The sequence below is a fragment of the Myotis daubentonii genome, chromosome 10 (genome assembly GCF_963259705.1).
Source record: "Myotis daubentonii chromosome 10, mMyoDau2.1, whole genome shotgun sequence".
Taxonomy (NCBI): Eukaryota; Metazoa; Chordata; class Mammalia; order Chiroptera; family Vespertilionidae; genus Myotis; species Myotis daubentonii.
Genome location: NC_081849.1, coordinates 84561869 through 84702650, shown reverse-complemented (window position 1 = coordinate 84702650; position 140782 = coordinate 84561869). Strand labels below are relative to the sequence as shown.

The window sequence follows — 140782 nt, the reverse complement described above, 5'->3', positions numbered from 1 at the left end:
CTCCCATCTCCATCTCCCTCTCCCGTCTCCCTCTCCCAGCTCCGTCTCCCTCTCCCAGCTCCGTCTCCCTCTCCCGTCTCCCTCTCCCAGCTCCGTCTCCCTCTCCCAGCTCCGTCTCCCTCTCCCAGCTCCGTCTCCCTCTCCCCGGCTGGGGCCACCGCGGCTCCTGTGTTAGATTTCCATGGAAAGCCATTTTCCTTAGGACGTCTCCATCAAAACTCCCCTTTTCCTGAAATAGCTTCCATCAGAGTGACCTTACAGCCAGGCTGGGGACGCCCTGAAGATGTGTGAGTCTGACTTCCTGAGCGCATGTGCCTACTGGACAGAAACCACGGTTTGTGGGGTTTGGGAAAGGAATTCAGTTGTGTGACCAGGACAGGGTCATGGCCCCAGAAGCGTCCCGCTGGCCCCCTGGTCCCCTCTCCGGTCCCCACTCGCTGAAGCCACGCGTCTGCTTGTGTCCCCAGACTTTTGCCTTTTCAAGACCGTCACGTGCAATTTCACACCAACACTAGTAACGAAATCCATTTGCAGCTCCATACACTTGATGGTTTGGATCCCCGGAAGTCCAGAGCTAATAGAATTCAAAATAGGAACAAATCGATGTGACAGGTAGCATGCCGTAGGCGCTCCTGAAGATGTGGGTTGACGAAAGAAAAGAAAGAAGCAAGACTTAGTCTCAGCACCGCATCCTTCGCCTGGGGGGCTATGGATGTCAACACGCCGGTGTCCTTACAGGTAAGGCATCGCCGCGAAGTTGATTTTAACGTGTTCAGCCCCGAGGCTGCTCCAGCTGGTCAGCAGGCGTTCTGTCAGAGGGCTGCCTGCCGGCCTGCGGGGCGAGGCAGAAGATCCAACAGCTAACCCAGGAGATGTGCTGGATGAGGGTCCCGCTGGCACAGCCACGGCGTGGGGAGCGTCCAGGTGGAGGTGAGTGAGTGAGTGTTGGCATCCGTTCTGGGCCCAGAGCTGCCGGTCGACACGTCGGAACGTTTCAGCGGCACAGAATGCTGTCTCATGGTCCCGGCCGTCCCTGAGGGTGCAGCTGGGTCAGAGCCCACGCAGCAGGCAGTAGCCAGAGTCCACTGGGGCCTGACTGGCAGGGGGTGGGCCTCCTGGTGATGAGACTCCAGGTGGCTTTCGAATGCCCGTCGGGACAAGTGTGTCCACGCAGGTACAAGGTCCAGCCAAGGACAGAGGTGCGGGCAGGTGCGCAGTGGCCGGGCAAGGACGAGACTGGGCTCAGGTCCAGCAGGAAGTGGGTCAGGAGGTCAAGCCTTGCGTACAGGAAAAGGCAGCGTCCCACGCCAGAACCAGGACGCGGGCCTACCAGGGGCTGTGGTCCCAGCGCCTCCTGAGTCCCCTCCGAGCCGGGCTGACAGGCCCGCTCCTGCAGGGCTGGGGAGGGGACACGGGTCCATCGCCGGCCAGCGGGTTGGGAGTAAGTTTGCAGTTTCCACTGGAACACCCAGCGAATGGTGACTCTGAGCGTCACCTGAGAGTGTAGAGCTGTGAAGGCCCGGGGGTGCCGCGGGGTCATGGCTTCCCGAACGGGGTGTGGGGGTCGGGAGGGACTCCCTGAAGGAGGCTGCCCAGTGCAGGGGGCACCTCGGGGGCAGCCCGGGCAAGGCGGCGCCAGCTACCACACTGCCCGGGGGACGGGCCGCGCCGGGGCCGTCAGCAGGGGAGTCAGGAGTGGCTCCCGGAGCGTCGCCTCTGCATGTCACATACCGCTGGGGGCTTCTCCATCGGGAAGCAGGGACCACACCCACAGAGGCGGCGTCCCGGGCCGCTGGGCGAGATGGAGATCCGGGCTGTCTGTCTACTGTTCTGCCCAGAACTTGGGCTTTGGATCAGGCGGATCTGGGCTCCCATTCGCATGTTCCTTCTGGTTCATCGTGCGACTCAGGACAAATGTCTCCCGTGTGGCACCTGAGGACCCGTGGCTCCGTGTGCTTGGCCCCCTGCCCAGGCCCCAGGCAGGTGGAGGCGTGTGGGCCGAGCCCCCGAGTCTGCGCTCAGCACCGGGGAGCCCCGTGACTTTTCTGGAAGAGCCGTGTGGTCCCGCGGCTGGAGGTGTCATCCCTGCGAGGCTCGGCCACGGGCGCCGGGGCAGCCGGGGCTCCGGGCGAGCGGCCGGTGCCGCTTGGTGTTGGCGGCAGTCAGCATCCTGCGTGGGTCGGGTCACGGCGCCGGGGATGCGTGCAGACGCCTTGTCCCTCTGAAGCTCCGGAGAGCGAGGCGCCACGTGTGCGCACGCGTCCTTCTCAGGGACAAGCGACAGGACAGAGCGGACTCGGCGGCGGGTGCAACGGACCGGACGCGCCTCCACGTGCCTGGCGAGGTGCCGGCCTGGGCGCGTGCTGGCCAGTGGCTTCCTGCGACCGTCCCCTGCCGGTCACCTTAGTCACGCACGTACCAGCCCTGCCGCCGGACTCCATCCTTCCCCACCCGGAACGCGGGAGGTGATGCCACCTGGGCTGCGGGCAGGGTCCGCCGCTGAGCGAACATGGGCACCAAGTGCTCAGCAGCGCCTGCTCCCCCACGGGACCCCGGGTGCTCCCCACGGGACCCTGGGTGCTCCCCGATGGACCCCAGATGCTCCCCACGGGACCCCGGGTGCTCCCCACGGGACCCAGGGTGCTCCCCGGGACCGGGTGCTCTGGGGCACTCCTGGGGCAGCGTCTGCGGACCCGTGTGGTCTCGGACATTTACTTAGGCCACATGGGCGCCCATTCAGAAACGCTGGGTGCACCGTGCAGCGCCTCTGGGCCCCGAGGAGACAGCTCTGCGTGGTGGTGGCTCCCACTTGGGGTCTCGCCTGTGACCACGGTCCCCACACCCCACTCGGCAGGGGCTTTACAGCCGGCAAAGCGCTGCCTGACTTTGTGGTTATGGAGTGAGGTTCCCGCCAGCAGGGCGGCACCGCCTGGCACTCAGGCCCCGGAGCCCCCGCCTAGGAATGGGACCAGGGCGCGGCTCGGGGCCTCACCAGCCTCCGGGAGGCAGGCTTCTCTGTGGGGACTGAACCCTACATCCCATCTCACACATGAACTTGGCCCTAGAAGTGACGTGGGGCCGTGGTTGAAAACAGAGCCTCGATCCCACCCCAGGCTCCGGCCCCGGGCTCCCCCGGGAGAGAGAACAAGCCCTGTCCAACTCCAGCCCCGAGGAGCCCGCGTCCAGCCAGCTCTTCGAGCCAGAGCCGCCCCCGTGCCTCACAGCCGTGCCTGGGGGAGCCCCAAGACCAGGGCCCCACACGTCCCGGAAAACACACGCCAGGGCCTGAGCCTGCACACACTCATACATACACACACACACTCACACACACATGCACACACACACTCACACACTCATACACACACACTCAGACACACACAGGCACACTCACTCAGATACCGGAGGCCTCGTGGCGGCCGCGAGGCGATGGGAAGGGCAGCAGCACCCCCTGCAGGCCAGGCGTCCCTCTGCCCTGAGCCAGAGGAGCTGGGCCGCCTCCCGCAGCTCCCCGCCTGTCCGGGAGGCACTCTGGTCCCTGCCTGCCCTGCCACCCCCTCTACCCCCCGTCGCATCCCCATGAGGAGGGAGGGTTCCTGTGAGCTCACAGACTCGCTCTCCACGGTTTTTGGGGGTTTTTTCGGTTACTCCTCACATGAGGATATTTTCCCACTGATTTTTAGAGAGAGTGGAAGGGCGGGGGAGAGACAGAGAGAGAAATATCCATGTGAGAGAGACACATTGATTCATTGCTTATGCACGTGCCCCAACCAGGGCCGGGATGGAGCCTGCAACCAAGGTCCTTGCCCTTGACCGGAATCAATCCAAGGACCCTTCAGTCTGTGGGCCGATGCTCCATCCACTGAGCCACACCAGCCAGGGCCCCCCAGGTTTTCAATAAGACGGGCAAAACAGTGTCCACCGGACACCCCCAGAGCTTTGTCATTGCAGCGGGACATGCCTGGGACCCACAGGACATGGGGGGCGGGCCTAGCCCTGCGGGACAGCCCACGCTGGCCACCGCCAGCCCCTTCTCTGCTGTGGTTGTGCGATGCCCCCTGCTGCCTCTGTCTCACCGACAGGGCTGGTCAGCAGGGCCTAAATGTCGCCCTGACATCCCCGGCCAGTCTGGGAACCGCACTGCCGCCGCCTCAGGGTCAGGCCCGAGGCCCGAGGCCCGAGGCGGAGCGGGCACTGCGGCCTCGCCGGGTCCTGGCCGCTGGGAAGCCCTGCTCTCCGGGGTGACCGGGCCCACCAGGTCAATGCCCAGCCTTCGCGGCGTGTGGGCCCCACGAGGAGCTTGTGAAAGTGAGAGCTGGTGTGGCGGGTCTGGGGCAGGACCTGAGAGTCCGAGCCTCTAAAATGCTTCCTGGGCAGGGGTCCGGAAACGGGCCCCCGCCGCTGTGCTCGCTCAGTATCTGCCAACGGGGGCAAGAGCGTGCACTGGAGAGAGAGCGTCTCCTCCATAAACGGCGGTGGGGAAATCGGCAGGCACTCGCAAAAAATGCAACTAGACCACCCACTGACGCCACCCACAAGAATAAGCTCGAAATGGAGAAAAGACTTAAATACAATCACAAACCATAAAAGTCCTAGAAGAAAACCCAGGCAGGGAAATTTCAGCGATTGCTCACAGCAACATTGTCCTGATACAACTCCGTGGGCAAGGGAAGCAAAGGGGAAAATACAGAAATAGAACGCCCTCCGACGAAGAATCTCTGCACAGCAAAGGAAGCGACCCACAGAATGGAAAGGGAGCCCACTGCATGGGAGAACGTATGTGCCAATGTCATCTGTGGTGAGGGCTTCACCTCCAAACGCTACCAAAAGCTTACACCACACAATACCAAGAGGATGAACAACCCGGTTAGAGAATGGGGCACGGGACCTGAAAACACACTCCTCCAACGTGGACACACAGACGGCCAACGGACAATGAAAAGATGCTCAAAGCCACCAATCATTAGACAGATGCAAATTCAAATGGCAATGCGGTATCACCTCCTACTGCCAGGACGGCTACCATCAATACAGGGATCAACAAATCAACAAACGGCAAGTGCTGGCGAGGATGTGGAGAAAAGGGAACCCTCGTGCACTGCTGGTGGGAATGCAGACTGGTGCAGCCACTGTGGAGAACAGTGTGGAGTTTCCTCAAAAAATAAAAAATCATACTGCCTTTTGACCCAGAGATCCCACTTCTGGAAATATATCCTAGGAAGCCTGAAACACCACTCAGAAGAATGTATGCACCCCTATGTTCATTGCAGCATCACTTTAATAGCTAAGATCTGGAAGCAGCCCAAGGGCCCACCAGTAGATAATGGATAAAAATGCTGTGGTCCCTTTGCCCAGTGGAATATTACTGTCATGTGAAGAAGAAGGAAGGAGAAGGAGAAAGAGAAGGAGAAGGAGAAGGAGAAGGAGAAGGAGAATTTTAGCTCGCCGCTCAAAGCAAAAAATCGGCCGAGAGACGGCTCGTATCTCAAAAAACTCGTTAGTCGGGACACTGGTAAGTCAAGGCCCCACTGTAAAAGCCTAAGCGACCGCCAGTAGCTATGATGCGCACTGACCACCAGGGGGCAGACGCTCAATGCACAGGCATGGAAACATGGAGCAGACTGATGAATCTCAGAGGGAAGGGGGAGGGGGAGGGCGGGAAGAGATTACCCAAAGGTCTTATATGCACACTAGAGGCCCGGTGCATGGATTTGTGCACTGGTGGGGTCCCTTGGTCTGGCCTGTGAGGATCTGGCCAAAGCTGGCTCTCCGACATCCCCTGAAGAGTCCTGGATTGCGAGAGGGTGCAGGCCAGGCCGAGGATCTCCACCCCCCGTGCACTGGGCCTCTAGTTGCTAAATAAAAAAAATAAAATAAAAAAATAATAATAATAATTATATATATATATATATATATATATACACACACACATATATATATATATATTGATTTCAGAGAGGAAGGGAGAAGGAGAGAGAGAGAAACATCAATGATGAGAGAGAATCATGGATCAGCTGCCTCCTGCACGCCCCCCACTGGGGATGGAGCCTGCAACCTGGCATGTGCCCTGACTGGGAATCGAACCGTGACCTCCTGGTTCATAGGTCGACACTCAACCACTGAGCCACACTGGCCGGGCTGAAAGTAGCTTTTAGCTTTTGAATCTTATGAGGGGCAACGTTATAATAAAAGTATGATCAGGAGTTTTAGACTTAAAAGACCTCACTTCACATCCCAGAACGTGCCCCTTGTCCCGTCCCCTGATGGGCCTGCCCTTCCCCTGCCCAGTGACAGGTGCCCTAGAGAGCTGCTGGGGAGATGAACTGGGATCAGGAGCCGGACGTGCCGGCTGAGAGCCGGTGTTTAATAAGCAAAAGCCATTCCTGGGACAAGATGCCAGTGCATTTACTTACCAGTCACCTAGCCTAGCCCCTCGCCGTGCCCAGCACTATTCTAAGCACCTTTCACATATTAACTCAACTAAGTCCGTAACAATCCTCTGCTCCGCGCTACAGGGAAACCGACGTTCCTCACCAGGAGCCGGCACTACGGCGGCCAAAGCCGCTCGGCGCGAAGGGAGACTGAAGCCGTCTCCCTGGTCCCGGCCGGCTGAGCCCTTGCTCTTACCTGCTACTGTCTGCCTCTCAACGTAAATATTAAGGAAGAGTCCTAGCCCGTTTGACTCAGTGGACAGAGCATCGGCCTGTGGACCACAGGGTCCCGGGTTGGATTCCCGATGAGGCGAGACCAGCCCCATTTCACCGCCGCAGCTGACACAGCAACCAAAGCAGCAGCAACAGAATCCAGGCACAGCCACGGTGATACCAGGTGTCAGCCCCCTTATTACAGCGCCACTTCCCCACACACCTGTCTGTCACACTGCTGCAGTGGCACCTTGCATGGGACAGCGTAGCAGGTCAATGGCATCTGGATAAAACCAGAGGGCAGGGAAGTAAGGAAACGAAAAGAATCTGCTCTGGGGAATCAGGCTCCTTTGGGCCCAGGAACCGCCTGGAACAGTCCCTGATTGTGTGGCGAGTGGGCCCCCCACTGGTGCTCGGTGGAGGAGCAGGCAGAGGTGTCAGTGCACTTACAACCAGGTACCTATTCCACCCAAAGCACAAGGGGGCGGGGGGCTGCCAGGAGCGCCGTCATGGCAGGAGCGGGGAGCGGTCCTTTCGGCTGCAGAAGACGAGTCATCGGGGAGGCGGCCCTGATGTGGCTTCCACTGAGAGGAGAAACCTCTCTGGCTGCTCACAGGATACACTGCGCCTTTAAACGCGAGAAGCATTCAGCCAACCAACACCAAGTGGATCTGAGCCGAGGAGCGGTGAGTCGGAGAGCCTGCTCTACCCAGATGACAAAGGGCCGCGAAGAGCACGCCTTCCACGCCAGGCGCCAGGCACGGGCCCTTCCGCCTGCCGGGGCCGGGTCTCACGGCAGCGTCTGGGATCTGCTTCAAAGGCTCTTCAGAGAAAGAGGAGAAGGGTCTTTGGTCAAAACTGTGGGAAAGAAGACAAAACCCTCCGCGTCTATCGTGCCCGCCCAGGCTGGGTATGTGGACAGGGCCCCGCTGTCACCACCAGGCTGAGGTCACTAAAAACAGTGTCCCTGTGGGTGCGTCCCAGGTGAGCCCACAGGATGCCGGGGGCCCCAAGAGCACAGCCCGGGGCCGGGAGCGGTGGCTTTCGTGGAAATTTGCTGCAGGGGATTTATCCACGCGTGAGGTAAGTATTGACCCAGTGGAGGTCAAGGTTATCGCTATCTTCAGGAGCAATAAATCCTGCCATTCTCCGCGGCGCAAAGTCAAAACTTACTCTGTGACACTGAGACAAATAGAGGGAGATACAAACAAGCGGGAGCGCATACCATGTTCATGGATGGGAAGACTTAACATCATCACATGTCCACGCCACCCAAAGCCATCCACAGATGCTAGTCAGTTCCCCATGGAAACACCAACAGCATATGTCGTGGATCTAGAAAAAATGCTCCAAAATCGTATATGGAACCAAAAAGACCCCTCAGCAATCTTGAGAAAGAAGAACAAAGTTGGAGGGATCACAATCCCCGATATCAAATTATACTACAGAGCCCCGTAATCAGAACAGCCTGGTACTGGCACAAGAACGGGCATGTAGATTGATGGAACAGAACAGAGAACCCAGACATCGACCCAAGCCATTACACTCGATTAATATTTGACAAAGGAGGCAAGAGCATACAACGGAGTCAAGGCAGTCTCTTCAATAAATGGTGTAGGGAAAATCGGACCAGTACATGCAAAAAAATGAAACCGGACCATCAACTTACACCATTCATAAGAATAAACTCAAAATGGATAAAAGCCTTACATGAAAATCACAAAACCAGGAAAATCCTAGAAGAAAACAGACAGTAAAATCTCAGACATCTCACGTAGCAGTATTTTCACCGATACTTCTCCTAGGGCCATGGTCGGCAAACTGCGGCTCGCGAGCCACATGCGGCTCTTTGGCCCCTTGAGTGTGGCTCTTCCTAAGCCTTAGGAGTACCCTAATTAAGTTAATAACAATGTACCTACCTATAGAGTTTAAGTTTAAAAAACTTGGCTCTCAAAAGAAATTTCAATCGTTGTACTGTTGATATTTGGCTCTGTTGACTAATGAGTTTGCCAACCAGTGTCCTAGGGCAAGAGAAAACAGGGGAAAAATAAATCATATTCCATACACTAAAAAGCTTCTGCACAGCAAAAGAACCATCCACAAATGAAAAGGGGAACCACTGTATGGGAGGACATCTTTGCCAATGATCCATCTGATAAGGGGTTCGTTTCCAAAATATACAAAGAACTCATACACCTCAGCACCAGGAAGACACAGAGTCCAATTTAAAAATGGGCAAAGGACCTGAACAGACACTTCTCCGGAGAGGACATACAGACAGCCAAGAGACAGATGAAAAGAGGAAATGCAAATGATGTGAATGAGTGGGCATGGCTGTGTTTCAATGAAACTTTATTTATGGAGACCGGAATTCGAAGTAGGCATGCTTTTCACGTGGCACGAAGTATTCTCCTTCTTTTGATGCTTTCCCCCCAAACTGTTTAAACATGCAGAAACCATCCTTCGCTCACGGGCCATGAGAGAAGAGGTGGTGGGCAGGCTTGTCCCCCTCCAGGTGCGGTGGGGGTGGTGAGGAGGGTCATTGTGAGCATCAGCCCGAGCTTCAACCAGCAGCAGGAGCCTGTCACACTGCCATTCAGCACGTGGTCCCCATGGGAGCGGGAAACAGGTGCTTTCCATGGCGTGGGCCAGGGGACTGGAGCCAGCTCGCTTTTCTCGGGTATAGTTTTAAGTCCGCTGCACAGACACTCAGTGGCCACGTGGGACATGGATGGTCTGCTTGGTTGCTGATTTACTCTGAGGATGGAGCTGGTCCTCCTTTCCATTGTTCTCTCGGTTTCTGTTTTTTCTCCTTCCTCTATTCTCCCTCCCCCGTTCCTTTTCCAGGCCGCCTGGGATGCTCGGAGGAAGTCGCCAGCCCACGTCTCCTGGGGCCGTCGCCTGGGGACCAGCACTCCGGATCCCACTCTGGGTGGAAGAGGCACCTGCCTCTGGGTCTTCCCCTTTCCGCTCCTCGTGTTTTCATGTCTTAAGATGAAAGGTTTAGTTACTGATTTGAGATCCTTTTTCTCTTTTTTAAAAAATATATTTGTATTGACTTCAGAGAGGAAGGGTGAGGGTGAAAGAGTTAGAAACATCAGTGACGAGAGAGAATCATGGATCGGCTGCCTCTTGCACACTCCATACCAGGGATCGAGACCACAACCCAGGCATGTGCTCTGTCTGGGAATCAAACTGTGACCTCCTGGTTCATAGGTCGATGTTCAACCACTGAGCCAGGCCAGCCGGTCAAGATCATTCTCCTCTTTAATGCAGATATGCACAACTATAAATTTTCCTCTAGGTACTGCCTTAGCTGCATCCCATACACTTTGGAACATTGTGTTTCCTTTCAAAGTATTTTCTAATTTCCCTTGTGACTCCTTCTTCGACCTGTTACTTACTTATGGGGGTGCTGGGGTGAGGGTGGCTCCCCACTGCCTAGTTACACCTCCATCTGGAGCCTACATAAGTGTCCTTTTTTGGGGGATGCTGAGATACTCCAACATCCTACCCCAAGTTTCACTTCTCTCACCAGAAGTCACATAAGGGAGTTATCTTTTGTAACGCAAAGTCTTGACGGAGACTCCAAGGGGAAAAGGGCGGGAGCCAGGGGGTGTTGGTGGGGGAGGGAGCCTGGCTGGTGAGCACCTGTGCCAGGCGGGGGCCGAGTCCCGTGCAGAGAACTCCTTCTCCCTCCAGCGCCCGGGCGAGCAGCAGGTGCCTGGCCGAGAGCAGGTCATCTCCGTGGCCTCTGGGGGTCAGCGCGGCGAGTCCAGGAAGCTCTGTGCGCCATCACGCCCCCACCAAGCCACGCTCAACATGCTGTACCCTCTAGACCAGCGGTTCTCAACCTGTGGGTCGCGACCCCTTTGAGGGTGGGACGACCCTTTCACAGGGGTCGCCTAAGACCATCGGAAAACACATATATAATTACATATTGTTTTGTGATTCATCACTATGCTTTAATATGTTCAACTTGTAACAATGAAATCGGGGGTCACCACCACATGAGGGACTGTATGAAAGGGTCGCGGCGTGAGGAAGGTTGAGAACCACTGGTCTAGACCTTACTCACCGTCCAGCCAATGACTAACTCCTGGAGCGTGGCCGCTCCTCCCCGTCCAATGCGCCTGCGTTTGCGGCCAGCAATGACCCCAGCGAGTGGCCGCTCTGTCGGAAAGGGGACTGTGCTCACCCTCGGTAGAGCTGGACTAGGACCCACTCTCAGGGCCTCACCTCAGCGTCATTATCTTTAAAATTCTTTTTCTAAAACAGCCACATTCTGAGGCTAGTTCCTCTAGTCTAGGTGCTGGGGGGGAACTCTTCAACATATGAACTCAGGGGCCACCGTGTGACCCACAGCAGTGAGCTCCAGACCCTCCTGGGTGACTAATATGCCATCCCCAGAGCCTACTCGGGTGCCCACGCCACCCTGATCCTGAGTGGTTCATTCTCTCCTCTCCGGGAGCCCAGCCCCAACCTGAGCCCTTCACCCCACACCTGAGCCCCTAACCCTACACCTGAGCCCCCAACCCCACACCTGAGCCCCTAACCCCACACCTGAGCCCCTAACCCCACACCTGAGCCCCTAACCCCACACCTGAGCCCCCAACCCCACACCTGAGCCCTTCACCCCACACCTGAGCCCCTAACCCCACACCTGAGCCCTTCACCCCACACCTGAGCCCTTCACCCCACACCTGAGCCCCCAACCCACACCTGAGCCCCTAACCCCACACCTGAGCCCCTAACCCCACACCTGAGCCCCTAACCCCACATCTGAGCCCTTCACCCAACACCTGAGCCCCTAACCCCACACCTGAGCCCTTCACCCCACACCTGAGCCCCCAACCCCACACCTGAGCCCCCAACCCCACACCTAAGCCCCTAACCCAGCCGTGGTCAAACTACGGCCCGTGGGCCGGATTCGGCCCGTTGGAAATGAATAAAACTAAAAAAAAAAAAAAAAAGACCGTACCCTTTTCTGTAATGATGTTTACTTTGAATTTATATTAGTTCACACAAACACTCCATCCATGCTTTTGTTCCGGCCTCCGGTCCAGTTTAAGAACCCATTGTGGCCCTCGAGTCAAAAAGTTTGCCCACCCCTGGGATAGAGCGTCGGCCTGCGGACTGAAAGGTCCCCGGTTCGATTCCAGTAAAGGTCATGTGCCTTGGTTGCGGGCACATCCCCAGTAGGGAGTGTGCAGGAGGCAGCTGATCGATGTTTCTAACGCTCTATCCCTCTCTCTTCCTCTCTGTGAAAAATCAATAAAATATATTAAAAAAAAGAAAAGTCAGGGCCAGGGCTCATGAGTAAAGAGCCCGCGGGGCAGCCCAGGAGCCCTGGGCGCATGAATGAAAGACGGCCGGTGGCACGCGTCCCCGGATGTGCGAGGGGCCTGCGTCTACAAGCCGAGCAGCAGACAAGGATGTGCCCGGGGTCACAGACGCCCCTAAAGGCACCCAGAGAGCTCGGGCAGGAGGGGGAGCGCACCTGTGGCTCAGGGCGAGGCGGCCGCGGAGGAGGAAGAGGCGCGGGGCGGAAAGGGCTTGGCTCGCTTTAAACTCGGGCTCCGCCTGCAGCTCAGAGCCGAGGTCTGTGCTGAAGATCGGAGTCTGGGTAGAGGCTGCGAGGCTGGGGGGCAGGCATCAATCCTATCTTTCATTTCCCAGGACCCGAGGGAGGAACAAGCCGAAGGGGCAGCGGGTCAGGAGGGGCGGGCCGGGGGGGGGGGGGGGGCCGAGAGGGCACGCGGGCGTGGCCAGCAGGCTCCCGGGACTGTGTGCAGAGGCGGCGAGGGGAAATGGTCCCTCCACGGAGCGGAACGAGATGGGAAATGGTGTTCTAAGGGCGTGAGTGGCGGCACTGGGCCAGGCCGCAGGCCACCCGTGGAAGGGACGGGCCTCCGGTGTCGCCTCCTGACTCCACGCCGGTCCCGGGGGGTGGGTGAGAGGCTCTGCCCGGCCCCGGGTCGGCGCCAGGCCCGTGGATGGCAGCGCGTGGACCCCACGGGTGAGCGTGGGCAGCGAGGACGCCAGGTGACGGGCAGGGGAAGAGGGAGGCAGAGCATGGTTTCCACACCTTCACTCTGGTCCTGACGCCAGAGGGGGAAGCTCACTGCCCAGCGGGGCCGTGGAGACAGCCCTGGGGCGAACCTGTCACCCACGATGGAGAGAAGCCCTGCAGCCACCGCAGCCAGCACAGGCCAGCTGAACCCAAATCAACTCCGCTGTCACCCAGGGGCTTTACACACGACGCTTAGCGCCCCAGGGAGACACGCACCTGCCTGGCGTCCACCCGGCTCACCAGTGAGCAGCGGGAGCGGCGGCTGTGAACGACGGGGCTGGGCTGGTCCCCGGCTCCCTCGGAGCTGGTCAGCGCCGGCCTCCTGGTCGCCAGTGTCTCCTCCTGTAAGACAAGGGCCCGCACGGGCGCCCCCTGGAGGGCTCTTGCCAGGGTGGCCTGAGGGAGGTGTGTTACATCAATACACCTGAGCCATTATTATTATTTTAAATATATCTTTATTGATTCCGAGAGGAAGGGCGAGGGAGAGAGAGAGAAACATCAATGATGAGAGAGGATCATGGCTCGGCTGCCACCCGCACCCGCCCCCCCCCCCCCCCCCCCGCATGTGCCCCGACCGGGAATCGAACCGTCACCTCCCGGTTCTTGGGTTGATGCTCAACCACCGAGCCACGCCGGCCGGGCTTAAGGACAAACCACAAAGTGAGACTCACTCTGTGTTTAAGCCTCTTTGCAGGCCTCCAGCCCTGAGGTCCTGGCTTTCTAGTGTGAGCTCATGTTCCTTTGACCACTCATCCGAGAGGAGAGCTGTGTCTGCTTCTCGCCGCCTCACTGGGAACGCGCTCAGGGGGAGGCCGTGGGCGGGCGTGGACACTGGTCTTTGTCTGGTCATCGAGCGATGTGAGCGTTCTGGTGGGCGCACTCTCCACCCATCAGCACGGCCCCAGGCCCTCTCAGGGGGAGGGGGACAGAGTGTCACGCGGGCTCCGCTCAGGCTTTCTCTGTGGAGCCAGAGGCACAGAGAGCACGTGGGGTGCCCACGGCCCAGGATCCGTCTCCTTCCGGAGTCTTGTCCCTGGAGGAGCCCGTCCTTCCGCTGGGAAAGGAAGCAGGGCCTGGCCAGGCAGGATCACTGAACGCAGCGTGTCAGCGAGGGCTCCACGGAGAGAGAACCAGCTGGACAGAGGACGGATAGAGGATGACAGAGATGGAAATACAGGCGATAAATGATAGATGCATAGATGTAGATAGAGCTAGAGATAGAGATACAGACAGAGATAGAGATAGAGATAAATAATAGAGATAGATAGATGGATGACACATAGATACAGATATAGATAATAGATATAGGTAGATGATAGATATAGATATGTAGATATATAGAGATAGATACATAGGTTATAGATGATAGGTACATAGATGACAGATATAGATAGATGGATAATAGATAGATAGATACCTGGATAGGTAGATCCACAGACACAGGGATGGACTGAAGGGTTATGCCATCATTGGGCCCGAACCCTGTAGGGCAGGCCATGGGGAGGGGAGGCCGTGGGGAGGGGAGGCCGTGGGGAGCGGAGGCTGTGAGGAGTGGAGGCCGTGGGGAGGGCAGGCAGTGGGGAGGGGAGGCCGTGAGGGGGGGAGGCCACGAGGAGGGGAGGCCGTGGGGAGGGGAGGCTAGAGTGTCCACAGGTGGAGTGTCTTCTTCCTCAGGGAACCTCAGCTCCTCCCTAGAGCCTTTGTGCTGATTGGATGGGCCCCGGTACTGGGACGATGGCTCTGGACAACACCCACTGAGTGTGTACGTGGCTCACAGTCACCAGCACCTTCACGCGGATGCCTGGGTGAACCTCGCACAGCCGGGACCAGTACCCGCCAAGTTCACACGTGACACCGACCGTCACATCTGGTCTGGCCAGAAAGTTGCTCAGATCCTATCAGAACAGCATCTGTGCCCCAAGCTGCCCGTGTACAGCCTGGCACCCCCAGGGGGCCAGCGTCGCGGATGTTTTTCTCCTCCTGGTTCCTCAGCCACAAAGGTCAAGCAGCTGACACGCCTGAGGGCTTTTCTGGGACGACTGCTCCGCGATCCTCCTCCAGCCCCACGCTGTCCAGCCTCCGCCCGGCATCGGCCCTGCTGCGGGAGGACGCCGCGGCTGAACTCCGACTGGCTGCTGTTGAATTCCTCCTTCATGTTGACACTAGGCGACTTGTCAAGTCTATGTGCTTTTCCCTCTCTCTACATTTTTTATTTTATTGTGTTGAATGCTTACCAGGAAGTTAGAATTCACCAGCTGATGTCCTGATATATTCCCCATTTTACACAATGTTATCATTTCATTTAGCCGCTGTTAAAACTGTATATAAACCCATCGGCAGGTGAGTGGATTAAAAACCTGTGGTACATCTCCACGATGGAATCCTACGCTGCGGTAAAAAAGAAGGAACTCTGACCATTCGCCACAGCGTGGATGGACCCGGAGAGCATTATGCTAAGCTAAATAAGCCAGTCGGAGAAAGATAAATACCACATGATCTCATGCATTTGTGGAATATAATGAACAACATAAACTGATGAACAAAAATAGATCTAGAGACAGAGACGCATCGAACAGACCGTCAAACCTCAGAGGGAAGGTAGGGGCGGGTGGGGGTGAGGGGGAGAGAGCAACCGAAGGCCTTGTATGCATATGAGCATAACCCACGGACACAGACACCAGGGGCGTGAGGGCATGTGCTGGGGGTGGGAGCAGCCAGGGAGAGGTCAATGGGGGGGAAAGGAGACATATGTAATACTTGAAACAATAAAGAATTTAAATAAAAAAAAATTGTATATATAGTGCCAGGCCGGTGTGGATCAGTGGTTAAGTATCGACTCATGAACCAGGAGGTCACGGTTTGATTCCTGGTCAGGGCACATGCCCAGGCTGCAGGCTTGATCCCCAGTAGGGGACGTGCAGGAGGCAGCCAATCAATGATTGTCTCTCATCATTGTTGTTGTTGTTGTTGATCCTCGCCCAAAGATATTTTTCCATTGATTTTTTAGAGAGAGTGGAAGAGAGAGGGAAAGACAGAGATAAACATCAATGTGAGAGAAATGCATCGATTGGTTGTCTCCTGCACAAGCCCCAACCAGGAGCTGGGCCAGTGAGGAGCCTGGTACGTGCCCTCGACCAGAATCGAACCTGGGACCCTTTGGTCTGCCGGCGGACGCTCTATCCTGAGCCAAACCGGCTAGGGTCTCTCTCATCATTGATGTTCCTATAGCTCTCTCCCTTCCTCTCTGAAATCAATAATATATATATTTAAAATTGTGTGTATTAAAACACACGGGGTGAGAGGGAGACAGCGACAGGGACGGAGAGGTCCCCGCGGCAGCCTTTCCTCCCACGCAGAGAGCAGACCCGTGTGCGGGGCCATGTGAGGCTTGGAGCCGCAGGACAGGCGGTGCTTGTGAACTGTATCCCCGCAGCCCAGACTCCGGCTCGCTCCCCAGATGAACATTCACCACCCTGAGCGCCACCCCTGGGCACTGGCTTTTAATGGATGTCAAAGGGGCCTGTAATGGCCCAGGCGTGGGAGCTAATTGAGCACAATTTACTCCAAGTGATTCCCCCCTCGAGGGATTTGGTGATGTGAATTCTAACTCCCAGAGAGTCTCTCGCTGTTGATCCCAAGTCCCAGCGCTGAGTACTGACCTTGCTGACTGCAGCAGGAACAGGTAGGCTGGGGGATGCTGGGGGAATCTTTTGCCAAATTATCAAAACATTTGCATAAAGTCACCCCATTTCCCATGCTCCTCCCTAAGGAATAATGGGTTTATACTGTGATGTTCGGTAAGAATAGACTATAAAAAACCTAATAGAAAGAACTCAAGTATATTTTCTGCTCTATCTATATCTATCTATCTATCTATCTATCTATCTATCTATCTATCTACCTATCATCTATCTATCTACCTACCTATCATATCTATTTCTATCTATCACCTATCTATTTCTCTATCACCTACCTACCTACCTGTCATCGATACCTGTTTTTCCTAGCTCTGTCCACGAAGGGCCAGAAGCAATGACACTCAGCAGCAATGAGGACACCTCAGGCCAAGATCTTGATTCGCAGAATAGTTTCTCCTCAAAAGGAAGAAGCCCTTGACAAATAAATTCTTTCCGGAACTGGGACCTGGGAAATGCCAGGCAAGTCCAGAGCATCTTTCTGTCCAGGAAGGTAAGCAATGGCTCCAGGAAAGATGAAGGCCTCGCCAAAGGGTCCAGAGCCGGCTGCGAGGGGCCCGCTGCCACGGTCGAGAACAGCCCGAGACTCAAGGCCAAGGCCGCTGACGAAGATAACCTGTCGGGGAGAAAAGAACCCGTGAGTCCACGCCAATGCGAATGAATGAATGAATGAGTGAGTGAATGAATGAGCGGGAGAATGGAAGAATAGTTCCTACTTCCCAAAGGACACTAATCATGAAGTGTGTGTAGGAGGTGTGATTCCAGCTTAAAGGGATAATGCTGTTATTCCTCAGAAAACCACCATTGGGCAATGATTGTAGGAATAACGGATTTCGGCAGCCAGCATCAGGGGCTGAAGCTAGTGGGTAAAATATTTTTGAGAAACAAAATATTTACAGTCTCAAAGTACCTCCCCCCTGAATAGCTATTTTTTAAAAGATATTTTTACTGATTTCAGAGAGGAAGGGAGAGGGAGAGAGAGAAAGATCAATGATGAGAGAGAATTATTGATCGGCTGCCTCCTGCACGCCCCCTACTGGGGATTGAGCTTGTAACCTGGGAATGTGCCCTTGGCCGGAATTGAACTGGTACCCTTGGGTCTGCAGGCTGACGCTCTATCCACTGAGCCAAACCGGGTAGCCCCCCCACCCCCCAACTCTGACAGGTATTGGTTACAAAGGGAGGGCAGTGCCAATTCTGTGGCAGAAGCGTTCAGCACACACCCCGGTCCATGCCATCCAGGGCCACAACACCTTCAGGACAACCTGAGCTCAGGTGCCCGGTACCCGCAGGGAGAACGTACCCTCCCGTGTGTGTGCCGCCCAAAGCCAACGACGCGGAACAAGTCATAAAGGAACAGCAGGAGGATTCACCCGGGACGTTCTAGCAAATGCTTTTTCGTTTCCTTAAAAATGGTCCTGCAGTAGGAAGCAGCAGGAATGAGGTGGAGGAGACGAGCATCATGGCCACCCGGTGGCCGGCACGGGGCTGTGGCCAGTTTCTCTCGTGACGTGAGGACTCGTCACGACCACGTGGAACGGGAACGAGGTGGGGTGGTCATGAGGGCCCGGGGGTCCTGACGGCCGTCCGTGGGCTGACCTCCCAGGAGGCCGTGTCTCAGTGTTTAGGAAACACACACTGACGGAGTGAGGGGCAAGCGCCAGGCTGACTCTCGCCCGGCACCAACTCTCACCCGCCCGAGGGCGGACGTGGCAAACAGGCCCTGAGCGCAGCCCGGCCTCTCCTCCTGTTTACTTTCGCCCGTGTTCACGCTCCCGGGCATCTGCGAGCGGGGCCCACCCAGCCCGGCCCGCGTGTCCATGGAGACGGGAGGTCCGGCCCCCGCGTCTCGGGGGAGCCAGGTGCGGACGGTCCCCCGCCCGGAGCTGAGTCAGCAGGTCAGTGGCTCCTGCAGGGACCCTCCTGGCGGCTAATGGCTGTCCCTTCACGTGCGGAGCCCAGGTGCGCTCAGCAAACACTCACCCAGGGCGTCGCGTGCACAAGCCATCTCCATGTGATTGATTTTGTCATCTTGGCAGGGGGCGCTTTTACGTCACCAACCAACGTGTGGGAGGCCCTTCGACTGTCCGTGTGTGTGTGTGCGCGCGCGTGTGTGTGCACCTGTGTGCGCGCGTGTGCATGCACATGTGTGTGTGTGCGCTTGCGTGTTGAAAATGTGTCTTCCCAAACTGTCCACAGGCAGCACGTCACCTTGGACCGGGTTCCAGGAGCGTCCGTGCAGTTCGCGCACCTTCTGCTCCTGCCCCGTCTACAGCGACGTGCGCGCTGGCCTCTTACCTGCTGACGTGGTTCAGACGCCTCTCATCCACGTTGAAGGCCCGAGTCCTCGACGGAGGTCATTTTTTAAAGATGTTTAAACTGATTTTCTGAGAGAGAGGAAGGGAGAGGGAGAGAGAAACACTGGCGTGAGAGTTGAACATCGATCGATTGGCCGCCTCCTGCACGCCCCCTGCTGGGGATCGAGCCCGCAACTCGGACACATGCCCTGACTGGGAATGGAACTGGTGGCCTTCCAGTGCCCGGGACCACGCCCAACCCACGGAGCCACGCTGGCCGGGTTTGGCTTTGTTTCTATATTTTCCCAAGACCTTCGAGCGTGGCCCCACGGGGAGGAAGCTCAGACAGCGAGGTGCGCTCTGCCTTTCATTTGCCGTGAATTTGGAAGTCGCTCAAGGCCCTGCCCCGCGGGTTCCTCCTCTGTGACGTCATCACCACACTGTCCCGTGGGGTTGGCTGGAGAGTCGACCCCACGAACGCGAAGACGTCTCTGGGAGCCACGAAGCATTCCAGGATCGTCCGCGTGGTTGTAGTGACCCATCACCCTCACTGAGTCTCAGAGCTTGGCGCCCACGTGCACAGCAGCCCATCCAGGAATAACAGATCTGATTCTCCCTCCCTCCCTCCCTCCCCCCTCCCTCTCTCCCTCCCCCCATCCTTCCTCGCTCCTCCCTCTTCTTCCTCTCTCCTTCGCTGGAACAGTCACCGGGTGCCAGCTCTGTTCCGGGCGCCCGCAGGGCTCTGAGGATCAGCTGCTGCACTAGGTACCCACGCCCTGTCTCACGCCACTCACGGCGGAGCGGGGCCGACGACACTTCACAGAATCACTGGAATTTACCCTCCAACGGCTGGGTGCTTTGGCTCCTGGTCACAGCCCTGCCCACCCCGCCCCGCACCGGCCCTCTCCCCTGCACATGACTCCCTCCCCATCCCTGGGCCCGGACTAAACAGGAGGCCACGACGGGCCCAGGCCGCAGAGAGCGCCCGGGGTGTGAGGCGGGGCCCCTTCATCCCACGACTTCCCCTCGCTCCTCTCCCCGAGGCCTGAGGCAGAGGCAGGTGCCAGGCCTGTGCTCCAGGCGGAGCCGGTGCCAGGTGCGGAGGGCGTGGCCTCTCCTTCGTTGCCGGGCAGGACTGCAAGCGGTGCAGTGAGATCATCGGTGCGTGGACTCCTGGCTGGGGAGGTGCTGGGGGCGGTCAGCTCCTACCCGTGTGTTTATCCAGCAAATAGTGGGCGCTCGCCCTGTGCCAGGCACCGGGAGCGCGGCGACCAGCAAGACAGATTGCCGGCTCCCACGGAGCGAGCAGACAGTGAACAAACAGGCCGGGAGACATCAGATAGTGCGTCCTGCCGGGGAGCTGGGCACAGGTGGGGGGGCGGGGGGCTGGGGGCGGAGAGGTCCACATCTGCTTCACCTGCCCACGTGCAGGCACCCAGTCCCTGGGAAGGTGCCAGCGGAGCAAAGCCTCGCCCTCCCGCTGCCCACTCGGACAATCCCAGAAGCCCACGCAGCCCTCCGCCGCTTACAGATTGCCGGTGAGCACTAAGGAGTCATGTGCGTGGGAGAGGGCCGGTGCGGGGCTGGGAGGGCAGGGCTGGGGGGACAGGGCTGGGGGGACAGGGCTTGGAGGGCAGGGCTGGGGGGACAGGGCTGGGAGAACAGGGCTTGGGGACAGGGCTGGGAGGGCAGGATGGAGGACAGGGTTGGGGACAGGGCTCAGAGGGCAGGGCTGGGGAGACAGGGCTGGGAGGGCAGGGCTGGGGGGACAGCGATGGGGGGACAGGGATGGGAGGGTAGGATGGAGGACAGGGTTGGGGGGACAGGGCTCAGAGGGCAGGGCTGGGGGTAGGGCTGGGGGGACAGGGCTGGGGGACAGGGCTCAGAGGGCAGGGCTGGGGAGACAGGGCTGGGAGGGCAGGGCTGGGGGGACAGCGATGGGGGGACAGGGATGGGAGGGTAGGATGGAGGACAGGGTTGGGGGGACAGGGCTGGGAGAACAGGGCTTGGGGACAGGGCTGGGAGGGCAGGATGGAGGACAGGGTTGGGGACAGGGCTCAGAGGGCAGGGCTGGGGAGACAGGGCTGGGAGGGCAGGGCTGGGGGGACAGCGATGGGGGGACAGGGATGGGAGGGTAGGATGGAGGACAGGGTTGGGGGGACAGGGCTCAGAGGGCAGGGCTGGGGGTAGGGCTGGGGGGACAGGGCTGGGGGACAGGGCTGGGGGGGCAGGATGGAGGGCAGGGCTGGGGGGACAGGGATGGGGGACAGGGCTGGGGGACAGGGCTGGGGGGACAGGGCTGGGGGCACAGGGCTGGGAGGACAGGCTGAGGGAGATGCCGCAGTACATGCCGGCGCTGGCACGGTGCCCGGTGGAGGACGTCCGTCGCCTCTTTTCGGAGCGCGCCAGGCGTCCTGTGAGAGGTGCCGTCACGTTCAGTTACCGCTGGGCTTGCTTGGCAACGCGTCCACTCCTGGCAGCGTATGGAGAAACCGCTTTTGCAAACTGGATGGCAGGTGGGCGGTTTAGTTCTTGGGAAAGCGACTCGCAGTGCCAGGAACGGGGCGCAGACCGAGAGGTCCCGGGGCGCCCGGGCCGGGGAGAGGCCGGCTCGCGGCGAAGAGGGTGCCCTTGGCGCAGAGGCAGCGGTGCAGGGGGGTCCCGGCAGCAGCTTGCAGAGTCCCCGCTTCCCTGAGCTGGCGGCTGGACGCTGCCTCCCACAGGAGTCCGTGCCTGCCCGCCCCCTGCCCCCCAAACCCTGTGCCTGCCCGCGAGGCCCCGAGAAGGCCCGTGACGCAGTGCAGGGGGCTTCGTGTGGCCAACCCATTGGGCCGTCCAGGGTGAGCCAGATCGGCACTCTGGCCTCTGGCGTTCGTTCGCTCTGAGAGGGAGGGCTGTGCCCACTGCTCTAGGACACCCCTCAGTGCTCAGGGTGGTGGGCAGGGGTGGGGCTGAGCCGGGAGAGGGGTCTTACCTGGCAGAGGCGGCAGCACAAGGGGTGGGAGGGCTCTGATGCCGGGAGCCGGTCCATCCTTGCTGTTTCAAGGGACCTGGCATATATGGCATACTGTTCTTAATATGTTTGCTCACCTTCTTGGCACTATGTGTTTTAACCAAGGTCACCTCTCTGAGAAAGGTTGTTTCCCCAGGTAGGGATTTTCCCCTGAAGTTAGGGAGGGAATAAAACCCCTTAACTAAGTGCCAGGCGGGTAATTAATCACTTTAACTACCAACAGTCATGCTTAAGCTACATAATCTTTACTCCCTAGAATGGAGATAAGAAACGCCCTAACCTTTGGAATAGAGATTGATAGGATTGGAATCAACTGGTATAAATACAGATGTAACAAGACAACAGAAACTCAGAACCTAGACACAGAGCCTACATAGAACCTAGACACAGAACCTAGACACAGAACCTACACAGAACCTAGACACAGAACCTACACAGAACCTAGAGACAGAAGAACTTCGCTGGAGAGAACATGGCAAAAGATCCTGGACAGAAACTGGCCTCAGAACCCTGAGACAGAACCTAGAGACAGAACTTAGCGAGAGAACATGGCAAAAGATCCTGGACTGAACCTGACTACAGAAATTGGCAAGAGAACCTGACTAGAACCTGGTGACTGAACCTGGCTGGAGAACCTGGACAGAACCTGGCTGGAAAACCTAGCAAGAGAACATGGACACAGAACTTGGCTGGAGATCCTGGCTAGAGATCCTGGCTAGGCTGCTGATCAACTGAACGCTGTCTCTGTGTCATTCCTTCTTCGCCGACTCCGTCCACACCTTTGGGGACCCCTGGACCTGCTGGGGTTGGACCCCAGCACTCTGACTCGGTTTTCATAGCGCGAGGCTGCAGCCAGTCCCAGGACAGGGAGCTCCCGAGGGGGAGACGCGGAGGGGCCAAGTGGGGGGGGGGGGGGGGACAGTAGCCCTGAGCCGGCTCATTGGAGTGGCACCGCATGGGTGGCTGGCCGCCATTCTGGGCTTGGGGACTGTCCGGTCTGTCTTTTTAAAAAATATAATTTTACTGATTTCAGAGAGGAAGGGAGAGGGAGAGAGAGAGAAACATCATGGATCGGCTGCCTCCTGCACGCCCAACTCTGGGGATGGAGCCCGCAACCCGGGATGTGCCCCGACCGGGAACCGAACCGTGACCTGGTTCCTAGGCTGACGCTCAACCACGGAGCTCCGCCGCCGGGCTCAGGTGACTTCTCCGCGGCGGAAACTCTCTAGAGCTGGAAAATCCTTACACGGAGCAGACCTCTCCCCGCATTCAGAGCAGGGGGGAGTGGTCTGGAGGGGGGGTTCTCAAAGTGGGGTTCACCTGGGAACCTGCTGAACTACAAATTCTCAGGCCTCTGACCCCTTCCCACCTTCCTTCCTACCCCAGGAGGCTGACCGTGATGGATGGCGTCCAGGTGCCCCGCCCTTCGGCACTTACCCCCTCACGGGGCCCTCGCTGCCCATTGGCCCGGGTTGTAGATGAGGAAGCTCACAGGTCACTGTGTCTGTCACGGGGCCTGGGGAATGTGTTACCACGTGTCTCTCGCCCGCACCCCCTGCCATGTGCCCCTCGCCAGCGCCGGTCATGAGGTGAGGTCAGAGCCACGTCTGAGAGAAGCTGGAGGTCCCCGACCCAGTCAGCGGCAGCCAACGTTGGAACAGCCGTTCTGATGGGACCGGTCAGGCCAGAGGCCGCCCCTCGCTTTCAGGAGCCGCGGGAAAGGGCCGGGCGGACAGCGCGCTCCGGGGAAGTCAGATGCCAGGCCTCGGAGCCAGCTGGAGTCGGGAGCCAGGCCGGGGAGCCTCAGGCCCTGGGGCCAGGGACGGGCGAGGGGCACACGGACACTCTCTGTCCAGAGCCGCCCTCCCCGGCCGGCTGGATCCTAGCCGCGACTGCCCACGGCTACTTTGTGATGGTCCAATGGCACTTGTTCGTGAAGAAAACTTGGGAAAAGCCAGGAAATGAGAACAGAACCCTCCCCGTGAGGGTGACCACATGCGCCCGGAGCCCGTGCCCGGGAAACCTCCATCGTGGAGGGTGTTCCCATGTGGCGTTTGATGGGAACCCACCTAGGGACCTGCCCCTGGTGCTGCTGCCTGGTGGCCCCTGGGGACCCTGAGAGGAACAGGGGGGAACCCGACAGGAGCAGGGGGGACCCAGAGGAACGGGGGGGACCCAGAGAAACAGGAGGGACCCAGAGGAACAGGGGGGACCCACGAGGAGGAGGACCCCGAGGGGAGCAGGAGGGACCCTCGCAAGTCAGGTTTTTCAGTGAGAGGACCGCAGTCTGCACTGCCCAGCGGGCTTCGCCATCTCATCGCCGTCTCCCTGGCGAGTTCCCCTGGGCAGCAAGTGGCCATGGCTCTGCCGCCCCTCCCAGGCCCCGCCTTCCTCCGGGCAGAGGGCTCGGCGGGCAGAGCTGGCGCAGAGCCAGTGCCAGGGCAGCTGGCCGGACCCCCGGCCACGGGAAGCCCAGCCCAGAACCCAGGAGCCACGCTCGGTCCCCTAACGGGGTTTCTGTGGACCCTCCTGCGCCTGCCCTCGGCCAGGAAGCGTCCCGCCAGGCGTGGAGGCTCCCCGCGGCTGCATTGCCTCCTGTCCTCGCCCGGCCTCAGCAGTGGGCTCGCTGCTCAGCAGGCGGCCAGAGGAGCAGGGCGAGGAGCCACCGCAGGACCCGGCCGTCCTCGCCGGACACCAGGTCACGGGCCGGCTGCACTGTGTCCTCGGGGGAGTCCCGGCTCTGGGGCTCCAGCCGCAGGGCCCCCGCGTGCCTGTGCCCAGGCCTGCGGACTCGGGCCCATGGACCCTGTGCGAGGGATGCCGTTCGCTGTAGGGGACCCTTTCTACCCTGGTGCCCGGGGAACAAGGGGTGGACACTTCCTGTCTGTGACAACCATCAACGTGCTTTGGGGCCCCGGCTGGTATGGCTCAGTGGCTGGGTGTGCCCCATGCACCGAAACATGGCCTGGTTGACCGGCAGGCACGGGCCTGGGTGCAGGCTCGACTCTGGGAGGGGTGTGCAGGAGGCAGCCAGCCGGTGTGTTGCTCTCACATGGATGTTTCTCTCTCTCTTCCTCTCCATTTCTCTCTCTCTCTCTCTTTCTCTCTCTCTATCAATAAAAAATATCGGGGGAAAAAGAAAAGTGTCCGGCCTCAGTCTCCTGAGATGGGAATACTTCCTTGTTGGTGATGTTGCCTGCTGGGCTGTGACGAGAGAGGAGCCAGATTTGGGATTCACCAGCATGGGGTGCACCAGCTTTGTGCGCGCACACACACCCGTGGATGGAACACGTGAGTTTCTGCGGTTCTGGGGACAAGCTATCCAAGCCCACGGCGGCCAGAGCTCACGAAACCCACACCGCAGCTACGATTTCAGGAGCTTTTATTTGTGGCACCAGAGACACATTTTGGGGACAGTGCGGTTTAGGAGCTGTTGGCTGGACGCTCTCGCCGCCCGGGGAAGGTGAGGGAAGCCAGTCAGGCGACGCGGAGCCGGACCCGCGACTCTCAGGGCGTCTCACCACACACGCAGCTTCGCGCCACCCACTCCTCCCCGTCTGCCCCTCACAGAGCTGCTTTCCTCGCGACAACAGTATATGGGGGTACACGTGGAAGACGCCCGCTGTGGTTGTACACCGTTATAAACACCAGGGCCCCGGCCGCCCTGCGAGGGGGCTGCGTGTGGTGCAGGGAAACGGGATCTGCTGGGCAAGGGCCAGACCGCTCTGTAGTCACGAAGTATTAGCCGATCGGAGGCCATCTCGGCGACGCCCAGCACCTGCTCCTGGCCCCGTGCAGGTCTCGAGGCTCCGGGGAGGTCGCCGGGCTCCGTGCTCGGCCTCCAAGGGGAGGTCCCGGCTACGTCACAGCCCGCGGGGCCAGCTGCCGAGGGCACCCACGTGCACGCAGACGCCGTGCTGTCTCGGCCCCCACCTCCACCTTCGCAGGACTTAGAGCCGCCATCTGAGTCCGTGCAAGGCTCTCCAGGCACCTCCGTCTTTACGCCCTCAGCGGCCGGCCACCCTCCATGAGGTTTGCACCCCTGATGGCGGAGGCCTCAGACATGACTGCTTCTACACTCCCCAGAGTCCCCCGGGAGGCGGCCTTCCCATGCCTCCTCCTCCTCCTCCTCCTCCTCCTCCTCATTCCGCCCAAACACGGAGCGCCAGGCAGCTCGGGGCGCTCAGGGTGCGGGAGGTTTTAAACCACTGGACGGCTTGGCCGCCGACGTGTGCGGCGAAGGCCTCAGCGGCCTCCGTGTGATCTGTTCCCAGTGCCCATCCGTGTTCTAAGTAAGTGCCCTGTGGGCTCCCAGCAACCTGCCAACGGGAAGCGTTTATTGGCAACGAGAACTACTCAGAGGCAAACAGTACGTCCTTGGCACAGGCGCCAGGCGGGCGGCGTCCTCCCCAGGAGCCACGCGCAGGGCCCGGGGCAGCGATGCGGGCTCGGCCGGCAGGCGGGCAGCACAGCGCGTCCCGGGGCCCCTCGCCCGTGGCATCCTGAGCGGGGACAGGGGCGTCTGGCAGCTGGGTTTCTGCCCCGGTCCGGGCTCACTGCCGGTTCACACAAGCAAGGGCACCTGCGATGGAGAGAGAGCCGTTACTCAGGCCTGTGGAAGCCGAGGCCGCAGGCGTCGGGCGCTGAGGAGCGTGCGCAGGCCTGTCTTTCCAAGGTCCTCGCCCACCAGGCTGGCTCTAGTGGGTCCCCAACCCCTCCGGACCGAGGAGGAAACCCAGACACAAACGCACTGAAACGCCTTCGGTGCCTCGCTGTGGCACTCAGGGGCGAAGGGGTGGAACCTGGGGGTCCCGAGGTGGTGTGTCTGCAGACCCCGCCCCTCGCCAGTGCTCCCAAGGGTCTGCCCCCCCTCCTGGTTTCTCTGAGCCCCGTGGCCGTCCCCTCCCTGGGCCCGCCTCTGCCTGCGTATCTCTCTGTTGGAGACGCCCCTTTCCTGGTGGGAAACGACCAGGCCTTCTCCCAGAACAAGCAGGCGTAGCCCCTGGGGCAGGCGGTCCTGCTCCCCAACCTCGGCCGGCCACCCCATCACCCCCTCTGCCAAGCTCTGTCCCCCGCCTGGGGCTTGTCCCCACCGGCCCGGCTCCCTCACCACCGGAGCGGGGGCTCCCGAGGCAGGAACCGCGCTGGGCTCACCACTGGCCGGGTGCCGAGTCAGTGTGGGCAGTGGCCACGAGCGGACAGGCTCGCGCGTCCCCACTGCACTGCCCCTGCCTGTGACCGCACTGCCCGCGAGAGCTCAGGCTCCTCTCGGCTCCGCCCGCATGGGGTGTGGCCCCAGCAGCACACAGTTGGGTTTGCAGAATTTTGAGGGGATATGTCAGTGCCTCTAAAGGCAAAGGTTGAGAACATGTTTGGCAATGACACATCGGATAAAGGGTTAATCTCCAAAATATTTGAGGCACTCACACAACTTAACCAAAGGCAGACACACAATCCAGTTAAAAAATGGGCACAGGACCTAAACAGACACTTCTCCAAAGAGGACATACAGAGGCCAAGAGACATACGAAAACATGCTCAAAGCCGTTATCATCGAGAGATCCAGACCCCCCAAGGGCCCCCCAAGCTGGGAACCACGCGTGGACGCAGCTTTAAAGAGCACGTTGGCTGCATTTGCAGAGAGCAGGCTCCATGCATTTTCCTTCAAGCTCGGGACACCTGCAGAGGTCAGAGGCCGTCACACACACCAAGTGCACTCGCTGCGAACCCAGCAGACACCGCCAGGGCCCGGCCTGGCTGGGACGGGCCACGGACCCCGGCTGTGGACAGCGCGCGCGAGACCCAGGTTCCACGGACACATTTTAGGCTCCTGCGCAGCCTGTCCCGGGCACGCAGGGCGGGTGGCCGACTGCTCAGGGGTTAGTGGCTGACGTGCCCTCACCTGCATCCCCAGGAGCTAGTCGGGCCGACCGCCTCCCTTGTGAGGGCGTGCAGGGCCCTGCTGGACAGGGGGGTGCAGGACGCAGCCCCCCATCCCCCACCCCCGCCTCACCCTGCTGCTGTCCCAGGGCCGGGCGCCCGCCTGCAGATGGCACATCCCTCCAGGTCCCCTTGCCCCCACGGCCCGGCTCACACGCAGCCCACATCACCTTCCTCAGCCTGGCCGCCCCTGTGCCCGAGCGGATGGCGTCCATCAAGGCTTGCCTGGCGTCCACCGGGGTGCCGAGGGCGCTGGCGCTGGCGCTGGCCCTGGGCGCTGTCCTGGAGGCGGGAGGAGGAGCTGGGGCTGCCGGAGGGGGCGGGGGAGGCAGGGCGGGTGGGGGCTGGCTGCCAGGGTCTCCCAGGCCCGATGGTTCCGGCCCGTGGGCGGACCTTGCAGCCTCTCGGAAGCTCTGGAGCTCCTCAGAGGCACAGGACGCCACCTGGGAAGAGAGGGCGAGAGGACACTGTGCCAGGGCCTTCCCGAGGGCGGCACCGGCTGCGTCTTCCCCCCAGATCGCTGCTGGCCCAGAGCAGGGGCAGTCCTTCCCTCCGAGAACTGCTTGTCTGGCAGGGGCCATGGTGCCAACCGGACCCACTGCCGGGAGGACCCCCCTCCCCACTCAGAGCTCATGCACCTGTCTCACTGGCGACCCTGCCTGTGGAAGCCGGGGACCCCCTCCTGCCCCTAAACTCAGGGCCACGCTGGCCCCTGAGGCTGGGTCAGACCAGGCCAGGCTGCTGCCTAGGGGAGAACCAGGCCCTGGAGCCAGGCGGAACCCCTCCAGGAATCTGGGAAATGCCCAGTGCCCGGGCGGGGGGGGGGGGGGGGGACACTTCCTGGGCCCTGGCCTCCCATGCAGTGACCGCCCTCTGCCTAGCCTGGGGTAGTGGGGGGGCACCCACATCTGAAAGACCGAGGGTCGCCCTGAACTCTGCAGCCCCGCCGGGGCCTCACCTTGCGCAGGCTGCAGGCGCCGCGGTGCCCCCGGATGGCGGCCAGCAGGGCCGAGTGCCCGCTCTCCAGCTCCACGTAGCTTAGCTTCTTGGGCCCGCCCTCTGCGCTGGGCTCCGGCGTCTAGAACGGTCAGGTCAGCACACGTCACGCACAGATGGAGCAGTGGCAGCCGGAGGCAGCCCCCAGGTCACAGTCCCCGCCCGCAGGCGGCGGGGTTCGCTCCCCATACTCTAAGCCAGTGGGCGGCAAACTCATCAGTCCACAGAGCCAAGTACCAACAGGACAACGATTGAAATTTCTTTTGAGAGGCACATTTTTTAAACTGGAACTATATAGGTAGGTACATCATTACTAACTTAATCAGGGTCCTCCTAAGGCTTAGGAAGAGCCGCACTCAAGGGGCCAAAGAGCCGCTTGTGGCTCGCGAGCCGCAGTGTGCCGACCACGGCTCTAAGCCCACGTGGTCAGCACTGACCTTGCTGGATAGTGACCACCACGCATCGGGGACCCCACATGCTGGCCCCTCGTCTCGGGCCCCTCCAATCACTGCCGCTGGCTGTCCAGGGCTGCAGGCCTGGGACGCACCTGCCTTAGTTTCCCCTCTAAAGCCGGGAGGAGATGCTGGGTGCTCCCCTGGCCCGGCAGCCTCAGCGGTGCCCGTGAGAGCGACCTTGTGGGCCAGGCACTCACCTCGGACCCAGGAGGGACCGCCGTACACGGTGCAGCAGGGAGGGAGGGAAGATGTGAGCTGACATGCCTGGGTGAGGGGAGGCGTGCCCTGAACATGCCCCTATCGTGTTTGTTAATTCTCACCCGAGGGTATTTTCCTCTGATTTTAGACAGAGTTGAAGGGAGGGGGGAGAGAGAGAGAGAGAGAGAGAGAGAGAGAGAGAGAGAGAGAGAGAAACACCAATACGTCTGAGAGACACCTCGATGGGCTGCCTCCTGCGCACGCCCCGACCAGGCCGGGGTCAAACCCGCGACCCCTGGGTGTGCAGGCTGGAGCTCTAACCACCACGCCACCGGCCAAGGCAGAACGTCCTCCTGGTGTTGAGGAGTGTCAGGCAGGACCGGCCCTGGCCCGACTGTCCACTAACACCTGTGTTCGGGGAGCAGCTGTGTGACTGCCCCGCCTCCACTCCCGGACTGTTGGGGCATCTTCCCAGGGCAGTCGGGGGCCTGAAGGGGTGCAGACAGGCCCCACCATCCACTTTGTCTTTAGTGGTTCTGCTCAGATACTCCCTGTCCCTTGTTCATATCCCCCTGCACCCCCTGCGCCCCTGAGCCTACAGGTGAGGGAGGAGGGAGGCCCACAGGTGAGGAGGGAGGAGGCACACAGGTGAGGAGGGAGGAGGCCCACAGGTGAGGAGGGAGGAGGCCCACAGGTGAGGAGTGGGGAGGCCCACAGGTGAGGAGGGAGGAGGCCCACAGGTGAGGAGGGGGGAGGCCCACAGTGAGGAGGGGGGAGGCCCACAGGTGAGGAGGGGGGAGGCCCACAGGTGAGGAGGGGGGAGGCCCCCAGGTGAGGAGGGAGGAGGCCCACAGGTGAGGAGGGGGGAGGCTCACAGGTGAGGAGGGGGGAGGCCCACAGGTGAGGAGGGGGGAGGCTCACAGGTGAGGAGGGGGGAGGCCCACAGGTGAGGAGGGGGGAGGCCCACAGGTGAGGGAGGGGGGAGGCCCACAGGTGAGGAGGGGGGAGGCCCACAGGTGAGGAGGGGGGAGGCCCACAGGTGAGGAGGGGGGAGGCCCACAGGTGAGGAGGGGGGAGGCCCACAGTGAGGAGGGGGGAGGCCCACAGGTGAGGAGGGAGGCCACGCCCCCCAGGCCTGCTGCTCACCTTCCGCAGCCTGTCCCTGCCGCCTGCCGAGTGGATGGCCTCCATCAGGGCGCTGTGCAGGGAGGTGTCCTTGGGCGCTGGCCTCTGGACCACAGGGCGGAACTTCTTCTTTGGCCCGAAGATGCTGGGGGGCGGCGACTCGTCGGCCTCGCGAATCTCTGTGCACAGCACCCCGGGCCTCCCCTCCAGCTCGGGGGCGGCGTGGCTGTCCCTGCCGGAGGCCCTCAGGGAGGCGGGGGGCTCGCCGTGCTCGGGGGCCCACCGGGAGCCATTCACCAGGCGGGGCGGCGGGCTCCTGGGGCTGTCCGGCGAGCCGCTGGGGTCCCAGGCTGAGCCGGTGCTGTGGTCACTCGGGCTCTGCTTTGCACCCGAACCATGGCCTGGTCCCACGGGCTCACGGTCCCTCCGGGCAGCGGTGGCGAGGGGGACGGAGGGCCCAGCGTGGGCGTCGGCAGCACCGTTCTGAGCAGACGGCCTCCCGGGCGGGCTGCGGCCCCGGCCCCGGGGCAGGGCTCCCACCGCGGGTCCTGCTGGTTCCTCCCCGTGGGCTGGGGGAAGGCGACCGCCGGGGGCCGCGGCCTCCTCTGGACACGCGTGTGGCCCCGGGCGCGGACTGGGGGCCGTGGCGTCTCTCCCGGCGCGAGGCCGTCCACGAAGCTCGGGCGCCGCGCCTTCCCAGGGCTTCCCGGCTCCGCCCGGCCTCCCCGCCGCGGCCTGGGCTCTGGGGGGCCCCATGCGCTTGGCGATGGCGGAGGCCACGTACTGACTGGACGTCCTCCTCTGAGGCTTGAGGAACAGGGAGGTGCTCGCTGCCGGGGCCTTCGTGTGACCAGTGGCTGCCGGGGGCGGCGGGTGGGCCCCGGGCTCGGGACAGCGCCCCTCTCCTTGGTGGGCAGCCGGCTGCTGGGGCGACGGCCCTGCAGGGCCCGGGGGGCCTGGCTCGGCCCCGAGGCCGCCTGCCGGATGCTGAGACGTGGCTGGCGTGGCGGGGGGCCGGCCCGAGAGCTGCTCCGTGGAGCCGGCCCTGGGGAACTCCCGGACCTGCCCAAGGGGCTGGGTTTCTTTCTCGAGCGCAGAGGAGGCCGGGGCCACGCTCCTGCCCCGGGTCCCGGGGGGACTCACCAGGTTGCCCAGCTCGTCGATCTTGATGGCGCCCGTGGAGAGCGACACCCCGGGGTCGTAGCACCGCCTCTCCGACTTTGGGGGGACGATCTTGTACGTGGTGAGGCCGTACTTCAGGCCGAAACTCCCGCCTGGGTTCTGGCCTCGCTGATACCAGGACGGAGGTGCCGAGACGCCCTTCCGGTCATCGGCTTCCCTCGCCGTCCCCGGCCGACCGTCTGCGGGCTCGGTGGCCGGCGTCCGCCCGCTGGGACCGGCGCCGCGCCCCTGCCCCGGCTCCTTGGCGCTCCGGTCGTGCCTGGGAGGCTCCGTGTTCACGGGGTTCACATCTTCACGGGGGGCGGACGAGGCCCCCTGGACCTCCTTCCCGACGTCCTGGGGGGTGGCGGGGGCACCGGGCCCCTCCGGCCCCCTCCTTCCCGGCGGCGGGGCCTCCACCTGGGCGGGCGGCGGCCGGGCCCACCTGCTGGCCACGCTCCCCCGGTCGAAAGACCCGGCGTTGTTGTTTCTGTTGGGAAACAGCTCTGGCTCCACGGGGTCATCCAGGACCTCCCCGATGAAGGTCACGGGGATGGCGTCGGTGTCGCCGTCGGGGATGGCGCCCTGCAGGCGGCGACCAGATGCGCTGCTGAGGGAGCCGGTGACGGAGCTGCTGTCGGTCTCATAACTGTCGTCCATCCCTGCGAAGGAGTGGGCACAGGGTCACCGACCGCGCCCAGGACCTCCCATGCCCAGGACCCCCCACCCCCCGCACCCGGGACCCCCCATGCCCGGGACCCCCCCGCCGCGCCCAGGACGCCCCCGCGCCTGGGACTCCCCCACGCCTGGGACCCCCTGCGCCCAGGACCCCCCAAGCCCGGGACGCCCCCGCGCCCGGGACCCCCTGCGCCCAGGAGCCCACGCCCAGGACCTCCCGTGCCCAGGAGCCTGCGCCCAGCACCTCCTGTGCCCAGGACCCACCCTGCGCCCGGGAACCCCGCGCCCAGGAGCCCACGCCCAGGACCTCCCGCGCCCGAGACCCCCCGCACCCGGGATCCCCTGCGCCCGGAACCCGCCGCGCAGGACCTCCCGCGCCCAGGACCTCCCATGCCCAGCCGCGATCGGGGTCCCAGGCTCCTGTGCCTGTAAGTTATTCACATGCATTTCAGTGTCACTCGGTTTATCACCTACACTTGCCAGGGGCCAGTCACAGCCTCCCTTCCCCCCGAGGAACCCTGGCCGGACCAGGAGGCCTCAGCATGAGGCCTTGAGGCTCAGCCTTTGCTGACTGAACGGCCCTTCCTTCCGCAGGCGTCTCCCGTGGAGAAATCACCCACGTGCGCCCCGGGGGGCAGCCTCAGCCGGCGCCGCCGGGTCGCGTCCGCACAGGCGCGTCCGCGTAGGCCCAGTCCTCACCTTCCAGGTCCTGGTCCAGGCCCGCCAGGGTCTGCTCCCACTGCCCGGCGATGAGCAGGCCCCCGTCCTCCCCGGGGGCTGCCGCGGCCCTCTCCGCCCTAGGGAAGAGCACAGAGAAGGAAGCGCCCGCGTTCCCCTCGGCTCTCATCTCATCCATCCTTTCTAGAAACATCCGAGGCAGGCCCAGCTCCAGCTCAAACCCGTGCGTTCCCACTCCCTGTGCCCTACGGTCCTCGGGCTGCTCTGACGCAGAAGGCGTGGGGTGCACGTGTGAGCGTGGCCCCCAAGGGTCAGCAGCTCCCTGACCACACCTGCTCCCGCCCACCCCGCCGTCCAAAGTCCACGCTGCACAGACACGCCTACCCGCCCCGGGCTCTGTGCTGACCTGCGCCGTGTTCACCACACCTGGCACCTGCCTGGGAGGGTGGTAAGGACCCAGGCCACCTAGAGGCCAAGTGTGCCAAGGCACAGGGCGGCCGGGGGCTGGGCCTCGTCACCCACCAGCCCCCCAACACAGCCAGGCGGTTCCTGAGCCCAGGAGGAGGCTCCCTCTGGCCTCCGAGCCTCGGGGTGGAGGCCACGGCGCAGGCCCAGCACGGGGACAGGTGGCCCGCTGTGGCCCTTGCAGGCTTTCACTTGGCTTAATGAGCATCCTGGGCAGGTGGCAGAGGGACAGGGCTTGGAGGGCAGCGTAGGCCACCCACAGGCCGTGCATCCTGGGCCCATCAGGAAATAGAGGAACAATGAGGAGGGTCACAGCAGCGACAGGAGTAACAGCTCCCTCTCCGGCCCCACCCGGGGCCTCCTCCCCAACACCCCGCTGCAGATACTCAGGGACAACCAAGCATCTGGGGAGTCGAGAGCTACCCTTGGACTTTCAACTGCAGGGGGGTTGGGCCCCGACCCTCTCTCGTGCAGTTCAGGGGCCAGCCGTCTCTTCCATGCAGCGGCACGATGATCCAAGACGGCCCCTGCCCGGGGCCCCGGCGCAGACAGCGAGCCAGTCGCCTGCAGCCAGGGTGAGCTGCTGAGTTCAACCGGAACCTTCTGTCCGCTTTCAGAACTGTGTTCGCTTTGATTCAAAGCAGCTTGAGTGACAAGATGCTTTTTAAGTGGGTAGCGTCTTAAATACCCTTTCACCCTCTAATGAGCAATCATTTTCTTTCACAAAGTGGCAAGGCCAGCGGCCTGGGGGGGAGGATCGGCCATGGCTCGTGTATCTGGGGGATGCCCGGCCCCTCGTCTCTGGGCCCGGGGGCCACGATCTGGCTCTTCCTGGGGCCCTGCTGGGCCGCGGCTCCAGGCCTGGACTCCGGCGTGAACGGATTACCCGGCAAAACCCAAAGCCAGTGCTGAAGCCCGTTTGGCTTTCCAACATGCAATCTCCGGAGGAAGGGATGGGGTGACAGTTGATTCTCCTCCCCCCCCGCCCCCCCGCCGGCCGCTCTCCCAAGGGTTACTCGGGGCCGGCACCCTCTCCTCCTACGAAGACTGAGCGAGCGCTCTGTCCCTGGGCTGGAGGCGGCTGCCCTGGACGAGCAGCAGGGCCCGAGTTCGAGTCCAGAGGAGCGGACAGCCAGCAGGAGGTGCCGACTCATCTCAGCTCGAGGCAGTTCCGCCGTTGCTCGCTTCAGCACCACGCTGCAGCCCGACACACCCCCGGCCTCCGACGTGGTTCTTATTGACAGTTTGTTTTGGCTTAAGACCAAGGAAATACAGAACAAACACCCAGACGCTTAGATTCCGGGCCGCACGTGCTGAACAAACATCACCAGCGGCATTTTCTCACACGGGCGTGGCTGCCGAGCGTGGTGACAGCGAGGCATCGCCGCATCCACGATGAGGGCAAAGGTCAACAACGGTGAGCTTCGAGCCAGAGTCTGCCCAGAGAGCGGAGCTGCCCACTCCCCCGGAGGCAGGGGCAGCGGGCACAGGGCGGGTGCTCCGAGGGGGCTCACCACTCTTGCTAACAAGAATGAGGGGCAGCCTGGCCGGTGTGGCTCAGGGGTTGAGCGTCAGCCTGTGAACCAGGAGGTCAGGGTTTGATTCCCGGTCAGGGCACAGGCCCGGTTGTGGGCTCCATCCCCCGTAGGGGGCGTGCAGGAGGCAGCCGATCCATCATTCTCTCTCATCCTTTTAGTATATGTGCTGCCGAAGCGAGCACCATTCTCTCTCATCCTTGATGTTTCTCTCTCTCTCTCTCTCCACCTCCCCCTTCCTCTCTGAAATCAATACAAATATATTAAATTAAAAAAGAAAAAGGAAAAAAAAAGAGGGGCCGCTGGGTCCAATCCGTGCCAGGAAACGGGTGCTTTTGGTTTGGTTTTCATACGATACGAGGAAGAAATGCAGAGCCTGGGCTAATTCTGACCCATCCGGCCTCCTTGGTCACGTGTCTATCTGACGCGGCCAGAAACGTTTATCTGAGTAACAGATCCCATAGTAGAACCACGAAGGAGAAAACAAGGAAGAGTTGGAGAGGAAGAAAACTCCCTTTCCGGTGGCAGAACAATTTGCAAAGGAGCGCCACGCCGCCCCGTGGACTTCACAACCGTTACCTGATAAACTGCAGGCACGGAGCCTGGGAAAGCGGACGGCCGATCGCGGCCGCACACACTCACCTCCACTCCGTTAACCAACGCTCCCCTGTTCACCGGGCTCCCGAGTTCCAGAGCGTCATCCTGGCTCTTCGCGCAGCCACAGCCGCACAGGCGAGGCCGTCGGTGGGGTGGACTCTGGTTAAATGCCTTCTTTAACTTTATTGAGTCTACTTTCCTTAACCGAACTGTAACCCAGATTATTCTCATCATTTATCCATGTAATAACCATGAAGTCACTTGATTTCCAGGCCACACTGGGAGCATGTCCACACCGACCGCAGAGCTCCCCGTGGGCCGGCCACTGGGCACCTGCTGGTGGCTAGAAGTGGCCGGTGGCTGCAGTCCCAAACAGCTCAGTTCTCCCGGGCCGTAAATGGTCTTTCTAACGCAGTTACAGAGTTTCGGGTCTCAGAAGGTGTTAACATGTCCCTGAATGTTCCTATGCTTCCAGAGTTTCTCTAGTTACAAGGCTGCAGGCTCCGGGGAGCATGAAAAGTCTCTGGTCACAAGCGCCTGACCCACTCCGACCCAGCACAGCCCCACAGTCGGGCCCTGCCCCCCCCCCCGGCCCCTCCCGGCTCACTGCCCTGGGCTGTGGACAGGGCCACAGAACACGAGTGTGGGATGCGCAGGGTTCATGGAGAAAGGGCGTTCCTCTCCCCACGTGACTGCCATGTGCGCTGTGCGTGCTCTAACGGACAGTGGAAGGCTGATGGCGCAGAGCAGCGCTTCCCGGGCAGCGCCGAGCAGGGCGTCGTGCTAACGGACGCCAGGGGCATCACGGCGTCTCCCCGAGAGGAAGACGGGGGGGGGGGGGGCACGTTCACTCGCGAAGAGATGCTGCCTCCAGAGCTACGTCACGGGAATACCCGAGCCACAGTAAGCGCAGAAAGGCAAGTCCACGCCATGGTTTTAAAGACCCTCTCTGGCACCTCGCTGACCAGGGAGAGATGACTGTTTCTAAAGTAACATCACAATTTTTAAAAACAGTCAAAGTCTGTGAAAAGGCAGAGCTAGAAGAGGGGAACCACACTGCTACCTCCCACGGAACCGGCTGCCCACTCTTCCCGGCCGGAGAATTAGAACGGCGGCGGCGTGAAACGCCACGGCACCTGCGGGCTGGGCGTACCTGTCTGCTCGTCCCGCACGCTGCCCGGGCGCGGAGTGACCCCGCAGGGCGTGCAAACCAGATCATCGTTTTGGAGAGCAATCTGTCAGCCGTCCCTGAGGTTAAGAATGAGTTTCTTGCCCGGCCCGTGAGGCTCAGGGGTTGAGCGTCGACCTATGAACCAGGTCACGGTTCGATTCCCGGTCAGGGCACATGCCCAGGTTGTGGGCTCCACCCCCAGTGTGGGGCGTGCAGAGGGCAGCCGATCCATGATTCTCTCTCATCATGGATGTTTCTTTGTCTCTCTCCCTCTCCCTTCCTCTCTGAAGTCAATACAAACGTGTTTTAAAAAATGAGGTTTTTCTGAGAGTCTAATCGTTTCTCTTCTAGAAAACGCTCTATGTGCAAACAGAGACCCACACACGCCTGGCTCATTATGTCCGGCCGTGGAATCCTCAACAACCTACGTGTCCTTTCATTCAAAAATGGGAAAATACGTGCACTAACGACACATACCATCCTGGATAAATCTTGCACACAGGATGTTGCAGGGAATCGTACACTAAGAGAATGATAGTGTTGCCTGACCGGCATGGCTCAGCGGTTGAGCACTGACCTATGAACCTGGAGGTCACGGCTCGATCCCCAGTGTGGGGCGTGCAGGAGGCAGCCAATCCTGATCCATGATTCTCATCATTGATGTTTCTCTCTCTCCCTCTCCCTTCCTCTCTGATATCAATAATATATATATATATTTATATACACACATTTAAAAGAAAGACAGTGTTTATAAACGGGTATAAACTAACAAGACATCACCCCGTATGGTTACCGATGCAGGCCCATGTGGAGAGCGTGCAGACGTGGTTGTGGGTCAGGAGAGGGGGCCCTGGGGGTGGCACCTGGTGCGTACGAGACACTGAGGGAGTCTCGGCTGGGTCACCGTGGCCCATGACGTCTCCCCTGGACACTGGGGTGCCCTCCCTCCCCCGGCCACCCCCCCACTCACCTGGAATGCCAGTGCCCGAGGCCGCTTCTCTCCCACGCGGGGCTCTTGGGCAGACCCAGCTCCGGGGTCCCCGCCAGGTCCTGGTCGCTGCTGTCCTCCTGGTCGGTGGCCCACTTGTCCCGGGACTTGGTGCTGTCGTGCTGGGAGTCCAGGGATACGATGTCCGAGGGCGAGCTCATCACCCCCGAGTCCTCCGTCGTGTCCTCGGATGCGAAACAGCTGCTCACGGACACGGTCTCCTCGGCCTCCGCGGGCACCGCAGGGACCCCGTCCTCGCAGGAGCCGCCGGGCCCCAGGGGCAGGCTCACTGCGGGAGTCAGGGCGAGGACACAGGCCACGTCAGCCGCACCTCCGTCCCCGCCACCCCGCCCCACCCCACGCGCCCACCACCCTGCCGGACTCAGCGGAAATGTGGGGGCTGGGGTGCGAGGATCTCACACACAGCTCCCCCCAGAAACCCGACGTGGGGGAGCCACAGGCACGTGTGTGACCGAGAGCAAAATCCCCTTAAAATCAGGGCACCTTAACCCGCCCGGGATTCTGGTCCCGCCTGGGATTCTGGTCCCGCCCGGGATTCTGGTCCTGCCAGGGCTGTGGCCGGACCCGGGGCCCGCGAAGGCACCGGTGCCCAGCCTGGCCCTGTGCTGATCGAAGCTGCTTGTCAAAGCAAGTAGGGTTTTAAAATCGTAACAAACTGAGACCTAAGTAACGCGGGTGGGGACTTGCACAGCTACTCTGGGGCCTGTGGCCCGTGGCCCTGCCTCCCGTGGCCTCGGGCTGTGCCTGGGCCGTCACATGCAAGACAGTGAGCTCTGGTCTCACAGAGATGATCTGAGGGGAGGACCTTCTGGTCCGTGGAGGCAGCAGTCTCCTGGCTGAGGGCTGGGGGCCCTGAGGGGGTGGCTCCCTGCAGGGGGAGGGGTGACTCGCTGTCGCCGTCTCGTGCCTCTCACGGTGACACTAACGCCGGGGACACCGTGGCCACACGGGGAGCACGCTGAGCTGAGCTGCGCGAGGTCATTTCTCTCGCTTCTGTGGAGGAGGGGAACCCTCTCTGACGCCGACGTCAGAAGGGCAGGCGCTCAGCTCCGCACTGAGCTGTTGTTTTTAAATTTAATGTAGAAACAGCCCGGCCGGCGGGCTCAGGGGTGGAGCATTGACCCATGAACCAGGAGGTCACGGTTCCATTCCCGGTCAGGGCACACGCCCGGGATGTGGGCTCCATCCCTAGTCGGGGGCAGCTGATCAGTGATTCTCTCTCATCATTAATGTTTCTATCTCTCTCTCCCTGTCCCTTCTCGCTCTCTCTGAAATCAATACAAATATCTTTTTAAAAAGACTTAATGTAGAAATAGTCAACACCTCCAGCCTAGGGAGCACTGCCCGTGGTGGCCGGGCAAGAGGCCGGGGGTGCGCTGGGCTGTGGTCCGACCTGCCGTGTGGAGCAACCATCCCTCCAGGGGACGCCTAGATGCCAGAAAGGACAAAGGCCCCACACGCCCGCACTCGAGAGTCAGGGGACCCGGTGCAGCGGGGCCACTGCGACATCGGGGAGCGGGTGGGGGGGGTGCTAGGGGCGGGTGCGGGGGGGGGGGGGCGGGTGCTGGGGGGCAGGTGCTGGGTGCCAGTTCACTGGGACAGCGGGCGAGCGCAGAGAATGACAGGAAAATGACAGGAAGGAGGGGAAGTGCAGTGTGAGCGGCCGGTGCACTGGGGACCCACAAGCACGCGAGCGCAGGACAGACATCCCAGAGAAGCTCCCAGGCGGGCGAGCGCACAAAGGAGGGCTGTTCCGAGTGCGCGAGGCAGGGCGTCCCAGCGCGAGCCGCCACAATGGGCCCTTTCTCTGCTTCCTTCCTGGCTTTTGTTGGAGACTCTTCATTAGCGGGAGTCGGGCGGCTGAGCATGAATCGCCCACCTCTTCGGAGGAGGCCGCGGGCAGCTGCCAGGCCTCGGAGGGAAGGGACGCAGGGCCGCTCCAGCCGCGCAGCCCGACTGGGCCTGAGACGCCGCCCGCCGCCCAGGACCCCGCGCCCGGCCTCCCTGTCCCTGGGGCTGAGAGGGGCGTGTTTCCTTCCAGGGAGTGTGAACGCCCATCCAGGCTGTGGGTCACAGGGACCTGGACCCCAACCCGCAGAGCCTGGGGTGGGGGCGGGCGGGTCTGGACCCTCCGTCTCGGCTTGTCCCAGACAGTGGCCCCCAGCCCGCGTGGTGTGAGCTCTATAGTCAGTGTGCACGGGCTCAGCCATGTCACACGCACAAGGATCGGGGGGATCAGAGGCCCCCCCAGCCAGTTCTCGTTTCTCGCGGGTAACCTCCCCCAGGGCTGCAGGACGCCAGCCTTGAGCCCACAGGACAGGCGCTCAGTGAGGGCCCACCTGGCACCAGTGCCAGGGACCGGGAGCTGGTGCTGGGGGGATGGGTGCTGGGGGGAGTGGGTGCTGGAGGAACGGGTGCTGGGGGGACGGGTGCTGGGGGGGAGATGCTGGGGGGAGTGGGTGCTGGGGGGTGGGTGCTGGGGGGGTGGATGCTGCTGGGAGTGGGTGCCTAGGGGAGTGGGTGCCGGGGGGAGCGGGTGCCGGGGGGAGTGGGTGCCTGGGGGAGCGGGTGCTGGGGGGAGTGGGTGCTGGAGGGTGGATGCTGGGGGGAGTGGGTGCCTGGGGGAGCTGGTGCTGGGGGGGTGGATGCCTGGGGAGCTGGTGCTGGGAGGAGTGGGTGCTGGGGGGGGCAGGTGCTGGGGGGACGGGTGCTGGGGGGGCGGGTGCTGGGGGCAGGTGCTGGGGGGACGGGTGCTGGGGGGGGCGGGTGCTGGGGGGCAGGTGCTGGGGGCGCTCACCTGAGGGACTGAGGGCAGGCACATAGGAATCGGAGGGACACGTGCCCTGGGAGCAGACCCACGGGTGCCATCTGCAGGGGCGGCAGGGACACGGGGAGGACGGGAGGGAGGGGCATGGGAGCCGGTGTGAGTTCCTGCCTCGCTGATTACTTGTATCAATGTCTGATGTGTGAGACGGATGGACCAGCACAGAGGGTGAAGATCTAACATATAAAACATAGCTATAATATTTATGAAAAGATACAATACTAGCCCGGCTGGCGTGGCTCAGTGGTTGAGCATTGAACCACTGAGGTCAGGGTTCGATTCCTGATCAGGGCACATGCTGGGGTTGTGGGCTCAATCCCCCGTAGGGGGCGTGCAGGAGGCAGCCAATCCATGATTCACTGTCATCACTGATGTGTCTCCTTCTCCCTCTCCTTTCCTCTCTGAAATCAATAATATATATATTATAGGTCTTAGTTCCAAACGATTTTAGAAGTCACGGAAAGTAACGCCATCAAAAGTGAGCGGAAGAAAGCTAAGTGACAAGGATACTCATGTGCTGTGCTCTTTGAAAATACACCCCCCCCCCCCCACCCCACCCCACCCCACCCCCAACTGCCGCAGCAAAGCCACGGCCAAGGCCACTGTGCCAGGCCCAGGACAGAATTCCCGTGCGGGCACAGGATGAGGCCGCCCGGAGCCCTCCTCGCCGCGTGGCCGCCGTGGAAACCATCGTGCGGCTGCAGGAACCACAGGGCGGCCAGTGTCGGCCGCCGCTTTCGGAACCGAGTACAGAACTGTCCCAGCCCGGTCCCAGGTCCACAGACGGCACAGCCAGGCAACTCACCGTCTCAGCCAACCGCCCATCTGACTCACACTCACGGGCCCAATAGCTCCGTGTTCTTGGCCAGAAAGAACTCGCCTGAGCCAAGCCCACCGGCACCCGAAACAGCCTCGCAGGCGAGGCCCTGGCCCCGGCCTCAGTTTCCAGCATCTGCTCAGGGGCTCGGCGGCACCCACCCCCTCAGGAGCCAGCGCCCACTCTGCCCTCCATCCCTATCGATGGCCGTCCCCTCCGTCCCTCTGGGTTAGAGACGCCCCAACCACCCCGGCGCCATCCGAGACTTCCTGGGGGGAGTCTTGTGAGTTTTAGGATCAAGGGTTGAGTCCTCTCCTCTCTCTCTCTCTGAGAAGGCCAGGAACACACCGGAAAGAGGAGTCGCAGTTTACGTTTGGTTGCTTTCCCCTCTAGTCTTTATTGTTTTAGATCAGCGGTTCTCAACCTTCCTAACGCCGCGACCCTTTAATGCAGTTCCTCATGTTGTGCTGCCCCCAACCTTAGAATTATTTTCGTTGCTACTTCATCACTGTAATGTTGCTGCTGTTATGAATCGTCATGTAAATATCTGATATGCAGGATAGATTTTCATTGTGACAAATTGAACATCATTAAAGCATAGTGATTAATCACCAAAACAATATGTAATTATATATGTGTTTTCCAATGGTCTTAGGTGACCCCTGTGAAAGGGTCGTTCGACCCCCAAAGGGGTTGTGACCCACAGGTTGAGAACCGCTGTTTTGGAGGCTTTTAGGACAAATGTAAAATTTCTTTCCTTTCCTTTTTTTTTTTTTTTAATCTTCCCCTGAGGACATTTTCCCATTGATTTCTAGAGAGAGTGGAAGGGAGGGAGGGAGACAGAGAGAAACATCGATGTGAGAGACACATGGATTGGCTGCCTCCTGCATGGGACCGAGCCTGTAACCAAGACACATGACCTTGACCGGAATCGAACCAGGGACCCTTCCGTCCGTAGTCCGACACTCTAATCACCGAGCCACACCGGGTCGGGCTGAAATTTCTTAAACACGTGAAGCAGCCCAGACACTTGCCCTGTGCCGGTTAGGGATGCCCTCTATACTCCGGTTTTCCTCCCACCTTCCTTCTGCACCAACGTCAACCAGGGGCCGGTTCCCCGTGGCCTCGAGCGAGGCCCCCCTCCAGCCTGGGCTTCCTCATCTGTAAGAGAAAGACTCGCATCCTCACGAGGTGGCCGAGCTCTGAGGACCCCGGGGACCGCGCTGGGACCCACGGAGGCGGCTGCCGTCCTGACCTGCTACCAGTCTGCGGCAGGTGCCACTGTCCCCGGCACCGCCTCGCCCCAAACTGGGCAATCTCAGGGCAGGCCCAGGGCCTGGGGTTCAGGGTCCGCAGTCTGTAGGCTCTGAAGCAGGGACTTTTATATGTTGTTTCTCTCTCCTCTCTCTCTCCCTCTCTCTCTCTCTCTCTCTCTCTCTCTCTCTCTCTCTCTCTCTCTCTCTCGCGCGCGCGCACGCAGTAAATACTGGGTTCTTACCGCAAGTGCAGCTCACACACCACAGATCTGCCCTAAAGCCCGGCCTGGCGGGAGAACCCAGGGGTTGGGCGTCCACCTAGGAGCCAGGAGCTCACGGTTCCATTCCCGGTCGGGCACAGGCCCGGGTTGTGGGCTCGATCCCCAGTGGGGGGCGTGCAGGAGGCAGCCTGTCCATGATTCTCTCTCATCATGGATGTTTCTCTCTCTCCCACTCTGAAGTCAACTAAAAATATACATATATTTTTTTTTAAATAAAAAGTGCTTACTAAGCAAATGAACAGTGAAAACTCTTTAGAGAATAAAATGCTTAAAAAACAAAAACAAAAAAACAACCGGCCACATTGAGGCTGGGCCGAGCGTGGGGGCCTCCGCTGGCCTGAGGCCGGAACCGAAGCCCAGGCCCTCGGGTCCGCTCACCCCATCTGCCCCTGGCCTCACCTCCGGATGCTGAGCGCTGAGCGCTGGACTGCGCGGGTCCCGGGGTTCGGAGTGCTGGCGTGGGGGGGGCGGGGGGGCGGGGAGGCCGCCTGCTCCAGGTCGAGGACGTGAGGTGCGGTGGCTCCTGGGCTGGCCTCAGGCGGACATCTTCAGGGCCCGCTCGGCTCACCTGTGCCGGGCGCGTGCAGACCCCGAGCTGGTCCTGACCCTGTCGGCACGGGGCCCTCTGCCCGCTCCGTCCCTTCCCCCCCGCCCCCGACTCTGCTCCGCCGGCGCCTGGCACCCACCGGTGGGCAGCACCTGTGTGTTTCTGGTTAAGCCTCACCCAAGAATTTATTTTTTTCCCACTGAATTTTAGAGAGAGTGGAAGGGACGGGGTAGAGAAAGAGAGAGAGACATCGATGAGACACACATTGGTCAGTGGCCTCCTGCACACATGCCCGACTGGCTGGGAGGGTCTGCAACCCAGGTGTGTGCCCTTGACTGGGAACCGAACCCAGACGCTCCGGTCTGCGGCCAACGCTCTATGCCGAGCCGCCCCAGGCAGGGCTCACTGAGCTGGTCCTGAGACCGGCCCACGTGGGAGGCTCGCCGTCCCACCCAACAAACGGTGAGGGTTAAAGGCCCGATGTGCCAAGAGCCTCACTGGCTGGCACCGCGCGTGTCCAGCGGTCCCGTCTCACCCTGCGGTCAGGGGCCAGGTTGGAGGTCTGGGCACACAGGCCCCTGGCCTTTCCCTCTGCCTGGAGGCAGCTCTGCAGTCAGAGTGGGCAGAGCCAGCCCTCAGGGCACAGCCCCCACCGTGTGGCCCGGCCGCCCCCCTCCGTGGGGAGAGGGCCTGGGGCAGCAGCCAGGAGCGCCTTCCCTTCTCAGGACGCTGGTCCCTGGTGGATGCTCAGGGCGCCCCCTGGTGGACGGACTGAGCAGGGACAGCACTGGTCCCCACGCAGCTCTGTCCCGCTCTCAGCTGCTTGCGTGGGGTACACCCTCTGCCTTTTCCGCTGCGCCCTCCCAGCTACAAACGCCCACAGTTTTCTTAGGAAGGAGGAGGAGGTGGTAGAGAGCGTGTGGAGGCAGAATGAACAGGAGGAAGTGAGGACACGTTGAACCTCAGCGCCCCGGGCAGGTGTCGCTGTGGTGAGGGACGGAGCCGGGACTGAGAGCACGGGTGACGCCGAGCCTCCCGGTGAAGCCCGGACCTGCGTCCTCACTGGAGCCTTGAAGTTTGCTTGTTGTCACTTCACCATGGCAACCGCACGCAGCTACCTATTCTGTTTCCCTCCTGCTCCATGTGTGTTTGTTGGGTGATGAAGGAGGTTAACACACACACTCATACACATGTGTACACAGATACACACACACATGTGCAAGCACTCATAGGACCACACACGTGTGAACACCCAGACCACACATGTACACAGGAGTGCATATACCCGCACATGCACGCACAGGTGCACACACATGTGGACACAGAGGACCACACATATGCACATATACATGTCTGTGTAATCACAGAGAGGGGCACATGTGCTCGCACACAGGATCACACATGTGCACGCACACATAGGGACACACAGACTATTGAGAGTGGAGAGGAGAGGAAGGGCCCTGGGGTGGATGAATCCCAGACCACTGAAGCTGGTTGTGCTGCTTCGAGCCGCCCCACTATTCCGGTGACGGGCTCTCCGCCTCCCCTGCGTTCGTAAGACGCAAGCCTACCCGACCGGGGGAAGTGTGTTTTGCGATGAAAAACGTGCGGCTGCAAATGGGCTAACGTCTGGGATCAGGTGACACGAGGTAGGAGCGCTGTGCACAGCAGTATCCTGCCTTGGACCCAAATCCACAGCAGCGGACAGCGTCGCAAACACAGGTGTGACGTGCGAACGCGCCCCCGGGGATGAGACCACACCGGTGAGCAGGCGGCACTAGACGTGGCCAGACCCCGTCACGTGTGGACGGGGAGCGCTCGTGTGCACTAAATAACGCCAGGATCGCCACGTGAAAGGGCCACGGCCCTGTGACCTGAGACGCACACCTTTCCCCACGGCAGGCTCCTCCGTTGTCCCTGCCCACGGGCTCAGGGGGAGAAGGCAGACCCGACCGATCGTAGCTGAAAGGTAATGCGGCGTTAACGTCCCTTGGGCCTTGGCCCCGCTGTGAGCTCCCGGGTCCCGCCCAGACACCGGGCGGCTGGATTTGGGTCTCGCTGCTCAGAAAACGGGGACCACCTCACATCTGTGTCCTTCCAGTGAGCTCTTTTGTTGTTGTGAGTCCTCACCCGAGGATATCTGCCCATTGATTTTAGAGGAAGTGGCCGAGGGAGAGACAGAGAGGAACATCGATGTGAGAGACACACATCGATTAGTTGCCTCCTGCTCGTGCCCTGACCCGGACCAGGGGCAGGGAGGGGCCTGCAACCGAGGTGCGTGCCTTTGACTGGAATCGAACCCGGGGCCCTCTGGTCCACAGGCCGACGCTCTATCCACTGAGCCACACCTTGCTGGCTCGGGCCTTGCTGGTCCTGTACCGTGACGGAGAAGGGACCGTTCTCGTGTCGGCTTATCAGGGGATAAATGACCCACACGGAGCTGGGTTCCAGGCGGAGCCGGGAATGAGAACATCTGAGACGCAAGGGCTTTGAGCAAAAACGAAGCGTCACTGAGCCCGTCAGGTCCCCGAGGGCTCGAACCCCGGTGAGCACAGTGTCTCGGCGTGTGTGACCCCCAGCGTGTCACGCAGCCTGCATCACCCCACCCGGGGGACAGAGACCCCAGGGGGGTCCCAACCACGTCTCGCCCACGGCCACAGCGCATGGGCCAGGGCCCGGGCCCGGGCCTGACGCCCTGCTGCGAGCTGGCTCCCACCCTCACCCCCAGTTCCACGTGTTCCTGCAGGACACCTTCTGCCTCCTAGCCAATCGCTGGGAGCAGTACCGCGCCGCCCTCCTGACTTAGCTGCAGCCCGCGTCCTGCCCTCGTCCCTCGCCTACCGGCCACCCGCGCCAACGCTTGCTGCTGTGATTACACACGAGCGCCTTCCACATTCAATGCCAGGGTCACAAACCCAGCACCTTCCCCAACGTGAGGGACTCATCACCGCCCCTTGTTCAGACTCCCCCTTCGTGACTGGAGGGCGAGGGACCCTACTCAGCAGACGAAAGGTCTTTATTTCGATGCAGAAGACAGACAGGCCCGCTCTCCCTGGCTCTGTGTCCTTGTCATTTCTCTAAGTTCCTGGATGTGTGTTTTTTTCTTCTACCAGCAGGGCACTAGGTTGGTTATATGCAGCTCTAGCTCTGCAAGTCCTAGCCTACACGTCTTTGTTGTTAATTCGGTGTCCGCCGCGGGAATTCCCACCATCGTCATCGCTAACGTTTTCACCGCAATCACCAGGCAACAGTCACAGGCGTGAGAAAACACCAATGCTTTTTCTTACTTTGAGCAGTAACATTAAAAATACACACGCACACACACACACACACACGTATATACTGGGCCTGGCCGGTGTGGCTCAGTGGATAGAGCGCTGGCCTGCGGACGGAAGGGTCCCGGGTTCGATTCCGGTCAAAGGCACGAGCCTCGGTTGCAGGCTCCTCTCCATCCCGGGCCTTGGTTGGGGCTCGTGCCGGAGGCAACCAATCAGTGTGTTCCTCTCACATTGATGTTTCCCTGTCTTTCCCTCTCTCTCCCACTCGCTCTGAAGATCAACGGGAAAACATCCTGGGTGAGGATTAAGATGATACAGACATTTACATTGGAGAGAAACACGGCAGCGTCTCCCGTCCCAGTGACCTCTGCACAGAGACAGAAGTGAGTCTGAGCCAGCACGTCGTCCATCCTCGGCCGGAGGCGCAACAGGGAGACTCCCCGCTGCCCTGCTCCTTGGGGGCCGAGGGTCGCCCTCTCCCTGGGGACGGGGTTCTCGGGCCGAGAGGGCAGGGCAGCACACCTGCCCTGGCCGTGGCGGCCACACCGGGGGCCTCATCACCCTGGTACAAGCCCCCAGGCTGGCATCTGTCAGATGGGGCCGTGGTGTCTTCCTTGCCAGGGGGAGCCCCGGGGGTAAACCCAGGCCGGCCGCGCGCTGTTCGCGCTGACGCCCCGACGCCGGCACTGGCCGCCCCCAGCAAGCCCTCCGCGGGGGGGACACGCGGCTGGGTGCGCAGTGAACGGAGGAGGGACCTCTCTTTCCTCTCTGTTCTTTGCGGGAACGACCTGTGTAGTGGCAGAGGCTCATGGGAAAGCCCCGGACACCCCCAGAGACACTGGGCCCTGCGTGTCTGGGACACACGGGTACCGGCCGCGAGTTGGGGTCCCACAGCTATTTCTGGCCCCCGGTGAGGTGCTGTTTCACCAGGTGGACAGAACGTTTCTACCCACATGGCCTCGCCGGCCGCTGTACGGGCACAATCCAGTTTCAAGGAAAACGGGGAGATGTTCTGCAACGAAGAGCGAACAAGAGAGGGACGAACGAGCAGGAAGTAAAGTAAAGCCAGGCTCTCACAGGAGCAGGTGCAGGACCCGCGACGGGGACATTCGGACAGGCCGACACCGCCGGCCGAGGATTGACACATAAAGGCCTTTGCCGCCTCCCAGGAGCCAGGGGGCCTGGGAAACAAAGCCTGTTGCGATGCGTGTAAGTCCTAAAGGAAGTGCGCCCCGAGCCCCAGGGCCCTGTTCCGGGGGGACGGCGAGTCGGGCAGGACAGCGGAGGTGGAGGCAGGGGCGGCTCCGGCGGCGGCGTCAGAAGCGCTTGGCGTGACTAGGGAATGACGCACAGCAGTAAACTGTGGGGACAAAGGGCAGAGTGTGAGCGCGCCCGGGCACCCCGCCCTCCGCATGCAGCCTCGGCCCCGGGCCTCCCGCGCGCACAGAGCCCCGCCGCGCCCATCGCCCTGGCCCCGGCGTCTCTCCTCCGGCCGCGTCTGCGGAGGGGCTAGAGGGCCGGGACCGGCAGGCACAGCCGCGCCGCCCTCCTCCTTCAGGCCGTCGGACAGAAGTATCTGCCCTCGAGAGGGAACCCTCAAGTCCTTGCTGGCAGAGGCAGCAGCCGCGGGCTGTCCCCGTGGCCACTTTCCATGGTGTAAACGCTCCCTCCTGTCGGTCCCCAGCTGCCAGCGCCAGCGCCAGGGGCTGACGGTGGGGCTGGCCGAATCGTGTGGACTCAACACACGGAACTCAGGCCGGGAGCACAGACACAGGGAAAGGCGGTGACAAGATCGGACGAGGCGCGTTTCCAGTGTTTGTTATCTTTGTTTTTTTGTTATTTTTAAAATTATGTTTTAATCCTCCCCGGAGGGTATTTTTCCATTGATTTTTAGAGAGAGTGGAAGAGAGAGGGAAAGACAGAGAGACACATCGATGTGAGAGAGACACATCAATGGGTTGCCTCCTGCACACGCCCCAACCAGGGCCCTGGGTGGGGAGGAGCCTGCAACCGAGGTACGTGCCCTTAACCGGAATCGAACCCAGGACCCTTTGGTCCGCAGGCCGATGCTCTATCCACTGAGCCTAACTGGCTAGGGCTGCCACCTTTGTTTTTAATACTGTTTATTTAATCGCAAGCTTACATAACTTACTTTTTAATAATGGTCGTGATTTGCTAAGTATAACAGGCTTGTCAAATCCTCGAAAACCCAGCCATCTGTCCCGGTCCCGGGCCCCGGCTGCTCAGAGCTGAGAGCTCAGTGCCAGGCTCTCGAAGGTGCGTCCGAGGAGGGGCAGCCTCTGCTCCCACCGTCGCCACCTCCTTCCATCTCTCCCTGTACGAGCCCGTGGGCCCCGTCCCTTCCTGCTGGGCGGCCGGAGCCCTTCCCAGGGGCAGCGGGCAGCTGTGCGGCCGGCTCCCTCGCAGGGACGGGCAGGAAGCGGTGACTAGGCACAGGACGGGCCCAGCGCTCTCCTGGGCTGGCGCGGCGGCCACCACCTCGGGCTCCACGGGGCCGGGACCAACGGGACGCCCCGCATTGGACTGTGAGCAGCTTCGGGCTGGACCCCTTGGCTTGGAAACAGGCCCAGGGTTTAATCTGGTTCAGATTTTAGAGGACGGCAGGCGACCTTAAAGACGGGTGCCACCTGGAGGGCACCGGCCGGTCCCTGTGCCCTCGCCAGTGCGGGTGCTCACGGAGAGAGCCTTGGGGAGCCTCATCCTCCCGGGGACCCCCAGCTGAGCCCAGGCACTCCCAGGCTGTGTGGGCCAGGCTGCCGGGTGTGAATTGTTATTATTAATCTCACAGGAGCCAACGCAAAGCCGTGTCTCCTGGCTGGAGATGGAGAGTTGGATTCTCTCCTCTGGTTGCCTTAGTTCAGGGTTTCTCTGGGTTCCTCGGAGAAGACGGCTGCTCACACACGGAAAACAATCAGCCAGCGGCCTTCTGGTTGTCACCCGTCTGCCTGAATGCAACGTGCCTCCCAGAACAGGAGACAACGCCCCGTGCTCCCTCTAAAACCACCCTGGCCGGTGTGGCTCAGAGAATAGAGCATCGGCCTACAGACCAAAGGGTCCCGGGTTCGATTTCGGTCAAGGGCACGTACCTTGGTTGCAGGCTCCTCCCTGGCCTGAGCCCTGGTTGGGGCTCATGCAGGAGGCAACCCATCGATGTGTCTCTCTCACATCGATGTTTCTCTCTGTCTTTCCCCCTCTCTTCCACTCTCTGTAAAGTCAATGAAAAAATATCCTTGGGTGAGGCTGAAAAACAAACAAACGAGCCCCATCTTGCAACGACCCTCGGAATGGGCAGCCACGAGAAGACGGGCAGCTTGAGGCTGGTGCAGGACGAGGGGTCGGGTGTAACCTGACAGTCCAGGGCCGGTTTAATTTAAAGCCCAGAGCGAATGGGGGTGCTGTGCATGGCTCTGTGTGCGCTGGCTTTAACCCCCGGGGCCTCCTCGTGGGAGAAGTAACTGAGGACTGGCTAGTAGCCTAACGTGCCTGGTTAGTAGCCTGACGCAACCAACCCGTGCTGCGGATCTTGAAAACAAACACGTCAATGCAGTCAGCAGGACGGGCTCCATGCTCCTGACTTCACAGCGAAGGTTCAAGTAAAATCAAATGCAGGCAGGAAGCAAGCTGGTCAGGAAGTCGTGAGGAAGAGAAACCGGTGCAAGTACCTGGGTTCAGACGTGCCCACGCGGCTGCTGTGTACGCGGCCACGTGTCGGAGGTTAATGTGAAAGCTTATTAATACGAAACGACAAGGCTACAGAGCAAGGAGCCGGGGACCACTGTCCCACTGTCCCACAATCACGCTCAAACACGCCACCAAAGGCCCGCTCACGGCGACCTCCGCACCACGGCTCTGAGCGGTCACGGGGCTTGGTCCCCCTCCTCCCACCGTGCACACGTGCCTGCCAACTCGGACGCCACCGCGGCCCGGCCACGGCCTCCAGGAAGCAGGCAACGCCGCAGGCAGATCGGGCCCAGGAGCTCAGTGCTGCCCGGTGACGGCGGAGCGCGCGCCCTGACCTCCGGCCACGCGGCTCCCACGCGCGAGCGAACGGTGCATCCTGTCTCCTGCGAGCTCACTCCGCGAGAGAGCCAGCTGTGCTTCCGACCGCAGGGCAGTGCTTGCAAACGAGATGCCAGGCTCCGAAGAGTGACAGCCAGACAGAACCGCACCAACCCACTCAGCCACCAAGATGGTCAGGAAACCAGACCCTCCCCGGCCGGCGTGGCTCAGGGACTGAGCGCCGACCTAGGAACCAGGAGGTCAGGGTTCCATTCCCGGGCAGGGCACAGGCCCGGGTTGTGGGCTCCATCCCCAGTGTGGGGCCTGCAGGAGGCAGCCGATCCATGATTCTCTCTCATCGTGGATGTTTCCATCTCTCTCTCCCTCTCCCTTCCTCTCTGAGATCAACAAGAACATATTAAGAAAAAAAGCAAGAGGCCCCCTCCTCCAGCACCGCGTGGGCGCCCCTCACACCTGGAGGTGGGCAGCGCCTCGGGTCTGCGAGGCAGCGACTGGGACGCAGCGGAGGCTGGGCCTGCGTGACAACTGCCCTGGTGGCGGCTGCTCCACGCAGAGCTTGGCCTCTCGGGCTGGGACGAGGCAGACGCCCACGGAGCCTCCGCTCTGCGCGGCTGGACTCCACCCCACACCCCTCCTCCCGGAGCCTCGGTCTCCCTTTCCGCAGAGCGCCAGGACAGGGGCCCCGGGCCCGGGTGCGGATGCCCTGGCCCTCCGAGAGCTGACCACGGCCCCTGTCCCTTGGCCGAGGGCGCTCCCAGCTGCAGGGCTGTGCTGGCGGCGCTGGGGCTGCGATGGCTGCCAGTCTGAGGCTGGTTCTAATTCGAGGAGCACTAGCTGTCCCCACCCACACGGCACCACGCCGGCCGAAGCCTGACCACAACCTGAGCGACCAATGGGTCAAACCGCTCTCTGGGCGCGCACACGGCCCTCGCTGGCGCGGGACGCACCGCCTGGAGCGCTGGGAAGGGAGGAGAGGAGAGGCACAGACACCAGGAGGAGCGGGAGGCGTGGAGGCAGCGACACCAGGCACCAGAGAGGGGCGGTCAGGGCACGGGCACGGGGGCACGTACGTGTGGGTCGCGGGTCCGCGGCCTCCGGAGCAGCGCCTTCCCCGGGGGAGCCGAGGGGCTCGGCCACGTCCGTGTCGGGAGGAGGGTAGGGTGGGGGCGGGGGCAGCACTAACTGGGGAGGCCCCCGAGGCGTGCCTCTCGGAGGCTTTTGTGGCACCTGCCGTCCACCACCTACATGGGATCAAGGAGGGTTATTCAGAGGTCAAGGCAGAGGCTCCCCGCCTGCCAACAGGGGGCGCTGTGCCACCACTCCCCTCACCAAATCCAACCACACCCCTCACCAAATCCAACCTCACCCCTCACCAAATCCAACCACACCCCTCACCAAATCCAACCTCACCCCTCACCAAATACAACCTCACCCCTCACCAAATCCAACCTCACCCCTCACCAAATCCAACCACACCCCTCACCAAATCCAACCACACCCCTCACCAAATCCAACCTCACCCCTCACCAAATACAACCTCACCCCTCACCAAATCCAACCACACCCCTCACCAAATCCAACCTCACCCCTCACCAAATACAACCACACCCCTCACCAAATCCAACCTCACCCCTCACCAAATCCAACCACACCCCTCACCAAATCCAACCTCACCCCTCACCAAATACAACCTCACCCCTCACCAAATCCAACCACACCCCTCACCAAATCCAACCACACCCCTCACCAAATCCAACCTCATCCCTTAACAAATCCAACCTCACCCCTCACCAAATCCAACCACACCCCTCACCAAATCCAACCTCACCCCTTAACAAATCCAACCACACCCCTCACCAAATCCAACCACACCCCTCACCAAATCCAACCTCACCCCTCACCAAATCCAACCACACCCCTCACCAAATCCAACCTCACCCCTCACCAAATCCAACCACACCCCTCACCAAATCCAACCTCACCCCTCACCAAATCCAACCACACCCCTCACCAAATCCAACCACACCCCTCACCAAATCCAACCTCACCCCTCACCAAATCCAACCTCATCCCTTACCAAATCCAATCACACCCCTCACCAAATCCAACCTCATCCCTTAACAAATCCAACCACACCCCTCACCAAATCCAACCACACCCCTCACACCCCTCACCAAATCCAACCTCATCCCTCACCAAATCCAACCTCATCCCTCACCAAATCCAACCACACCCCTCACCAAATACAACCTCACCCCTCACCAAATCCAATCACACCCCTTACCGAATCCAACCACACCCCTCACCAAATCCAACCTCACCCCTCACCAAATCCAACCTCACCCCTTACCAAATCCAACCACACCCCAAATCCAACCACACCCCTCACCAAATCCAACCACTCCCCTCATTATATCTAACTGGAACTCCCCTCACCATATCCAACCACACCCCTCACCAAATCCAACCACTCCCCTCATTATATCTAACTGGAACTCCCCTCACCATATCCAACCACACCCCTCACCAAATCCAACCTCACCCTTACCATATCGAACCACTCCCCTCATCATATTCAACTACACCCTCAGCAAATCCAGTCTCACTCAGCACCAAACCCAATCACACCCAGAACGGAATCCAACCTCACTCAGCACCAGAACGGAATCCAACCTCACTCAGCACCAAAGCAACTCCATCTAGAACCAAAGGCAACCACACCCGGTACCAAGTATAACCACACCCTGGCCCGAGTTTAACCTCAGTCGGCACTACATGCCCTCACTCCGGCTCGGACACTGCACGGGCCTGGGCACCCCCCGCGGCCCAGTATGAAGGGTCCTGCCCAGGGGTAACCGGTCTCCAGCAGCGTGGCTACCTTTTAAACGCTGGGCTTGAAACCATTCCTAAAGCCCCTGACATCGCCGTCCAGGTCAGAGCACCTTGTTTTATTCCTGAGCGTGTTCCTGGCTCACAGGTGGCTCAGTGCACTGCTGCGGCCTCTCCACACCCCCACCCTGCTCTCAGCCACCGTCTCTGCCACCTGCGCCACCGGCAGCCATGCCGGGCCCCGCTGCGAAGGGCCGCCTCTCGGAGCATCACCACAGCCCCCTTTCGCTGCTTATCCATCGGGAGCCACTCACACGTCTCACGAGAATGGCTCTCTCCTGGTCATGACAGTTTCTAAGCCAACGACTTAGCCTCACACACGGTGTGGATGCCTCCTGTCACAAGTCCCGCTTCATCACGTCCTCAAAAATGCTTTCCTCACGCTCTAGAGTTTAGACCAGGGGTGGGCAAGCTTTCTGACTCAAGGGCCACAATGGGTTCTTAAACTGGACCGGAGGGCCGGAACAAAAGCATGGTGGAGTGTTTGTGTGAACTAATGTAAATTCAAAGTAAACATCATTACAGAAAAGGGTACGGTCTTTTTTTTTTTTAGTTTTATTCATTTCAAACGGGCCGAATCCGGCCCGCGGGCTGTAGTTTGCCCACGGCTGGTTTAGACTCTTAATGCTCCTGATCCAATTGTTGGTGAAAATACGGAGCATCATTTCTTTATCAAGAGACAAGCCTATCTGGCCTGCTCCCGGTTACAGCTCTTTAGACGTGAGGAAATGGACTTGCCCGTATCTACCCATCACTGCCCCCATCGAAGGTGCCCATTCTCGAGCCCGGGCGGCGTGGCTCAGGGGTTGAGCGTCAACCTATGAACCAGGAGGTCAGGGTTTGATTCCCGGTCGGGGCACAGGCCTGGGTTGCAGGCTCCATCCCCAGTGTGGGGCGTGCAGGAGGCAGCCAGTCAATGATTCTCTCTCATCACCGATTTTCTTCTCTCCCTCTCCCTTCCTCTCTGAAACCAATGAAAGTTTATGTAAAATAACTAAGTCGAGGTTGCCGTCCCTTCAGGAAAAGGCAGCGTGGGGGGGTGGGGGGCAGGGTGGGAGGCTGGAGGTTTCTTTTATGAGCTACTGAGCATGTTCTCTTTAAATCGGACAGTAGTTCCCTTTGGGAAAGAGGATGAACGGACATGAAATACAGGCCACTGCTCCTTCGGCGCGCGATTCCCAGGCGCGGCAGGCCCAGCCTCGCACAGAGGGGCATTCAGGGGCGCTGACACCCCGCCAAGGCGCCCGCGCCCGCCTCGCACGCGGACAATGGCCACTTGTGCCGGGAGCCCGTTCCCCGCGGTCAAAGGCAAATTGTGCGGGTGACCGGGGGGCGAGGCGGCATCGGGGGGCCACCTGACAGCCTCTCGGGGCTCCCTGCACCTGCAGCCGGGGCGCCGGGCACCCGCCCCCGCCCACTCCGCTCCCCACAGAGGGAATGTCAACCCGGGCGGCGCGGGAATAAACGCACCCCCGCCGTGCAGGGACCCCGCCGCTCTCCCACGCCCCGTCACGCGCGGGGCAGGTGCGTGACCTCACAGGGCTCTGATTCACCCCCTTCCTCTGGGCTCTGCTTCCTCAACTATCAGGCTCTTTGCTGCCTGTGGAAAAGGTGTGTCCGTGGGGACAGTGTCACGCAAGGTGTACGACTGAACTGCTGTCACCAGAGATACGATTTCTCAGCACCCGGCCTGCACGTCACCCTGAGAACACGCCCTCCTTCCTCAGAACACGGGTCGCTGCCCACTGTCACCGAGTCCTCAGCTATCCTTGGCCTGCCCACCATCCCGCCTTCCGCACGGCACACACGCCTGTTAGCTTACACACACGCCTGTTAGCTTACACACACGCCTGTTTGCTTGCACACACGCCTGTTAGCTTGCACACACGCCTGTTAGCTTGCACACATGCCTGTTAGCTTGCACACACACACGTCCACTCCAGACTGTTTATTTCCCAGCATCCTCACGTTAGCGCTCATGTCCCGTGTTAGGGCCGCGCGAGGGGGCGGCCGTGGGTTAGGGCCCCGGGATGCGGGTGCACAGGTGCGGGCACAGCCGGCGCGCAGCGGGCTCACTCACCCATCGCGCTCTTCCTGTTCTCCTCGCGGTCCTCCGTGCGCAGGGGCACCAGGGGGCTGGGCGGCGGGGGCGCCGGCGCCCGCCTCTTCTTCCTCTGCAGGTCCATCTGGGAGCCCAGGGACATCTGGGGGCACAAAGGACACTCAGTGTCAGGGCGGCTCTGGCCGGCACGGAGCTGGGGGTGCCCATGGGGGGAGCCAGCTTGTGGGACACGGTGTCCCCGGGAGGGCAGTGCAGGCTGCCGTGTCCCCGGGAGGGGCCTTGGGGTGGCCAGGGAAGCTCACAGACGCCCCCCAAGACCCCTCTGCGCTCGGGGCTGTGCCCATCTCTTACGGGGACGCCTGACAAAGCCAGAAGTGGGGTGACGTCTCAGCACAGCGATGAGAAAGGGCCCCTCGCCCTCCGTCAGCGGCCAAGGAAAACTGCCCCTCCAGAGGCTGTGCGAGCGCTGCCCGGTGGTGCCCGCGGCCGAAGCACCGAGTAACACCCATCGCCTTCAAACTTTATTTTTTATTTAAAAATATGTTTATTGATTTGAGAGAGGAAGGGAGAGGGAGAGAGAGAGAGAGAAACATCAATGATGAGAGAGAATCATGGATCGGCCGCCTGCTGCACGCCCCCCACTGGGGATCGAGCCCGCAACCCGGGCCTGTGCCCTGACCGGGAATCGAACCGTGACCTCCTGGTTACTACGTCAACATTCAACCCTGAGCCAGGCCGCTGGGCTCCACTGCTGTTCTTAAACTCTCTTTTCCTGACGGTTGATGACCGAGGGGATTGGAAAGAATCATGAAAATCCCTGGCTGTGAGGAAGCAAAGGGAAAGGTAGACGACACCCCCTCTCCGAGGTGCCCTTTGCAGTGAGCAGTGCGCAGACGTGACCAGCGGGCGAGACCGAAAGGGCAGAGGCCGCCCGGCGGCGACGAGCCGGGGATGTTTGCACAGCGCAGCCCGCTCATGGAGTCCCAGGCGCAGGGAGGCGGCGAGCGGGATTTCATTCCGAGTTTATCCGAGGGCCTCGTAAAGGTCAGGCACCGGAAGGACGCGAGAAATAAGAGGCAGCTAATCCTCAAACACACGCTGCTCCGACTGCAAGTGTGTGTGTGGGGGGGGGGGGCGGGGGGGGGGAGCGGCGCTCCAGCACAAACGGTGGGTGGGAAACGAGGAACACAGGCCATTTCCTGTGCCCCCAGCATCGCCCGGGGCCACCCCGTTATCTGCACCCGAGGGGTTCCTGGGCCCGGGATGTTTTCACAGGCTCCACGTGGAGCCGTCAAGCCAGTTGGTGTTGGCGAAGGAAGTCGCTTCCCAGACCTCCTGGGCCCTCCCCTTCCTGCAGCCTTAGCGCTGCTCCCCGGGGAGTCTCCCCTTTGCTTTTGCATATTTTGGGACGTAAATAAGACCTGTTCTTGGCTGTTGGTGGCAAAAGGAATTCATGCAAATCTGTGACTCGCCACCCCCCACCCCCACCCCGCGTTTTGTTTATTGCCTAAGCAGGCAGACTTTCTTTTTTGTTGTTGTTAATCCTCACTTGAGATATTTTTATATTTTTCCATTGATTTTTAGAGAGTGGAAGGGAGGGGGAGAGACAGAGAGAAACATCGATGTGAGAGAGACACATCAATTAGTTGCCTCCCACACGCGCCCCAACCAGGGCCGGGGATCTAGCCTGCAACTGAGGCATGTGCCCTTGACCGGAATCGAACCCAGGACTCTGCAGTCTGCAGACGATGCTCTATCCGCTGAGCCACACTGGCAGGGCCAATCTGGAACATTTGAAGGTGAAGTGACACCCGTATTGTTTACAACTCGGACGCAAAGGCAGCTCGGCGGGGTCCAAAACCACGCACGCAGCTCGTCGCTGGGTTTGCCCTGCGCCTCTGCCAAGACCCGGGCAGTCCGGGAGCAACTGTGGGGCAGGTGAGCAGGTGTGTGGGCAGTGGGCGGAGCCGAAACACGCAGGAGGCAGCTCCAAACAGGCAGCCCCCGCCGAGCGCCCGGCAGCGGTGCGCAGGGAGTGGCCGTGCCCGCAGTGAGGGCCGGGCTCCCGCTGCCCGAGGCTGAGCCCCGGGGTCCGACCTGCCGAGTGGATGGACCTTCCGCACCGGCCCGATGGGAGCAGCTGTCGGCTCAGTAGTTGCTCCCAGAGAACAGGGCTGCCCGGAGGACGGGCACCTCCTGGCACCGGCCCCGGCGGCCTCATTTCCTGACAGAGGTCAGGGGAGGAGCAGCCTGGTCCCATGGGGCTCTGCCAGGTGCTCCCGCTGCAGTTTCCTCCCCGACCGGCAGACGGGGCCGCGGAGAGGCGCAGGGAGCCTGTAGCACGAGAACGGCCTCCCACGCGCCACCGACCGCGAGCCTGTTTGTCCTCCAAGATATCTAGAATGTAAGCGCCAGTCTCCCGTAGCACACGCGTGACTTCCCTGCCAAGGACGGTACACGAGCGACGTCACCCACTGCACAAGTTCTCTCCACTTGAGAATCTCCGCACGCAGACCCTGCAGCAGGGGTGGTACACACCTGCACACGCTCCCCCTGCACCCGCGCACGCTCCCCCTGCACCCGCACACGCTCCCCCGGCACCTGCACATTCTCCCACCTGCACACGCTCCCACCTTCTCCTGTACATGTGCACCTGTCTGCACCCGCACACGCTCCCCCTGCACCTGCACACACTCCCACCTTCTCCTGTACATGTGCACCTGCCTGCACCCGCACACGCTCCCCCTGCACCCGCACACGCTCCCCCTGCACCCACACCCGCTCCTCCTGCACCCGCAGCCGCTCCCCCTGCACCCGCAGCTGCTCCCCCTGCACCCGCACCCACACCCGTTCCCCCTGCACCTGTACCCGCACCCGCTCCCCCTGCACCCGCACACGCTCCCCCTGCACCCGCTCCCCCTGCACCCGCACCCGCTCCCCCTGCACCCGCACACGCTACACCCGCACCCGCCCCCCTGCACCCGCACCCGCCCCCCCTGCACCTGCACCTGCTCCCCCTGCACCCGCACACGCTCCCCCGGCACCTGCACATTCTCCCACCTGCACACGCTCCCCCTGCACCCGCACATGCTCCCCCTGCACCTGCACACGCTCCCCCTGCACCTGCACCCGCTCCCCCTGCACCCGCACACGCTCCCCCGGCACCTGCACATTCTCCCACCTGCACACGCTCCCACCTGCACACGCTCCCCCTGCACCTGCACACGCTCCCGCCTGCTCCTGCACACGCTCCCCCTGCACCTGCACACGCTCCCCCTGCACCTGCACACGCTCCCCCTGTACCTACACAGGTTCCCACCTGGACACGCTCCCCCGGCACCTGCACACACTCCCACCTACACCTGCACACGCTCCCACCTTCTCCTGAACACATGCTCCTGCCTGCACCTGCACTTGCTCCCCCTGCACCTGCACACACTCCCGCCTACACCTGCACACGCTCCCACCTTCTCCTGTACACGTGCACCTGCCTACGCTCCCCCTGCACCTGCATACTCTCCCCCTGCACCTGCACACGCTCCCCCTGCACCTGCACACACTCCCGCCTACACCTGCACACGCTCCCCCTGCACCTGCACACGCTCCCCCTGCACCTGCACACACTCCCGCCTACACCTGCACACGCTCCCACCTTCTCCTGTACATATGCACCTGCCTGCACCTGCACACACTCCCACCTGCACCTGCACAGGCTCCTACCTGCACGTGCTCCCCCTGCACCCGCACACGCTCCCGCCTGCACATGCTCCCACCTGCACATGCTCCCACCTGCACCTGCACTGGCGCCCGCCTCACCACACCTTCTCCTGCACAGGTGCACAGGATGCACAGTGCAGGCTGGACCCTGTCTGTGTCCCAGACTGCACAGCGCCACCTGCTGGCCACTGGCTCCCTGATCCCAGATACCAGGCACCAGAGCTGCCTGCAGGGAGGGGCCAGGCAGCCGTGCCCTCTCTTCCTGGCAAGCCTGGTGCTGCCCTGGGTGTCAGGAAGGTAAGGGCAGCGCCTATGTCATGAGCACGCTGGGAAGAGGGACTTAGGTGAGATGACATATATAAGGTCTCACACGATGCCTAAAACACAGCAAGAATGGAGCCATTGCTGGGGCCGCGCCTTCACTTTATTTAATACTAGGGCCTGGTGCACGGAGTCGTGCACAGTGGAAGGAAATTAATTAGAAGAAACATTTTAATATCGCTGTGTGTCCTCTCTATAACAGAAGTGTCCACCAAATTCACGATCGACAATGACAGATCCAAACACACGCGTGTGACTGGCACCAGTGAGAGCTTTATGTGTATCGTGCAAGCGCAAGTCAACTTAGCCTTTTATAGACATAGAATACATTTGCTTAATTAGACCGGCTTTCTGATGTAGCTAAACTTTTTTCAGCCCAGTGAAGCACCCCAACTTCTCTTTCAGGTAATTGTCAGCAGCACAGCAGTAAATATCAACACGAAGCAGATTATTATTATAGATCACGCAGGGAGAACAAAAGGTGAAATATTTAACTGCAGCCGTGTCTGACTATATTCTGTGCAGTGAGAAAACCTGAAGTCACTTTCAAGGTTCACCATTTCTTCCTTCTGTTCAGTCGGGGCAAGTTTCTAAGCTTTCTAAATATCCGTTTTCCAGCCAATTAAAAGAAAATAGGATTCTACCGAGTCTCCTATCTACCTATTCCAGGACTTCTGTGAGGATCAAATGATATGAGGCACGGGAAAACACTTCACAGACATTTGGTTAGTGTGAAATGTTCGCACCTGGCTATGAAGAAACAGCAAGGAGGCTAGTTGCTAGGGAGAGGAAGCCGGGCGTTGCTACGTGACGTCATTACCCAGATGGAGGGAAGGACACTTAGCATATTAGCCATATATATATATACATATTTTTGTTGATTTCAGAGAGGAAGGGAGAGAGAGAGAAACATTAATGATGAGAGAGAATCATTGACCAGCTGCCTCCTGCACACCCCACCCTGGGGATGGAGCCTGCAACCTGGGCCTGTGCCCCGACCAGGAATTGAACCGTGACCTCCTGGTTCCTAGGTCGATGCTCAACCACTGAGCCCTGCCAGCTGGGCTCAGGTGACTTTTCTGAGGAGGAAAGTCTCTAGAGCAGCAGTTCTCAACCTGTGCGTCGCGACCCCTTTGGCGGTCGAACGACCCTTTCACAGGGGCGCCTAAGACAATCCTGCATATCAGATATTTACATGATGACTCATAACAGTAGCAACGTTACAGTTATGAAGTAGCAACGAAAATAGTTTTATGGTTGGGTCACAGCATGAGGAACCGCATTTAAAGGGCCAGAAGGTGGAGAACCGCTGCTCTAGAGCTTGGAAAATCTTTACACGGAGCAGACCTTCTCTCCCTGTGATGGGCCCGCATTCAGAGCAGGGAGCGAGTGGTCTGGAGGGGTGGTTCTCAAAGTGGGGCTCACCTGGGGACCTGCTGAACTACAAATTCTCAGGCCTCTGACCCCTGGCCCCTGACCCCCCAGCGTGGAGCCAAGGAAAATGTGTGCCAACAAGGCCCTGGGGCGATTCTGATGCCGCTCCAGCGTGGAAACAGTGACCCGGCAGGCAGCGCCCTCACGCGTGTAACATGTCACTCCCAGATGGACGGTCCACGGAAGTGACACGAGGGCCGCGGTCCTGGGAGGAGGGGAAGATCCAGCACAAGAGACGCGCCGCCTCCCGGACCAGCGCGGCGTCCCGGTTCCCCGCGGTCTCTGCCGACGGGCTCTCTTGCAGGACAGCACTCGTCCCTCTCACCAGGAGCTCTCTGAAAAGAGCTTGCAGAAATGACCGCACTAGCGACCAAACACGGGAACACACGCGGGAGCCGGCACCCACACGGACACGACACGGCTAACAAGTTCCAGGGGAACCGGGACACGGTGGCGTTACCCGGCCCGTGCGGCCGGAATAAGTGCATACTGAGTCTTCATTCTAGCTGATAAGGAAAAAGTCTTTAAAACGTGAAGACGTGGCCCCAGCCAGTGTGGCTCCATGGTTGAGCGCTGACCTAGGAACCAGGAGGTCAGGGTTTGATTCCCAGTCAGGGCACATGCCCACGCCGCGGGCTCGATCCCCAGTGTGGGGCCTGCAGGAGGCAGCCGATCCATGCTTCTCTCTCATCATGGATGTTTCTCTCTCTTCTTCTCTGAAACCAGTGAAAATATATTTAATAAAATAAAGTGTGACAACCCGAGCCCGCTCATTTTCTTATGAGCCAGCGCGTCCGCGGGAGCCAGCCTGCCCTCTCCCTGGGGACCCTGCGCGGGGGCCGCCGCGGGGATGAGGCTGCCGGAGGAGCGTCCCTGGGCAGGGAACGGACGCTCTTCCCCAACGGCGACGGCAATGCATTCTGGGTTTCTTTCCCAGAAATTAGTCCATAATAAGTAGCTTTCATTTAGGGAGAAACAAAACAAAACAAACAAATGTGTTCATAGCAAATGACTCCATCGAATCCATATGCCCTTCGTTCATCAGCTTCACAAGGGAGGTGGTCTTCATGAGCCAGTTCTCTGCTCATTCTGTGCCAAACACACAGACTTCGGCCCAGCGCTCCCGGCAAACACACAGACTTCAGCCCAGGGCTCTCGGCAAACACACAGACTTCAGCCCAGAGCTCCCGCAAACAGCACGGACTTCAGCCCAGAGCTCCCGGCAAACACACAGATTTCAGCCCAGCGCTCCCGCAAACACACAGACTTCAGCCCAGCGCTCCCGCAAACAGCACGGATTTCAGCCCAGCACTCCCGCAAACACACAGACTTCAGCCCAGCGCTCCCGGCAAACACACAGACTTCAGCCCAGCGCTCCCGCAAACAGCACGGATTTCAGCCCAGCGCTCCCGGCAAACACACAGACTTCAGCCCAGAGCTCCCGCAAACAGCACGGATTTCAGCCCAGCGCTCCCGCAAACACACAGACTTCAGCCCAGAGCTCCCGCAAACACACAGACTTCAGCCCAGCGCTCCCGCAAACAGCACGGACTTCAGCCCAGCGCTCCCGCAAACACACAGACTTCAGCCCAGAGCTCCCGCAAACAGCACGGATTTCAGCCCAGCGCTCCCGCAAACACACCGACTTCAGCCCAGCGCTCCCGCAAACAGCACGGATTTCAGCCCAGAGCTCCCGCAAACACACAGACTTCAGCCCAGCGCTCCCGCAAACACACAGACTTCAGCCCAGCGCTCCCGCAAACAGCACGGACTTCAGCCCAGAGCTCCCGGCAAACACACAGATTTCAGCCCAGCGCTCCCGGCAAACACACAGACTTCAGCCCAGAGCTCCCGGGACCGCGAATGGGAGCAGGAGCACTGAGCAGAGAACCTGGGGTTCTGGATGGAAAACACGCAGGATCCTCACCCTGCAGAGGGCGCCCGGTTCCCCTCCAGGCCCCGGGGTGCAGCTCGATCCCCAGTGGGGGGCGTGCAGGAGGCAGCCGACCCATGATCCTCTCTCATCACTGATGTTTCTCTCTCCCTCTCCCTTCTGCTCTGAAGTCAATAACAATATAATTTTTTTAAAATCTGAGGACGACACCGTCTCTGGGAAGAACGTTTTGGAGAGTGACAAGGTCTTGCTTCTCTGTCCCACATAATGTGCTTCTGGCACGTGGTCCTGTTGGTGGTGGCATCGCCCCCGAAGCGGGGGTGCAGTGTGAGGAGAAGACCGCACGCCGTCTCCACGCTGCCGGGGGCGCTGCCTGCGGATGCCCGTCACGGGCGGCTCTGTCCGCCGGGAGAACTCAGCTCCTGCGCCCGCCGGAAGCACGCCCCACCCTGGCCACCCTGGCCACCCTGGGGTGTGGTGGCCGCCACGGCCCACCCAAAGGGGGATGCGTTGGAAAACAAAAACTTTCACTTTAAAAAATGTGTGTTTTTTCTTATTGATTTCAGAGAGGAAGGGAGAGGGAGAGAGAGATAGAAACACCAATGATGAGAGAGAATCATTGATCGTCTGCCTCCTGCACGCCCCTCAGTGGGGATCAAGCCCCACAACCCGGGCACGTGGCCTGACTGGGAATGGACCCGTGACCTCCTGGTGCAAAGGTCGATGCTCAACCACTGAGCCACACCGGCCGGGCAACTCTCACATTGTTTACAGCGTCACATTCCAAGTTACTGTCCAACAGTGTCCTGCCCCCAGAGAAGGGGAAGTTCGATATTCCCAGCCAGGTCTCCCTAATGCTTAACTGGCGGGGGGGTGGGGTACAGAAAGATTGGGGACCCAGGTGCTGCCGTCTGCAGGTAAGGACAGCCCCGTGCGCAGGTGTCACGGGGCTCAGAAGGTAAACATAGAAAAGGGGGCTCAGCAAACTCAAGGCCCGCCCCCCTCCCCAGCAAAGGTGACATCACACAGAGCTGCCCAACAGGCACACAGGTCCGTGTGGCCGTGACTCTGAGGCATCGGGCGCACCCAGTCACAGCGTGTGGCATCCCTGTCACCATGGCTGTTCCTCTCTCTCTCCCTCCCTTCCTCTCTGAAATCAATAAACGTATATTTAGAAAAATAAAAATGAAAACGCATATAAAAAGTTCAGACGCCCCTGGAAGACACAGGACACTTTAAAAAACCTTGGCCACCTTTACAACAAAAACAGCACGCGCCCCTCCCTACCTTCTCCGATGCCTTGTCTGGCGCGGGCGGCCCCGCCCCGGGCAGGGACGGAGGCGGCGGGGCCCGGCGCTTCTTCATGTCGGACTTGACGGACACCCCCGAGATGCTGCTCAGCGAGAGCGAGGGGCCCAGCGTGATGGAGCGGGAGTTCACGGACGGGGAGTTTGGCGTCGTCAGAGAGCCCTGTCGGGGAGACAGACGGACACCCCATCAGTTCTGTGTGCCTTCTCCCCACCAGAGCTCAGACCTGAGCGCCAGGGCCCACGCGCGTCGCCTCCATGACCTGCTCAGGTTATCTGCTCTAAACCCAGACAACCACGCGACGGCGTGGCACCCGGACGCTCACAGCAAACACGCAGCGGAGACCACCGCGGACGCACACGACGTGTGCTCAGAGCCCAACCCGACCCCCACAGATTCTACCATGTAAGTCTATACTGAACCCTGCCTTTCCCTTTCTGTTCCTGATGTTCTCGTTTTTTCTTTTTTAAAAAAATATATTTTATTGAATTTTTACAGAGAGGAAGGGAGAGGGATAGAGAGTTAGAAACATCGATGAGAGAGAAACATCGATCAGCCGCCTCCTGCACACTCCCTACTGGGGATGTGCCCGCAACCCAGGTACATGCCCTTGACCGGAATCGAACCCGGGACCCTTCAGTCCGCAGGCCGACACTCTACCCACTGAGCCACACCGGTCAGGGCCTTGTTTTCTTTTTTTAACCTCCTAGGGATGTCCTCCCAGTGGTTACTGTCCAAATCCTCTCCGGGGCCGCTCAGCACCGACTGCGGGGCCTCCGTGCTGCCTCCAAAGGACTCACGGCGGGAGCGTCACCGTGTGAGCCTCGCTAAAGGCCGCCGCTGACGCAGCCTCCTGCGTGTAACTACAGACCCCCGGCCTGTCACGGGCAGCAAACGGCCCCGCCTCACTGCGACCAGGGTGTGAAAGGGAATCCCGGGTCCCTTCACCCCAGAAGGAGGGTCACATGTTGGGAAACTGTAAGTCATCTGGGGTCTATTTCTGGGGTGCCTCCAGCAGAGGGGAGATCCCAGCCACACAGGGTGTACTTTTAAAAATATGTCTATTTGTATTGATTTGAGAGGAGGGGGAGGGAGAGAGAGATAGGAACATCGATGGTGAGAGAGAATCATGGGTCGGCTGCCTCCTGCACGCCCCACACTGGGGATGGAGCCTGCAACTGGGCCTGTGCCCTGCCCGGGAGTCGAACTCTGTGACCTCCTGGTTCCTAGGTGGATGCTCATCCACTGAGCCACGCCGGCCAGGCTCCACGATTTGATTTTGATTCCCTAATCTCTCTGTGGTGTCTTTTATAAGGACACCCTGCCCTTCAGTGAAAACGGGCTTTGGGGACGGGGGGGCCCTCCTAGAATCCCCGAGGCCAGAGAAGAGGAGCGGGTAATGGGCCAAGGCATGCGCCTCTCTCAGGCGCTGGCCGGGAGCTCGTCGCTCTGCAGACACACACGGACCGGGTGCCCCCACACCGGGGAAGACACGCCGCGGCCTTTCCGGAAATCAAGAGGCCCCGCCCGTGCGGAGCGCATCGCAGGTGACATGATGCGCGGGGGAAAGCTGCTCCGAGCCCAGCGTCGGCGAGAAACCACGCTGGCCCGTGCCTGGATGGGAAGGCATCCGCCCTCCGAACTCCCGCGGGCTGCTCATCTACACGTCTGCACGGAAGGCACTGTGAGCGGTACCAGCCACACGTTTGAAAAGTCTCGTCCAAACGGACTGATAATAAAGACTGGTTCCGCATCTCAGGCAGGCGGCTGGGCCCCGGGACATGCGTTTCTGTTCTCCCCGGTCAGCGGGGGCTCCGCAAACAAGGGATGTTAGGTATGCAGGCCCGGAGGGTGGCCCATCAAGGGGACTGGCTGTGCTCGTGAAGACACTGCCCCCTTGTGGCCGAGCTGGCTCACCACACCTTCTGGTTCTGGAGCATCCACTTGGGACAGGATGCTTTATTTTTTAAATTTTTTTTAAATTGTGGAGGATGTTACCAATGTCCCCCATTCCCCCCCTTTTGCCTCCCTCCACCCAACCCAGCCCCACGCCAGGCCGCCCCACACTCTGTCTGCGTCCCCGGCGACGTTTCCATGTTCATCTGCGAATCTCTCGCTGGGACGGGATTCTTCCCGGGCAAACGGGACAGAGTGCGGGGTCACCGACACGCAGGGGGCGGGGCAGCGGAAATGATGGGGTTTGCTTTACAGCTGAGTTGTGTTGCTTTTTAAAATATATTTTTATGGACGTCAGAGAGGAAGGGAGAGAGAAACATCCATGATGAGAGAGTCATTGATCGGCCGCCACCTGCACGCCCCACACTGGGGATCGATCCCACAGCCCAGGCGTGTGCCCTGACCGGATGCACCTCTCGAACCCTGACCACCTCGTTCAGAGGTCCACGCTCAACCACTGAGCCACGCCAGCCGGGCTTTACAGCTTAGTTTTTGATAACTTTGCCCCAAAGCATCATGTTACTGGTGGGTGCCCCCATACACGTCAGGACTCCTACAGGCGGGAGCCGTCCTCTGCCCGCCTCCCTCCGGGCCGGGCCCAGGGCGGGCACACATCGGCCGGGGTCGGGCCTGGGTCTGTGATCTGCATTTGGAAACCAGTTCTGAGCAGTGAGACGCAAAGAGCGTGATGACGACGCTTCTGTCACCGTCTTCGGGGCGAAGGGGAAGCGCCCCGCGTCATCGCACGGGGCTCACGCGATTCGCTTCAGATGGGTCCCAGCAGGCGGCTTCCTAGTCATCTCTGTTTGGAGAACCTTTGATCGTTTTATTTTTTTATGGCAACTGGGTTGACTGGCCAGGAGAAAAGTGCCCAGGGACAGTTTCCTGTCCGTCGGCAGCACAGAAACGATGCCCGTGCTCCCCTGTCCTCTTTGTTGGATTTATGGGCGGCACTGGTGAACGGAAGTACACACCGCCCCCCGACACACCCCTGCGCCCTGCGTGTGTGCTCAGCACCCCGATCTCCACCCCGAGCCCAGTCTCATCGGTCACTCTGGGTCCGTCGCACGGATGGCATGCGGCTTTGGAAACCCAGACCAGAGGCCCACAGCGGGCAGGGACCGCCGCCCGGAGCGAGGCCCTCTGAGCCGCGCAGGACTCCTCCCGTCTCTCTGGGCCCTGCTCCCAAGGACGGCCGCTGCCACGCCTGGGCTCAAGGACAGGCATCCCCTCCCCGGGAAACAAGGGGGCTAAACCCACCGGCCGGACACTGTGAAGAAACCAGATGTCCAGCTGGGAGGAGGTTTAAAATAAACGTGTTATTAAAACACATTGTATCTGCAAACGTGAATGGAAACTGACATTTCAATTTCCTCAGGCCGATGGGGACGTCGTGGGTCTAGAGCAGTGGTTCTCAGCCTGGGGGTCGCGACCCCTTTGGCGGCCGAACGACCCTTTCACAGGGGTCGCCTAAGGCCATCCTGCACATCAGATATTTACATAACGATTCATAACAGCAGCAACGTTACAGCTATGAAGTAGCAACGAAAATAATGTTATGGTTGGGTCACAACAGGAGGAACTGTAGTTAAAGGGCCAGAAGGTTGAGAACCGCTGTTCTAGAAAGTGCCGGCAGCGCACTGACTGCTGGGTGAGACCTGACCAAGCGCGTCTTTCCCTCCAGCTCCCGGGATCGCAGCTCCAGGTGAGTCACAGACCCCTTGGCCAGTCACGCGGCTTCCGAACCCTGGCTGCTGATGATGCGAAAAGACCCCAATCGGGAACCGGTGAAAGGTGACGAGAAGTGACCATTGCGCCAGGACAGCCCCCGTGGGATCGGCGCGGGCAGGGTGTGCCGTGGCCAGCACGTCAAGGGCCGTTCAGCCTCCACGCTTCGTCACGAAGCTGCTTCCTCGGGGCTCGCACCCCCAGCAGGAAAAGGGATGGAGTCCCCTCCGGAGACCTGCATGGTCCTATTAACCCAGGGGGCCCTTTTCCTGCCCTGGGCCAGCTGCGTGTTTATAACAGCATCCGGGGCCACACAAAACCGTCCACTTAAACACCAGCCTGCTCCATGCGGCCAGGCATTTAATTAACGCCCCCTCGTGCCCTGGCAGGGCCAGACCAGATGGCTTCGTGGGCTTTACACGGCCTGCGGGCCGGACATCCCCCACCCCTGCTATTAACCAATGTCACCCCGATAGATTTGATTTTTAAAATGGAAAGGGGCACCGAGTCCACGTGGAAGCTTTTTTAGTTTATCAATAAAACACGGTCACTCGTGGAAATGTGGGACGAGTGAAAAAAAATGGCCTTTCATCTATTAAAGAGGTCCTTTCAAGAAAAAGCTACTTTCCCTGGTCACAGTTACAGATGGCAGCTGTAACATTCTACACCGCTCTTGTCTGTGATTATAACCAGAGCTCAACCTAGAGCGCTACCTTCCTACTTGAAGCTTTATGATCATCAGAAAATCTAAGTTAGACAGACATTTATACTTCATGTCCTATTTCATTTTAAGATGCGACGAAAGAACTCCAGGCATGAAAGCAGACTGCGGAGCAGGAAGTTTGACACCGGCTGGCTCCGAAATGTGAAACCGAGAACAACAATAACGCAAATTTCTCACTGTGGCAGGAGAGTCTGCCTTTGCCATTTTTAAGACGTGACAGTAAGAATCAAACTTTCACCAGATCCATTTCAAAGGTCCGTGTTTATAAGCTGCTGTGAATTCTTTTCTGTCCAGTGTTTAAAATGAAGAAGAACCTTTTCCTATGCCAACGCGGCCGTGCGGGGCTCGGGGAGTTTCTGAGGCTCTGAGGGTGCAGCTGCGGAGTGAGGAGCAGGTCGATCCAGGCGGGGACAGGCCAGTGTGTCTCCAAAACCGCCAGCTCCTCCTCCTCAGGGAGGAGGTGACTCCAGAGCGCCACTCCAGCCACCCAGCAGCCCGGCCGCGGGGGCTGCGGGGAACTAGCATCCCAGCGGCCAGTGGAGCCGGGCGACCGAGCCAGAGCCGAATGCAGCTCCGCGCTCCTACGGAGCCCCAGAGCGAATGGGAGCCCCACACCCCGGTCAATAAAGTGACTGCAATTTCACCCTCTGGAAGCCGAGCAGAGCCCCGCAGCGCTGCCCGCCGAGCGAGGCGCGCCCGCCGGTGCCCGTACTCACGTGGGAGGCCCTGCCCGGCGCCAGCTTCACGGTGTCCTCGTCGCTGTCCGCCGACAGCCGGCCCGGCTCCACCTGCGGCAGAAGCACAGCACCGTCATCGCGGGGAAAGTGGGCGCAGAGCACAGGCCAGCCGGCCACTCCAGGCGCCGCGTCTGCACCCACAGCGTCCCCGCGGCCTCCCTCGGCCGAGCCTGAGAGCCGCTCTCAGGGGCTCGCTGCTCTGGACGCCACAGTTTTGAAGCCACAGCTCACAGGGGTGACTGCTCTTCCTGTTCCCCAGCAGCGTCTCTTTATTTATTTTTTATTTTTTTAAAATATATTCTTATTGATTTCAGAGAGGAAGGGAGAGGGAGAGAGAGAGAGAGAAACATCAATGATGAGAGAGGATCATGGATCGGCTGCCTCCTGCAGGCCCCCCACTGGGGATCGAGCCGCAACCCAGGCCTGTGCCCGACCAGGAATTGAACCCTGACCTCCTGGTTCATAGGCTGACGCTCAACCCCTGCACCACGCGGGCGGGCTCAGCATCTCTTTGGCTCAGAGAACAGGTCATGTTAGGCCGGGAGGGTGCTGAGCTGTGGAGTTGGCTCAGAACCCCGCAGTCAGCAAGGCCTCAGGGCCTATGAGCTGTACATTCAGGTTAGCATCGAGCACTGGTCGGCTGGGCATGCGTCACCGACCGAATGCCTCCTTCCTCACGGCTAACAGGTAACCGTGACGCCGCACGTCACTGTCTGGGAGAGGCTGCCAGGAGGTGCTGGCCACGCGCCACAGAACCACGTGGCTCAGCTGGGAAATACAGCTCCGGGCCCACTCGCCCCCGTGAGAACCTCTGCGTCATGGGCCAGGAACCCATTGTCTCAGGTGCTTCCTCAGTACTTTTGAGAACTCCGGGGTTCGCGGATTAAATGTCACAATGACCCCAAAGTGTCACGTTTTAAAAGCGTTAAAACACCGCTGTTTTAAAACAAGAAAGGGTATTTGCTGTCATATACTTCAGCCGAAATGGTACCTCTTTACACATATGCTCTAGTGCTGTGGTCAGCAAACTGCGGCTCGCGAGCCACAGGCGGCTCTTTGGCCCCTTGAGTGTGGCTCTTCCTAAGCCTTAGGAGAACCCTAATTAAGTGAATAACAATGTACCTACCTATATAGTTTAAGTTTAAAAAATTTGGCTCTCAAAAGAAATTTCAAGCGTTGTCCTGTTGCTATTTGGCTCTGTGGACTGATGAGTTTGCCGACCACTGCTCTATGAGGGCTCACTCACACAACACACGTGCACTTACATTCCCCCCGAAGGAGCCACAGAAAGACTCGCTTTAGCTTGAATGTCCTAACGTCCGTGTTCTGCTCTGAGACTGCTTGTAGGCTATCAGGCATCGTAAGATTTTAGAAGTAATTTACAAAATGATTTACCCCAAACCTCCTCTTCTTTTTTTCTTTTAATATGTTTTTATTGATTTCAGAGAGGAAGGGAGAGAGAGAATCATGGGTCGGCTGCCTCCTGCACGCCCCACAACCCCCGCCTGTGCCCTTGACCAGAATCGAACCCAGGACCGTTCAGTCCGCAGGCTGACGCTCTGTCCCTGGAGCCAAACCAGCCAGGGCCAAACCCTCTTCTTGTTAATGAAGAAACACTGAGGCCCGACGGGTCCAGGAACGGGCCGTGTGGGGGAGGGGAGCGTGGGGGCTCTGGACGGACAGGTGGGCGCGGGGCTCTGCGTCCTCCCCGTGTTAGCTCCGGGCACAGCAGTCGGTCCCTGCGCCTGGAAGATGGGGCGGCCCCCTCTCCCCCAGGTCTCCGTAAGTTAAATGAGATTGACGGAGCAACGCATCTCAAATCACACAAATGGAGAGACGCAAGGGATGAAGAAGCCAGCCCCAAACAGCAGTAAATGACACAACAAGGATGCGACTGCAGGAAGGATGTGGAGGGAGAAATAAAGTTAACCTGAGGGAGAGACCCACGTGAAAGAGGAAAACGTCCCTGGCTGGTGTGGCTCAGTGGACAGAGCGTCAGGGCTGCGGACTGAAGAATCCCAGGTTCAATTCAGGTCAAGGGCATGTGCCCAGGTTGCGGGCTCGATCCCCAGCAGGGGGCGTGCAGGAGGCAGCTGCTCGATGGTTCTCTCTCATCACTGATGTTTCTCTCTCTCTCTCTGAAATCAATAAAAATATACTTCAAAAAAAGAAAGAAAAGAAAACTACTTCTGGCCAGTCCGAGAGAGAGGAGAGAAAGGATGGGCGGGGAAGTCCCTGGCACGGGACAGCCTTTGTCGTCCGTGGCGTGTGCACAACGGCTCACCCTTTCCGGCCGCGGTCAGAGCCAAGCCAGGCTCTCGGGCTTAAACGAAGCGTTTCTAGACGGTTCACTGCCTTCGGGGGCAGCTCCTGCCACTGGCTCATTTGTGGGGAATCGGGCTGTTTCACCCGCACTCGGCTGTGCCCGCCCCACCCGCTCCCCACCCCCACCCGAGCAGCCAGCCTGCGCCCGGTCCTGGGCACCCGGCAGGCGGCAGCGGGCACGGGCTCGGGCCACGGTCTGCTGGCGAATAAGCCCCGTCGCCCAGAACCGCTTCGGGGTTGGCGTGTGGAAGAGAAGCCGTCATTGGGGTGCACCCGGAGAGGCCCCCCGGACCCGGGGAACTGCTACCCCGGCCTGTTTGGGAGCCGCCCAGGCAGCTCGAGCACGAACACCTCGGAACCACGCTGGCAGGAGGCAGTGCCGGCGGCCCCCCTCACCTTGCCGTTGCTTCTTTTGTTCACTTTGAAGAACCCCAGGAACTTCTTCTTCTCCTTCTCCGTCTCATCGCTGCCAGAGGAGGACTTTCTGAAGGTTTCTGGGAGGGAAGGAAAGTCCTCAGTTACTTTTCAGCATCAACACGTCGCGTTACACATCTCAGCAAACACTCCCTCTCCTCTTAAACTTGGTTTCGTTCTTCTAAGAATAGAACCGCCCACGACCCGCGCCCCCAAGCCTGCACCCACCAGCCTGCACCCGGGTACGAAACACCCCGGCCTCGCGCTCGCTCGGTGGGGACGGGGCGCTCCCTCTGGCCGCGCTCACATCCCCGATCCTCCTTGGCTCAGCGGCAAGCTTTCCTCTCTAGTGCCGTTCTCCAGGGGACCAGGCCTTCTTTCTCTTTCTCTCTCTCTCCCTCCCTCTCTCTCTCCGAGCTTGAAATCCTCAATCTTTTTCCTTCTTCATCAGCATTTTAAAAAAATAACTATTTCAGCCCAACAGGCATGGCTCAGTGTCAACCTATGAACCAGGGGGTCCTGGGTTCGATTCCAGGTCAGGGCACAGGCCCGGGTTGCAGGCTCGATCCCCGGGGGGGGGGGGGAGGGGGGGAGGGGCGGGGGGCGGTGTAGGAGGCAGCCAATCAGTGATTCTCTCTCATCAGTGATGTTTCTCTCTCTCTCTCTCCCCCTCTCCCCCTCTCCCTTCCTCTCTGAAATCAGTAAAAATATATATTACAAAGTAAAATAATAAAATAACTATTTTATTATTTGGGGGGGTGTTCATTATTAATTTCGTTTATTTTTCCATTGCGGCTGATATTCAGTCTTGGCCCTCATTCATTCCAGGTGTGAGGCACAGATGTTAGACAACCAGGTCTGCACAGCGCGGTCCCCGATATCCCCACACCCACTGCTCCCCACCCCACACACCCCCCCCCCCCCCCCGCCAGCCGCCTGCGCAGCTAGCACAGCCTCGTCGACTCGGTCCTGGGCTGGCGTCACTGGGACCCAGGGTGGGCTGGAACGGGCGCTCTCCTGGGCCACGGACACTGCAGCCCTGACGTGTCAGCAGGTGACAGCCTCGCCCAGGGCTGTGGTTCTCACAATGAGGAGGGACCGGCACGTCAGCACCCCTGGGACTTGGACCCAGTCCTGACCCCTGAATCAGAAGCTCTGAGGGTGGGCCCAGCGCCCTGCACTCAACACGCCCCAGCCTCGGGGATGCTCCAGGTGTGAGGGAGCATTTGAGGGCCAGTGGGGTGGAGGTTACCAGCACCGAGCCTCAGTCTGCTCATCCGCAGAATGGGGTAAACGGGGTGCTGCCCGCCCACCGGTGCCGCACGGCTGCTGACACCATCGCTCACTGGTTTCCCCTCACCCCCCAGGCCACTCAGGCCTCGGCCATCAGCGCGTCCCGTCTTTCTCTCCGAGGCCCGTGGATACGGCAGGAGGAAAACCCTGGTGTCCCTGAAGGACACGACTTCCCCACGGCACTGCCCACGCCCCACGCCCGATGCCAGGCCCTGGTAGGACCTCTGGCTGTTCAGCCTGCCCTCCGACAGCAGCTTCTCTTGCTCACGGACTGGGACGCTCCCGTCAGACCAGACCCGAGGCGGAGCGGCAGCAACAGGCGCCGTCCCCCCAACAGCGCAAACCCAGGCCTGGCCGGTGGCTCAGTGGTCGGAGCCTTGCCCCGAAACACCCAGGTCGTGGGTTCGATCCCCAGTCAGGGCACATGCATGAATCAACCAACGAATGCATCAATAAGTGAACAATAAAATTGATGTTTCTCTCTCAAAACTGATTTAAAAAAACAAACACAAGCGCACACATTTGTAAAGTCATTCTGCACGTGGCGGAGGCTCAGGGTTCAGTCACAAGCGCCAGGGCTCTCGGCAGGTGCCGGCGGCTTGTCATGCACGTCCACTCAGCAGCCACGTGCGCATGCGGAGTTCACGGCTAAACACACGAAAGCCCTCTTCAGGCACGGGGCTATCCAGTACAACACCCTGCTCTGCGAGGACACTGGCAGCCGCGGGGAGCGTCCGTGTGTGTGCCTGCCTGCGTGTAGACAGGCCGTGTGTGACGGGAGAAGGCAGGTGCGGGTGCGGCGGTGCCCAGCAGGTGAGCGTGGAGGGCATGTTCCTGGCACCCCGGCTCGAGGTCCACCCACCAACCCAGAGGCCTCAGGACACTGCGCGGGATCGGGCCTCGGCCCTCTGCCTGGACAGGGACGGGGCGGCCGGCACCCACAGGGCTGACTGTGGCCAGACGTGACCCCCCACTGCCAGCCCACGCCCAGAGTTCTCACTTTCACTGGATTTTCTAGAAATAAGATCTAGTGTTAAACACTCTAACAACATGAACAGAAATCCTCGTAAACGATAAAAACTCACTGGGATGTTAACGAGCTGTGTGTGCGCGCAATCCAAAGGTTCATTAACATCCCACTACGCACGCATGTGTGTGTGTGTGTGTGTTACGTGTGCATGCGTATGTAAATATACACGTATGTGTGCACATATATACAACCGGTAAGAAATCGGTGTCAGAATAAGTGCAAAATCTGAACTCCTCGCTTTTATATTTATGGCGGCAAAGGTTAAACATCACAAACCACGATGCCCTGAATTCTGCAGCAGGCAGGATGGAGCTCAAGGACGGTGAGCACATGTGAGTACAGGTGAGCACATGTGAGTACAGGTAAGCACAGGTAAGTACAAGCAAGAACAGGTCCACACAGGCAAGCACAGGAATGCACAGCTATAGGCAAGCACAGCGAGTACAGGAAGGCACAAGTACAGGCAAGTACAGGCGAGCACAGGTAAGTACAGGTGAGCACAAGTGAGTACAGGTAAGTACAGGTGAGTATAGGCAAGGACAGGTAAGTACAGGTAAGTACAGGCGAGCACAGGTAAGTACAGGTGAGCACAGGTGAGCACAGGTAAGTACAGGTGAGTATAGGCAAGCACAGGTAAGTACAGGTAAGTATAGGTGAGTACAGGCGAGCACAGGTAAGTACAGGCGAGCACAGATGAGTACAGGCGAGCACAGGTGAGTACAGGTGAGCACAGGTGAGAAGGAAACGGCGCCTCGCACAGGGACTGCTGTCCACCCTGGAGCCCATTTCCTCACAGCAGCCCTTGGCTTCTCAGTCAGAACCACAGCAAATCCTCCCACAGGACATTCCTTCTCAGCCAACCAGGAGCCGAGAACCAGCGCAGCCTCCCTGGGCCAGCAAGCCACCCCCCTCCTGCCCCCCCCCCCCAGCCACACGGCCCGAGGCCCTCACTCCGTGCACGTCCCCCAGCCATGCAGGTGCAGCCCGCGGGGCTCACTGACCTCGGCAGCGCAGGGAGGGCTCCGACTGCGTTTTGGTCAGAAGAACTGGAAAGGCAGCGAGGAGAGAGTGAGGGCGAGCCGGGCCGAGGCCGCCGGCAGCAGCCCCTGACCAGGGCTGGGCGCTCGTCAGCCTCGGGGGGCTGTCTGTCCGTCATTCTCGGGGGGCTGTCTGTCCGTCATTCTCGGGGGACTGTCGGTCAGTACAGGCCCAGTGCAGAGCAGGCTGCACCCTGGCCTTCAGCCCCCGGAGCACAGAGCAGGTGGCCAGGCCAGCAGCCCGGGAGGATGGCCCTCCCAGGAGGCAGCCCAGCCTTGGCCGCCCCGGCTCAGCTGGGGCTGGGAGGGGAGGGAGCCAGAAAGGGGCCAGGAGAGGTGTGTGGACGGACTGCAGAATGTTCTGCGTGAGGCCTATTCTTCCCCGCGCTCCAGCGCAGGACAGCGTGTTTCCTGTCCCCAGCCTCACGGGAACCAAGTTAGAGTGGGCGCGACCTCCACACAGACGCCGCCCGGGCCCGCGGCTCTCGGACGTGGGAGCGCGTTATGGAGGAAAAGCAGTCTCTGTATCTTGTACTCAGAGGACTGAACCCCTTCCCGGGCGCCCAGTGAGATCCGGGTTCCAGAGCCTCCGGGGGTGGGGGTGGGGGGAGGGGGAGGCTGGTGCCACTAGGAGCACCGATGTCACCAACATAATTACTGTGATTTTTTATTGCAAGAACTTTTTTAAAACGTTGTAGGTAAATAGGAAAACCTTGCATACGTCCATATTTTAAAAGCCCAGCATGCTCAATATTTGTGGAATAAATAAAAAGGCAGCAAATATCAAGGGAGGATCTAAGAAGTCCATTTTAAGAATTCTAAGGTCAAAGAATATTAAATTGGGGGTGGGTGTTCTGACTTCGTGTCCTTCAGCTCACACCACAGGTCAGTCTTTGTCCCCACCACCGGCCCCTCCGCCTGCCACGCTCCCGTGGCTCACACGGGGACCTCAGGCCACGCGGCCAGCTCCCACGAGGACTGAGCTGTCCCCGCATCGGCGACGGCCAAGCGCCGTGAGTGGTCGCGGGGGCCGGGGTGACTGGGCAGTGCCAGGGGGCAGCGCCATGCGTGTGCCCGTGGCTTTGTGAGCGATGCCTGAGACTGGGAGCCGCTACAGGCCACGGAGAAGCCCGTCCGCGCGAAGACGGGTTATGTGTGGGTTCCGGGTGGTTCCCTTAGAGGGGAGGCTCCGACGTCCTCGCCGTCCGCCCCTCTCATCTCCCGTAAGCTCATGGAGGAGGGGTAACCGGGGGGGCGCGGGGTGAGAGGCAGCACGACCGCCAGGGAGCGAGAGCAAGTTGGGTCTGTTTCCTGCCCGCCCCCCTGGGTTGGACCGCATCCCAGTTGCCTGAAAACGGGCGCACCCGTCCAGCCGGTGCTGCGGGGCGTCGAGCTGAGCATCGGAGTGGGGGCCTTGCTCCAGCGTGTTCCCGCGTGTCCCCATGTGCTCCGTGTCCCCATGTGCTCCTGCATGCTCCCACGTGTCGCATGTTACCACGTGCTCCCGCGTTTTCCCGTGTGCCCACAGGCTCCCACATGTTACCACGTGCTCCCGCGTTTTCCCGTGTGCCCACAGGCTCCCACATGTTACCACGTGCTCCCGCGTTTTCCCGTGTGCCCACAGGATCCCACATGTTACCACGTGCTCCCGCGTTTTCCTGTGTGCCCACAGGCTCCCACATGTTACCACGTGCTCCCGCGTTTTCCCGTGTGCTCCCACGTGTCCCCGGGGCCTCACCTCTCTGGTTGTCCCAGGCGTAGAGCTCCTTGATGCCCAGCTCACTGAGCGACTTGGACAGCTCCAGCTCCTCGCCCGCCACGTTGTCCCTGAGCAGCACCACGTGCTCGGGGCTCACGTCGCACTTGGCGCAGATGACGGGCAGGAGGCTGTGCAGGGGCACCTCGGGGCTCACGCGCACCACGGCCTTCTGCGTCCGCAGGTAGTTCACCACCAGGCGCACGGATTTCTGGGAGGACACACGGGGCGGGGAGCTCGGTGAGCACGTCGGCCCACGGCGGCACCGGCCACACGCCGGATGCGGGTGCGGGAGACGGTGAGCGGCAGTTTCTCCCGCAAGTCGGGGCTCCCGGGGAGACGGCCCGCAGGACGGGGAGCAGCAATGCCCAGAGAGCACCCCCTGCAGACGCCCCCGCCTGCTGAGCACACGGCTAACGACACGGGAGTGGGCATCGGGCAGGGCTCTCCGTGGACAGCCCAGCACACGCAGGGCCGTCCCCGGGTGCAGACCAGCCTGAACATGAGGCTTTAGTTCACCTTCCACGGGAAACAGCGGGAGGTGCTGTCAAAAAGTCAATGGAACGGAAAGCCCTCACCACACAAGGTATCAAACTTCTGTTTAAGAACCAAAACATCGCCCGGCCGGTGGCTCAGTGGTTGAGCGTCGGCCTAGGAACCAGGAGGTCACGGTTTGATTCCTGGTCAAGGGCACGTGCCCGGGTGGCAGGCTCGATCCCCAGTGGGAGGCGTGCAGGAGGCAGCCGATCCATGGTTCTCTCTCATCATTGATGTTTCTCTCTCCCCCTCTCCCTTCCTCTCTGAAATCAATAAAAACATATTTTAAAAAATTCTCTCTGGCCTTTCCTGGTCACCCTCATGGCGCCCAGACCCTGGTGAGTGGACACGGCAGACGTGGAGTTTGTGGGGGCGCCGAGGCCGACCTCAGACTGGGCCGAGGTTCCACGAATTTTCAGAAAAAAGCTGGACGCAGGGCCTCTCCACGTGCACAGCCCTGGGCCCAGCTGCCCAGGGGTTTACACCTGGCGGCCAGGAAGGTCTGAGCTGCCCGGTGTGACAGGGCTCTCTCCTGGAACATGGGCTGTACGTAGGAATTAGGGAAAACACACCCCGAGGGTTGATGGCATCGTTAACTTTTATCAACCACCCAGACCTAGAAATTCTCAGGAGACGGATGGCTAAACTGCCATTTTTAAAAGCAGGGAGTTTTGTACATATTCCAGGAACCTAAACGGATGAAATAGCGCTGCTTATGAAGGGAGCTCGAGAACCACAGCAGAGCCTCATTCAGGAGGATAATAAACCGCTGGTGTTCATTTCAATCGATAACCCAAAGTCCGGAAGGACGTCCGGAAGATGTCCCATCTAATTAGCATGTTATGCTTTTATTATTATAGATGTTCTCCAATTGCAGTGAGTAAATCTTTATAACATCAAAAGTTTTTCAAAATAAAAACTCCTTCCTCCCCTCCCCGCGACCCCTGACCTCCATCTCTAAGAAGTTCACGTCTGGGTCCCGCCGGCCTCCGGGGCAGGGAGGCCTCCAGGCCTGAACCCAGTAGGGTGGCCACGGTGCTTAAGTTTCAATGAATTAAAAGTCAGGTCTGGGGTCCCACTGGCTGCACTGCACATGCTCAGTAGCTGCCACCCTGCCAGGCCCAGACTCATGGACCCTCCCATCTCTGCTGGACGTCAGATGGACACGTCTGCTAAGACCAGGCCTCTCCTACCGCGGCCCACAGCAAACAGGACTCAGTTCCGGGGACTTTCGTCTTCTCAAATAACCCCGTTTACTGCCTACCTTTGCCTGGCATGGAAAGAGACCCTCCCCACAGCGCCTGCCTGTGTCACCAAGACCCCAGACCCCCCCGCCCCCCCCACCACCCATAGCTCCCTCCCCACAGGTGTCTGTGTGTGTTACCAAGACCCCAGAGCCCCCTGCTCCCCCCACCACCCACAGCTCCCTCCCACAGGTGTCTGCCTATGTCACCAAGACCCCAGAGCCCCCTGCTCCCCCCACCACCCACAGCTCCCTCCCACAGGTGTCTGCCTATGTCACCAAGACCCCAGAGCCCCCTGCTCCCCCCACCACCCACAGCTCCCTCCCACAGGTGTCTGCCTATGTCACCAAGACCCCAGAGCCCCCCCCCCCCACAGCTCCCTCCCACAGGCGTCTGCGTGTGCCCCGGGATGACCAGGCCCCCCCCCCCCCACTGACCTCGGGCACCGAGGGGGGGCCAGGCTTGGCCTCCTCGTCGGGAACCTTCTCCTTCAGGAACACGGTGCACACGTTCAGGGTCCCGACCGGCGTGTTTGGCTTGAAGCTCAGAGGCTGCTGGGCTTGCGGAGACCAGGCCTCCAGGGCGTGGTGGGACGGGCTCAGGTGGTTCTGCAGGCAGAGCTCCACCAGGAGGTCCATCATCGCGTGGCTGGAAGGGGAGACGGAGCGGTCATCAGGGTCTGCACCCCCTTCAGTCCGGGACAGAACGAGCGAGCCAGCGGGCAGGCGGGCGAGCGAACTCACGAGGACAGACAGCGGCCGAGCGTTAATTCTCAGGCGTGACTGTACAGCGATAGCCTTTAAAATGTTTTAATTGACTTTTGAGCGAGAGAGAGGGAGAGGGAGAGAGAAACCTCAATGTGAGAGCAAAGCACTGACGGGCCGCCTCCTGCACGCCCCTCCTGGGGGTGGAGCCCACAGCCCAGGCCTGTGCCCTGACCGGGAATCGAACCGTGACCTCGCGGTGCATGGGACACCCCGCCCACCGGGCCACACAGGCCGGGCTGTACCACAATACCTTCACATCCCCAATACTGACCGACGACCTGGCCCAAAGGCAACGGGAGACCCACACCGTGTGCCCGTGAAGACAGCCACCCCCCAGTTAGCTCCGTGGGCGTGTGGGCCTGACCCCGGTGAGGGCGGCGAACACGGCGCTGACAGGAGGCCCGCGCCTCAGCCCGCCGGTGGGGCTGCCACTTTTTTTAAAATACATTTTTATTGATTTCAGAGAAGAAGGGAGGGAGAGAGAAACATCCATGGGCCGGGCTACTGTGGTTCATTTGAACGAGAATATTCACGCCGGGAGGACAGGGTTAAGGGTCTGATGGCAGATTATAAACTCCTCGCTTATCCGACGAGAAGGTCGCTCAGGGGTTGGGCATCGACCTAGGAACCAGGAGGTCACGGTTCAATTCCCGGTCAGGGCACCGGCCGGGGTTGCAGGCTTGATCCCCAGGGGGGGGCGTGCAGGAGGCAGCCGGTCCAGGATTCTCTCTCATCATTGGTGTTCCTGTCTCCCTCTCTCCCGCTCCCTTCTTCTCTGAAATCAATAAAAAAATACATACATAAGAATCGTGAGTAAAACATGATATATTCACTGGTAAAACTCACGCACCTACTGAAGCAGTTTAAACCGTCGTATTACTGATGCTCTGGAGTCAGTGACGCACGCGGGAAAAACGTTCCTACAACAAGGGCCGCTCTGTGAAACCGCGAAGCGCAGGCCCTCTTGCGAGTGGGCCATCGTGCACGGACCCTGGGAGCCATCCCTGCCGCAGGGGCCACGGACACCCCCCGGCACCCCCTCGAGGTCCAGGGCAGCCCCCACCCTGCAACCGAGCCCTTCCCCGGGACAATGGCACCAGGGGGTGCCCTGAGGAGCAGGCCCCGATACTTCCCTGGGACGCTATTTGGGAGCAGCTGGGCCTCACCCCCCACCCCGCATCCTGGCAGACCCTGAGGCCTGCAGCAATGCTCCCCCAGGTTTTGTTCACCTGCCCCATAAAATAATTTTGAAAATGTATGTAGCCCTTTGCCCATGAAAGTGTCACCTACAATTTTCATTATAAAGCTCAAACTGTAATATGAAAGTCATGATAAAGTCCAGTAGGATCTGAAAACTGACTTTTAAAAATAAACCTGCCCTGGCCGGTTTGGCTCAGTGGCTAGAGCATCGGCCTGGGGACTGAAGGGTCCCAGGTTCGATTCGGGTCAAGGGCATGGACCTTGGTTGCGGGCACATCCCCAGTGGGGAGTGTGCAGGAGGCAGCTGATCGATGCTTCTCTCTCATCGATGTTTCTAAGTCTCTATCCCTCTCCCTTCCTCTCTGTAAAACAATCAATAAAATATATTTTTTTAAAAAAAATAAAAATAAAAATAAACCTGGCGCATCACCATTTCCAGGGTATTCGTGGGAATAAAAACACTCGGGGTGACGTGACCGTGACTGTCGCCCACTTGTAAGTACCCGAACAAACTGCTTCTTAAGGTTTAAATACTTTACGTCCGTCCTCGTTCTCCCTGTTTCCCTGGACTCTCCCACCGCAGGAGGATGCAAATATATTTTCACGTTTGAAAGACTTCAGCACTGATCACTCTATCGCACTCGCTACAATAAAAACTGTCTAAACACTTAGATTCAAAGTTTTGTTTCCCTGTGACTTGGTTAAAATGTTTTATGATAAAGTGGTGAGTAATGACAGAAGCAGTAACACAGAACCGATCAAACAATGTAATTATGACATATTTTGATAAATATTAAGCCTCAAATTAGAAACTCTATTGGTGATAAAACTTCACGTTTTGATGGAAGGAGGCTGTGTGCCTTTTGTGGGGAAAGAGGTGCAGGTGATGAGGTGCAAGTGACCTTGACCACGCGACCCAGGGGACCAGAGCTCAGGGCGGGGTGGGAGCCACAGGCCTGGGGATCGCATCCCTTACATTTAACACCAGTGGGTCCCATTTTCTTTCCTTTTAATTATTATTTTTTTAATGTATGTTCATTGATTTCAGAGAAGAAGGGAGAGGGAGATAGAAACTTCAATGATGAGAATCATTGATCGGCTGCCTCGTTCACGCCCTCCACTGGGGATGGAGCCCGCAACCCGGGCCTGTGCCCTGACCGGGAATCGAACCCAGACCTCCTGGTTCGTAGGCCGATGCTGAACCACTGAGCCCCACCGGCCGGGCTACTTCTTCCTCTAAACCGGGGTTCAGAGAATGGATTGCGGGCGGCAGGTACCTCCATGGCCAGCCTGGGAGGACCTGTGAGGGTCAGTTCAGGAGGCTGCCCCCGGCCGTGGACCTTCAGCGCCCAGGACACGGGTACAGACTAGTGGCTGGTCGGTCACCTGCTTGGAGGGGGCCCCGGCCTGCACCCCTGGTCTGAGTCCACCTCCCGCCGACCTGGGCAGGGCGGTCCCTCTGCTCAGGACAGCGGGGACCTGGGGCCCATCCACCGTCCTCCTGGGCGAGGCTCTGCAGTTGGCGGCCGGTCGCGCCCGGCCCTTACCTCCCGCTGACCACGCTCCTCCGCTCCAGCCCGCTGGGCAGCACCACCGTGAGGTCCAGCGCCCGCTCCCGCAGGTTCTCCTTCATGTGCAGCAGGTTCTGCTGGCGCCCGGGGGACGCGCTGCGCTGGGGGCTCGGCGCCCTCTGCCCGGTCGGGGTGGCGGCCTTCCCCGGGGGAGGCGGGGCGCGAGCCTTCATCTTCCTCCTGAGGGACGACAGGGGACCAATGAAGCACCGCGTCCAGCTCGGGCAGCAAGGACACGGCGGCCGGCAGCGCTGTCCTCCTCCTCACTCCCAGCAGCCACCTCCCTCGGCAGTGCCTCCGAGCAGCACGCCTGCGGGCATCAGTCAGCGGGCGCGTTCACCAAGATCTATTGTTACTGATTTCGGGGGGGGGGGGGGGGCGGGGAGAGGGAGAGAGAGACATCAATGATGACCGAATAATTGATCAGTGATGAGAGAGAATCATGGATCGGCTGCCTCTTGCACATCCTCCACTGGGGATGGAGCCCACAACCCGGGCATGTGCCCTGACCAGGCATCAAACTGTCATCTCCTGGCTCATAGGTCGATGCTCAACCACTGAACTACGCTGGCTAGGCTGTGCGCAGTTTTACAAAGTTCTCAGTGACAACAGCAGCCAGGTACAAAACTGAACAACAACAGAATGACGGTCTAGTTCAGGGGTCGCCTAAGGCCATCCTGCATATCAGATATTTACATGACGATTCATAACAGTAGCAACATGACAGTTATGACGTAGCAACGAAAATAGTTTTATGGTTGGGCCACAACATGAGGAACTGTATTTAAAGGGCCAGAAGGTTGAGAACCACTGATCTAGTTGATAAACATCAAGCACACACTTTCCAGTTCTACTGGTAACATAACCTGAATCCCGGCACTGAAGGGGGCGTCGCCAGGTGCCAGCGATGCCCTTTGTGGGAAAAGAAGTGGCTCCAACCTTGACCCGACAACGCTCTCAGAACATGGACAATTACGAAGAGCAGAGGGCCCGGCTGGTAGGGCTTGGTGGGTGAGCGTCCATCTAGGAACCGGGAGGTCATGGTTCGATTCCCTGTCAGGGCACAGGCCAGGGTTGTGGGCTCAATCCCCAGTGTGGGGTGTGCAGGAGGCAGCTGATCCATGATTCTCTCTCATCACTTTCTCTTTCCCTCCCCCTCCCCCGCCCCTCCCCCTCCCTCTCTTGAAATCAATCCTATCCTATCTAATAAAAGAGAAACATGTTAATTAGCATACGACCATTACCCTTCCCATTGGCTAATCAGGGCGATAGGCAAATTAACTGCCAGCCAAGATGGCGGCCGGCAGCCAGGCAGCTTCAAGCTAACATGAGGCTTGCTTGCTTCAGTGACGGAGGAAACCAATGTTCCCTGCCTGCCTTGCCGGCCTCTGAGCATGCAGTTTGAAACATTGTAACAAATATAGAAGCTAAACAAAACTCCAGAAACCTGCTTTCAGCCCGCTGGGATCTCAGAGCTGGAGTTATACATTGTTTCAATTACAGAACCCAAACAAACCAGATACCTGCTTTCAGCAGCGGAGGCCTCAGAGCTGGAGCCTCAGAGCTAAAGCTGGCCCAGAATTTTAAAAAAAAGAAAAAAAGGAGCGGTTGGGAGCTTCCATCACCCGCCAGCCTGAAAACAGCCCTCAGCCCCTCACCCAGACTGGCCAGGCACCCCAGTGGGCACCCCCACCCTGATCCAGGACACCCTTCAGGGCAAACCAGCCGGCCCCCAACCGTGCACCAGGCCTCTATCCTATATAGTAAAAGGGTACTATGCCTCCCAGCACCGGGATCAGCGTGACAGGGGGCAGCGCCCAAACCCCCTGATCGCCCTGCGGCTCTGTGTGTGACAGGGTGCGGCGCCCCAACCCCCTGATCGGCCCTGCTCTGTGTGTGACAGGGTGCAGTGCCCCAACCTCCCTCCACGGGCCCTGCTCTGTGTGTGACGGGGTAGAGCCATGACCTCCCCATAGGCCCTGCCCTGAGTGTGACAGTGGCGGCGCCCCAACCCCATGATCGGCCCTGCTCTGTGGGTGATAGCGGGCGACGCCCCAACCGCCCCTCACGGGTCCTGCTCTGTGTGTGACGGGGTAGAGCCATAACTGGCCCTGCCCTGAGTGTGACAGGGTGCGGCGCCCCAACCCCCTGATCCGCCCTGCTCTGTGTGTGACAGGGGGCGGTGCCCCAACTCCCCTATCGGCCCTACTCTGTGAGTGACAGGGGGGAGCCCCTCAACCCCGATGGGCCCTGCTCTGTGCGTGACAGTGGGGGAGCTCCCCAACCCCCTGATGGGCCCTGCTCTGTGCGTGACAGAGGGGAGCTCCCCAACTCCTTGATGGGCCCTGCTCTGTGCGTGACAGGGTACGGAGCCCCAACTCCCCTGATGGGCCCTGCTCTGTGAGTGACAGGGGGCAGCGCCCCAACCCCCTGATTGGCCCTGCTCTGTGCGTGACAGGGGGTGGCGCCACAACCTCCCCATCGACCCTGCCTTGAGTGTGACAAGGGGTGGTGCCCAAACCCCCCAATCGGCCCTACCCTGAGCGTGACTGAGGGTGACATCACAACCTCCCGATCCGCCCTGCTCTGTGCATGACAGGGGGCGGCGCCCCAACTCCCCAATCGGCCCTGCTCTGAGCCCGACCAGGGGCTGCACCTAGGGATTGGGCCTGCCCTCTGCCACCCGGGAGCAGGCCTAAGCCAGCAGGTCGTTATCTCCCGAGGGGTCCCAGACTGCAAGAGGGAACAGGCCGGGCTGAGGGACCCTCCCTTCCCCCCGAGTGCACAAATTTTTGTGCACCGGGCCTCTATTTTTTTATATAATAAAAGGGTAATATGCAAATTGACCCTAACAGCAGAACGACTGGGAATGACTGGTCACTATGACACACACTGACCACCAGGGGGCAGACGCTCAAAGCAGGAGCTGCCCTCTGGTGGTCAGTGCACTCCCACAGGGGGAGCTCTGCTCAGCCACAAGCCAGGCTGACGGCTGCCAGTACAGTGGCGGTGGTGGGAGCCTCTCCTGCCTCCTCAGCAGCGCTAAGGATGTCCAACTGCAGCTTAGGCCTGCTCCCCGCTGGCAAGTGGACATCCCCTGAGGGCTCCCAGGCTGCCAGAGGGATGTCTGACTGCCATCTTAGGCCCAATCCCCTGGGGAGCGGGCCTAAACCAGCAGGTGGTCATCCCCCGAGGGGTCCCAGACTGCGAGAGGGCAGAGGCCGGGCTGAGGGACCCCCTAGAGTGCACAAATTTTTGTGCACCAGGTCTCTAGTAAAAACATATTTTAAAAAGAAATAAAAAGAAAACAGAGGAATGTTTCTGGAAGAAAGAGCCCCCATGTGCTCCCCACAGGGGCCGTTTCTGGGGTCGAGCTGGGAGCGAGCAGCACCTCTGGGTCACCATGGGCGTCGTCACCCCCACCCCCAGCAGGCGGTGCCCAGGCTCCAGGGTGAATGCAGCCCCAGCTCTGGTCCCTGGTCCGTCACACGGAGGGCGTGCGGGGCGACATCAGGACAAACTGAATCGGCCAGAACGCCCGTCCCGCCCACCCCGGGGCCCGGCCACCGCGAGGCAGGAGGCTGTCAGCAAGAGGAGCCCTCGAGTCCGCGCACGACCTTCCTGCTTTTCCACCGTCTTTCCAGCCACACTCTCCCTTCCCAGCCCCCCCCCCCCCCCGCAGGGGGTTCTAACACCCCAACGCGTCACCCACTCCGACAACCGGTCGGAACACTTCCGCCTCCTCCGGGCGTTCAGTGAGGCGCCACCTGCCTTTGTCTGGGCGCTTTGTTCTCTGCAGAAGAGTGCACAGGGGGGTGTGTTACACGCACACGTATCTACAGGCACTCATTACACACGAGAGCCTGTTTTACTCAGGCCCATGGTGTCTGACAGTAACAACGAGCACTTCCTAAACTTCAGGACCTGGGCTCTACATGACCTGGGACGGCACCTCACTCAGCCCTCAAAACACTGCCGCCGAGAAAACAGAGCATCCCGGAGGGTCGCAGCTCTGGGAAGCTTACAGGGCAGGTGTCAGAGCAGACGCAAGGGGAGTGCCCGACGCCCCCTTCCCTCTCCCAGCTCCCCCTTCTCTCCCCGTCCCCGCTCCCCTCTCTCTCTGCCCCCTTCCCGCCCCCTCTCCCCCTCCCTCTCCCCACTGCCACCGGCTCTGGTTAGAGGACCCACAAGGAGGGAGCTAGCCCTCAACAGGTTAGCGTCTCCCCAGAGCAGCCCTGCCTGGGCACTCACGCCTCAGGTGTCAGAGGTAGGCATCCATTTCCAGAAATCCATCCTCAGGAAATCACCCCACAAGCAAGCTCAGCGAGCGGTTCAGAGAGGCCCTGAGATAGCCCGGCCGCAGGTCAGGAAGAGAGTGTCAATACGCGATTGTGCCTTCAGACACTGAAACCAGTGAGGTGCGCTGTGCAAGAATGTAATGTGAAATGACAAAATGCTCAATACAGGTTTGTTAGAAAACAAGCTCCAGAATATATATGTGCCCAGAGAGGGAGCGGGCACAGCTGTGCGAGGTTTCAGAGGCCCAGCTCTCGGCCGTGACTCAGCGGTGAGAGGAGGAAGGGGTGTCCCACATTCCGCACATGGAAAGGTCCAGACAGAGAAGAGCCCGGCGCCTGGCTCAGGGGTTGAGCGCTGACCTTGAACCAGGAGGTCAGGGTTCCATTCCTGGTCAGGGTTCGACGCCCGGGTTGTGGCCCGATCCCCAGTGTGAGGCGTGCAGGAGGCAGCCGATCCATGATCCTCTCATCACTGACGCTCTATCTCCCTCTCCCTCCCCTTCCTCTCTGAGATCAATGAAAAGGTGTGTATTTAAAAACACGCAGCACCCCGCATGGCGCCTATGGCCCTGAGCTTTCTGCCGCGAGCACCCACCTGCCCCCCTTGGCACCCGGAAGAGCAAGGTCCCCCTGTGCAGGCCTCACACGTGCTGCTCCCTCCTCTCTCGCCTCCTCCCAGTCTGCCCTCCACATGTGCCCCCAGAAAGCCTTCCCCGGAACCAGGCCCGCCCACCACGGCCTGTGCCCCCAGAAAGCCTTCCCCCCAGAACCAGGCTGGTCCAGCGCGGGGTCTCCCTGGGCCCCTTCACAGGGCCTCTCCCTCTGTGCTTTCCTGGGCTGGGATTCGGCGCCGCCCACTTTTGGGAGCCACTGAGACAGGAAATGTGTGGACACAGGCCCCCCTGCGTTCAGACCTCGCGGATGGGGAGACAGGACCGGCTTCCAGAGAGGCCCCCGAGCCCCCACGCCCGGCATCCAGTCCAGGCTCCTGGCTCCACGTCCAACAACTGGCTTTTCAGCTCCGAGTGCCGCGCCTCTGAGCCAACACCTGGGGCACAGCGTGCCTTCCAGGCTCACTACAACGTCACGTGACAGGTCTGCCTCCCCCTTTACAGGGGGGGTGGCCGAGGAACCCCGCGGCCGGAGGAGCAGAGACGGGGGACCCCGCAGATGGAGGAGCAGAGACGGGGGACCCCGCAGATGGAGGAGCAGAGACGGGGGACCCCGCGGCCGGAGGAGCAGAGACGGGGGACCCCGCAGATGGAGGAGCAGAGACGGGGGACCCCGCAGATGGAGGAGCAGAGACGGGGGACCCCGCGGCCGGAGGAGCAGAGACGGGGGACCCCGCAGATGGAGGAGCAGAGACGGGGGACCCCGCAGATGGAGGAGCAGAGACGGGGGACCCCGCAGATGGAGGAGAATGGCAGCCAGGGTCTCTACGCCACTGCCCTGGCCATGAGCACCCCTGCCTGTCTCCTTCCCCATTTCCTGGAAACAGGACCTTGGGGTGGAGCTGGGGGGAAGGGGACGGTCTGGCTCTCAGTGGAGGACACAGCCCCGCTGTGATGGGTGACGTGGGTCTCGGTCAGAGCCCCGAGAACGGTCAGAGCCCCGAGAATGCCAGTCCCCCTCCAGCGTCCTCAGAGCTCACAGGTCACAGAGCAGAGAAGAGGCGGAGCCAGGGGGCTGGGAGGGACGTGCCCAGGGCTGAGCTCAGGGCCAGTGCTCAGGGTCCCCCATGCCTCAGGGCCACGGGCTCCCGGAGGACCCGGTGCGGCTGTGGGTACCCCCCAGGCACGATGCACCTTAGCAGACCTCTGCGGGGCGGGCTCAGGGCCCGGGAGAGCCTGTGATAGCTCCCCCCGGGGTCAGGCACCTCCAACATCGGGCCTGGTCTCCCCAGGACAAGACGCCTTCTCATCAGTGAGAAACAGTCCCGACGCTCTCCCACCACCTGTGTTTGGAAAACAAAACTGGGGCCACGGAAACCATTCAACCTGAGACCCAGACACACAGGGCTAACGAGGACATGAGACTGCCACACGGAGGCCAGGCTCACGCTCGGACAATAGCCCGCACTCTTCCAGCGAACCAGGAAATGGGTTTCCCTTAAAAACACCGTGTTCCCCGCAGCCTAGGGCCGTGGTCGGCAAACCGCGGCTCGTGAGCCACATGGGGCTCTTTGGCCCCTTGAGTGTGGCTCTTCCACAAAATACCACGTGCGGGCGCGCACGTACAGTGCGATTGAAACTTCGTGGCCCATGCACAGAAGTCGGTATTTTGTGGAAGAGCCAGTATTTTGTGGAAGAGCCACACTCAAGGGGCCAGAGCCGCATGTGGCTCGCGAGCCACCGTTTGCCGACCACTGGCCTAGGGCACCATCTCCCTGCAGAGGTCCCAGCGCCAGCGCCCGCCAGCCAGCCCTGCGCGCCCATCAGGACGGTCTGCTCAGAGCCAGGAGCCCCACCAGGCGGAGCGGCCCAGCAGGTGGCGGGCTCCCCGCCAGCCAGCCCTGCGCGCCCATCAGGACGGTCTGCTCAGAGCCAGGAGCCCCACCAGGCGGAGCGGCCCAGCAGGTGGCGGGGGAGCCCGTGTTCTCCCGAGAGGACAGGGAGCCGGGCGGGCGGGGCTCAGGGTCGAGCATCGACCTATGAACCAGGAGGCCAGGGTTAGATTCCTGGTCAGGACACATGCGCGGGCTGCCCAGTGTGGGGCCTGCAGGAGGCAGCTGATCCATGATTCTCTCTCATCGTTGTTTCCTTCTGTCTCTCCCTCTCCCTTCCTCTCTGAAATCAATAAAAAAATAAAAATAAATTTAAAAAGAGAGCTGAGCAGGGCGTGGTGTCAGGTCCAGCTGGCGGGTGATGGCGGATTCGAGCCGCGTGGGGAGCGGGGGACGGCCTGGCTCAGAGGCGGCACTGCCCGGCGCCCGCTGAGCTGCTGTCGCTGTGCGAGCAGCGTCGCCCTCGGGATTAACAAGGAAAGAACCACCTCCGTCTCCCGAGGTCCGAGGAGCCGCCAGCCCCCGGGGCGCCCAGAACAGCCTCCGTCTGCAGCGGATGCATTCGCACCCGGACTCACGGCGCAGATTCCGCGGTGCTGAGCGGCCGGGGACGCCGTTAGCACCGCCAGGAAGGGCTTCGCCTCCCGGACGGGATTCTCAGACGCAACCCCAGCAGCTCCCGCACCCACCAGCTCGCCCAGCGCCAGGCTCGCGGGGCCCGGGGACACGGTCTCCCCCCATCTGGCCCCTGCGCCGGGAGGAGAAGGAGCGGCTCCCAGAGACCAGCAGTGTGACTGCTTCGCCTGCCCCCTCCTGCCCCCCCCCCTCTCTCCCCCGTCCCCGTCCCCCGTGGTGAAGGTGAGGCCCAGCAGAGCCAACGCCACGGGAAAGGCTCCCGTCCCACACAACTGGGCGGCGCTGCCCCGAGGGTGACCACTTATCCAGGGGAAGGGAACACATCGGGGGAGGAAACTTACTGATTCCCGAACCACCGGGCCATGTTTGCACACATGCCAGCCGTCAGCCCGGCCGCAGCGGCTCCCTCGGCCCCTCACAGTCCCCGGAGCGAAGAAAAGACGCGGTTCCCAGACCAGGAGCGGGAGGCAAGGAGCAGCGCAGAGGCCTGGGGCCCCGCCAGCTCGTGACTTATTCATGCAGGTGCCACCCGATGCAGGGCGCATGCCGGGACGCCCACCGACGGCTGTGCCGTCACATGCCCAGCACCGGAATCGCACGTAGCCCCGGTTCACTCGCTCAGTCGCCAGCACCCTACACCAGCACGTGCGCGGGGAAGAGGAGAGGCTGCCGGGAGGAAAGGCCGAGCGGGTCCGACGGAGGCTGGGCCCCCGCGGCTCTCACAGGCCGCCCGCCAGCGCTGGAGGCGCTGCCAGGAGTGATGTGGGGCACGATGCGGGAACCGGCTCCCGGCCGAGGGGCGGCCAGGCAGCCTGCGCAGCCAGCGCCCGCACCGGCAGACCGCCCGGGGTGCCCAGGCCTGGTGTCACCTCCTTCTGTCGAGGAGAGTTTACTTTTCTCCCCCCGCCTCCCCCCAAACCCCCGTGCGGGCAGCACATTGTCTCCACCGCCCGTCTCCGCTCAGAGTGCTTGCCCGGCTGAGGGCTATTCAGTTTCCACCACATTCCACCGTCCCGGCGTCACCGGGCGCTGCCCAACAGATAGCTCGCAGGCGGACACGCCTTCCAGCCTGACACACAGTGCCCAGGGTCCCAGCCAGGGCAGGGGGGTCCCAGCCAGGGCAGGGGGGTCCCAGCCAGGGCACGGGGGTCCCGGCAGGGGTACAGGGTCCCAGTGAGGGCACGGGGGTCCCAGCCAGGGCAGGGGGGTCCCGGCGGGGGTACAGGGTTCCAGCGAGGGCAAGGGGGTCCCAGCCAGGGCACGGGGGTCCCGGCGGGGGTACAGGGTTCCAGCGAGGGCACGGGGTCCCGGCCAGGGCACGGGGGTTCCAGCCAGGGCACGGGGATCCCGGCCAGGGCACAGCGTCCCGGCAAGGGCACAGGGGTCCCAGCCAGGGCACGGGGTCACGGCGAGGGCACGGGGTCCCGGCCAGGGCACGGGGGTTCCAGCCAGGGCACGGGGATCCCGGCCAGGGCACAGCGTCCCGGCAAGGGCACGGGGGTCCCGGCCAGGGCACAGCGTCCCGGCGAGGGCACGGGGGTCCCAGCCAGGGCACGGGGTCCCGGCGAGGGCACAGCAGACTTGGGGGAAGGGTCTAGCTGCCAGGACATCACCGCCCCCGAGGGCCCGCAGTTGGCTCTGTGTGAGCTGCAGCGTCACCTGAGCTCACTGTCCCTGGCCAGCTGAACCCAGCGTTCTGGTCGACCCCCTTGTCCCCCCGGGGAAGCCTGGCCAGTCCCACTCAGCCCCGAGGAGTAAGGAGTGTGCTGCCCCTCAGATGCCCCCGAAAGACACCAGCCTCCTCTGCCCCCTCCCGCCCCTGCCGCTCTCCAGGACTGTAACTTTGGGCCCCAAAGCCATGAAGGGCCCTCAAGCCACACAGTCCCCGCTCCACCGTTCCCAAAGGCCCTGCCTGGTACGTTCCCCCCTCCTCCTCCTCCCACACCTCCGTCCTCTCCCTCCCCAGAGGGGGCCGAGCAGCAGGGAGGCGGGGGGGGGGGTGAGGGGCGGGGGGGTCAGGTTGAGCTGGGCCTGGAGGAGGTCATGGTTGGATTCCCAGTCAGGCACATGCCCAGGTTGTGGGCTCCATCCCCAGTGTGGGGCATGCAGAGGCAGCCAATCCATGATTCCCTCTCATCACTGATGTTTCTCTCTCTCTCTCCCTCTTCCTTCCTCTCTGAAATCACTAAGAAAATGTTTTTTTAAAAATGGAAATGCCCGAGAGAGAGAGAGAGAGAGAGAGAGAGAGAGAGAGAGCAGTAATTCAGGTACCGGACCATTGCACCCACCACCGAGGGAAGTGGGTGGAGGAGGGCGAGGCCTGGCCTCCATCTGGAAGGACCAAGAGGGGCCCCCCCAGGAGAACCCGCCCCTCAGGTGCCCCTGAGCGGGGGGCGCCCGCCAGTCTCGTTGCCCAAAGGAAATAGCAGCGCGTTTTCACGCCTTTCTCCTGAACGCCATCCCGTTCCCTCTGGGCCGTGGGCCACCAGGAGCCTGTGCCCGCACCTACCAGGGGAGCTCCCGGACAGACGAGGGCGCTGAATGATAAAGTCACGGAAACGACCCTGCGTCACTGCGGACACGAACACGGGCGCCGGCGCCGGGTACACGGGAGATGGGAGAGGAAATGAAGGCAGCGTCACTGCGCCCTTGAAGGCTCCTTAGCGACAGCTCACAAACATTCACTGAAACAGAACTGCTCACGGTCTGAGCATCACACTTTGGGGAGGAACAGACGGCTAATGGCTTGGACGGACAGCAAACCTCTGGGTTTCACAGCAGCTCCAGGAGGGCATGCTGGCTCATTAGCACGGAATTCCGCTCCAAAGACCCTCAGGAAAACCCCAGGTTCCCCTGCCCCACCATGCAGCTGGCACGGAGCAGGAAATACCAACCGGTTGCCCGGCCAGTGTGGCTCAGTGGACAGAGCGCGGGCCTGCGGACTGAAGGGTCCCAGGTTCGATTCCCGGTCAGGGCACAGGCCTGGGTTGCCGGCTCGATCCCCAGTGTGGGGCGTGCAGGAGGCAGCTGAGCCATGATTCTCTCTCATCATGGATGTTTCTCTCTCCCTCTCCCTCTCCCTTCCTCTCGGAAATCAATAAAAATATATATTTAAAAAAATATCACCCGTCTCCCACGGCCAGAGAGGGGGGCCAAGCGCGGGAAGACGGGCGATCACCCGGGGGCAGCAGGTTGCTTTCGGTTGCAGGAGCCGCAGAGGGGCCCTTTCTCCTTCGGTGGGAACGGGAGTGCGGCCGGATTAAGTTCCTTCAGCGATGTGTGAGAAAGAGGAACAAAGCCTGTGAGAAAGAGGAACAAAGCCGGGTGGGAACGCGCGGACCCGCCCTGCAGAGCCCGAGCAGCAGGAGCAGTGGGAGCCACGGGCGTGAAATGCATCCGCGGCTGATAAGCCGGCCTCGTCCTGCCCCTTTTGTCAGCGCCTGAAAAGCAGCGAAACCTGACAACGGGCTGGCGGCAGCGCCAGCCGCTGGCACCGAGCAGCCCGAGAGGTTCCCAGGAACGGGAACCGGCCCTCTGACCGGAGCCGGGCCCTGGGCTCAGAGAGAGAGAGAGAGAGAGAGAGAGAGAGAGAGAGAGAGAGAGAGAGAGAGAGAGAGCCGACGCCCCGCGGGGTCTCCTGCGAACATCTGATTTCTGAGCCCGGGGTTCGCAGAATTTCATTGCCGTCAGGCAGTTGCTGCAAACAAACTCGTGCATATGGGCTATGAAAACAGCCCAACCATGGACTTCCTGCCTCTGCTAATAAACAGAACTTTCAGAAGAGAGAAACCAAGGAACTCCTATACCTCCCTGCACAGCCCGTGGGCAGGGCAATAGGGCAGTGAAGACCTGAGGAGTAGGGAGGGTGGGGGGAGGGGGAGGAAGTGGGAGATATCTCTAATACTATCAACAAGAAAGCAAAAATTTAAAAAATAAAGCATATCAGGAAGGAAAGTCTAAAAAAGTAAAAATAAACGGAACGTTCAGCACCGCAATCCCAGGGAATGGCACTGCGCTTAGGGTGATGTCTTCTGCAGCCGGGGGGGGGGGCCCCAAGCCGCAGCGGGCGTGGAGAGCAAGGCACAGGCCGCGCTGCAGGCGGGGCAGTCGGCCTCGATGGGGGCGATTTCGGCCCCGAGAGCTCAGTGCTGGCGCCTTTAATTCTCCCCTGAAAATATGACACCTGATAACCTCCCGGGACACTGGTGCTCAAAATAGGGCCCAGCCTGCAGCCGTCCCAGGCCCGGGAACCTGAGCTGGGGGCTCCGGCCACTCCGGCCTCCGACCTGCCACCTCACCCGGCGCCGCGCGGCCCGTGCCACCCGCACGCTGCCAGCCCCCCAGCCCCGCACAGGGCCTGCCACCGCCCCTGGGGCTCCCTGTCCTCCCTGTCACTGCTCCCAGTAGAGAGGAGGATTCTGACCCGGGTAAAGGACAGACAGCAGAGGCTGACTGGGAGGGGTGGGGGTTAGGGGAGGGCAGGGGCTCAGAGACTTGGGGAGAGAAATGAATTTTGCAGGGGAGTGGCCTCCCAATAGTGGTGCATGCAGCAGGTGGCCAGCAGGGGGCGCCTGCAGGGAGGGCAGGTCTGGGTGAGGAGGGAGCCGCAGGCTGGGTGTGTGTAGGAAGGTGGAGGGGGGGGTCTGTGTGTTGGGGGAGTGTGGGGGGCGTGTATGGGGGGCATGTGTGTGGGGGGTGGGCATGTGGGGGAGGCATGTGTGGGGGGCGTGTGGGGGGCATGTGGGGGGCGTATAGGGAGGGCATGTATGTGGGGGGCATGGGGGGCAGTGTGGGGGTGTGGGGGGGATGTGGGGGGGTGTGGGGGGGCATGTGTGTGGGACAGCCTGTCTGGGGAGCATGCACTCAGCAAGGTGCTCCCCCTTCCCTCCTGGTGAGCGGGGCCCCTTCAGACTCCACCAGCTCACAGCCGACACCGGATCCCTGTGGTGCTGGGTCCCGGCACACCAGGTGCCAGCGCGGAGCCCTGGCTGAGCTCACTGCCAGGCGGAGTGGGCGAGGTCCCTCTGCAGCTCAGGCTCCCGCCGCCGCGTGGAGCAGGGACACCGACGCCCAGGGAAGGGGGGTGGGGCGCGGTGTGTAGGGAAGAGAGGAACAGGCCAGGGGCGGCCAGGGGCACTTAGGAAACCAGGTGTGTCTGCAGAGCGGAGCGGCCGTTCAGGCCTTTGCCCGCCTCCACCTGTTTGCCCCCCAGCCCCAGGGGCCCCGTGGACCCCACCCCGCCCGCGTCACTCCCAGACGCGGGGCGCCCCGTCTCCCTCTTAACATCTGGGCTTGCTGGGGCCCTGCTGGGCTGAGCAGCACCTTGGTCCTTCATGCCCAGGTTCAAGTCCACACCAGCTGTTCCCCTAACACCTCACCTGGCCTGCAGGGGCGCCCCCCTCCTGGCAGTTTTTCTCTGACAACCCTGCTCCTTGCCATTTGCTTCTTTCTCATCAAAACCAAAATGATAGCGCGCGGGCCCGGCACAGGGGAGTCCTTTCGTCCGCCTAAGCTCCCGGGGCTCCCCTTCTCTGGACCCAGAACCCGCCACCCAGCCCCGAAACCTAGCAGGTCCTAGCGCTCCGCAAAGGGACTTGGGACTATTTAATGACGCTTAATGTGAAAATGTAACCGTTTCCCAGCTCGAGTCTAATCTGTTAAAAAAAAGCAAAGCTTCACCCCAGGTGGCGTCACTCAGTGGTTGAGCGTCGACCTATGACCAAGGAGGTCAGGGTTCGATTCCCGGGGTCAGGGCACAGGCCCGGGTTGTGGGCTCGATCCCCAGTCGGGGGCGCGCAGGAGGCAGCCGACCAGTGATTCTCTCTCCTCATGGACGTTTCTATCCCTCTCTCCCCCTTCCTCTCTGAAATGAATAAAATGTCTTTTCCTTTAAATAAAAATACTAAGCCAAGCCTTTACAGACTTCTCCACGTCTCGCACGAGCCTGTCTGCCTCGACCCTACCCCGAGGCTCAACAGAAGGTTATGGGAAGCTTTACAAGGCCACGAAACAGCGCGAACGGCAGCGACGCTGCAACAACTCGGTTACGGCCGCGTCCGCTCACAGGCCTGGGTCCCAGAGCAGTGCCCGACCGGAAGTCCCTTTTCCCCTTAGAAGAGGCGACGGGGACGGGTCACCCGCAGGCCTGCGTGCTGCCACTCGCCTTAGAAATCCCACTGTGGCTTTAGAACCACCGTCCTATTTCCTGGAAGCGAGCGCTGTGCCAGAGGGGGCGCTCCTGCAGGGCGTCCTTCAGAACGGGGCGCGGCGGGACAACAGCGATACTTACATGGCGTTTTGGATCATGACCGGGTCCCCACGGAGGATTTACATCCTTGGAGCTTCCGGGTTCCTCCTCTGTGTGAAGCCGTGGGGACTGCGGGGACCCAGGACACAGCCAGGGGGAGGGCTGATGTCACAGGGGGCTTTGTTGGCTCGCCAGGCCTCCCGGGGCTCTTGCCCCTCAGATGCCACAGGGCAAAGTGCGTCCCACCGCGGCGGCTGGAGCCGACAGCCGCCGGGCCCAGGGCGGACGCCAGGCCCTTTGCCAGGCCTTTCCCTGCCCAGCTTGGTGCCCTGGCGTCCCCAGAGGGCAGCGCCCACCCAGCCCTGACCCGCTGGCTTGGAGAGCCCCGCCCGCCTCGCAGACTGGGCTGGTTTTACTGCGGTCGGTTTGTTCACCTCCCACCGACAGGGCTCAGAGAGTGGGCGCTGGGCAGCCAACTTCCCTGGTTGGCAAGCTAGGGGACGGGCAGGGTCCGCACAGACGAACAAAACCATCCGTGACCAACGAATGCTCTGAGCAATTTCCATCACGGAGTAGTGACTGCATGAAGATTTTGTTATTTTTTAAATTATTTGTATTGATTTCAGAGGAAGGGAGAGGGAGACAGAAACATCGATGGTGAGAGGGGATCATTGATCAGCTGCCTCCTGCACGCCCCACACTAGGGATCAAGCCTGCAACCCGGGCCTGTGCCCTGACCGGAAATCCAACCATGACCACCTGTTTCACAGGTCAAAGCTCAACCACTGGGCCACGCCCACCTGGCTATCTTACGATTTTGAATTACCCTCTACCCAGGCTCCGTGTGGGTGAAATGCATAGCGACACCACGTCTGCTTCAGAGAGCTGGTTACACACTCCCAGCACCAGCGCCTGACCCCAGAGGCCTGGCCCCGGAGGAGAGGTCATTGCTGCTCACCAGTCCAGGCACCGAGCTCCGGACAGGGAGGGCCGGCTCTGATCTAGGCCTTTCCCCCCCAGGAAAGTCCTAGGACAGTGATGGCGAACCTTTTGAGCTCGGCGTGCCAGCATTTTGAAAAACCCTAACTTCACTCTGGCACTGTGTCACATATAGAAATTTTTTGATCTTTGCAACCATAGTAAAACAAAGATTTATATTTTTGATATTTATTTTATATATTTAAATGCCATTTAACAAAGAAAAGTCAACCAAAAAAATGAGATCGCGTGTCGCCTCTGACACGCGTGTCAGAGGTTCGCCATCACTGTCCTAGGTCAACACATTCAGGTTGAATCACTAAGTGCACAAACCGATGCGCAAATGAACTCCTGGGCCTCCCCCCCCCCCCCCCCCCGGCACAGCACGTCACACCCTCTCGCGCTGTTCGGGGATAACTACAGGCCAGTGAACCCCTGCGATCGGGACCGTGCTTTCACGCAGCCCAGCATTCTCCTGAGCGTGTTATTCGGGACAATTTCACATCTAAACGCACCGGGACCTAAGGGAGCCCCGCGCTGGGGAGGGCGTCCACGCAGACGCCTGGGCCACGGGCACGTCCGTCAGAGGCGCCCAGAGCGCGGGGCGCCCAGATTCCAGAGGAAACGGTTCCCACAGCTTCTGATCTGCACTCGGAGGAGCGGGCTCCTGCTCCAGGCGGCAGAGAAAAGGCGGGAATCTCCTAGTTGAAAAATAATGCTGGCCCGGCCGGTGTGGCCCAGGGGTTGAGCTCCGAGCTACGAACCAGGAGGTCACGGTTCAATTCCCCGTCAGGGCACATGCCCGGGATATGGACGCGATCCCCAGTAGGAGGCGGGCAGGAGGCAGCCGATCCATGATTCTCTCTCATCATTGAGTCTCTCTCTGCCTCTCCCTCCCCCTTCCTCTCTGAAATCAATAAAAATATATTTTAAAAAAGGAAAAATAACAACGTTGCACAAAAATAACTAGGAAATCAGGAGAGAAGTTTTTATGCCACGGAAGCCTGGACACTTGACAAACTCAGAGGCACGACAAGGACAGAGGGAAGGGCCTGCACTCCCAGCCGCGCCTTCATTCTGCACATTCCTAGAGAACCAGCTCTCAGCGGCCTCCCTGCCCGCCTCCCGCAGGCCCCCACGGGGCCACCTGGACGGTCCTGGACCACCGCAGGGCCACCCCCGTCCCGGGAGGCCCAGGAGCCGGGCCACCAGGCAGCCCTGCCCCGCCCTGCGGCGCCCCAGGCACCCACTGTAAACGTCACTCCTATTCAAGAGGACACAACTCACCTCTCTGCCAGCACCTCCGTCTGTCCGTCTGTCCGTCTGTCCGTCTGTCCGTCTGTCCGAGAGCTGCCTGCCAGGCCTCTCCTCCCTCCCCCTCCTGGGTCACTACCTCAGGCCCCAGGAGGGACTAGGCCCTGACACCCAGCCCTGGCCCGGCTGCCCGGCTCTTGGCCACAGCAGAAGTGAGAGCAGGGATCCTGCCTAAGCTGGCACCGGGCGTGGCATTGTATCGCGGTCATATAACCTCCATGTCACCCCAATAAACATCTGCGAGCTTCCGTGACTGGTGAAGCTCGAAAATGCTTACGGAGGAGTCAGCTCCTAGCGTTGTCACTCTTTGACATCCCAGCTTGATAAGGGACCCAGTCACAAACAAACAGGCGGCCTCGCCTGCGGACTTCTCCCCCAAGTTGGCAAGAACAAATGCGCTTACGTACGCAGAAGACTCACCTGCACTTTCTTCTTTTTTGTTTTTTAAATATATTTCTTTATTGATTTCAGAGAGGAAGGGAGGAGAGAGAGATAGAAACATCAATGATGAGAGAGAATGACTGATCGGCTGCCTCCTGCACGCCCCCTACTGGGGATCAAGCCTGCAACCCAGGTAGGTGCCCTTGGCCGGAATCGAACCCAGGACCCTTCAGTCCGCAGGCTGAAGCTCTATCCACTGAGCCAAGCCGGCCAGGGCTCACCTGCACTTTCTTTATGGATATATTCATTGATCTCAGAGAGGAAGGGAGGGAGAGAGAGACATCAATGATGAGAGAGGATCACTGACGGGCTGCCTCCTGCACGCCCCACACTGGGGATGGAGCCCACAACCCAGGCCTGTGCCCTTGACCGGGAATCGAACCTGTGACCTCCTGGCTCATAGGTCGATGCTCAACCCCTGAGCCATGCTGGCCCGGCTCATTGACACGTTCAAGGGTGGTTTAAAGTTCCATGGGAAATAAGGCCTGTGCTGGTGAGCTGGAGGAAGGAAGTTTCTCCCATGCTCCCGACACCACAGGCGGGCAGAGGCGGCGGTGGGATCCTCGGAGTTCTCACATCATAAAACCTGAACTGCAGGGCATGAAGGTCGGGGTGCCCGTGACCAGGGCGGAGGGTGGAGGGCGGGGCAGGGTGACGCAGGCCCCGCCCCCACGAGGTGCCTCAGCTCTGCGGGCCCTTCCTCTGAGTCACCCATTCCATCCTCCCCTGGGCAGGGCAAGCGGCTGCGCACACGGCGGGTGCAGTCTAACACGTGTGCCCCGGGAGCGTGTGATGCCCACGTGATAACGCGTTCCCCGTTTTACCATCAGGGAACTGGTAGTTCTCGGAAGGTTATTTCCTAGACAAACACAGTATCTCTGCTGCAGTTTATATTCGTTGGAACACCCGTGACTTAGCCAGTCTCCATAAAGACCTAAAGATGGGCTTAAATGTAAGGAACGTGAAAGATATTTCCAATGGCGAAAGTTTTTAAACCCCCAGCGGGTTCTTCTGGACTTGCTCTCATCGTTCCCTGGGGACAGAGTCAAAGAGCCACGCGTGGCCTTTCCCGTGTCTCCTCGGTGACCAGGCCCCCGGGTCAGTCAACAGCATCCCGGGGTAGACCAGCTGTCTGTCGCCGCCAGGCTGCGGGGGCCCCGCTGAAAGAAGGCCCCACCTCTGAGAGGACGCAGGACCCTGCTCGGCAGCGCGGCAGACCCGGGCTCCCCCGTGAGAGCGCGGGGGCGACGCCTGGTCGGCCAGGCAGGTGTGGCTCAGTGGTTGAGCACCGACCTATGAGCCAGTCAGGGCACAGGCCTCGTGACCCGCGTCCTGTGTCCTAAGTGGCTGCACCTGGGCCACCAAGGAGCCGGGCAGAGTGGATCTCCACGGCCCCAGGGACCCGTGTGGACTCCCGCCTCCGGGAGGTGCACCCCCGCGTCGGCCACCTGGGGACCTCACGCCAGCCACACGGCCGAGCTGTCTGCATGTTTACCCAGCTGTCTGCAACCTGGAAGTTTAAGGATGAAAAGGGACAGCACCAATGTTCAGCACAAAAAATGGCCCTCGCCCTGGCCGGTGTGGCTCAGTGGATGGAGCGTCGGCCTGCAGACCAAAGGGTCCCGGGTTCAATTCTGGTCAAGAGCGCATACCTCGGTTGCAGGCTCCTCCATGACCCGGGCCATGGTCAGGGCATGTGCAGGAGGCACCCCATCGATGTTTCTCTCACTCCCACTCTCTCTAAAAATCAATGGAAAAATATCCTTGGGTGAAAACGAAAATTAACATAAATAGATAGATAAATAAATGGCCATAGTGGCATCCTGTCAGCTCTCCGTGGGCGAGAAGCAGCTCCTCAGGTACTTATCACGTGGGCAGGTGAGCGCTGTGTCTTTCTCCGCAGAGGTGGGGCCCAGGAACCTGGGAGGCAGGGGTCCCAGGTGGGCTGTGCAGACTCAGCCGCAGCCGGCCGGCCGGCCCAGGTTCCGGGCCTGCCGGGAAGGCCCGGACACAACCGGCCGGACGGGTCTGGCTGGGTGGTGTGGCTGATGGTGACAGGATCCGAGTGTCACTGAACACCTTTCTGGCAGCGCGGGCGCATTTCACAACGGCTCCCTGCTCAGAGAGCGTGTGACAGGGAGCCTTGTCCCTCCTCCAAACCGGGCAGGGAGACACCCAGGCTTACGGGGCGCTAACTAGGAACGCACACGAGGGCCCAGTGTCTCCTTCAAGGCCCAGGGCAGCCCGATAAGGGGGTGCCATCACCCGCTTTATAAAAGATGGAGCTGAGAGGGAGAGGAGTAACAGCGTGAGGAGCCACCTCAGACGGTCCTAGAGCTACTGTGTCTCCCAGCAAACGTCGGCGGAAGGAAGGAGACCTTCCCCACCACACCTGCGTCCCAGATCGTGTCAGGTCTCAGGGACCGGGGGTCAGGCCCTGCTCCCCTGGGGCAGGAGGGACGAGGCACAGCCGCCACCAGGGTCTCCCAGCGGCCCAGGGGAGCCAGAAGGGAAGCCGTAACCGGTGTGGGTGCACCAGGACCTGCCGACAGGGATGCCGGCTGGGGCAGGACAGGATCCCGGCCAAGGGCGCCGGCCCCAGCACGTCCACCCCAGGGCCCTGCTCCTTTCCTTCCTGGTCTCCTCCAGGGAACAGACAAGACAGACGGAGCTTAAACCCAAGCCAACAGCACCATGATGTTGGCTCCCCTCAATAATCCTTGATTTTGTGACGTCGGAGCCAGAGTTGGGAACGTAATGAGTTCTTTTATAGTTTCTTTTTTAATATGTTTTTTTATTATTGACTAGTGACCTGGTGCACGGATTTGTGCACATTGAAAGGAAATCAATTAGTAGGTGGCTGGTGGGGCGGGACTGTGCGAGATGGGCCTGACGCCCTGGAGCCAACCTCCCACGGTCCCTCCCCGGCGTCTGTGGAGTGAGCGGGGTCCCTCCGGCAGGTGGGGTCCCTCGGCCTGGCCTGCGGGGATCAGGCCAAATCCGGCTCTCCGACATCCCCCAAGGGGTCCAGAGTGCGAGAGGGCGCTCTGCAGAGTTGCTGTTGTACAGGGTGTGGAACACAAACTCAAGTGTGCAGTAAACCAGATTCGGGGCCGACAGAGCCCCAGCAACAACATAGCGCACGGCCGAAGGTGGAATCACACAGCCCCACAAGGAATCGGGCTCCCTCCTCTCCGGTTTTGGGGTGTGTCACCCTAGAACTGCTGCTGCCAAGTCGCTGCAGCTCGGCAGCTCCTGCATTGAGCGTCATAGCAACCGATCGGATGGTTGGACACTTAGCATATTAGCCTTTTATATATATAGATTTCAGAGAGTAAGGGAGAGGTTGAGAGAGATAGAAACATCAATGATGAGAGAGAATCATCGATCGGCTGCCTCCTGCCTGCCCCCTACTGGGGATGGAGCCCGCAACCTGGGCATGTGCCCTGACCGGGAATCGAACTGCGACCTCCCGGTTCATAGGCTGATGCTCAACCACTGAGCCACACTGGCCAGGCTTTTATGGTTTATAGACACTGTCCATTCGTCTGCCCAGCGTTTCCATGAGAAAGGAGATGCTCACAGTCACGCCAACCCTCCCATCAAAGACTCTTTGGTCCAGAGACAAGGTGGGCTCTGTTGCGCCCGCTGAATGTGGCTGGTGCCGGCCCCAACGCCACCCTCTGCGGGCGGCAGCTGGGCTCGGGGGACATTGGGCCTTGTCAGCCCCCCTGGGAGTGGCTTCTCCCCCTTCCATCTGGACTTCATCGAGGCAGCGGCCAGAAAATCAGAGAGAACCCCACCGTCCAGCGTCCCTTCACGGCCCAGGAGACAGACGGGCTGTGGAGCACCTGTGTTGTCCTAGACGCACCGGCCGCCAAGCACCGCCTGGGCCGCAGCAGGCCCTGGACGCCCGCCGTGCCCACACGGAGCTCGGGGCGACGTGAAAGGCCCCCCTTTCAGGGAGGCGAAGGGGAGCCTTCGAGAAAGGCGTCTTTATACAACCCGATACTGCAGAGCTCCGCCGGGCGGGCGCAGGCCCAGGCCCCGGGCCGGGGACTCAAAACAAGGTCCCCTCCAAACACGCACGTTCTTGGCCGGAGGCCTGAGCCCCTCAATATGCTCTTTCATGCGCGCATCCACCCCGCGCCTACTGTGTGCCAGGCCTGCGCCCGGAGCCTCCGGGGGAGGGCGGGCCGGGGGCGCGGGGCGCGTGTTGGCAGGAGACAGAGCAGCTGCTGGCGTGCACTCGGCTCTTCGCCGGGAGAGGCGGACGGGGCTTTGTGCCGGGAAACGGAAATCGTGCCCACACACACGTTCCGGGAGGAACAGCACGCTGAGCCGGACTCCGCAAGCACCGTCCATCCACCGGAGACCAAGCTGGGCAGGGACAGGCTCCGGGGAACCGGGCTCCGCACGGGGGAGGAGACGCGGGGAGGAGAGCCACGCAGAGGGAGAGCGGAGCCCCCAGGCCATGCGCTCAGATGCTCCAGGAGCCTGAGGTGCACTTGACTGTTTAACCCAAAGAAAAGCAACAACAGGAGGACCTCGGGCTTGGAAATCTGCAGCGTGCTCGGCGCTGAAGCCTCCCTGAGTTTTGTGGAGCTGAAGTCTTCGCAGCGGTGCTGTGGGCGCTGTTAGCTGGGAGCGCAGACAGGCCTCGGGCGGCCACAGGTGCCGGATCCTTGCTGGCCCGCGGGCCCCGCCCCCGGTACCCGTGCGAGGGCCCTGGGGGTCCCTACACCAGCTCACCAGCTTCGGGGCACAGTAGGCCCACGGGGGGAAACCTCTGAAAAACAGACTCCCCAGTGGATCTGACTCCTGGCGTGTAAACTGCCTCGCGGTGCTGTGGGCCGACTTGGGGAGCCAGGGGGTGAGCCTCGAGGGGGGTTGGGGACTGCTGCCGACAGGTCCCGTCTGTGGGAGAACTCCGCCTACTTCCTGTCACCCCCAAACGCTTAGATTTCAGCCCGAGGATTAAGATGCCCAGGAGCAGCCCAGCCGGCGTGGCTCAGCGGTGGAGGGTCCACCTAGGAACCTATGAGTCATGGTTTCGATTCCTGGTCAGGGCACAAGCCTGGCTATGGACTCGATCCCCAGTAGGGGGCGTGCAGGAGGCGGCTAATCAGAGAGTCTCTCTCACCATCATGTTTCTATCTCTCTGTCCCTCCCCCCGTCCTCTCTGAAATTATATATTTTTAAAAAAATTAAAATGGCTGGGAAGAAAAATCCAAACAGGAAGGATATTCCATGACGTGTCGTCACGTGAAACTCCAATGTCACTGTCAGACAGAAAGCTCTGTTGGAACCTGGCCACGCGGTGGTTCAGGGACAAACCTCCTGGGGCTGCTCCTGGCATCAGGGCCGAGAGGAGAGGTGCCCCAGCCCCACGCCCTCCACCTGCTGGGGCTCAGGACTCTGCGGGTGTCCCCGCCCACCCCCCCGCCCCCCCACCGCGGGACAAGGGCCAGCACAGCCACCCAGGAGCCTCCGGAATGAGGAGCAGCTCCGGCCCCTCCCCCAGGGGAGGGTGTTTGAGGCACGTCTTGTGGCCTCAGGTCCTCGATTCTCTCTTTTCTCCTGGTTTCCTGACGTCTCTGTTATTTTCTTTTCTTTAATATATGTTTTTATTGACGTCAGAGAGGAAGGGAGAGGGAGGGAGAGAAACATCCATGATGAGGGAGAATCAGGGATCGGCTGTCTCCTGCACGCCCCCCACTGGGGATGGAGCCCGCAGCCCAGGCCTGTGCCCTGTCGGGAATCGAACCCTGACCTCCTGGTTCCTAGTCGAGGCTCAACCACTGAGCCGCGCCGGCCGGGCTGGGCTTCTCTGTTCTAGAAAGAAGCCCTTAGCCCTCTCATTTGTGGTCAATGCAGCAGCCTGTCGGCTTTCCCGAGACAAATGCAAGGATGGCGACCACCCTGGGCAGCTTGTTGCCTGCGGAAACCGGCGTTCGGGACGCCCTGGCTCGTGCAGGGAGGCGGCACCGCGTTCACTTCTGATAAAGCAGGAATCCGGGGAATCCGTGTCGGCAGCTCTGAGCTCCGGACCGGGCCCACGCCCAGGCAGGCACATTCTGAACTTGTGATAAGACGTTCTCTGCTCAGCCCGGCCGGCGCGGCTCAGTGGGTGAGTGTCCACCTATGAACCAGGAGGTCATGGTTCCATTCTCGGTCGGGGCACGTGCCCAGGTTGTGGTCTCGATCCCCAGTGTGGGGCGTGCAGGGGGCAGCCGATCCATGATTCTCTCTCATCATGGATGTTTCTATCCCTCCCTCCCTCTCCTTCCCTCTCTGAAATCAATAAAAATATATTTAAAAAATAAAAGATGTTCTCTACTCCAAGTCTTGGCCACGCGGAGACCGGCATCTCTGGGCAGTGAGAGGGTGCAGTGCCCGCGGGTCCTGCTGGGCTCCTCTGGGAGGGGGTTGCCGGTGGGCGGGGAGGTGCCCACGCACGGTGGCTCACACAGGTGGCCAGGCCCAGACCCTTCTGTGACGCTGACCCTGGTGTGGACCGGCCCTGAGGTGCCTGGGGCCAGCGGGGAGGAGTCCCGGCCCCAGAACACGTCTGGCCTTCAGCGTACAGGGCTGGGCTCCATGGGGCTCACAAGCAAAGGGGAGACTGGGCGGGTCAGGGCTGCCAAGTGTGGGGAGGACGTGGCTGGGCAGCGCCTGGGTCATGCCTTGCCGGATGGGGAGGCCCCGTCCCGGCTCCAGCCCAGCACCCTCCTCTGCGGAGGCAGCGGGGGACGTGGCCACCTAGTCAGCACGGCCGCCTCCACGCAGCCGGCCAGGCTCACCGTCCTCGGGCAGGTGGCACTGCGACCCAGGCAGCTCCACGCGGCCCTCCCCCGGCCACCCCACCCCTGGTGCCCCAGGAGAACCCCACTCCAAACCCCACAGGAAGTGGTCGCTACACCGTCACCCCCTCAGGACACCGAGGAGGGAGGTGACCCAGTAGCTGAGCTGATGATCCCCCACTTCTGGCCTGAAGTTACTCAGGGACTTCCTGGATCTTAAATCCACAGAAACAAGTGGGTGGACGAGATGGCATATGCGTTAGGTCTCAATAAAGCTGTCAGTGAGCAAATCATGGGACTGGAATGCTTACTTCTTTAAAAAAATTTTAAATGTGATTTTATTGATTTCAGAGAGAGGGAGAGAGAGAAACATCAATGATGAGAGAGAATCATAGATCAGCTGCCTCCTGCACGCCCTCTACTGGGGATGGAGCCCACAACCCACGCAGTATGTCCTGACTGATGCATGGATGACACTCAATCCACTGAGCCACGCCGGCCAGGCAGAAAACACAATTTTTAAAGTTGTTATGTGGCCCTTTTTCCCTCTGTGGGTCAATGATCCTTAATTTAAAAATAGACATATTCTGTGGCCCTAATTCACCTCAGTTACCTTTGTGTATATTGCTAATAACAAATAACAGAGATAGACAGATGATGGCTGGATAGATGGACAATGGACGGATGGATGGATGGATGGATGGATGGATGGATAGACAATGGTTGGATGGACAATGGATGAATGGATGGAAGAATGGATGGATAGACAATGGGTGGAGAGATGGATGAAGGGATGAATGGATAGATAATGGATGGATGGATGATGGAGGGAGGGAGGGATAGATAATGGATGGATAATGGACGGACAGACAATGGACGGATGGAGGGATGGATAATGGACAGACAATGGACGGATGGAGGGATGGATAATGGATGGACAGACAATGGACGGATGGAGGGATGGATAATGGATGGACAGACAATGGACGGATGGAGAGATGGATAATGGATGGACAGACAATGGACGGATGGAGGGGTGGATAATGGACGGACAGACAATGGACGGATGGAGGGGTGGATAATGGACGGACAGACCATGGCCGAGTGGACTGTTGGACAGATGCAGGAGGGAGCATCTTGCCGCACTGCAGTGTTGCTCTGTCCAGCGAGATGGGAGGCTGCCCTGCTGGGCTGGCGACAAGCGCTCCGAATGACGCAGCCCCGTGAGCACAGGGAGCGCAGGGAGGGCAGGTGGGAAGTGGTCAGTGACTGAGGCAGATGGCGGACAAGTCCCCTCCCTGCTACAGGCTCTCAGCCCGCGTGCTGAACGCCCAGCCACGCGCCACGGCCGCGCCTGCGGACACAGGAAGTGAGAGGACCCACTCGCAACAGCACAGAGTGGATCGGATCAGTCCACGCGCTCCGCTCCGCTCCTCTCTGTGCCGCGGGAGATGCCCCGGAGACACAGGATGGGAAGGTGGTCCCCGGAGACGCCTAGGGACAGTCTCGTCCCCGGACTTCACACACACCCGAATCCGCGCCCTGAAATAGACACCGCGCCAAATGGCCCTAAATTTAGAAGCTCCGCATTCACAGCGACGCCCACGCCCACGCAGGGTGACCGGATGGCGAGTCAGGGGCTGTGCGGCCCCAGGGGCCGGGAGCGGACGGCGGCGCCCCATGTATGGCTACTGGCCCTCCCGGCCACACCGGAGGGAGGCGGAGGCGGAGGCGGAGGCGGCGCTATATTTAGCGGCTCTGCCTTCCCGGCCAGCGCCAGCGGCCCATCAGCCCCTTCCCGCCCGCGCTCCTAAAAGCCACCACCACCGCGAAAGCAGTAAAACCCAGGGCAGCAGACAACGGGCGATCCGCACGCACAGCGTCTGTTTCGTGGAGGGAGCTGGCAGTTACAGAAGCCACCGGGCAGCGGCCCAGCCCACGGCCGACTTTTCTTCGCTTCCCTCTGACCCGTCCCTGCGCCCACGCACATGTGGCCTGCAGCCCCCCCCCCCCCCGGGGCCCTGAGGAGGGGCACAGCTGCTGTCCCTCTCAAATTACTAGCGGGCCCGCCCTGTGCACGCCAGCCAGCACATAGGCTCCGCTTGCTAACAGTCAATCATCCATGTATGGGGTGGGGTGGGGGGGCACACAACGAAGGCACGTGGAAGGGACTGTACACGTTCTAAATGTCCCACTGAATCCTGGCGTCTTAGCGTCTTTTAAATGAGGTACTAACACCCGGGTAGTTCCAATAAGAAAAACAGCCCCAGAAACCTGTGGGCGAATCGAACCCAGCCGCGTGCCGCCTGCAAAACAGGCCGCGAAACGCGTGGCCTTTACCGCGAAGCCTCCGAAAGTGCGTTACACTCCCCACCCCCACCCCACCCCCACCGCCTCATGTCCCGCTTTTATTTTTAAAATGCTTTTATTGATTGATTTTTAATTTTTTTATTGCTTTCAGAGAGGGAGGGAAAGGGAGAGAGAGGGGAAGAAACATCAATGATGAGAGAGAATCATCGATCGGCTGCCTCCTGCACACCCCACACCGGGACGGAGCCTGCAACCTGGGCCTGGGCCCTGACCTGGAATCGAACTGTGACCTCCTGGTTCCTAGGTTGATGCTCAACCACTGAGCAACACTGGCCGGGCTCCTCTTTGCTTTTAAATAAACTGCCTGAAATTTTCCACTATATTCGTCAGGCCCTACAATTGTGTAACGAGATCCTTCGGCATGTGTGTGTGTGTGTGTGTGTGTGTGTGTGTGTGTGTGTGGTGTGTGTGTGGCATGTGCATGTGTGCGTGTGTGATTAATAGGCTTGAATTTTAGGGCAGTTGCAGATTCACAGCGAACTCAGCAGCAGGTGCTGAACCCCCTGGTGCTCCTGAGGTGGACGCCGCACGCAGAGGGCCCACTGGCCACAGCGGAAGAGCCCCCGCGTACATCATCGTCCGTCCGAATCACCCGCGGCCTCATGCCTCCTCCGGGCACCGCACCGTCTGTGGGTCTGGACCAGGGCAGAGCGCGGTGGGCACAGTCAGTGCCACAGAGCAGCCCCACGCCCTCAGGCCCTCTGTGCCTCACCTCTCCCCCCCCCGCCCCCCGCTGCCCCCAGCATCTTCAGACGGCACCCCTGGGCGCAGGACCCTCTGCAGGTGCCTTGGCTCTGAGACCTGCACAATGCGACAGACCATCCCCAGGCCCCACACTGGCCCCCGGAGGCACAGATGGGAGATTTGAACGCCAGGCAAAGGCCCCGTGAGCAGAACATAATGCAAACAGTCACCTAGACAAGCTGGGCAGAAAGTCACACGGACCCAATGGGGTCAGTCCCCCAACAAAACAAGTCAGCATCCTCCTAAGACTGAAGTACAAGCGAGAGCATCGCAGCCGAACATCCCACGTCCAGGCAACAGCCCACGTTGACACGTCACGTGAAGAAGCAGAAAAGTCTCAGCCAACACACCAACGCAGGACGGGGCGGCCGAGGCCGGAGCTCCCGGCGAAGACTCACAGACCCGACCAGTGGGAGGACACGCTGACCCGGAAGCAGCCTCAGCCGAGCACCAGGTGTGGCGTGGAACCCGGAGGGCGGCGGGTGGGAAGGTTAACGACCCCCAGGCCAGGGCAGCGCGGCCTCCCGGGCCCACCGTCTGCCCAGTCGCCCGGGGCAGAGACCAGGCGACGCCCGGCCTGCAAAGGCTGCGGTCCGGGCCCAGAGCTCCCCGCCGCCCCCCGCCTGGCTTCCGGTCCCTGGTTCCTCTAGCCTTCCTGGACCCGGGCCTGCACCAAGGCTGGGGGACACGGCTGCGGAGGACAAGGGAGCTGCCGCGGGAAGCGCTGGGAAGAGAAATGCACGCCTGAGCCGCGGTCACTCCGGGGCCACAGCGTCCAGCTGAGTTGGAGAGGCAGGACCTGTGCGAGGGGAACCTGCCCCTGACCAGACACCAGCAGGCGTCAGGCACCATCACGGGGCCCACGGGGACCCACGGGGACCCGCGAGGGCGGGCCGTCACCGCGCCCGTCACAGGTGCTGTGGGTGACCAGGGACGCTGCGGGCCAGGGGCGCAGCTCACGGGTCACACTGGGGAACCTGACGGGTAATGGCTGGGGAACTCGGTTTCAGAAGCCACGGGCAAAGCAGCGGCCAGGCCGTCCAGGCGAGTCTCCGTGGCGGGTGACACGCCTGCCACAGCACACAGAGCGCGTGGTGCGCACAAACAGCACGACGACGCCCAGCGGAGAACTGGGCAAACACCAGTGTGCACGGCACACTGCCACTCACAGAAGATTCTAGAAAATGCAGACCCACAGACGGTGACAGAGCGCGGGTCAGCGGCCGCCCAGGGGCAGGTGAAGGGAGGGGGCGGGCGGAGAGGCACCGTGAACCTCTGGCCGGGAGAGAAAACGCTTCCATCTCGGCTGTGGTGACAGCTCCCAGCGCGAAAACATGCGTCAACGTTCACCGGCCTGTGCGCTCCCGCGGCTGCCCACGAACACACCCGGGCCCGGGCGCGGCTCCGTGGCTGGGCGTCCACCTAGGACCCAGGAGGTCAGGGCACATCCGGGTTACAGGCTCCACCCCCAGTGTGGGGTGTGCAGGAGGCAGCCGATCCATATTCTCTCTCATCATTGATGTTTCTCTCTCTCTCTCTCCCTCTCCCTCTCCCTCTCCCTCTCCCTTTGAAATCAATTAGAAAACATTTAAAAGTTATCAAATGTATTTGTTTTTTAAACGTGCTGCTCAGTGATGGGAAAGAGAAAGACCCATGGGTGTGGGCAGCCCCTGCAGCCCCTGCCCCATCCCATCGGCACTGCCAGGCACTGCCACGCAAGATCCGGCCCCGCCGGAAAGCACGGGTGGCGCCCTTGTGACCAGGCGCTGACGGCACATGCTGGGGCCACCCACCATGTGCCTTAACCGCACGTGCCTCTCGCTCTCCTCTCCCAGGGCTGCCGCCAGAGCCCCGGACTGGCCCCACCGCGGCCTCCTCCTCTTTCTTTTTTTAAATACATTTTTATTCATTCATTTATTTATTTATTTATTTATTTATTTAATTGACTGACTTCAGAGAGGAAGGGGGAGAGAGAGAGAGAAACATCAACGATGAGAGGGAATCGTTGATGGGCTGCCTCTTGCACATACATATCCCCCCCCTCGGGCATGTGCCCGGACTGGATATCGAACTGTGGCCTCCTAGTTCACAGGCCGACACTCAGCCGCTGGGCCGCCGGCCAGGCTCAGCCCCCCTGCTGGCCGGTCCCCGGTCCGGGGCGCGCCCAGTGCGGAGCCCGCTGGGCCTGGCGTCCGTCCCCGCTCCTCGCTGCTCACTGGGAGGAGAAGCCGCGCCGAGAAGCCTCGCGGCGTCCGCTTCCTTGAGCTAATCCTGGTGCGGTATTTCCAGCTCCGCGCCTGGCTGCCGCGTCTGGCGGGCTGTTCTATTTAAGATCTGCTTCAGCGGGATCTCTTTCATAAAAATAACGGCCTTATCTCAGCCCCGCCCGCAGGAGGGCCGGCCCGAGAGCCTCCTGGCCGGTCTGCGCCCGGCCCGCAGCTCGCCCGCCCTCTGGTTCCGGAACCGGCCTGGCTTGTACAGGGGGGCTGTCAGGTCAGGGACAACGTGCCCACGTGGGTGAATCTTAATGATCACTTACATTTTTTCAAAATCATAGTGAATTACACGAATAAAATTTAAAAGGGTCCTACACCAGCAAAGACGGATCTTTTAATTTTTAAACACCCATGACGTGGAAAGTATGACCAAAAAAAAAAAAAAAAATGAACGCAGAAACAATCCCAGTAGATGACTTTCATTCGGAGTTTGTCCTAAAACACTACAAGATGCTTGAACGAGGGCAAGTGAACACTTAAGCTTGCCTTTGCTTTTTTTCTTGGGTTTTTAAATATATATATTTCCTCCCGCGAGGCTGCACTCCCAGGACCTGAGCTCCCGGGGCTCAGTTCCAGAAAACCCTCCCACCACCTCCTCTTCGACCAGAAGCTTCTTCAGCCCCAGGGCGACTGCCCACGAACTGGGGGGAGAGTGCGCGGCGGGGTCAGGGCTGCACCGGGGCGCACCGGGCACCTGGCTGAGCTTGGTCGCCCCACTTTAAAAACCGGAGAAACGGCAGCACCCACTTCACCCCCAGGCTGCCGCAGGGCTAACGGAGGGCACATCCGAGCGCTGTGAACTGAGCCGGAGCCTCCCAACAGCAGGGGGTCTGTTGCTACGTGGGTGGGAGCTGGGAGAGGCGGACACCTGCCCACCAGCACCTGCACCACCCTGGCCTCAGGGAGTGTCCCTCACCTTCTCCGTCCCCCCCCACCCTGACCGAGGACTCCACCCCCTGAGCTTCCCTGTCAGCCACGCCTCGTCCACCTCCCCAAACTGGCCTGAAGTGCCCAGTGCCCCGGACAGAGTCCTGTGTGAGTCACCGCTCGGCCCCTCCCCACGCCCCCTCGGGAGTGACACTGGACGAAGTGCCCGGATTTCTTCCCGCTCCAGCGGCTCCACAGCGGCAGCTGTGGGAACACTGACGCCCTGGATGTCACATCGAGCTCAGTGACCGCGCGAATGGCAGGCCACCATGTTGGGAAGGAAGACGGACACGGCAGAAGGCTGGCCCCGGAGCGTCAAGGGCACCTCCGCCCACAGGCAGGCGCTGACTCACTCCCTGGCCCGCGCGGAGTCCTGGCTCACCCTCCCCACGTCATGCGGCAACTGTGACCACAGGCACCGTGGGCCGGCCCTGAGGAGCGGCCACTGTTCCCGCCACAGCCACCGACTCACTCACTGGAGCGATCAGACTGCAGAAGTGCATCCAGGCTCCCCGGGCCCCGTCCAGATCCCAGCAGTGGGTCCAGGCTCCCCGGGCCCCGTCCAGATCCCAGCAGTGGGTCCAGGCTCCTCGGGCCCGGGCCAGGAACCAGCAGTGGATCCAGGCTCCCCGGGCCCCGTCCAGGAACCAGCAGTGGATCCAGGCTCCCCGGGCCCCGTCCAGGAACCAGCAGTGGATCCAGGCTCCCCGGGCCCCGTCCAGGAACCAGCAGTGGATCCAGGCTCCCCGGGCCCCGTCCAGATCCCAGCAGTGGATCCAGGCTCCCCGGGCCCCGTCCAGATCCCAGCAGTGGATCCAGGCTCCCCGGGCCCCGTCCAGGCCCCAGCAGTGGATCCAGGCTCCCCGGGCCCCGTCCAGGAACCAGCAGTGGATCCAGGCTCCCCGGGCCCTGTCCAGATCCCAGCAGTGGATCCAGGCTCCCCGGGCCCCGTCCAGATCCCAGCAGTGGATCCAGGCTCCCCGGGGCCCCGTCCAGATCCCAGCAGTGGATCCAGGCTCCCCGGGCCCCGTCCAGATCCCAGCAGTGGATCCAGGCTCCCCAGGCCCCATCCAGATCCCAGCAGTGGATCCAGGCTCCCGGGGCCCCGTCCAGATCCCAGCAATGCATCCAGGCTCCCTGGGCCCCGTCCAGATCCCAGCAGTGGATCCAGGCTCCCTGGGCCCCGTCCAGATCCCAGCAGTGGATCCAGGCTCCCCAGGCCCCATCCAGATCCCAGCAGTGGATCCAGGCTCCCCGGGCCCCGTCCAGGACCCGGCAGTGGAGACTGCACCAGCACAGGCGGCCCCCAGCTCGCCGTCTTGGATCCAGGGAGTGAGGGACGAAGAGGGTGCCGAGCTCCGTCGCAGAGGGTGGACAGAGGGCTGTCTCTCTGTCGTGCCCATCCTTCTCTATGCCCACACCCTCACCCTCACAGGGAGAGACCAGGCGGCTGCTGCCCCTCCCGTTCCTCCCGAGAACCCCAGCCTCCACGCCGGGGCTGTGTGCGGAGCCAGGGGTGGGCTCACCTTCCCTCTGCCCCAAGGACAGGCACACAGTCACACCTGGTGAAATCGTTTCCCCCGTGACGTCACCTTTGCACGTACAAAATTAATGAAAACTCGTGTCAATGCCAACGAATACTTAGCATTCTAAGACCAGCACCCTGCCATGGCCAGTGTGGCTCAGCTGGTGGGGTGCCACGGCCGGTGTGGCTCAGCTGGTGGGGTGTCACCCTGTGCACTGAAAGGTCACTGGTTCGATTCCCAGTCAGGGCACATGCCATGGTGGCGGGCTCGATCCCCAGTGGGGGGTGTGCAGGAGGCAGCCGATCCATGATTCTCTCTCTCTCTCTTCCTTCCTCTCTTTCTAAAAAAAAAAAAAAAAAAACAAACAAACAAACAAACAAAAAAAACAAAAAAACAAAAACAAAAACAAACAATAAAAAACACCTGAGGAAAAATACAAAGAAGAAAACAAGATCACGCCCTATCCAGGTACAAATGCCAGGAGGGTGACGTGTGGACCTACCCCCTCCCACCCCCACGAGTGTGTTATCAGAGCCAGCCCAGCGTAAACACTAGTCACCCCACCTCCCTGAACCGCGGTTAACGGCTCAGCCTCCCCCGAGAGCACCGTGAACTCGGAATGAGAAGTCAGCACCAGGAGAGCACTGCAAACATGTTTCCCTCCCGGGTGCCATTCGGACGCCGCCACGGAGCCCAGCTGCCCCGGGACCAGCAGCTGGACAAAGAGCAAAGGTCTCTCCCCCGACTGCCCTGCAGCTCCTACAGCCCGAGCGGAGAGGCCGCCGCTCAGGCTGGGGTGGGGGGGGGGGCACCGTGAGACCAACCAATGATTACTTTTCTATCAATCCTCACCGGAGCATGTTTCCCACTGAGTTTCAGAGAGAGCAGAAGGTAGGAGGAGAGGCAGAGAGAGAAACATCGACGTGTCTCAACTGGTTGCCGGCCACACGGGCCCCTGACCAGGGCCAGGGAATCAAGGCACGTGCCCTTGACCGGAATCGACCCGGGACCCTTCAGCCTGCAGGCCGACACTCCATCCACGGCGCCAAACCGGCCAGGGCCGAATCAATTCTTAAACGAGTTTGAAAAAGAAAGGGAAGTGGGAACAGACTGAGATGTCCCATCTGCATCGGCCCGGGGGGAGCCGGGCGCACATGGACACGGACCCTCGCGACACTCAGAGGCCCCCACTGGACGCGGGTGGACGCCGAGTAAGGGCTTCTTGGTGACGATGGTGAGAGTTTCACCGTCGCGGTCGCGGCCCTTGGTCAGAGCAGAGGGCACAGCACAGCCCTTGGTCAGAACACAGGGCACAGCGGTTCCGGCAGAAGGGCCCAGGCCAGCGCTGCGGGCCACACAGGCCGTCCCTTCCTCGTGGCTCCTCCCTGCTGCCCCCCCACCCCCGCCAGGCCCCCGGGAGGGAGGACACTCGCCTTAGAAGCCCGCTGTCCCAGAAGCCCAGCCACCCACAGAGTGAGGCAGTCACAGGGTCTCACAGCTCAGCCGGGTCTGGTACGTGACCCACGGGCCAACGCCACTCGCAGATGGCAGTGGGCCTGTGCGGTTCCCCACCCCACGCCCACCCCCGCCGGGGAGCAGCTCACCGTGGGCACAGAGTCAGGGCTTTCATTGAACCAGGGGCCCAAGACAGGAGCCCCATCAGCACCGGGCACGCTAGGCTCGGCCCTTTGCTAGCTCAGCAGCAGGGCCGGCGCCTCCGGGAGAGAGACAGGAAGGGAGAGAGAGAGTGTGCACGCCCCCCATTGGGGATGGAGCCGGCAACCGGGCCTGTGCCCTGACCAGGAATCGAACCCTGAGCTCCTGGTTCCTAGGTCGACGCTCAGCCACTGAGCCACGCCGGCCGGGCTCTTTCCAACAGCAAATCCCCACCTAAGGGTCGCGAGAGTCCGGCCGCTAGACACGCGTTCGCACGGTGGCAGCCAAGTGGCAGCCTCACGAGTGTCCCTACGAGGAGGAGCCACAGGATGAGAAACGCAGGCGGTTCAAACGCAGCGACCGACACCATGGCCTGCGCAGAGCGGACGGTGGCGTGAGGAATCGGGGCTTTGGGAACCGCGTCCCTGCTTCCACGTCCTGTGATGGAATGACCACGGGGCGAGGCGCAGACTGCAGGGTCAGGGTCAGGTGACAGTCACACCCGGGACCTGGAGCGAGATGACTGGGAGGTGAGGACGGGCCAGGTTGGGGCTGGGGCCAGGGCCACATGAGCGTGTAAGTAGGTGATTCAGCGCCTCCGGGTCTGCAATCACCTCGCTGCGTGTGTCCGGGTCAGGCCCCGCGGTAACCACATTATGTAAGAAGTGGTTTAGACACAGGGTGGGAGGGAGAAAGTCTCCAGTTCACCCCAAACCGACTCCTCCTGATAATTACAGACAGCAAGACGCAGGGCGGGCGGGCACCCCGGCCAGACGGCTCTCGGCGGTCCATGGGAGATCCCGGCCGCCGCGGGCCGTCTCTCCCCCGGCGCTGTCCTCACTGAGCATCAGTGGGGCCCGCAGCCCCGGCTCCAGCGGACTCGGCTCCATGTGAGCCTCAGCAGCCAGCCTCGGGAACAGATGCGTCTGCCCGCTCACTCCCACCCGGGCTATTTTTAACTCAACGCCCCAGCACGAGGCTGGAAAACGCTGGTTTGGGAACCCACGGCTTTGCCCGGTGCTGGAGGGCAGCCTCCACTTCTCTCCCACCCGCGGCGCGTGCACACCACACTCGCTCACACTCACATGCACGTGCACTGTCACACACACATGCTCACACACGTCCACACAACATCCGCACCATCATACATTCACACTCACCTGCACACCCACAGCCATACTCACAGTCACACTCACACACACCCTCACACACTCTCACATGGTCACTCAAATGCAGACCTAAGCTTACACATTCAGTCACTCAGACTCACACTTACATGCATATACAAGCTCTCACACACTCTCACACTCATGTGCATATACATACAAGCTCACACACACACACCCATCGCAGGCACACAGCCCACAGGCACCTCATTTGCTGGCTGAACCGCTGCAGCTCTTCCCATGTGCCTGTCGGGTGGACACAGCCCTTCTGTTCTCTGGCTGCTCGGCCTCTCCCAGCGCAGACCTGAGGCGGACACCACCTCATTCTAGACAGGCTCCTGCCCACCTGCCCACCTGCCCTCCTGCCACCCACCCTCCTACCCTCCTGCCCACCCCCAGGTTTACAACCTCGATTCCCTCCTCCTCACACCCTCAGGGCCCAGACTCAGAATTCCTCTTCCCTCCCCCGTCCTGGCTGGCACCCATTCTCAACCAGCAGCAGCGGGCGCCACACGGCTGATGCCAACAGAGACATCAGGAAAGAAAACTGTGCCCCCCCACCCCCCCGGACCTGCTCCCGACACAGCCCAGCCGTCACTGCGCTCAGGATGCAGAGCCCCCCTGGGAGGGACGGGCACGCCCACCTCCTGCCAGGATGCAGGGGCCACTGCGAGATGCCAGCCCCATGGGGCCTGCAGGCAGCCGCCTGTGGCCACCCCGGGCCCTGCACCACCGCCTGTGCTCAGAGCAAACTCGGGGCCAGCTTCCCCCGGGGCCAGCACCTGCCCGGGGCACCCACTCCGAAGAAACCGGGGTACCAGGACCTGGCGTGAGGAGCAGGAGCCCGGGTCCTCCCAGAGGGTGAGAGGTGACCCCTCAGCAAAGCCCGCCAAAGCCTGTTCCCACACCCGCTTCTCCAAGACTTTGCTTTTAATATGTTTTTATTGACTTCAAAGAGGAAGGAAGAGGGAGAGAGAGGAACACCAATGATGAGAGAGAATCATGGATCGCCTGCCTCCTGCATGCCCCCTACGAGGGATCAAGCCCACAGCCTGGGCCTGGGCCCTGACCGGGAATCGATCTGTGCCCTCCTGGTGCAGAGGTCGACGCTGAACCACTGAACCACACCGGCCGGGCCCTCCAAGACTTCGAATGGCAGGTGTTGGGCCTGGGCCAAGGCGAGCACACGAGGAACCGGCCCTGTGCACGCGGGTGGGGACGCACGGTGGGCAGACACCGCGGGGAACGGGCCGGAGCTAGAACGTCAAACACAGACGGGCTCTGAGGAGGGACGGTGAGTCCCGCACGGCTGAGGCAGGCCCAAGGCTTCCCAGTCCCCAGCCTGCGCTCCTCCCTCTGAGCCGGCCGGTCTGCCTGGGATCTAAGAGGATGAGTGACCAAGCAGAGGGCACTGGGCTCAGAGAGCGGCCCCGCCCAGCCCAGGCAGCCACTGCCCTCTCTCATCACCAGGACACGGAGAACGGGTCCCCGTCGGGGTTCTGGGGCAGCCAGCTGAGAAGACAGGGAAAGGAATGAGCCAGGAGGAGATGGACCTGGCCCGCTGTGGGGTGTGGGCCCCAGGAATGCTGGGGGGCGGGGCTAGGGACTCAGTGCCTTATCCAGGCCAGTCCTGCCTGTTGGGGACCGAGCTGCTGGGAGGTTCCTGCTCTGGGAGCTTGTCTAGTCAAATGAGCTGAATAAACCACACCTGCACAGTAGCTTGAGAAACCTTTCCTGTTTGTCCCCTTTTTTAAATGGAAATGTTCTAGCTGTGGAATTGATTTAACTGAAATTGGGCTTCAGAAGACAGCTAAGAGGGGACCGGGAGGAAGCCTGTGGGGGGCCCCCAGCTGGGCCGGGAGCGGCTGCACCCGCCTGGCGCCCAGCCAGGAGTGGGCAAGGCAGACCTTGCTAAGGCCCCAGCTCATCGCCAAGTCTCGTCTGGCACCAACACCCCGAGGTCCTGAAAGGGATCCCATCACTAGCTTCGTGCACAGCAAACGAAACCACAGAAATCACACGTGAGAACGTTTACCGGGGCCGCGGGGGGAGCCACAGAGCGCGGCCCTGCCCTGGCGCAGGCACTGAGGCCGGGCGCGGCCCTGAGCAGCGGACCGAGGGACGGTGAGGGACAGCGAGGCAGCAAAGGGAAGGGGGGGGGGGGGGTAAACTTTAAAATGGGTAACAAAGGCACAGTATCAATACCGCAAGATCTAAGCCAGTGACGGCGAACCGATGACACGCGTGAAAGAGGCGACACTCGAACTCATTTTTTTGGTTGATTTTTCTTTGTTCAATGGTATTTAAATAGATAAAATAAATATCAAAAATGTAAGTCTTTGTTTTACTATGGTGGCAAAGATCAAAACATTTCTATATGTGACCCGGCACCAGAGTTAAGTTAGGGTTTTTCAAAATGCTGACACGCCGAGCTCAAAAGGTTCGCCATCACTGGTCTAAGCCGATCATACAAGTGGTAGTAAATCTTTTAAGTAGAGACACAGTACAAAGATGAGGATTTAAAAAAGCATTCCTATATGTCAAATCTCGGTTTCGTTACAGTGTCAAGTTAACTGAAAATGTGCAACTAAAATTAACCAGCCCCCCCAGTCCACAGACCCCCATGGCTACAGGTGGATGGGAGAGGACGGAGCCCGTATCATAAACACTCGATCCCTCTCCTAAGTGCTTTCACTGAGTTTAAGTCTAAATCAGACCCGAGCGCCTCTGTATTTTAAACAGGCGCAGCCTCAATCTGAACGCACTTGGTATCAAATATCTCTGCTCACGCGTTAGGACTTCTGATCCCAGTAACGCCGGGTGATGCATTTAATAGCAGAGCACCGGAGGCCTCGAGACCTCAGCCGCTTATTATGGTCTGCAGAGACGCCCTATAATCTTGTTTTCTTAATAATGATGGGAGCACTCTTGGGTGCACACACGTTTTATGACCTCACTTCCCAGATCCCAAATGAAAGCGGCCCTGCACCCAGACCTGCGTGTGTGGCTGCCACCCCACCGGGCCGGGCACGGGGCGGGCAGCCAGGGCTCTGAAGGCGGGGCGGCCCAGCGCGGCACCGACCTAATCATACTTTAGTCCCATCACCCTTACACACCCACAGCCACTGGGGAGTATTTAAAATGCAATGAGATGATTTGATACGGTGACAGGGACATGTCCGACGCCTCTCATTTGTTAAGGAAAGTTATAATTACAAAAGAATAAAATTCCTGGGCCTACTTTCCACTTCACATCAGAGAAGGCCCAACTTCTACGCTCTTAGGTGAACTGCCAACGTACTAGGAAAGAACAGCTCATGCATAGAGTGTTGCTAAGCAATGTTACCCCAATAAACTTAATAGGGAAAAAACAAAACAAAGAAAAAGGAAGGGCTCAGAAGTGCATCTTTTAAAAATAGAGCTCAAATTAAATGGGAAAGCTTAATGGAACAAGTAATTACACATGCTAGCACTTTAAAAAATAGAAACACGTTTTCTAACACGGTGGCCACAGAGCCCAGAAAACTACCCTACCTAAACATCGTACTGGGGGGTACGCTTGTTAATACTCCAGAGGGGAATGGCAAATGCCACTGTGGGCCGCAGGCCTGCTATACTTAAGTTCAAGTTCCCCACCCCGATTACATTTTTAAAAAATTATTCCTCGTTCTAACAACTTGATTAAATTATTAGAGAAGGGAACCCCGGCTACGTGTCCACGAAGCTCCCGTGCCATGAAACCGGTTGGCAAGCTTCCACTGAGCTTCACATAAGCTTCGCGTCGAAGGCAGCCACTGAGCACCTGTGCCTGCTGCTGCGACACTTCACGCCACACTTCACGAGCTCCTTCCGGTCCACGCACACGTGTGTCTCCTCCACGGAATCAGACTGACCCGTGTCCTGCCAAACCCCAAGCCCTCTACCTCTGAATCACAGAGGTCAATGGGAAACGGAACCCCGTGTTCCACCACCGGCTCTTGGGGTGGGTCTCAGAAGGAAACAGACTAGAGCAGTGGTTCTCAACCTTGGCTGCACATTAGAATCATCTGGGAATCTTTTTAAAATCCTGATTTCTGGGCCTCATCCTCCGGAAATTCTGTTTCTTTGTTATGGGGTGGAGCCATAACATTAGTAACAAAGAACAGAATTTCCGGAGGATGAGGCCCAGAAATCAGGATTTTAAAAAGATTCTGAAAAAAAAAAAATAAAATAAAAAATAAATAAATAAATAAATAAATAAATAAAAAGATTCCCAGGTGATTCTAATGTGCAGCCAAGGTTGAGAACCACTAGACTAGAAGGAAGCAGGTCATCTTAACTGGGCCTGAATATATTCTAAAACGTTACCGAAAGACCATCTGCCTTCCCTTGTGGTCTGTCAGCTATTATACTTCAACCGAGCCCTAAGATTCCTTCAAGTCACACCACGTCTGCCTTGCTGGCTCCTTTCTGTAGCCATCCTCCTTCCTGACAGAATAGCTTGCGCCCTGGCCAGTTTTGCTCAGTGGGTAGAGCACCAGGCCGTGAACTGAAGGGTCCCGGTCCCGATTCCAGTCAAGGGCATGTGTCTTGGTTGCGGGCTTGATCCCCGGCCCCAGTCAGAGGCGCATGTAGGCGGCAACAACCAATCCACGTGTTTCTCTCACATCGACGTCTCTCTTTCTCCCTCAGTGTCTCCCCCTCCCTCCACTCTCTCTAAACATCACTGGAAAAATATCCCCGGGGGAAGATTAACAACAAAAAAGAACAGCTTTCCCAGGCAATGCAGTTAGTCATGTCATTGTTTCTAATAAAACTACTGAGAAAAATATACAATTTCAACCCAATTAAAAATGCATTTGTGTGTTCTCAGCAAAGATAAGGAATAACTACGTATTAATAATTCAGCCAGGCACTCGATCCGGGAGTTTACACTCAGTCATCTCTCTGTGGCCCCAACCAGCCGCATGAGGGCTTTCCTGGACCCTGCACGCTCCCGAAATCTCCTTCCCCCAACCCCGTCCCCTGGCCTGTCGCTCCCTGAGAATGAGAGCTGTTCGCGACTTCGGTGGGAACACTGGTCACCGAACACTCGCTCGTCTGACTTGGTCTGACTTGATGATAGCCATGGCGGCAGCACCCGAGAGAAGCCGCGGTCACCTCCCTGGAGCGCGAGGCAAGCTCAGCCTGGCTCTCAGGCAACAGCGGCCGGAGAGGAACCCCGAGGCCCCAAAGAGCCACCAGAAGCCTGGCCACAGCCGCTCCAGAGCCAGACACCTCGCTCCCTCTCTCTCCTGGTGGGCGAGCCAGGCTCCTACGGTACAGAAAAGACTAAAAAAGCCCACAACCAGTGCTCTCCTCGGATTTTAACTCACCCTCTGAATAAACATGTAATTCTTGCCTGGAACATAGAAGCATATTGCTATTTTCTTATATAGGTATGTATATAGATAGATATAGATGTATATAGATACACAGTATAGCCTTATAGACATATAAATATATATAGATTTATAGGTATATAAACATGTAGATAGAGATTGATTTCAGAGAGGAAGGGAGAGGGAGAGAGAGAGAGAGAAACATCAACGATGAGAGAGCATCATGGATCCGCTGCCTCTTGCACGCCCCCCACTGGGGATGGAGCCTGCACCCGGGGCATGTGCCCTGACCGGGAATGGAACCCTGACCTCCCGGTTCATAGGTGGACGCTCAAGCCCTGAGCCACGCCAGCCAGGCCCTATGGCTATGTTCTTGCTGTCTCTTCACTAAAGGCCCTAACACAAGTGACAACCGATAAACTAACTGGGAGTAACAGGCGATGCAGCCACCTGCCCATGTTTCTTGGGCAAAGACGTTCAAACACGCAGACTGGATGCTGGAGCATCAGGGACAACAAGTCCAGGCTCTACCCGTCCAGGGCCAGCCTCCTCCGGCCCGTCCTCGCTCCCTGGGGCCACAGGCGAAGGCCCCGCAGGGCAGGGAGCACACACAGTGGAACCTGACCCAGCCGGGGTGCGGGGCCCAAGGCTCCCCCTGCAGTCAGTCGCCCAGGACTTAGCAGACACTCCCAGGGCCAGGCTGGCCTCCGAAATCCTCTCCTGCGCCCTCACAGGCCATCGGCCTCCTAACGCGCTCACCAAACAGGCCACCAAGCACGGACTCACAGGGCACCCTGCCCGGCCTGCTCCGGGCAAAGGCGGCCGGACGGGGGGCAGGGACTCCCCACCGCACTGTCTTTGGGGGAGACCTGTTTGTTGGGAGAGAATTACATAACCGCACTCAGTGCTCCGTAAAAAAAAAAAAGAAAAGAAAAGAAAAGAAAAGAAAAAAAGTTGTTGTCAACATTCCCGGCTCAGCACGACTCGCTCTGCGGCCCGGCCCTCCCCCGCGGGGTGGGGAGGGCGGGGTTTGGGGTATCAGTGTGGGTCCCTCTCACTGACCGGGCGGCGAGGCCTGCGCCCCGCAGGGTGAGTCACTGGGCTCCCCGGGAGGACAGGGCGGCCGGGCGCGAGCAGCTGCTGAGCGGAGCGCGGGCCGGGGAGCAGGTGCCGCCGCCCCTGGTGCCATTCGCAGGACTCACCCCTCCCACCCCTCCCGGCCGCACCTGCCCGGCCCCGGGGCTGCGCCCGCCCGCCCGCCCGCCGCCCAGGCCCCGCGGCCTGGGGACTCCGCGGCTCCAACTCCAGCTCGTCCGGGAGGGGGCAGGGCTGCCGGGAGGAGGCGAGGACTCCGCGAGCCCCAGTGCGTGTGGCACGGGACCCGCACCCGCGAGGCGTGGGGTGGAGACAGCCGGGAGCGCAGGTGCGGGCATTGGCTTCAGGTTCAAGGCCTGGGTCCTGCCCACTGTCCGGGACCCGGACAACAAAGTCGGGGGTGCGGGGCGATCGTCATGAAAACCTCAGGCCGGTGCCCCCCTCCCCCCGCCGCGAGCCCCCTTCTCCCGCGGAGCCGTGGCCCGGACAGGGGGCCGGGCTGGGGGGCCGGCGCCAGGCACGGCCTTGACGGGCTGCAGTCGGAGGCCAGGGCCCCCCGCGACCCCCGCCCCCGGGGACGAACGCTCGAGGGGCCGCGAGGGCTCGGCGGGGACCTGCCCGCGGGGACCCCGGAAAGGGCGCGCGCACGCCCGCGAGCAGGCTCCGGCCTCCGCCCGACACTGTCACCGGGGCAACCGCCCGGCGCACAAAGTCCACAATCCGCTTCGCGCTCGGGGTGCGGGCCAGAGTCGGGGCGCCCTGCCCGGGGCCAGCGCGGTTGCCAGCGGCCCTGTCCCGCGGCTCCGTGTCCTCCCCGCGCCCCGAGCCGGTGCCCCGCACACTCCCCGGGTCCCCCGCCGCCTCCCCGGCGCCCGCGTCCCGGCCGCCCGGCGCCCGCTTACCCGGTGGGGGGCTTGGCCGCCGAGGCGCAGGGCGCGTCCATGGAGCTCGGCCGGCGAGTGCGGAGCGCGCCGCCACCCACTCCCTCCGCGCTGACCCCTCGTCCGCCGCGCGGGCCGCCGGGGAGGAAGGAAGGGGCTGGCGGGCCGGGCGGGCGGGGGCGGCGCGCGGGGAGGGGCCGGAGCCAGGTGCGCCGCGCCCCCGCCCGCCGGCTCCTCCGCCCCCGCCCCGCGCCCCGCCCGCCCGGCCCGCCGCCCCCGCCCCGCGCCCCGCCCCGCGGACCTCCGCCCCCGAGGGAGCGCCCCCTCTGGCAGGTGCGGGCGGGAGGCGCGGCTGCGAGGCGGGGGCGGGGGCGGCGCGGCGGGAGGGGCGGCCCCAGCAGGAGTGAGGCTGCAGAAGGAGCGGCGAGTGGCCGGTGTCGCTGGGCACCTGGGACGACCCTGCACCCCCGCGGCACCTTCCCCCACGCAGCCCATACCCGGTGCGCAGGGGCTCCCGGTGGGCCCCGCCCGCAGCCCCGGTCCTCGCTCCCGGGAACGGGGGCCCATCTGCTGGGACGGCACCCTCACGCGCCTCCTGACCCGCCCCAAAGCCACAGAAGAGAGTCGGGGTCCTGAGAAAGTCGGACCTACAAACAGGTCCGTTTCGCGTGGTTCCGGGGCCTGGAAAGGAAAGGCCTAAGGACGCAGGGGAGCGGGGAGCCTGCAGCGGCCAGCGCGGGGGCAGGTGCTCCTCTTGGACCCCGAACTGGGATGCGGTCAGAGGCCCGCCCCGTCCTCCCAGCTGGTCCCCGTGCTCTCCTTAACAAAGTAGGAGACCAGTCCTCGCCCCAGTGCCCAAGGCCTCAGGCCCGGGCGCCCACCGGAGCCGGATTCCTACCTGTGCGCATGGCCCGGGAGGTCACGCCTGCAGCGCAGCCTGCGGGTATCTCCCAGGACGGCCTCCGCCCGCCCGGCGCTGCCTCCGGCTGCACCCCCTCCCCCCCGCCCCAACCGCGGTCTCGCTCGGGTGTCCCCTCCCCCGCCGGGCAGGACAGCTCAGGCTGCCCTGGTCCCGCTCCAGTTTGTTCTGAGCGTTTAGCTGTGTGTGCACGTGCGCGCGCATTTGTGGCTGTTGATGTGAATTTAAATAAAAGTTTGTTTATATTCATGACGAACAGTTTATATTTGTGTACACTTAGGAACAAATAAACAGGGTGTATACATTGTATATAATGGACTACGTTACATGTGTCCATACGGATCCTGTTCAGGATACATTTGGTCCAAGTCCAAGTGCCAGCTGTCTGTCTCCCCTGCAGCACGGGGCCTGAGTGAGCACCGCCTGCCTGGGTTTTATTCGTCTCTGACCCTCAGCCTCTCCGACAGAGCCTCGCGGGGGTGGGGGTGGAGGGGATAGGGTGGGGGGTCTGAACAGAGCTTGGCGGGGGACAGAGCCTGGGGGGGTGGACAGCCTGAGGGGGGCCTGGGTGCTCCTAGGGAAGGGAGCACTGAATGCATGCCCCTCCACCACTGCTCGCCCACCCCTAGGGCCGGCACCTGGCCCTGCCCGCATCTCTGGAAGGCTCCTGGCTCTGGAGGCCCGGTGGGGAAGGGCAGCCAGGGAGGGGTGGGAGCCCCGGGCAGAGGAGGGACTCCGGAAAGAGTCAGGTCACAGGTCCCCCAAGGGCATTTTTGGGATGCTAATGATCCCACCCTAGCAGCCTGGCCTGAGGAAATCAATGGGAAAATATCCTCGGGCGAGGATTAAAGAATAATACTAATAAACATAAGTAAAGTTCCACACTTTCCACACTAAAATCGGCCACGTAACCAACCCTTGGCAGCAAACCTGACTTCTCCGGCACTGACTGCCACAGAGGACACGTTCTTTTCACGCGGGCGGAACATTAATCCAGAACAATCCTACTCTGGGTCACAGGCATTTCCAACACTTTGTGGGTCATCGAGCTCCTTCCCAGGAAGTTCTCTGAACACAAGGGGGGCGGGGGGAGGCTGAGGAGAGAGATCTCGCTCCTAACTCCGTGTGGCAGTGATACAGGACACGTCTGACCCCTCCCGGGGTTTCTGGTTCCCAGCGCAGAGCTTCAGAAACGCTTGGAATCTCCCGGAAGGATTACCTTGTGTTTTTCCTGATGAGTCACTTTGGACGACACCTGAGTTGATGCTTGGGAAGCTCCCGGGGTGAGCCTCAGCGAGTGTGTAGGGAGGAGCCGGTCACGTCGGAGCAACGAGGCCTCTGGTTGGAGGGTGGGAGCCGGCCTCACCTCAGCCTCCTGGGCTGGAGTTCACTCAGGTGGCGCCGGTTTACCTCTCCATGACGGTAATGAAACCTGGATTTAAAATGCTGAACACCGGGCTCAGGGGCGCTTCCGGTTGGTGACTATATTCAGGCACCTGGAGGGTGGCTGCACCCCGACTTCATGGGGACGGGGCCCCAGCATTCGGGAACCTCCCAGGCTTGCCTTATGTACATTTTTTAAATATTTATACAATATATATGTATTGATTTCAGAGAGGAAGAGAGAGAGAGGAACATCAACGATGAGAGAGAATCATGGATCGACTGCCTCCTGCACACCCCACACTGGGGTCCAGCCCGCCACCCAGGCCTGTGCCCTGACCGGGAATTGAACCCTGACCTCCTGGTTCATAGGTCGACGCTCAACCACTGAGCCACACCAGCTGGGCCTCATGTACTTCTTTATCTGCCAGTAATAGTAAGTATAATAAAGAGAGAAAGAAATCAGTGACAAAGTCGATATCTGGAAAACCCCCAATTTTGAAAGCCAAATGACACACATTTAAGTAAGCCAAATGAGCAGTCCAAACAAAGATTAGAAAATATTTTGAATTGAATGAGAATGAAAACACACTGTATAAATTCTGTGGGATGCTGTCGAATCAGGCGGGAGGACAGTCTGTAGCTGGGAACACCTGGATTGGAAAGTAAGCAAGGTCTCGCCCCGTCAGCGTGGCTCAGTGGTGAGCGTCAACCTGTGAACCAGGAGGTCACGGTTCGATTCCCAGGCAGGGCACAGGCCCGGGTGCAGGCTGAGCCCAGTGTGGGGTGTGCAGGAGGCAGCCGATCTATGATTCTCTCTTCGATATTTCTATCTCTCTCTCCCTCTCCCCTCCTCTCTCTCTAAAATCAATAAAAACATATTTAAAAATGGAATGGGCGACTGAGTTTTAGTGGACAAATTCCATGAAGGACAGAAACTGCCGAAGCTCATTCCGCAGCAAGAGCCCGGAACCGCGATGTCCGTTACAGACGTTCCACCTGGCGCCGACGGCCTTGCCGGGAGAACGTCCCAGGCGCACAGGAGGTCTCACCAGCGAGCTCTGCAAACACATGAAGGAAGAACACTGTCGGCTCCACGGAAACCCCTCCGGAACCGAGGGGAGGGCCGGGGCCGCCGAGGCCAGCACGACCCGATACCAGCACCCGGAGGACAGCCCCGGCATGAAGCCAGAACCCAGCAGCACAACCAGCACTTCTCAGGAACGTAAACGTAAAAACTGTTCCCCAAATCCTAGCACATTCAGGTCAATAATATGTAAAAAATACACATAATGTGGTCAAGCAAAGGGGCCAAGCAGGTTCCCCCAGGAATAAACAGCTGTTCTAACCTTAAAACCGATCAATGTGCTTCAGCACGTTAATAAGATGAAGTGAACACCAGGGCCACCTGGACTAACGCAAAAACCAGCGTCTCCTTCATCGCACAGCGGGAGTGACGGCCCGGGAGGGCACCGCTACCCAGGCGTTTCTGAGAGCAAGACCCAACACCGCGCGCCACGTGGAGAGCTGGCAGGCAGGGTGGGCGCCCAGGGCCTGATAAGACCACCTGCCGGTGACCTGGGTGCTCACGTGGGGAGTGTGAGCCCTGAGTGCTGGGGGGGAGGGGCGGGGCACATGGGGGAGTGTGAGCCTGAGTGCTGGGGGGGGAGGGCGGGGCACATGGGGGAGTGTGAGCCTGAGTGCTGGGGGGGGGGGAGGGCGGGGCACATGGGGGAGTGTGAGCCTGAGTGCTGGGGGGGGGTGGAGAGGGGAGTGTGAGCCTGAGTGCTGGGGGGGGGTGGAGAGGGGAGTGTGAGCCTGAGTGCTGGGGGGGGGTGGAGAGGGGAGTGTGAGCCTGAGTGCTGGGGGGGGGGTGGAGAGGGGAGTGTGAGCCTGAGTGCTGGGGGGGTGGTGGAGAGGGGAGTGCGAGCCGGGGCATGTTCACAGGGGGAGTGTGAACCGGGGCGTGCTCACGTGGGGAGTGTGAGCTGGGGAGTGCAGGGGTGCACACAGCTCCCCCCCTCCCCCCCCCCCCCCCCCCCGCCCCCGGGACGCCACCATCAGTGGCCTGAGTTCCTTGTGCTGCAGGGCGCCTGAGTGAACCATGGTGTCCTCCTTCAGGGAGCGGAGCTCCAGCCCCGGGTGGGAGACTGGCCTGTGTCACCCGGGCCCCTCACTCACACCAGCGCTCGCACAGCAGGTCTTTCCGGAGCCCTCAGGCTGCAGGAGCCTCGCCCAGGGCCCGGGCCGCGCACCTGGCGGAGGTGCGCACCGGCAGCCGCTATCGGCGGATCAGTGATACCGAGAGTCTCAGAACAGGTGTTCCTCAGCGCTGGGCCGGGCCCAGGATTGTTTAACATCGTTATCACTGACCAGGTGAGACGGGATGGAAAGCGGGCTTCGGCCTGTGCAGCTGATACAGAGGGGGGCGGGCCCACGGGCCCACGGAGGTTAGAATTCAGACCGACCTGTGGCTTCCACAGGCAGCGGCACGTGTCACTCAGGCTCCGTGGGGAGAGGCCGGCAGACAAGAGGAGCTATCAGGAAGCAGAACCTGTTTTCTGGGGGTTTTAGTCCTCACCTGAGGGTATTTTTCCATTGATTTTTAAAAATATGTTAATTGATGTCAGAGGAAGGGAGAGGGAGAGAAACATCAATGATGAGACTGCCCCACTGATCGGCTGCCTCCTGCACGCCCCCCACTGGGGATCAAGCCCACAACCTGGGCCTGTGTCCTGGACCAGAATCAAACCTGGGCCCCTTCAGTCCGAAGGTCAGTGCTCTATCCATTGAGCCAAACCGGCCAGGGCTCCATTGATTTTTATAGAGTGGAAGGGAGGGGGAGAGACAGAGAAACATCGATGTGAGAGAGACTCATCAATTGGTTGCCTCCTGCACGCACTCTTTTAAAAAAAGTATTTTTATTGATTTCAGCGAGGAAGGGAGAGGGAGAGGGAGAGGGAGACAGAAACATCAGTGATCAGAGAGAATCATTGCATCGGCTGCCTCCTGCACGCCCCACGCTGGGGATCAGGCTCAAAACCCGGGCTTGTGCTCTGACCAGGAATTGAACCGTGACCTCCTGGCTCATAGGTCGACGCTCTAACCATTGGGCCACCGGCTGGGCTAGAAATAACTTTTTATGAGCGATCTGTAGGGCAGGGCAAACCCCTAATCACTGCACATCTGCTCTTCGTACCCTCCTGGGAAGGCCCTTCCTCCCCCTGAGCCCCAGGCGCCCTCTCACCTGTGCTTGGCTCAGGAGGCCACAGGCCCTCACGTTCACGGTCTGTCTCGGACTCAGGTGTGTGGGGCTGTCGTGGAATGTAATTGAATGTGGTCATGTTCTCTCTTTCGTGTCTCATGTCAGTCTGATGGCTAGACCCACAGGGAGAGCCTGGGAGGGCTGAAGGGCAGTTTCTCCCTCCCTTCCCCCCCCTCGCCCCCCCCCAAACACAGGAGCAAGCGCTCTGCTCAGTGCAGGGGCTGCCTGCGCGCCCCCCTCCCGCCTGCGGAGGGAGGAACAGAATGTGGCCGGCAGCCGAGCATTTCACAGATGGCGCCCAGCTGTCCACAAAGGCCTTTTGTCTCCGGGGCTCCCTGCCATCTGACAGGTGTCTGGGTCCGTGGGCCCCACCAGGCACAAGCTGCCCACCATCCTCTGCGGGGTGCGCGGGGATCCTTCCTCTCTCCAGGGAGAGGAGCTGGAGGAGGGGGCGGGGCCCCAGGAGGGCCCGCCACATCCCTGGGCGGCCCCCCCCCCCCCCACCAGCGGACAGCACCCATGGCGCTCGCTCGCGGTTCTGGTTCACAGAAATGCCATCCCCACGCTAAAGGTGCAGCTCTCTGCAGGTTGGCCAGCGAGCCTTTCAGAGTCTCCTTTCCCTCACGGAGGGGCCGGCACACCCTCCCACCCCCTTTCGTTTAAAATATATATTTATTGATTAATGTCAGAGAGGAAGGGGGAGGGAGAGAGATAGAAACATCAGTGGTGAGAGAGAATCCTGGACCGGCTGCCTCCCGCACGCCCCACACTGGGGATCGAGCCTGCACCCTGGGCACATGCCCTTGACCCGAATGAACCGTGACCTCCTGGTTCCTAGGTGGACGCTCAACCACTGAGCCCTGCGGTGGACAAGGGCCGGCGTTTCTAACACATCAACCAGTCCGTTATGTTCCTGGGAGGTTTCTAGAAGACACCAGGTTCCTGCTCTCTGCCTGCACCGACTCATCGTTCGGACTGAACATAACATCCGACCCGCGTCTGACAAGCCGCTGCTGGTTGCAAGGTCGTCTGGCTGGTGATGGCCGTGGCAGTGCCCTCCACTAGGGAGCTCGCACACTAGAGTTTGCCCTGAAATCCCAGCGGAAGCAGACCTTAGCTCTGGCGGGGCTCACTGCCCACGCGCCTTGGCCGCCTAACGAGGCCTTCGCCGGCAGCAGTGATGGCGAACCTTTTGGGCTCCTAACTTCACTCTGGTGCCGCGTCACATGTAGACATTTTTTGATATTTGCCACCATAGTAAAACAAAGACATATTTTTGATATTTATTTTATCTATTTAAATGCCATTTAACAAAGAAAAATCAACCAAAGAAATGAGTTCGCGTGTTGCCTCTGACACGCGTGTCATAGGTTTGCCATCACTGGCCTACCGAATTCTTTTGTTATTTTCATCGTATTGTATACATTATGCCTCTCTAATAGCTTGGAAAGGCATGGTCCTACTTGTGTAACTTTAGATACATACTTACACACACTTATATATGTACATGTTTGTGTATATACATGCACACACTTATATATACATGTGCATGTTGTATATGTGTATGTACATATGCACACTTATATATGTACATATGCGTGCATGTACAAGCCCTTGAACAGCATGGGTTTGAACTGTACAGGTCCACTTGTTTTATTTATTTACTCATTTATTTATTCATTCATTTGAGTCGGAGTGAGAGTGAAGCACATTTTATTCAGATAGAGAAACAGAAAAGCAGGTGCGGGAGCCGCTGTGAAACCGTCGTCTTAAACCACTCGCACAGGTGAGGGGACTGAGGGGAGCTGTGCTCGTGGGCGGGCACCTCAGGGAGGATGGGCACCTCAGGATGGGCGGGCACCTCAGGGAGGATGGGCACCTCAGGGCGGGCGGGCACCTCAGGGCGGGGGTGGGCATGAACAAAGGCTCCCGTTGGCTGACACCTGGGCAAGGTGTCCACGCGGCTCAGGGCCCGTCTACAGAACGGGTTATAAAGTGCCATCTCGGGAGCCCCCTCTAGGAATGAGCCGATTTGTTCACACTGATGATTATGTTTGCAAATGGGGCAGCGACAGAAACACACGAAGGAGTCCCTGTTCTCTGCTGAGCACCACGGGGACCGACACTGGCCAGGCTGGTGGCCAGCGTGACCGCAAGTGTGAAGTCATCCTCAGGGTCAGTCAGAACATACCGGTTCCTGGCACTCCGTCCGGGAAGTGCTTACTGTGTAAATGAAATATTCCCCTGGGAATCGCAGTAACTAAAACGTTGGCAAATGTTTTTACTTCTAAAACAAAAGGAAGAAACATCATACAAGTGACTCACCGACCCCCCCTCTTCCGAGGTCCTGTCCCAGCTCCTCCCTTTCCCACCGTCACCCTCACAGCTCCCGACCTGGGTGATGAAACTCATTCCATGATAAAATAAACTGCATTTTAGGATGGCTACCAATGGGTCTTATGCTTGCATCTGCTTTTCAAATACAGCGTCTTAAGGAAACGGGTGTGTTAGCAGGCCATGTTGTAACCGGACAACCCGGGTCCGGGCCGCCTGGCACCACCTGAGCCAGGTCAGCAGAGACAGGTGGAGTCATGTGAGCGTCTATCCCAGTCCTGCCGGCAGCAGGGAGAGCAGCGGGCACCCACAAGCATCTGCTCTGCCCCCCATCAGCCAGCGGCTTGTATTGGGCAGAAGGACGAGGAGTACACGGGGAAGTAGGGTCACAGGGTGGGGGGGTGGGCAGGTGTAATGGGTACAGGTGACAGGCCATGCGGGCTGGGGGAGGGGGTCGCAGAGGTGGGGGCGCCTCGGGGACCAGATCACAGGCCATGCGGGCTGGGGTTGCAAAGGGCAGGTGCCTCCGGGACTAGGTTGTCTCAGCCACGAAGCTGTAAATCTTTCTGTGAGGGAAGGCGGTTCTCGGGGCAGGAGGATGGACCGCATTCCGAAGTGACTCCCCTGTCCCAGGGCTACAGCTCCCCGCCAGGTGCGAATGCGCGTTCTCATCAGGACAGAGCCACGGTTCCCAGAGCAGGGGGCCTGGTTCCCATAATGACGGTGGGTCCCCGAGGGTCTATGTCTACCCCTGACACTGTTACCATAAAGCAAAGCTCCGGGAGGAACTTGTGAGTTGACTTGACGCTGGGCCTGCGTTTGTGAATGGCACGCCTTGTAAATTCTCTCTCTCCCTTTTGCCCCAGGCAACTGGAGACGCGGGATCTTTGGCGTCTCCCCCCACGATGTAGCGATTAAACCCCATTCCTCTCACTCCTGTGCAACCCAGGCGCGTTTCCAACAGAGAGAGGCATCGATGTGATGGCAGGGAGGGGTTACTCATTAACCCACTGGCTCACGTGGGCGAGGAGAGAAAAACATTCACCGTCACGCTTCCTGGCTCAGCCCCCTCTTCCTGTTTGGCGTCCTGTGATCCTCAGCGTGTGCTCCGGACGCCAGGAGACCAGCCAGCCGCCCCCAGGTCAGAGGTTTGTGCTGGGCCTGGGAGACGGTGGAGCCCCGGCTCTCCGAGCGCCCCCCTGGGACACACAACACCGCTGTCCAGGGCAGGGCCGCTCACGTTTCAGCGGAGCTAGGATAGCACCTTCCACACAAGGAGCCGGAGCGTGCGGCGAAGGCAGGGTTGCCTTTCAATGCACAGGAAGGAGGATGGACGGCTGCCTGGTGTCAGGTGGCCTTGGCACCCTTCCGCCCCGGAAACTCAGGTGCTCCGGGCCCTGCGCGGACACGAGCGAGTGCTGCCCTGGGACCTGGGACGGAGCAGCCCCACTTCCGGTGACACGTGTGGAATGTACGCTGAGCTGTCGTCTATATTCTTATCGATTTCAGAGAGGAAGGGAGAGGGAGAGAGAAACAGCAACGAGGAGAGAGGATCATGGATCGGCCGCCTCCTGCGCGCCCCACAGTGGGGATCGAGCCCACATCCCGGGCCTGTGCCCCGACCGGGACCTGAACCTCCAGGTCCATGGGCTGAAGCTCAACACGGAGCCACACAGGCCGGCTCAGCTGCCTTTCCTGTCTTCACGGTCAGATCTTGCCTGTGGTACACATACCGGCGATACTGATCTAAACCCACGGCCGCTGCAGGAACCGGGCTGCGGTCCCTGCAAATGGTGAAAAGGCCGCAGACCGCGAGGGCAGGCCCTGGGTTCGCTGGGAAACACGGCTCTGCAGCGAGCACTCGGGTGCCAACAGCTTGTCATCATCGGGAGAAACGAGGGCGCACCCGGGCGCCTCCCCGGCCCCGCCCCGGCCCCAGCCAGCCTGTGAAACGGGGACCGGCAGTCGTGAACGCCTGCTCTAAGTCCTGGGTAGGAAGCTGCCAAGTGACCCCACCTGTAAATGGCCAAGCGGGTGTCAGGAAGTCTGTGCGAGGGAGTGTGTCCCTTCCCGGGCCTGGAACTGACGCTGGAGAAAGTCCCCGCAGGAAAGGGCGAGAAACCTGCCCGGGAGCCGCCCGCCCACCCCAGGGCCTCTGCGCATCTCAGCTCTCTCCGTGACGGCCCGGTTCTCCTGGGACACATTCCTCCCAGCTTGGAAGAGACGTCAAGAAACCAGGGCCTCACCCGGCGCGTGGCTTAGTGGCTGAGCGCCCACCTATGAACCAGGAGGTCAGGGTTGAATTCCCAGTCAAGGGCACAGGCCCGGGTTGTGGGCTCCATCCCCAGTGGGGGGCGTGCAGGAGGCAGCCAATCCATGGTCCTCTCTCATCATTGATGTTTCTATCTCTCCCTTCCTCTCTCTGAAATCAATAAAAAATATACAAAGAAAAAAAGAAACCACTGTCCCTGGATGCTGACCTATCTGCTACAATTGGGTAGATTCCACAGCTTTGGCCCAAGAAAGGTCACGTAGCTGGTTAGTATCAGACTGATCGTGGGAAGGACATAGGGTGCCGCTGGGGTTCTGTGAGGTGCCGCTGAGAACCCAGCGCCAGACCCTAATCGCTCAGCAAAGTCCACGCATCAGGGGCGAGCCCGGGGTCTGCGGGGCCGCCCCGCGGAGGGGACAGCCTGACTGGGAGCGGGGCTGCTCACTCTGCTGGAAGGGCTGGAGGCGCAGGCATGCGCAGCACACAGCCTCGGAGGAGAGGACGCCCCAGCGCCTCCGGGGCGGGGACACGGGGGCCTGAGACCACGGCCCCCCAGGGACTCGGCCTTCAGACTGACAGACACGGTTTGCAAGTGTCAGGTTTCCCAGGGAGGCTTCCCACCAGGAGCAAAGGCGCCCCCTGCCGGACATGACGCCGTCGCTAGGGACGCATCTCATCACCATCCAGGACTCAACCTGCTTTCTCCATCGCCGCCCTCCTGCGCGGTTGGCTGGCTGGCTCGTGGGAATCAGTTTCCTTAAGCCAATCAGTGGCGGGCTCCCACGGACACGAACACCTCCACGCGGAGGCTGATGGGGACCCCAAACTGAGGTGAGGCCTCCAGACCTTGGGAGGCCCCGTCCCACCGCCCACGCCTCCACCTCCACCTCCACCACGACCGCGAGCTTCAGCGTCGGCGATCGGCTCAGAGACTTGAAGCGAAACCGTGCATCTCGAACCCATTTCCCGCAGGGCAAGTGACATCAACAAGAGCTGAGCTCCAGGCATCTCGTCAGCGCAATGCCTGAACGACCTTGAACTGAAGGTTATTCTAGGGCGGCTGCCCCTGATCGCTGGTTCTCCTTGCCCTTCCAGGAAGCACCAGAGGTGGCGCTCGTACCCCTCCCGGTGGCCCACCGCCCACAGCACCGCCCTGAGGATGCGCGGGCCGCCCCTCCTGGGAGCCCCGGGGAGAGCCTTTGCCACCCCCCTTCCCTCTGTACCTGTCGTGCCCCCCACACCTGAGCAGGTGGCACAGGAGGCCTCGCTGGGCTTTTACAATTGGGAGGCTGAGTCCTGAAGAGATGAGAGAGGAGAGAACATGTGCAGTAGTTTGAATTGGCAGCTGCACAATAATTGGGGAGTGCAGGGTACAGCTTGGGGGGCGCAGGCAATAGCAATGGGCCTGGCCACGTGGCTCAGTGGTGAGCGGCGACCTACGAACCAGGAGGTCACGGTTCAATTCCCAGTCGGGGCACATGTCCTGGTTGCAGGCTCCATTCCCATGTGGTGAGGCGTGCAGGAGGCAGCTGATCAGTGATTCTCTCTCCTCATTGATGTTTCTCTTTCTCTCTCTCCCTCCCTTCCTCTCTGAAATCAGTACAATATATTTATAAAATAATAATATTGTAATAACTATGCGTGTGGTGCCGGGTGGAGATTAGACTTATGGAGGGATCGCCTCCCAAATTGTACAAACGTCCCACTCCTCGCTGTACGCCTGAGACAGATATAATATTGACTGTCTACTAGGATTAAACACTTTTACAAATTAAAAAATACAAAAGTGAATTAAAAAAATAAGTAAAACGCAGAAGTGGCCGCCGCACCCGACGGAGCAGTAGGTGGGCTCATTAAGCCACGCCGCTCAGCCAACGGGTGATGGGCGCCCCCGGGTGGGGGCTCTCCACGGAGCAGCACGTGGGGAACCGCCTGGCGCCCCCTCCCCGTGGGCCGGTAATAACCCTTTTCTGCGACAGGCGGAAGCTGGCAGCCGGGACCGCACCGTCCAAGTTTCCACAGGGACCTGCTGGGCAGGTTTCCCGAGCTGAGCTGGGGTTTGACAAAGCCGTTCTCTGTCCCCTCCCGCAGGTTCACTTCCCCCCTTCATTTCAGCATCATCGACTTTTGGCCAAAAATCCAGGATTTCGTCATTGAATTAAAACGTAGTTTACAAGGTTTCCCGAATGTATCAGATTTGTAAAAATCGAAACACGTTGTTTTTGAGCCACAACTATGAGCCTCAACGCCACCACAAAGGACACAGTCATTGAAACACAAAGTCATATTTCAAGAGACAGAGAGAGGCAGACAGGGCTGTCCGAGTCCTCAGCTGTGGTTTCCAGGATCAGCCAGGACGAATGTCTAACCTCAGGGAACTCTGGGTCATTCCTGTCGCGGCCTCGGGTTCCCACCTACCTCCTGGGCCCCCAGCCCTCCCCTGGCCCCGGGCTCCTGGCGGGGAGGGCGCCCCGCCCAGCAGGGGGGCTGGGCTCTCCCGGTTCTGTCCCCCTTTTCCTTCCTCCCCAGGTGGCCTCGGCCAGGTGGGCCATGTCTTTGTGCTCCCTCCTCCTGCCGGCCAGCGTCTTTGTCTGTTTTTCCTTTCATTCCTCCTCACCTGCGGACGTTTTCCCCAGTGGTTTTAGAGAGAGTGGAAGGGAGGGGAGAGACAGAGAGAGACACATCGATTGGGTGCCTCCCGCACACGTGCACACGCCCCGACTGGGGCCAGAGATGGAACCTGCCCTTGACCGGAATCGAACCCACGCCCCTTCTGGCCTGGCCGATGCTCTAACCACTGAGCCCGGCCAGGGCTGGTTCCCTGTCGGTTATAAGGCCCAGAGCGGAGGCGGTGGGAGCTCAGGCCGGTGTCCTGAGCGCAGGGACCAGGCCCGGGCGGGCCATGTCACTCGGGGGTCCCTCCCTTGTTCACGGGATAACATTTCTCCGCAGAATGACTCACAGGTGACTGACCCTGCTGTGCTCATGCCCCTGTCACTCAGGTTCCCCTTCCCTCGGACGCGTCACACCGGTCACTCCCTGCCTCCCTGCCCCCCACCCCCATGTCCTCCTAGGAAACTGAGGGGCGCAGGAGCTCCAGAGGCGGGCGAGCGGGGCAGGGGCCTCAGGGGCACCCTGACCTCCCCTGCCTCTGGCCAAGGACAGAGGGTCAGTGCTGGGCCACACGCTGCTTCCTGTCGCTGAGGTCCACGCCCATTGACCACAAAGAGACGAGAGGGAATGCGTTGCCTGCCACGTGGGCAAACAGAGAATGAACAGTGGGTCCGGCTCACGCAGAGAATGACCTTTCCACGCTCTGTGACCCTGTCAGTTTTTGAGTCTCCCCACGCCCGGGGGTCTGAGGTCACACTGGAGAAAGCCACACCGCTCAGCCCGCAGGGGGAGCCCGGGGTGGGCACACTGTCATTCATGGTCATTTCATCAGTTTTGCTTCAATTCCCTCCTTTCAAAATGGCTCAACAGGAGAAATGCTGGTTTACGTCGCCGCCTAGTGGTGAGTGGTTGCAAACACCCAACCCGCCAGAGCTTTTGCTGAGACTGTGGTATTGAAGTTCATTGTTTTATTCTGCATCGAAAGGTCATGAAAACGATTAAGCAAAGGAAAGACAACAGACCTCTTAGCCAGGGGCCTGATCCTCAGTTGGGGCACCTAAGGGAGATCTGATTTTCCCTCACACTGATGTCCCCCCCCCATCCCCTCCCTCTCTCTCAAACCCTTTTCTGAAATAATGTAATTTCCCCGAAAGCACTGCCCATTTACCCTGGGGGGGGGGGGGGGAGCCTGGAAAAGGGAAGTCACCCTGACTTAGATGCAAGAGAGAACAGACCGGCTCAGGTAGGGAAAGACTGACTTCCGTCAGGGCAGATTCTAGCCTAGGCCATGACTACCCAGCATACACTGCTTTTACTTTAAACAGCTTTAATCTGCCCGCGGCGTGGCTCAGTGGTCGAGCATCCACCTATGAACCAGGAGGTCAGGGTTCGATTCCCCGTCGGGGCACAGGCCTAGGTTGTGGGCCGATCCCCAGTGCGGGGCGTGCAGGAGGCAGCCGGTCCATGATTCTCTTCAATGATGTTTCTCTCTCTCCCACTTCCTTCCTCTCTGAAATTAAAAAATATTTTTTTAAAAAGTTGTACTTTCCGACCATCCTTTGTGGCTGCGTCAGGCTCCTGAGTTTGCACGGCTGCCCTGAGCTGGCCAGCTTAGCCTGGGCCCCGCGTCCACAGCACCGCCCTGCCCGCCCGCCCGCCCGCAGGCAGCCCCCACCCCGTTAACCCAGCCGCTCACCGGCTGCCCCTCGGGCTCGGAGGCCCCTGGGAAGGGCTTCTCTTTCCTTCCCGAGACAGGACGCCGACTCCGGGGCCGGTTCTGCGGGCGCGGTCCAGTGACCAGCCCTCGGGTCCTGTTCTCTGACCCAGCAGCCGCCACAGGGACCGGGGAGCGGCCTCGGCAATCTCCCCCCATTAACCAGCCTCCTCAGTGGATTCCCGTTGGCAGTTAATCCACCTGTTTACCCCGCATGCAGGTGCTCCTCGGCACCGCTAGCACCTGCTGCTGAAAGAAGTGGCTTGTGCCCTGGCTGGTGTGGCTCAGCGGATAGAGCATCAGCCTGCGGACTGGAGGGTCCCGGGTTCCATTCCATTCAAGGGCACTGGCCTGGGTTGTGGGCTCGGTCCCCAGTGGGGGGCATGCAGGAGGCAGCCGATCCATGATTCTCTCATCACTGGTGTTTCTATCTCCCTCTCACTCTCCCTTTCTCTCTGAAATCAATAATTATATATATATGTGTGTGTGTGTGTGTGTGTGTGTGTGTGTGTGTGTGTGTGTATTTATGGTGCGCTTTGTGACTAAGGTGTGGAAGACAGAATCCCAAACTGGAGGACCCAGTAGGTGGCTCAGGCTGCTGGGCGGGCCTCTGCTGCCACCTGGTGGCGGAGCCTGGCATTGCTGGTCCCGCAAAATAACTTGCGCTGATGGTTGCATCGCATCATCTGCAGGTGCGTCTTGAGGCAACTCTTAGAAACCAAGATGCAAAAACCACGAGGCTGCCGCACACTGGGGGCTAGGGCTGTTCGCTCGTCGGTTACTGGAGGCGAGATCTCTGCCTGCATCTTTCACACACATCAAAACATAGTGAAGGGGATTGGATGAGTGGGTAGAGGTAAGTGAGGCAGGAGCACAGGAAAACGTTAATTGTGGAATCCAGATGGGTACATGGGCGATGGCTGTGAAATGGAACAATTTTGTTTTAGGGGCTGTCACTTTAAACTTGCTTATACCGTTCGTTTTAACAGTCACTCTATGGGGTGTTATTATTATTATTTTAAAAATATATTTGTCTTGATTTCAGAGAGGAAGGGAGAGGGAGAGACATAGAAACATCAGGGAAAATTTTGCAAGTCATAGCTCTCTATATAAGCGACGGAATGACTGAACAGCCGAACAACCGACTGGCTGGTTGCTATGATGCGCACTGACCACCAGGGGCCAGACGCTCAATGCAGGAGCTGCCCCCTGGTGGTCATTGTGCTCTCACAGTGGGAGTGCCACTCAGCTGACTGACAGGCGCCAGGCACCTGGCTCATGGCTGGCAAGCGCAGCTGTGGTGGCACGAACCTCTCCTGCCTCCCCGGCAGCACTACCCAGAGCGATGGGGGCAGATGCAGTGGGCTGGGATGAACAGGAGCGTCATGGTGCCTGGCCCAGGCTCGGGCTCCTCACTGGCTGCCTGACACTTTGTGCACTACTACAATCCTCAGGGGATGTCGGACTGCTGACATCCCCCGAGGGGTCCTGGATTGCAAGAGGGCACAGGCCAGGCTGAGGGACCCCACTGGTGCACGAATTCGTGCACTGGGCCTCTCGTATCTCCTAAGGGCCTTGGATCTGGATTATATCAAGTACACTAACAACCTTTGCCTTGACTGATGTGAGTGACAAAGAAAATAATGTCATTTTCCCCCAAGCCTCAGAAATCATACAATATCTTTGAATAGACTTTGCAGTTCATTCAATGATAGATAAGGACTATGTTTTAGAATGCAAATCCATATTGGCTAATATTCGTGATTGTAAGGTTGACCCTGGGTACTTGTTAGAACTCCAGTCCTCGATCCCTGTTCTGGAGCCTTTGGCTCTTTCTGATAAAGAGGATCCCAAGTGTCTGTAATTTTAATGAACACCCAGGGAATGTATGGTTTTTTAATCTTTGAAAGCAGTTACTTGTAGTTACCAGAAGTAATCATGTGTCTTAATCCATTAATCAACAAAAGGTTGTATTTTTAATAAAGATAATATTATTCAGTATTGTATAGATTGAAATATTTATGATTTTTGTAAGTTGCATTAGGTTTTATATGATCAAACACACGATTAAGGTAGTTTTTCATCTGCTATTTAATAATCAAACAGAGAATGAAAATCAGTCGAGGTTCTTAGTTGAGAGACAATTTCCAGCACTCTATTCTCCATCTTGTATAGAACAGAAGGCTTTGTGCAGTCACCTAGGAATTTAACGCCCTCGTTGAAAAGGCTCAGAGTGGCGTCCTCCGCAAAGTAGGCTTCCGGGGCCTACTTCCAGGGCCATAGTAGGGCTCGCAGGGCCCATCATGCTTCCATCCAAATGCTCCGTCACTTTCTCTGTAAAGAGAA

General features: G+C 60.3%; 1 protein-coding gene and 1 long non-coding RNA gene across 8 annotated transcripts; one reads left to right on the top strand and one right to left on the bottom strand.

Annotated features, from left to right (window-relative positions):
• Positions 1 to 25084: 25084 nt before the first annotated feature.
• On the bottom strand, positions 25085 to 124112 carry COBL (cordon-bleu WH2 repeat protein). Of its 7 annotated transcripts, XM_059655917.1 has the most exons (17): positions 98724 to 98998; positions 98665 to 98691; positions 82692 to 82895; positions 79615 to 79825; positions 77379 to 77607; positions 75605 to 75649; positions 72263 to 72360; positions 69521 to 69592; positions 64376 to 64558; positions 55741 to 55864; positions 51842 to 52012; positions 37689 to 37995; positions 32972 to 33069; positions 30455 to 32256; positions 28618 to 28737; positions 27830 to 28102; positions 25085 to 26301 (listed from the first exon to the last, which is right to left on the bottom strand). In XM_059655917.1, the coding sequence occupies exons 3-17, from the start codon at positions 82886 to 82888 to the stop codon at positions 26284 to 26286; spliced, it is 3948 nt and encodes a 1315-aa protein (XP_059511900.1). In that variant the 5' UTR covers positions 82889 to 82895; positions 98665 to 98691; positions 98724 to 98998; the 3' UTR covers positions 25085 to 26283. The 7 variants fall into 7 exon arrangements, with proteins under 7 accessions (XP_059511900.1, XP_059511897.1, XP_059511901.1 ...); XM_059655914.1 differs by lacking the exons at positions 98665 to 98691; positions 98724 to 98998 and adding an exon at positions 123958 to 124112; XM_059655918.1 differs by lacking the exons at positions 51842 to 52012; positions 98665 to 98691; positions 98724 to 98998 and adding an exon at positions 123958 to 124112.
• LOC132211207 (uncharacterized) lies at positions 118646 to 121661 on the top strand. The gene is made up of 3 exons (XR_009447434.1): positions 118646 to 118724; positions 120294 to 120538; positions 121488 to 121661. It is a non-coding gene; the product is annotated as an uncharacterized LOC132211207 (long non-coding RNA).
• Positions 124113 to 140782: the final 16670 nt, after the last annotated feature.

Coding starts and splice junctions, on each gene's coding strand:
- COBL (XM_059655914.1), bottom strand. CDS start 123,998: ATGGACGCGCCCTGCGCCTCGGCGGCCAAGCCCCCCACCGG. Junction 69,593..72,262: donor ACAAAAGAAGCAACGGCAAG/GTGAGGGGGGCC, acceptor CTTCTGCCGCAG/GTGGAGCCGGGCCGGCTGTC. Junction 28,738..30,454: donor GCAGGGACAGGCTGCGGAAG/GTGAGCAGCAGG, acceptor TGACCGTTCTAG/ACGCCGGAGCCCAGCGCAGA.